Source organism: Haliotis cracherodii, unplaced genomic scaffold, assembly GCF_022045235.1.
Source record: "Haliotis cracherodii isolate W230 unplaced genomic scaffold, xgHalCrac1.p SCAF_4, whole genome shotgun sequence".
Taxonomy (NCBI): domain Eukaryota; kingdom Metazoa; phylum Mollusca; class Gastropoda; order Lepetellida; family Haliotidae; genus Haliotis; species Haliotis cracherodii.
The window spans coordinates 13323117-13467295 of record NW_027266297.1 but is presented as its reverse complement, the minus strand read 5'-3'; the positions used below and the strand labels follow the sequence as shown (position 1 = coordinate 13467295).

The following is a 144179-nucleotide window of genomic DNA, read 5'->3' as shown; positions in this document are numbered from 1 at the left end:
TAAGTGTTTACGAATAGTTAGTAAACGGGGTACGATATGTGTTTACGAATAGTTGGTAAACGGGGTACGATAAGTGTTTACGAATAGTTGGTAAACGGGGTACGATAAGTGTTTACGAATAGTTGGTAAACGGGGAAGTAAGTTGAAACTGGTATACAATAAATAACCTATAGTACAGTATTGTATCATGAAATACTTTGGATGCCACGTGATCTATGGGGTTATGATACGTATATATTAGGGTACAGATTCATTTATTTTGCAAGTGCTCTCTATGAAATACATCGTATCACGTTCTGTAATACTAGTTCAAAAGCCAAATAGTGTTACTATGTTGTGTTGTTACACTCCACAACACTACACACTACACTACACATTACACTAAACTGCACGTTACACTACACATATCACTACACTACACATTGCACTACACTACACATTACACTACACATTACACTACACTACACTACACATTACAGTAAACTGCACGTTACACTACACATTTCACTACACTACACATTGCACTACACTACACATTACACTACACATTACACTAAACTGCACGTTACACTACACATTACACTAAACTGCACGTTACACTACACATTTCACTACACTACACATTGCACTACACTACACACTACACTACACGTTACACTACACATTACACTACACTACACGTTACACTACACATTACACTACACTACACGTTACACTACACGTTACACTACACTAAACATTGCACTACACTACACATTACATTACACTACACATTGCACTAAACTGCACGTTACACTATACATTTCACTACACTACACATTGCACTACACTACACGTTACACTACACTACACATTACACTACACTACACGTTACACTACACTACACGTTACATTACACTACACATTACACTACACTACACACAACACTACACTACACGTTACATTACACTACACATTACACTACACTACACGTTACACTACACTACACGTTACATTACACTACACATTACACTCCACATTTCCCTACACTACACATTGCACTACACTACACATTACACTACACTACACGTTACATTACACTACACTACACGTTACACTACACTACACATTACACTACACATTACACTACACTACACGTTACATTACACTACACTACACGTTACACTACACTACACTACACTACACATTACACTACACTACACTACACGTTACATTACACTACACATTACACTACACTACACGTTACATTACACTACACATTACACTACACATTTCACTACACTACACGTTACACTACACATTACACTACACATTGCACTAAACTGCACGTTACACTACACATTACACTACACTACACGTTACACTACACTACACGTTACATTACACTACACATTACACTACACTACATGTTACATTACACTACACATTACACTACACTACACATTGCACTACACTACACATTACACTACACATTACACTACACATTGCACTAAACTGCACGTTACACTACACATTACACTACACTACACGTTACACTACACTACACGTTACATTACACTACACATTACACTACACTACATGTTACATTACACTACACATTACACTACACTACACATTGCACTACACTACACATTACACTACACATTACACTACACATTGCACTAAACTGCACGTTACACTACACATTACACTACACTACACGTTACACTACACTACACGTTACATTACACTACACATTACACTACACTACATGTTACATTACACTACACATTTCACTACACTACACATTGCACTACACTACACACTACACTACACGTTACACTACACATTACACTACACTACACGTTACACTACACATTACACTACACTACACGTTACACTACACGTTACACTACACTAAACATTGCACTACACTACACATTACATTACACTACACATTGCACTAAACTGCACGTTACACTATACATTTCACTACACTACACATTGCACTACACTACACGTTACACTACACTACACATTACACTACACTACACGTTACACTACACTACACGTTACATTACACTACACATTACACTACACTACACACAACACTACACTACACGTTACATTACACTACACATTACACTACACTACACGTTACACTACACTACACGTTACATTACACTACACGTTACACTACACTACACGTTACATTACACTACACATTACACTCCACATTTCCCTACACTACACATTGCACTACACTACACATTACACTACACTACACGTTACATTACACTACACTACACGTTACACTACACTACACATTACACTACACATTACACTACACTACACGTTACATTACACTACACTACACGTTACACTACACTACACTACACTACACATTACACTACACTACACTACACGTTACATTACACTACACATTACACTACACTACACGTTACATTACACTACACATTACACTACACATTTCACTACACTACACGTTACACTACACATTACACTACACATTGCACTAAACTGCACGTTACACTACACATTACACTACACTACACGTTACACTACACTACACGTTACATTACACTACACATTACACTACACTACATGTTACATTACACTACACATTACACTACACTACACATTGCACTACACTACACATTACACTACACATTACACTACACTACACGTTACATTACACTACACGTTATATTACACTACACATTACACTACACTACACGTTACATTACACTACACATTACACTACACTACACGTTACATTACACTACACATTACACTACACTACACGTTACATTACACTACACATTACACTACACTACACGTTACATTACACTACACGTTGCACTAAACTGCACGTTACATTACACTACACATTACACTACACATTGCACTAAACTGCACGTTACACTACACTACACATTACACTACACTACACGTTACACTACACTACACTACACGTTACATTACACTACACATTACACTACACTACACATTACACTACACTACACTACACGTTACATTACACTACACATTACATTACACTACACATTACACTACACTACACGTTACATTACACTACACGTTACATTACACTACACATTACATTACACTACACGTTACATTACACTACACAATACACTACACTACACGTTACATTACACTACACATTACACTACACTACACGTTACATTACACTACACATTACACTACACTACACTACACGTTACAGTACACTACACATTACACTACACTACACGTTACATTACACTACACGTTACATTACAGTACACATTACACTACACTACACGTTACATTACACTACACATTACACTACACTACACGTTACATTACACTACACATTACACTACACTACACATTACACTACACACTACACTACACTACACATTGCACTCCACATTACACTACACTACACATTGCACTACACTGCACATTACACTACACATTTCACTACACTACACATTGCACTACACTACACATTTCACTACACATTACACATTTCACTACACTACACATTTCACTACACTACACATCGTACTACACATTTCACTACACATTACACATTTCACTACACTACACATTTCACTACACTACACATTGCTCTAAACTGCATATTACACCACAGAGTATACTACACATTGCTCTACACTGCATATTACACCACAGAGTACACTACACATTACATCACACTGCATATTACACCACAGAGTACACTACACTTTCAATTCCACTATACTACACACCACACTACAAACTACACTAAACATTACATACTACACTACACATTTCACTACACATTAAACAACACTACACTACACATTACGTTACACTACACTATCCTACACACCACACCACACCGCACCGCACCGCACCACACCGCACCGTACCGCACCGCACTGCACCGCACCGCACTCCACCGCACCGCACCGCACCGCACCGCACCGCACTCCACCGCACCGCACCGCACCACACTCCACCGCACCGCACCACACTCCACTGCACCGCACCGCACCACACTCCACTGCACCGCACCGCACCACACTCCACTGCACCGCACCGCACCACACTCCACTGCACCGCACCGCACCACACTCCACCGCACCGCACCGCACCACACTCCACCGCACCGCACCACACTCCACCGCACCGCACCGCACCACACTCCACTGCACCGCACCGAACCGCACCGCACCACACTCCACTGCACCGCACCGCACCGCACCACACCCCACCCCACCGCACCGCACCGCACCGCACCGCACCGCACCGCACCGCACTCCACCGCACTTCACCGCACCGCACCACACTCCACCGCACCGCACCGCACCACACTCCACCGCACCGCACTGCACTGCACCGCACCACACTCCACCGCATCGCACCGCACCGCACCGCACCGCACCACACTCCACCGCACCGCACCGCACCGCACCGCACCGCACCGCACCGCACCACACTCCACCGCACCGCACCGCACCGCACCGCACCGCACCGCACCGCACCGCACCGCACCGCACCACACTCCACCGCACCGCACCGCACCGCACCGCACTGCACTGCACTACACTACACTGCACGGCACTGCTATGCACACCACTATATCCATGCTATGCAGTGTTACGCGACGTCACATGTGACACGAACATTTAAATGTTCCTAATGTACACTGTTTCCGTGGATGGATTTCTATACATATTATGCAATTACAGGAGAAAGCCACATAGAAATACTGGGAAAAGAGAAGGACAGTTTTATGCGGCTTTCTTTTTCTTTATAATCATATTCGTTTTAGGATAAGGCCAAATTTGGAAATCGTTTTTTATCTAGTGCCTACAAGGTACGACATTACAACGCCCATGGGACTAAACCACGTCTAATAAGATGATTATTTCCAGTTTACTATTTTGATTCAGTGGTGATGATTGTGCACGATAGAGGGCGTCCCAAAACAACGACAATCAACTTCACTGCGATGAACCATATTACCTCGAAACTTTCTAATGGAGTCAAAATTCATTATTAGATTTGGGAAAATCGGTTCTGTTGCATTCCTTCTCCCGTGTCGCAGCTCTATCAGACATTACATTTTTTTGTAATCAGTTTCATGTACTCATTAGCAAAAATAACTATATATTTCTGGAAGCACTCAACTCTAAACTCTTTTCCTTTGAAGATTTAAAGTAAACTTCATGGTGTTACATGGATTGAAGATACATACCAGAGCCTTTCTAACAATTTTTAATCTTTCAAAATTTAATAAATTTAAAATTTAATAATTTAAAAAATACATAGTTTAAAATTTGAATTCTGCCTAACATGTCTGGTTATTTTAATTCCTATGAGAAATGTACAACAGTTTGAATGATAAAACAATTTTGAAGTGTGACTTCCCCTTTTACACCCGCTTGCATTAAAATGTTAAAAGACATTTATATTATAACTGTTTCGTTTACTTTGAATATATTTTAGAAGTCGGAGATAAAGTGTCGTATTCATCATAAATATTGTGCCCTTTGAAAAAAATCAACCCCGTGCATCGGAGGATCTGCATATATTCAATTTCCGGAAAATACCAGGTTTGTCCGAATCCTGGTGTTTCAAATACGGTTTCTCGTAAACTCTTCTTAACGCTAAGATTAACATATAAACATATTTTCCATCCCTGTCATTTCAAGCGACAAATAATCAAACACATGTTGGGAAGCTAAAATATTTTCCAGTGAGCGAATAATATTCCCCAAACCACTGGCTTGAGATACTTTTGTCGGGAAAGTGTTATTAATAGCGCACCATCTTAACACGTCTTCATATAAACGACTTTAGACCACGGGGAGTTTTAAAGTAGTTTAAGAAATTTGAAACCGCTTTTCACTCCCCCAATGAGAAACACATCTTTAAATGTCCATAATCGCATTTAAATCTCATTTAAGAAATTCATCATGGTAAAGATGGAGATATGTGTGTTTCACAGTTCAACGCGTCACCACAGAGACGCCTTGTTAGCTGGGGAGTACCTTCTCAAGGGAGGAATAAACACCTCCTATTCACGGCAACGCTCAATCCCCTTGTAACCCTTTGGATGAAGATGAAAACGATGGGTAGAACAGCTTCATCTTCAAATATCGCTCGCGGGGGCGGCATCTAAACACTCAGTTCCGTCACCCGAGAGATATTGCATCTAATCCTCAATTTGTATATTTTCCACTATCATAATGAAACTTATTTCGCGACGTAAACATCGCACCTCATAAAATCTATGAAAATCAGCGGAATATGAAATTTGTCGAGCAATTGCTCGGTGGAGCGACGTATGTCTTTAGAGATAATACTTTGAAGGGGAAAAAACAAGACGAATCCTGCGAGAATAAAGTATATTCTACACACAGGTGCGGGGTAGTTAACAGTCTTTGATGTGAACACATCTACCGAACTCTGAATTGCATTTCGTGCATGCTACGGATTTATTGCATATGTAATGAGTCTCCCTCTTCATGGTAATAACAGATTAAAGATTTACACCGCTATTGGCGATAATAACGAATCTCTCTCGTCAAATCTGATCGTGTTTGCAACAATAGGCTACACTGTCTATCCTCTCAAACAAAAGTGGCCACACCTGCCCTGAACATTATCACACGGCAATATCTAATCACGGTAATATTTTTCTTACACTTAATTTGTTAATGCGTCAATATAGAAGTAATATAACGCGAGGAACAGCTTTATTTCTTTGTACTTATGAATTTCTTTTCATGTCGTAAGCAATATGTCTTTTCAAGTCTGTTTTATTAAACAGCGGATTCTCGGTATCCTCGTGCGATTTCAGAAGTAATAAATCTTTTCTGATGCAAATCCAGATGTGTGGTGTTATGTGCATGGCATTTATCCGGACGAGATATAGAGGACACTGTTTCGTCATTCTTACAAATGCGTTCGTAACATTTGCGCAGCTGCGCCAAGATGCGTACCGGAGATGCGCACAGGATGCAGTATCGGAAATGGCGTCATTACAGGTGCAACAAGAAGTTCTATCGTTGTCCGACATTCACCGTTATCATCATCACCGTCATGATTATGCGAGAGAGAGAGAGAGAGAGAGAGAGAGAGAAAGAGAGAGAGAGAAAAAAAACAACTGCGATTGTTATATAGATGCAGTAACTGGTGATTGTTATATAGATGGAGTAACTGATGATTGTTATATAGAGAGTGACTGATGATTGTAATATGGAGAGTATATGATGATTATCTGGGGAGAATAACTGATGATTGTTATATAGATGGAGTAACTGGTGATTGCTATATAGAGAATAACTGATGATTGTTATATAGAGAATAACTGATGATTGTTACATAAAGTATAACTGATGATTGTTATTTAGAGAATAACCGATGATTGTTATATAGAGAATAACTGATGACTGTTATATAGAGAATAACCGATGACTGTTATACAGAGAATAACCGATGATTGTTATATAGAGAATAACTGATGACTGTTATATAGCGAATAACTGATGATTGTTATTTAGAGAATAACTGATGATTGTTATTTAGAGAATAACTGATGATTGTTATATAGAGAATAACTGATGACTGTTATACAGCGAATAACTGATGATTGTTATTTAGAGAATAACTGATGATTGTTATTTAGAGAATAACTGATGATTGTTATTTAGAGAATAACTGATGATTGTTATATAGAGAATAACCGATGACTGTTATATAGAGAGAGTAACGGGTGATAGGTCACATTATATATAGTCACTGGTGATTGTTATGGAGAGTTGACTACAGAGGGGACTATGTTCTATATACAACGTCCACAATAAAGAGACTAGAACAGGAAGCATTCAAAACGCTTAAAATTGAAATTCAACAAAACCCCAAACACTTAATCTAATATTCAATACAGATTTACAAGGAAATAATTGCATTGATTTCCAACTGTTACCGGCGGCAGTATTTTAAGTGCTGTCCATCACACACAACACTGACACAAGGCAGGTGATGTCAGAGCTTCAAGTTTTTCACAGATTTCAAAGGAAATGTTTGCCACAATGCCTCGTTACTGTATACGTCGATACCAATTTCTTTGCTTTCATTTCTTTATATTTTTCTTGGGGTTATACCTGTGTTTTCGTAGGAGAATGGGCAGATGAGGATAGATAACTCTAAAATAATTACATTTTCAATTAAACATTTCTGTCACATAGAAAAATGAGACAGGGTGAATCTTTTATATTGTTTTCTTCGTTAAAACACATCCTCTTTATTCCGGTAAGCTGACTAAGGCAGGTTGGAGTCAAGTGGTTACATCGAGTGACCTGTCTGATCGTGGGTCATGGTACCGCGATGGCAGTTATCTTTACTCATGCTGTCGACCACCGGTTCGTCAGGTCGAAACTGATTTGTTCAAAGGCCGCTGTAACATAGTTGTTGAACATTGCTGATTGCGGCACAAAAGAACATAAATCAATCACTAGGTTAATTGGTTTTCGAATGAAGATAAGCCCTTTGATTATAACACACGGTCAAGATTCCAGCGTCACTGGATAAGAATTAACGAATTATCGGTTTTGCGTACTAATTTAACGCTAAATTTCACACCCTGAAGTGCTAAAAGCCTGTTATTACGAAACTATTTCTTAAAAACAAAACACAAATTATCATCCATTTGGGAATGCAGCTAATAAAATAATTGAACATGAATACTATTGAATAGTTTATCCCTACCGGTAGAGAAAATGAGCCCGTATAACAAACATGATTAAGTACGATCAAGCTAATTTGAATTTAGATACCATATTTTGCAAGTAGCACCAAATCGAAATCGTCCCGAAAGATGAAAACAGCGTGACGATTGTCAATCACAATGAAAAACGAAGAAAAAGTTTTTAAAAAACATTCTGGTAACAAGTTTTACTCCCTTGTGAGCAAATATCGTTAATCCCACATAACCAACAAGAACTCTTTACAGCACCATTCTAACGACTCCTTTGATGAGGTTAAATAATTAATACAATAGTTAAAACCGCTAATTATGTTTATAAAAATGTTCTTTACAGCTCTGCTCAGCGACCTCATTCTTTCAGATTCTCAATTTTATTGTTGGTACTGCTTAGAGACGGAGGGTGTTCGTTAAGGAATATTTGTACAACCATTGTTTAACCCCACGACACCTGCTTAGTTCCCATTGCCTAGGACCAGTTCTTGAGAGCAGTACGATTCCTTTCGATGCCAATTACCTTAATATTCTAAGGCTTCGATCTTATCACATTTTAAAAAGATTTCCCAACAACTGTAATTGAAGATAAATATATAGAATGGGGCCCTAGCTCACTTTCTCTATAGACGCCGGTGGTAATCAATATATCGGGGTTTATACAACATGATGCGGGTCTTGTTGGGGAAGGCGGAGATATTAAATAATTGTTTAGTGGCCTGGATGAAGATGTGGCATCGTGTTTTAAGTATACCCGGACTGTTATTGTACATGGTAAACTGTTTGTAGGCGGAACTGGTATTGAATAACATAAAGAGTCTTACTTCAGTGGTGGGTCGGACGGTGTGTGGTAGGGGGGAGGGCTGTGTTAGGGCGGAGGGGTGTGGTTGGTTGGCGGGGTTGGGGCGTGGCTGTTGGAGCAAGTGGAAGAAATGGGGGAACCTTTGTGCGAAGGTTTGAAAGGTCTAACTTCAGTGGTATGGTTGTAAAACATGATTATATGTGCCCTTTGATGTGGAATATATAAATATGTTAATCTAGTCACCTGAAATTCCGGAAAATAAATATAAGTCAGAGAAAATATAGAACCAATTGTGCCATGTGCAGATTAACTCGATCCGTATCTTCTGCAGATTTACCAGTGTTACAAACTTACTTTTCTTTTGATCTTTCCCGTTTTGTTGTTGTTGTTTTTGTGTTGTTTGTTTGTTTGTTTTTCGTTGTTGTTTTTTGTTTTGGTCGCTCCGGTGGTAGTGACAGAGTTGCGTGCATCTCACAAATATAACAGATATTACACAGATTTAGCAGACTTTTTCGGGGTAAATGAGGAATATCAACATGCCATTCATGCACAAAGCTTTGCGTCTAAAATCTGTGGAACCCAAGAGTTGCAGAAAAAGAATCTTCGCAAAAAACATCACTGTGGCATCTACTTCCAGCAACACAGATGCAAATATGATTATTATGACGATCACAAAACTTATTTGATCAAACTTTGTCATAAGAACTTTCTTTCACAAGAAATAGGAAGCAATGCCGCCACAAGAAATAGGAAGCAATGCCGCCACAAGAAATAGGAAGCAATGCCGCCATTTCTTGTCAGCAATAAATGTCGTTATTTTCCGGAAGCCGAACGAAACGATTAGTGTTGGAAACGTAAATTGTTATAGTTATAGGGATATTTCGAAGTAACACCGATTCGACAATCCGGGCATTCGTTAATCCAGACGATTGCACTGTGATTATACCGTCCGGATCAACGAAGTTTCGCTATATAATATTCCTAGAACACTACGCCTATGTACATGTACTTAGCATCTAGCGATATAAATATGGCATTGAGAAATGTACAGATTACCAGTTATCCGAAGTTCTTTGTAATATTTAATATTCCGTATTAAAAGCGTCATTCCATCACAGTTTGGCACTGAATAATGGACGACGTTGATTAGCAGATGTGTTTAGACATCTGACGTCGTCTCACTGAAGAACCGAGCGCTTTCACGGTCAGAATTAAGGTCTAGGACGTCACAGTGAGTGAGTATGGTTTTACGCCGCTTTTAGCAATATTCCAGCAATACTACGGCGGGGGACGCCAGAAATGGGCTTCACACATTGTACCCATGTCGGGAATCTAACTCGGGTCTTCGGCGTGACCAGCGAACGCTTCAACCACTAGGGTACCCAATTCACAGCTGGAATATTGAAAATACTTTCGCTGGCGATAGTTACCAGGGGTGACAACCAGTACCTTGCCATTCGTGAACAACTCGTGATATTCCGTGACAAGCCGAATCCCAGGTTGCGGAAAGGGGCGACTGGGATCATGCTACCTGGCCCCGTTCCACCAAACGACGTCAGTTCAACGACCACCGCAATGCATATATAGTATTGGCGTTACGTCAAACGTAGTGCTAAGATCACTTTGTAGAACAAGACCCCGGTAGGAGTTGTGATAGGAAACAAGCAATTAATAAGCCTGCCTATTATACTATAACGTGATAAATACATAATTTACAGCGTTTTATGTACTGAATTGAGCTATTGCCACGCTTCAATACGTCTACAATACACTGTCTTCTTTAAAATGTGACAATATCGGATATTGAACGGTATAAAACAAATCCTTCAATAAAGCTACGATCACCATGATAAAGTACAGAATTATAGATAGTTCATCAATGAAACACAATTATCAGGAAACTAATGTTGCACGTGGTATTGATAAACACCCGGCTCCACAGAAGCGAAAATGCATCCGCTATTAGTTGTAAGTATTTTTTACTGGTCTTATATTCAGAAAGAAGCGTGGAAGCTGTTGTGATGGTTTTGGTGGTATTTGTATTCAATAATATCTAAGTGAAGGTGGAATTACGCAATTATGCATGTTAGAAAAGTATAGATTTGAATCTAATGATTATCGATGAGGAAATGCAGGTCCTTTGATATTGCAACACACGAACATAGCGTTCTAGTTCCGAGCTATCGTGTGAAGACAAAACAACCCTACCTTTTGTTGTTTAAAAATTGAGTTTTAAATGAGCATTTTTATCAGATTCAAATGATAGTTAGTATTATAATCACATTCTAAATCATTGTAACGATTTATAAAAATGTGAAATGCATCGTTCGTCGCCTCGGTGAAATAGATTTGGATTGCCGTCCGTACAAATAGTTTAAATGAAAGGTATGTTTCAAAAGTAAAAATGAAAAAAAATCAATATTTATCTTAAAACATTATGCTTCCTCTCGGGCATACAGTACAAATGCAAATTAAACGAAAACTTCTAAAATAACATGATTAAGTTCGAAATAATGAATTTACTTTCACTCTGCATGCTTGAAAAAATTAGTCTATTCGTTAAAATATTGTAACACTGGATTTGCTCTACAACATTGGGCGGGATGAATTATCAGCCGAGTCGGTAATTTATTTATGAAGGCAAAACCTATATACGTGATTCATTAAGCATACTAGAATACTGATAGATGTATAGGGCCCATGTGATTTCAATAGTTATAACACGTTGTTCCCGGACAAATCTTAACCCTGACTCTATTTACTTTAACAGTCACAATACTGTCAGTTCTTACCAGTACACGTATAGAGCGACGCTCTATAAAATCCAGATTCACGAACTCAACTGAACTTTCTTCCTAAAAGCTGTCAATATTTCATGTTTACTTCATCCTTCATTATTTTTTCGACGTAATTACATTTTTAGTAATAATATGTCATTGTATCAAATCCGCTTGTCGAACAATCGTGTCTCCATACCGGTCAATAACGTTTGTTTGCAAATTTCCATGAATATAATAATTACCCGAGAACGGCAAAGAACGACGCCCTCTAATGTCCCATTAAATCCGTCCCTATATAAGAAGGTTGCTTCGATGAAAATTAATTAATTATTACGTACATTTCTTGAGAATATTATATAAATATTTGGTAACTTTCCCTACAATGAGTGTATATATAATATTTTGGTTACAGTAATATGAATAAGCCGACTGTTTAAATGTAACAGAGTACACTTAAAGAATCAATGTTTTATAACAAAAAGCCATTGTATGCTATAAAGAGTTCCGTATTGAGTTATTCTCGCAAAAAACACATTAGTTATAGTATTGCCTCAATATAATGTGTAAATTGGAGCATACCTCTCTCTCTCTCTCTCTCTCTCTCTCTCTCTCTCTCGATAGGTTTAAACAAAATCCTTTTGTCCTATGTTATGTAATTCTCTTTACCAACATACCATCTAAAGCATTACGATCATGTTGACGTGTCCAATTAGCATAGTTAAATCAGGTGGTGGCATGTTTTGCATCAAATAATACAACAATCTTTATTTGGCTAGTTTTGGCTAACATTTCCCCGAATTATATGTAAGCATTATTGTATTGTAAGCCACACTTCACCCTTCCGATAAGTTATTCCGCGCTTGCATCAATGCATCTCCAACATAACATGCAGGACGATTTCTTTAGCAGTTTCCGATTTGTCTTGTTAATATAAGCACGGGAATCTGAATTCCGATTAAAATAGTTAAATTGTCTCCCCCTTTACTATCAAATACCTTCTCCATATGTACATTTATACAGTCATATAGATTCCTGTAATACAATGAACGTTTTCTCGGAGTTGGTTTCACTGAATGGAGTGAGGTAAGCTTCAGCCATTACGAAATATTCTCCGGATATGAAGACACGGATGGTCAGAGACGTATTGTGCCGCTTGAAGTGTAGAACTTGTAACACGTATGGGGATTGTTGAAATCAGACTGGCGTTTCAAATGTTTTCTAAATCAGGTCAACGATAGAAACCACGTGTCGGGGAATGGCAGAGGGACTGGTCAAAGAATGAAACGATGTCAGTTTAAATCTTCATTAATCACAGTTTAAGCGTCTTTGATGTAGTAATCAAAGCGGCGAGATGCTTTACAAGACTCATGAGCTTTGTGGCAAAGATGGAGGGGGTCCGTGACGCGAGACGGGGGGATCGGAATGCGAGGGGGGAGAAACAATACCCCTCGAATCCTCCCAAGTGAAGCGCTAACTCCAATGATCTGATGCTTGCTCGAGAGCAGGTTCATAGAGGGAGGAGTGTTTATAATGTGAGAACGCTCAAATATACTCTCAACCATCTTTGCTTTCCTCTGACTTTGCACGGCTCGGTGGCCACATTTTATTAATTGTCGCAGCAGGGGGATCTCCTAAATAGCAAGTAATAACCTCGGATTTACCGCTCGATATCCGTAGGTATGCTGCACGTGACGAAAGTTGAAATTAAAAATATGGGCATGACATTGGATATATGATATATCGGCGTGTGAGGCAGTCTGGTGTTATGACGCTCCGGGTAGAAATCGGGAAATGATTGCTCTCGGGTATAGGGAGACAGCGTTGCAGGTCCGACATGCCATGCGTGTGGGGTGGGAAAGGAGCGGTCGGATGGGCCAGGTGTTGCCTTGATGGAGTGACTTTGTAGTTCAGCTTTAGGGGAGGGGTGGTTTTAAACCGTGGATAATTTTGTGTGTGGCATTATATTGTAATATTTACGTGGGTTTATCAAAGGATGTCGTTATATTCTGTATACAATAGAACCTTAAAACCAATATATTGGGACGTTTTGTATTTATACCTCATTACCTAAATTCGTTCAAGTGTGCCACTTCATCTCAGCTAAATGCGTCAGTGGACGTTGTACAATGGTGCAACTGTATAAATGAAAAATGTTCACAAACAACGTGAAAAACTGAAGTCTCAAACTGATCTATTGACAAAGAAGCCACTGTGAATATATTTATATCAAGTATAAACGAATTAGAGTCTCCATGTGAATTTATATTTTTTTATAAATTCATAAATTTGTAACTCTCCGTCCACAAAGAACAACAAATGTTTTATACAAAAGGCTCTTTTTTAAGGGAGGGAATGTAAACTTGATTCCGTAACTAAAATGTGGCGGAACAAAATTTTCATGAAGATATTTATCACAATGTATGTGTAGTATAGTACATATACCCAAACACACCATACGAATCAGATGATTTTTAAAATTACATGTTTTAAATCATGCGATTATAGTTGCTGTTTTCTAAAGTCGTAAACGTTTAAGACCAGGGCCCCGTACCGCAGAGCGAAGTAAATATGCATGTACCTACACGGTTGTTAATCTGACTGCATCTTAAATAGATATGTACAATAAATGTCGGACTGGACTGAAAGTGGGAGGCACGGGTGGCCCAGTCGTTAGGGCGCCGCGATTCGCTTTGAAGAGTTGAGTCCCTTGGGCACACCAGAACCCTATGATTGTGGGTTCGAATCCCGGTTCGCCCCGATTATGTTTCTAGGTGGTTTCGTTCTCGTGGGTTTCACTGAAGTGGTAAACGTCTGAGACCTGCATCACTTTGGGCTTTCCATCCAAATTAAGCTGACACGCCGTGATGTCCCATCTCACTCACTCACTCACTCACTGGACTGAAAGTATCTATGTTCCGTTATGGTGCTATTGGCGAGAGGACACCAACTGGTTCAACGTTCTTTACAAAGGTGCCAAAACGTCACCACCAGAGAATTATCTGAAAGTCATTTTTGCTTGTACGTTTGTACGCATTTACTACCACGTGCCAGGCGGTACGTTCATGATTTACTTTGATACTTGTAATAATAATTATGAAATAAAAACGAGAAGAAAACATGTATTTTTTTGCTTGAAATGCTTTTCAAGAGAACTGAGAAATAAGAAGACTCCCCCTCCCCCAACAAAATGAGGAATATAAGAACAGAACAGAGAAAGAAAACCCACAAAATAAATAAATAAATAAATAAATAAATAAATAAATAAATAAATAAATAAATGCATGGACACAGTCTCCATTTTTGAGCGTTTGTGGTTCTTTAGCATAAGGTAGAACTTATCCAAATAAACTCCAAGTAACACACCAAGGAAACATATGTTCTAAATGACAAAGCTTATAATGGACGAAAATAATCTTTCATTCCTTCGATTACCATACGTACATAATAGGTCTAAATTATGTCACTATAGACCACCGTTCATTATTTCAATCGCAATGCGCTGGTAGCTAGGGTCAAAAGAGTTGCTTCCCCTTAACACGTTCTGCTTCAACAATAAGGTTCCATTTCATATGACTGTCGCGTACACCATTAGTTCGCTTGGAGTTGTCGAGATTCTTGACTGTTGGGCGAGCTGGGTTATACGCTGCATTTAGTAATACTTCAGCAATATCACGTCGCAATAATCAACAAAATGAGGATCAGATGGCCATATTGTGTGACCTAGTTGATTGTATGTCATGGCGCCATTGGGGCTTTGCTCTTGCTTAAACCGAATGGTTCACATGACCGAAACTCGTTTATCCATTGGCTGCCACGATATTAATGAAATCGTTAACAGCGACGTAAAACTACATTCACTTTAGGTGGATCACACACTGTTTAAACAGAGACCATATCTCTGGTTTAAAGAAGCATACATATGTATGATAGATCAGTAAAACGAAAATAGTCGTCATACGGCTGGAATGATACCGATGCAACGTTGACCGCCTCCGTGGTCTACTGGTAGAGCGTCCGCCCGGAGAGCGGAAGGGCCGGGGTTCGATACCCGGCCGCGTCATACCAAAAGACGTTAAAAGATGATACTTGTTGTTATCCTGTCTGGCGCTCGGCATTAAGGGGCTAAAACAAGAATGGTCGGCTCGGAGTCAGTATACTGTGTCTGAGTGGGGTATTCATGTTAAACTGCGGCATGGTATCTCAGTGAGCTAGCACTATAAATCGGCATCAGTCCGGACTAGTACAAGCAGCCACACAAACACATACACGTGCATGCACGTCGCTATATAAGTGCAATAATCTTGGACGCGACGTTAAACCCAATTTCACCTCACCCGATGCAACTTTAAATTTTAACTCACTCACTCACTCAGAGAAAGTCGCATGACCCCTGATTATTTACCATCTAAATGTCTGGGTACCAGCTGGCACCGTCGTCTTTGGCGCCTCGCAGAGTTGCGTCCCATATGCGTGCCAGAAACCTATGATCGTGGGTTCGAATCCCGGTTCGCCTTGTTTATGTTTCTAGGTTTGTCAGCACCATGCCCGTGCTTGGGGATTTAATCAAAGAGGCAAACGACTGAGATGTGCATCACTTTGCGAATCACTTCATATTGACTCGCTGTGATATGATTGAAATACTGTTCAAAGCGGCGTTAGACCAGACTCACTCACTCACGCTAATCGGTTTGCAACCCATATCCAGCGTTGTATTATTACCATTACTTATGCCTAAAAGCAAGTTGATATCAACCGACAAAAAACAAAAAACTAACGTCGTAGATATACAGTTCAAGGCAAAATAAATCCTCATGGTGCTTGTGTAAGATCGGCCAAGTATAATGATCCCTTTGTGGTATAATTTGTGGCATAACTATTTGTGTCTTCGTACACCGGTGGCGTTGATCGTTAATGTGGATATAGACAACTGTGCTTTTCTGGACAAGACTCCATTAAGTACAGCTGTAATATGCGGCGTATAACACTATTCTCTTGTCAACAAACGACCCGGCTTTTCAAGTTCTACCTAAACTGTGTCTAACCTTTAAAGATTCGGCCAAATCTGCTATAGTGATCCCCGGGTTAATATAAATATCATGACACAGCGAACTCCGATTGAAGTGCCGTAGAATCCCTATAGTGATGGTTGAGTGTGTAAGATTGTCGCGCTGTTCTCGCGGATTTATCAGTGAATGTGAGTCAGTGTTGTTTACCGCCAGGTCAGAGGTTTTTGATGCGCTAATGTACTGAAAATAATTACCCCACACCCTCCCCAATGTTTGTCACATTTTGGATGACCCTCCCCATGTCCTTTTACATTTTTTCATGACCCTCCCTGAAAAAAATTAATGCAAACGCACTTAATATTTTAGCATAAAATGTCCATTTTTTCATGACGCCCCCCAAATTAGTGTATTTTTTATATGCCTCCCCTAGAGACTGTCATGTTATTAAAGTTCATAGTTTATAGAATCAAGATATGTGTTTTTGATGCCTAAAGAAATTGCAAGGGATTTATGTAAAAATAAAGGCCTCGGATGGTCGTCTGTTAAACCCAACACCGGATAAGCGAGGAAAGTCTGTGCGCGTGTCACCCTAGTGACACTGTTGTTAATTTCAAATCACAATATTCACGTTTTCCATGTGCGCGGCGGTCGCGATAAGATTGGACGTTTCCATTTAACACATTACGGGTGATGTTTACAATGCCAATTTGTATTGCTTTTTTAAAAATGAAATTTATCGTGTTTAATTTTTAGTAAGAACAACGATACAGATATAGGTAAAAGAGACGTAAGTGCCAGTTAATAAATCGTTATGAATGTATGATAAAAATGTCTATTATTTTCAAACCTGTCCCCTCTATCTAAAATGGACCGTCCTAAGTAAATCCAATTGGGAGCAGAATTTATACCATGTAAACTCGTTAATGAAACAGGACGTTTCATGGAAGTCGATGAAATGACAGTTACAATGAAGAAAATACTCGTTTCAACAGGTTGTTGATCTAACATCGGGGACTATTCCAACGTTATGGAATATTCCAATATGTCAACGAGCAGACTAAATAATATGACAATGGACTTCGTTTTAAACAACACCTTTCAAAATGACATACATATGCACGAACGGATAGCTGTTATTCTACGTCAACAAAAAATCAACATGACAGTCGAAGAATACCTTTCATCAATATCGTCCTTGACCGATTCAGCGGCGTCTGTGACAACAACGCATCCCGTCAACATCCGTTACGTGAGTGAAGGCATTAGCTGGGGCGTCGTTGCACCGCTCATTCTGATTGGTCTGTTTCTGGTCGCCATAGCTTCCTGTTTGTACTGGCAATCGTGGAAAGAAAAACGGCGCATGCGTCACTTCATTGCCCAACAACGACCGCCTGACATGATGCCGAACGAGAGGTCGACCGAAACTAGAATGTCAATTAGATCAATTGAGTCACAGATATCACGTGGTTCTAGCACGTGCGAGAGAGTACCAGTTGTTCCTCTGCGACGTCAGAACTCAAAGTTCTTCTTGCGGTCTGAGGAAGAGACAAGGTCCGTGGCAACGTTGGCAAGAAAGTTGTCACCGATAGACGAGAGGTCTCACCACAGATCGGTGGATACCATGGTCACAGTGGCAGAGCGAAGTGATGACGATGGAGATGGACCACTGGTTCCAGCTATACAGGTGAGTTGGGGAACGCCAAAGACCAGCGCCACCGACAGCAGACTCGACGTTCTGAAAGGTTACGAGAATCCTTGCTTCTCTGCACCGGGGAAATTGGTTGGAAATGTGTACTGCGAGGAGTGCAACGCCATGAGCTCTCCCTATTTCCCAAACAACAACACCCCGACGACGGAGTACGACGTCGAGTCTGAGAAGAGTGGCAACGTTGCAGGAGCTATGGAACCTCACGATGCCGTTTATCCGTCAAAGGCGTACCACGCTAGACACGCCATGCCAACGCCTTTCGATGGAGCCGAAATATCATCTATCACTGTTCCCGAGAGCAGCCACGCTCAGGTGTTGAATAATGCACAGTCGTCATCAGGTAGTATGACCTCCAGCGGGACTCTCAGCCTCCCTAGCAGCATCTCACGTTTCCACGCCAGTCGCCATAACAACACCCCAAACTACCCTTTTGCCAGTACCCGGAACTGTTCCCCAATGCGGCTTAACTTTACAGTGTCAAGCAGCATTGAGGTCTCTGACCACTACTCCGACAATACTTCAATGTATCCCTGTGTTGGCAGCAGTACGACTTCCATCGGAACCCAAGCTGCTTACAGAACCCCCCTTCACTCCATCAACAGCGACGACATGAAGAACTACCATCTCGACCCGAGGTCGAGGTCCGTCAGTGCTCCCGAAACCCGTCGTGCCAGCGTCGAAATTGTTCCTGGATATAAAGCGTACAGCGTTGAAGTAGATTTGTTCCGGAGCATCAATGTCTCTGCTCAAACGTCTTCTGGAGCGCGGTCCCGCCTGTCGGCCTCAGTCTCGTGTTCTGTGGCAGGGGGCGTGGCCCACCACCCCACCCCTGTGTCGGCTGATGGGCCCCAGTGGGATACCAATTCCTCTATGGGAACGGACAAACAGGTGCTGGATGAGAACCAGAATGTTCATGGATATGATCTGAGTGCTCTGCCTGGACGGAAGGTCAAGTTCACCGTACCTGTCCTTGACAAGAAGCAGTACTGGGTCTGATTACCGACCTGTTATAACGTTTGTTAATCAGTTGGTCCCTGTTTTGTTAAATTTGATCTTTATGCCGTTTACTTTGGTAAGTTTCTCATGAAGTCTATTATATTTTGTAACCATGTTGTACTTGACATTTGATTTATTCTTATAAAGCTAGTCAATCCATCAGTTGTGTTAACGTGTCTTTCCAGAGCACCTGGCATGGAGGCTCATGTGGGCTTGTATCGTGGCAAGTCGTCCATAAACGTTTAAATTGTTTTTCTTCTCCAAAATGGATTAATTGGTCTGCTAAAATTTTGTAGGGCTGTTTGCTACCATAAGGGGCTTCAAGCGTGTTCAAAACATCCAAATTGGAATTTCAATATGGTCGTTTCAGGTAGCAATCAACTACAAACAATATTTTCAGAAATACTTTAAGGGCAAGAGACCTGAAACTTAGAGGGTGAGATGGTCACCTTGTGGAGTACCAAGTTTGTTCAACACATCTTTGTCGGAAGTCAAATATGGCTTCCTGTGGCCATTTCTGGTGTCCCCCGCCGTGATATTGCTGGAATATTGCTAAAAGCGGCGTAAACCCATACTCACTCACTCACTTCTTCATGTACAGATTTGTCTATGTCGGTCTTTTAGAGGGTTACCTCCTTTAGAGACCCGTGAAGATCCTGTAGAATAGCTCTTCAGCAACCCATGATTGCCGTAAAAGGCGACTTTGCTTGTAGGAGGCGACTAGAGGGATCGGTTGATGCATGTCATCGTATCCCAATTGCGTGGATTGATGCTCATGTCAATCACTGGATTGTCTGGTCCAATTTCGATTATTCACAGACCGCCGTCATATAGCTTGAATATTGCTGAGTGCGGCGTTAAACAACAAATAAACAAACAAACAAACCCCTTTCACATGTCTAATTTGGGCCATGGGATAGCCTAGAAGTTGGAGTGTTAGCTCGTCACGCCGGAATCCCGAGTTCGATTCCCCAACATGAAATATATTTCTGGTCTCGCCGCCGTGACGTTGAATATTGCTAAACGCAATGTAAAACCTTACTCACTCAGGCAGACCTGCATCACTTCGGGCTTTCCTCCTACATAAAGAAGATGCGGGATGTAACTGGAATACCGTTCAAAAGCAGCGTTAAACCAAACACGCTCAATCAATGACTCGTGAAGATCTGGGTTAGAATAGGTCTTCAGCAACCCATGCTTGTCGTGAAAGGCGACTAACTGGATCGGGTGGCCAGGCTCGCTGACTTGGTTGATGCATGTCATCGTATCCCAATTGCGTGGATCGATGTTCATTATATCAATCACTGGATTGTCTGGTCAAAACTCGATTATTTACAGACCGCCGTCATATAGCTGGAATATTGCTGAGTGCAGCGTTAAACAACAAAAAAAAACAACAACAAACCAACCCTGAAGTAAATACCCATGTAATTTTCACGGCTGTTAGTCTGTTTGCATCTTAAATAGACATTCACAATACATTGTGCGGCTAGACGGAAGGTGCCGTTTTGGTGCTATTGGTGTGGGAGGACATTAACAGGTTCAACGTTGTTTTTGCAAGACTGCCAAAACGTCACCGTCAGAGAATAATCAGCCTCCTCGAATACACACACGTGTGTCTGAAGCTGTAAAGCTGCACCGCTTTCTACATAATTTCCATATGAAATAGATTTTTTTATAAATCGTATGCTGTATTAAAATTCTGAAGAGACAGATCTGTTTCCCTTTTTTTAAAAAAAATTACCCATTCTCATTTTTAAGCATATTTATATACGCGAAACCGATGACCTAGCGACGTGTTTTGTAACTGTTTCATTTGTTTTGCGTCATATGATGTGCCCATCTGGAGGACCAAGTGTTCTTTTACCTTTCTTTTAACATTCCAGTAATGAGTATATGTCCGAGGTATTTTTTTTACATATAATCAAATTAAGATCAATGACAACTGTTCGAACCTGTGACCAAAGTCCCGTGTACACTTGATATTTCCCCAGTACCCCATGATATTGGATAACCGCTGAATAGTTGTGGGGTCTTTGGGATGGAGTAATAGCCTCCCTTACAATCTAATAAGATGGACGAGAGTTCCTGGCGCACATCTAGGCAACGACTGCTGAAACTCTCATTAACGGCTTTGTATTCATACGAAGTGCGGGGGCACGGATGGCCCAGTGGTCCAAAGCGCCGCGATTCGCTGTGCAGAGTTGCGTCCCTTGGGCACGCCAGAAACCTATGATTGTGGGTTCGAATCCCGGTTCGCCCCGATTATGATTCTAGGTTTGTCAGCACCATACCCGTGCTCGAAGGTTTCACCGATGTGGAAAACGTCTGAGACCTGCATCACTTCGGGCTTTCATCCCACATTAAGCAGACACGCCGTGATATAACTGGAATATTGTTAAAAGCAGCGTTAAACCCAACTCACCCATTCACTCATTCGAAGTGCGTGAATGTTGTTTGTTTGTTTGTTGTTTAACGCACTCAGTAACATTCCAGCTATGTGACGGCGGTCTGTAAATAAAGTCTGGACCAGTATACAGTGAGTGATGTCATGAGCATCGATCCAAGCAATTGGGATACGATGACAAACATTAACAAAGTCAGCGAACTTGACCACCCGATCCCGTTAGTTGCGGCTACGGGAATAGGGGTTGCTTTGTCCAATTCTAACCCCGATCATCAATGTTGTACACTACAACAGCAACATTCCAGGTATGTGTATAATCGAGGCTTGGTCTGGCAAACCAGTGGTTGATAGCATAAGTTATGATGAAGACCACTGGGGCAATCATCCAATCAACCAGATCACACATTAGAACCACTCGATGGCTGTGTGCGATTCATACCTCAAGTATTAGGTACTGGGGACCTTTTCGGAGTCAGAAAACCCACAGGACTCCAGATGTTTGCACTCAACAATATTCCAGCTATATGACGGCAGCCTGTGAATAATCGAGTCTGGAACAGACAATACAGTAATTGACATTGGCATATCTACCCGAGGCAAGGGAGTAAACTGACTGTATAAGGCCAGTTTCCTTGCCTAGAGAAGTTGACATGAACATCGCCCACGCAATTGGAATACGATGACATGCATCAGCCAAGTCAGCGATTCTGACCACCCGATCACGTTAGTCGCCCAATCTCTCTTTCCACTAGCATAAGTCGCCTATTACGGCAAACATGGGTTGCTGAAGACCTGTTCTACCCCGGATCTTCACGGTACCTCTATCCCTGTTGAGTGGTGAGTGTGTGAGTGAGAGTAACTATTTATCCCCCTACGGAGTCTGGATTTGAAGCGGTCCACACCAACCCATGCTGGTCGTTAATAATTGATCGGTTAGTCAGATTCAGTGACATGGTTGATGGTGAAAATCGCCACATAGAGTGGTGAGGGAGTGAGAGTCGTTCCTCATAGTACCAGTCAGTGGTTTGCCTGGTCCACGGTCGATAATATGTGTATTTACAGGCTGTGAGCGTACATAGCTGTTCCGAGTGCATATTACTCATGACATTCGGCACATACATTAATATGTGAACAAGAGTGAGTGAGTTGGGTTTAGCGCCGCTTTTAACATTATTCCAGTTATATTACGGTGTGTCAGCTTAATGTGAGAGGAAATCCCGAATTGATGCAGGTCTAAGACGTTTACCACTTCGGTGAAACCCACGAGCACGGGTATGGTGCTGACAAACCAAGAAACAAGAAACGGGGCGAACCGGGATTCGAACCCACAATCATAGGTTTCGGGCGTGCCCAAGGGACGCAATTCTGCACAGCGAATCGCGGCGCCTTAGACGACTGGGCCACCCGTGCCCCCACGTGAACAAGAAATGTAACTACAACACTACACACAATGATGATAAAGCTTTATTGCATACAGCATATATGAACCAAACAAACTCCCACAATTCATATGGACAGGACAAAAGACTCTCAAGGACTGATGAAAGGAACACTTGCACACTGTGGCAGTAAATAGAGGCAATGTTACCCCACATTGCATTCTGAGACCCTGTTCGATGGAGGGACACACTTTTCTATGCTACCTAACAAACCTTTCAAATTCTGATGAAGCTTTGGCTTAAAGAGCTATTAATGGTAAAACCCTGCTGCTTGTGGTTAAGGGTTTGAGTGATTTATTATTAGCATACACGTAACCTCGTTTCATTGAATATTAGTTCATGGATAGTTCTAAAGCCAAATTTGACTTAAGATCCCAGAAATCTTCACATTGGGTTATCCAAATATGTAACTGGTGTGCTCAACTAGAGTATTATGATCTATTTCATTATATCACAACCTGCTTACCCTTATCAAATAGCCAGCAGTCTTTTACACATTACAAGAAAGTGTCTTAAAGTCATCAGAAGGGCATCTACAATCGGCGCCTCAGAAAGTAGTTTTATTTCCACTGCCCTTACCCACCAGGAAGGTACCAAGTCGAAGCTAAACACTGTTCACATCACAGTCAGATTCTATTATCCAAATGGTACGTAAGCAGGTCTGAACCCTTTTCTAAGACTATTTCAAAAGCCCATTGCTATCCCAAACCAGTAGTCTTCCTAAGGCATACAGTACATTGAATGAGGTTGGTATCAATACTGAATGGAACTTTGATTCCTCAAGTCAGAGTTTCATATTGTTCGCTAACACACCACTTACACAAATAGTTTTACCAATAGCAACTAGACACAGGAATCACATTATCCACACAAACGTTCAATAACAACATTACCCTAAGTTGAGAGTATACACTAAGTGAGTGAATAAGATTGGTTCATCCCTCCAGCACATCTGTTATACCTCTACTGGAACATACCATTCCAGCTATAAAATTCTAGCATTCGCAGCAAGAACAAATGTCTATCTAGTGCAGTGATTTTATCAATCTGTCATCGCCTAGTGCGAAATATTGTAATCTCTTCTCTACGTTTACAAGTGCAAAGTGTGTTCTTTCAACCTGAAATAAAATTAACAGCTGAAACCTTATGTTATGTTGGGTTTCTTAAAGTTATTTGGTCTGGAATTGGCGACAATTAAATTTTCAATCATGTATCAAATATATCTATAAGATGTGTTTGAGTCTAATTTCAACTTTTATATCAGAAATACTTACATGTACTTATGAGTGAGTGAGTGAGCGAGTATGGTTTTACACCGATTTTTGCAATATTCCAGCAATATCGCGGTGGGGGGCACCAGAGATGTGCTTCACACATTGTGCCCATGTGGGGAATAGAACCTGGGTCTTCAGCGTGACAAGTGAATGCTTTAACCACGAGGCTACCCCCCCCAATTGTACTAACGAAGCTTAAGCAACAATTTAAAGACTTTTTTAATATGTAAAACTATCAAGGAATGGCACCATTATGAGTATGAAGATTGCTACATTGAAATCGTTGTAAGACATCTTTTAACAACAAAACTATTGGAAAAGTAAACATAATAAAAATAAAATAAAATAACACACATCGCTGCTTAAAAGACAAAGGAAGTGTTCCATGATTTCAAATGAAAGGGAATTTAAAGAATGACATTTCTCATGCAGGCTGTTGTTAGCCTTTTGTTGAAAACATTCAATTCCGTCACCATAGAGTTACTGTTTCTATGGCAACAATTAATTATGCAAATACTTAAACCCACCCAAGCTAGCAGAGTTAGTTTAAACAGATGACAATCACTGATGGGAGAGACAATATGAATATCCTTTAAAATATTATCCGTTACATTTATTTGCAATTAGTACTAGGAATGTCCTTAAAAAAAATTGGACTGCAAGACCTCTCTAAACAAATGATGAAACATGAAATTCAAAAGTATAGGATATATAATCTTAAATACATTAAGTCCTTGAACATTGAGTAATTATTACCACTAATACAAGAATACGGGAAAAGTTATTAAAACCTGCCATTTCCTTTTGAAATATACATATTATTACTGTTATTATTATTGATAAAAATAATAGGATGGCGACAGGATACAAAGGCCTACAGGTCATCTATAGTAATATAAAAGAATCAGGTGTTCTGTAACTTCGTTTGAGCAGTATATATAGCTACTTCTAACAGAAGAGTATCAGTGTCTTAATAAGCTGTTTGCTGTGGTCAAAGACAATATCCAGTACATTGGATCACTGTTTTTACAAACTTATTTTTTGAAGTTTATTTTTTTATTTTCTAAGCCATCAAGGATAGAACAGTTTGACAAATAAAATTCATAAAAAAACTATCCATATTTTATATTCTGATTCTGGTATTTGGTTCCAGTTGGTAGTTCAGTAAAACGAAAAATAAAGTGTCCCACAAACCTGATAAGCAAAAACCCTGTTCAGTTTTGTGAGATCAGGACACAAATATGTTACTTACATACTTGATAAAGGTTTTAGTATCTGCACTGAGGAATGATCACAGCAGGGACACCAGAAATGGGCTCACTCGCTCTACCCATGCTGAAAATCCAACCTGTACCTTAGGCGTTTCAAGTGAACGCTTCAACCACTGGTCTACCTCACCCAATGCCCAACCCCCAAATTTGAAGTTATCATTAGTACAAACTGCTTGTTTGTACGTCTACTCTACCGATCAAAGAATCAACTCATCCAGTGAGATGCAAGACTCTATAACGATGAACTATATCCACTTGGTACCAATAAATATCTGGGGTAAATATCTAACAATTGTGTTTCACTGATGATATGTAGAGGGCAATGCAAGGACTAGCATTAGCAACTTGGAACCGTCACAAGCAATTATCAAAATCTGAGAACTGACATAATCATGAGAATTCCTTCAAGGTATCTATGTACAACTATTTACATACATACAAATAGAGAAAAATAAACATCTTTATTTACAATGCTAAAGGGTGATATTTTGAACACAGGTCGCCTTCTCGGAAAGCTTGATATGAATTTTGTGTCCTAACAATGATATGGACAATGTCTCTTCATTGAATGATTAACACATGAATCTTTACACAGTGAAATGCCATTAGCATCATTCATCAGTACCCTCATCTATCCTTCTGACAAAAATATTACTCATGATGTGATAGTTTGGGATGATCAACTTCATTATAATTAAACAGGTCCAAGCATTGGAAAAGGTTTGTATTGCAATATACTGCGATACAGGTATCTGTATTGTACGGCTGTTACGATTAACTCGCGTATTCGGTAAATCGAACCGTAACCATTCATGAATTGAATTCGTTATTCATGGCCACTAGAATCGAATATTAATGAATATGCTATCATGTATATTTACATTCACTGTACCTAAAAATATCCATAACAACATATTATATGCATAGATTTCTTTCGATGACAACTCTAATAATATTTAATTTGATAGTATTGTTTTCACTGGCCATTGTCGCATTTGAGCAGATACTAGTACCTGGATTAGTGCAGTATATAAATGTATAATTTATTAATAATTAACAAACAATGTCAAATAAATTATGTTATTGTTTTACTGAATATTATAAATAATACATAAACTGCTGATTTGTTATTGTAATTGTGAATTAATATTCGTGTTTGTTACCCTATATTCGTGATATAAATCATATTCGCCTCATAGTGTTTTCGTTGCAGACCCACTGTATTGAGATACCTATTGTGATATATAAGTGCTAAAGTGTTTGACATCAATTGACACTGATTGCACATCCAGATCATATTTTCTATATACTGAAGTTTACATTGTTTTGTAAATCAGTTTCAAAGGAAAACATCACATGTGAATAAATTTGTGTATTTTTTAGGTTACAATGATACAAATAAACACAAAACTTGTTTTATTTTTACCCAATATACCGGAACAGAAAATTAATTCCAATATACTGTTCAGTCCAACAACTTCAGCGATGTTTCTGTGTAGATCTAACACTTGCTTGATAATGGTGTTACAATCTAAATGTAGCTAGAACTACAATACAGAAGTTGATCATCCAATCCGTCTTGTCATAAGTTACATGTCCAATTTCTAAATGCCATTCAAAGATCCCAGTACGAACATGTAACATGATATAACTCCAGGTGATTTCACTTTGGTGGTAATGTCCAGTTTAAAAGCATTTCACTGTATAATGAAAATGAATGGATAATTGTATCAATATTTCAAAAGAATATCTAAACACGTGTTATTGTTTGAAATGACATTTGACAGTGGGCAACTTGAAATCCTGAAAGACAAAAAGGAATGTAAGAATGAGGAAATCTGGATGAAAAAGTCTCAAAACTTTAAAATCAAATCTGTGCTGGAACTATTTTCCTAAAGTGCTTACCGAAAGAGCTGCACCCCAAATCATTTGCTTAGGAATGAAAACATTCGTGGATATGAAGAAAAGACTGAAGACATTACAAAATCTCAGAAAGTCCCATATTGACAGCAAACAGAATCCATCTTAACATGTCACACAGACTGCAGTCAACACTAGTCTTCCAGTACGTATAAAGGACATCAAAACAAAGCAGACAGATGCTTTGCTCTCAGTGATTTGTAAATCAAATAGAGCCAATCTGTAAACACAGGGCACAAAACACTGTATAATAACTAAACCTTTGTTCATAATGCAGGGGTCCCGTATTTCACGTCCCCTCGACATGCTTCTCTACACACAATGGTTTACTTCATAGCATTCCTATTTCAAATTTCAAACAGTGGACAAATCAAACTTCATGGACAAAGCAATGTATATGTACTGAAGCACATTCAGTAAAAAGTCAAAGCTAAATTGTTTACACAACTGTTTCAAATAAACAAGATTGGGATTTGAATTAGTTTGATGGTACTGTTTTACAATTTTCATCCTGGCTATGGGGTGAGTGAGGGGTCAAGTTTCACTCCTTTCGAATTTTGTTTACACCATAAACAAAAATAGATACCAGGTGTCCCTAAGTTCCTGACCTAGTTGAAGTTTAATTTGTGACAAACATATTAAGGACAAGGTCGAAAATAATTACCAAGAAATGCAATCATGTTGTCCTGGACATGTTAAGAGTCTTATCATAGACCATTTCAGGGTTTGACTAACTATCATAATTGTCGCAGCAAACTTGACCATTGACTCCAAAAAGTCACTGGTCTCACAGAAAATGTTGCCGGACAATTACAAAGCACAAAATTACAAATATTTCACATGCCTGTTCTCTCTAACATTTGTATGGTGGACTGTCACATCTACTGAACCCCAGAGTGGAGCAGCGCAAACACACAAGAACATGTCTACTTGTAAAGTGCACACACTCTGTAAAACATCATCATCATCATCATCATCATACTAGGTCGGACAAAGGCATCATTCCGTATCTCATATATATATTGTTTGTTTGTTTGTTGTTTTATGCCGCACTCAGCAATATTCCAGCCATATGACGGCGGTCTGTAAATAATCGAGTCTGAACCAGACAATCCAGTGATTGACATCATGAGCATCAATCCACGCACCTGGCATATGATGACATGCATCAATCAAGTCAGCGAGACTGACCTCCCGATCCCATTAGTCGCCTCTTACATCAAGCATATCATATACAAAGATGGTCCTAGTTTCCCGGCATGTCCTGGGGGACGACAATGACGGGGTGTAACCAGGCAGAAGAGAGCCTGACCACCCGATCCCGTTAGTCGCCTCTTACGACAAGCATATCATATATACTGACGGTCCTAGTTTCCCAGCATGTCCTGGGGGACTACAATGACGGGGTGTAACCAGGCAGAAGAGAGCCTGACCACCTGATCCCATTAGTCGCCTCTTACATCAAGCATATCATATACAAAGACGGTCCTAGCTTTCCGGCATGTCCTGGGGGACGACAATGACGGGGTGTAACCTGGCAGAAGAGAAACATGACACATTGCTTATCACAAGTCTCATTACTTGGGGATTTTTACATTAAGGATCAACACTGATCACAAATATGTACACTGCTTCACCTATCTCATCATATACCTGTTTAAGAATTTGTCATTGAGTTGTGACCTTAGACATAACATTCACTAAATAAGAATAATGTATCAATATTGACAATTCAACTAATAAGGCTAACAGAAATGTACTATGATTCTGGTCTTTTATTTCCCCTAAAATGATGGGACAATCCATATTTTCTCTTTATTTTGTGACAAGCTCATCACTTGCTGGAACACGATAATCTTTGTATTATGAAGGAAAAACATAGCTGTCCTCCATTGTTATAACTGGAAAATAACAAAGCCTGGTGTGCGGAGTTGAAAATGACGCAGGTAAGGAGCAGAAACATAATACTTTTCTTCATTTTTTATCTAATACATATCAACAATAGGTATTTGTAAGTTATCAGAAACTATTTGTTCTTGAGGCTATTGAAACATTTACAGAATCATTACATGAAACAAATGGTAAATGTTACCATTAGGTACATTCTGTATGTTTATCAAGGCAAATCCGAAAACACAATCAAAAGATCGGTGGGTGTTGTCAAACTTATTCTTAGAAGGTGTTCAATTTTCATGAAAAAGTTAACCTTTGTGTACGTAGGGAAATATCATTTGTTTGTAATTAGTTGCCACAATTTGCTTTCTTTACCAAAAATTATTCACATTACCAAATAATTCAAATATTAAATCTCTTAAGGCATGAACTAAACAATTCTATGTTCTTTGTCAGTTACTTCTATCTATCCAGACACACCTTAACTATGACAAAGAACTCCTGTAACCATGGCAACTATATAATACACTAGTCATATTCATACAATATCAGTACCTCTGATGTTCTCAAGCAACAGGAATTATATGAGCAATTTTGTCAAATATTCTTGTTCATAAAAATATGGTGATATTTCTTCCAAATATATGTCTGAACAACCACTTGATGATCACTTGATGATCACTGATTATATTCCTTGTTTATAAAAATAAATCCTTTTTCCATCCTCTTCCTCTGTCTTTTCATGCGAATATTTTTTGCAGATCTTCCTCTGAAAAAAAATCAAGCATGATGATCATGAAGACGTAACCATGGCAACCAAGTAAAAGAGTGTTTGTTGTTTAACACCATGCTCAGCAATATTCCAGCTATATGACGGCATCCTTTGAATAACTGACCAGACCAGACAATCCAGTGATTGATATTATGACCAACCGTTACCATACGATATCATATAATCAACCAAGTCACCGAGGCTGATCACCCAATTGATAAGGAGTGAGTGAGTGAGTGAGTGAGTGAGTGAGTGAGTGAGTGAGTGAGTGAGTGAGTGAGTGAGTGAGTGAGTGAGTTGGCTTTTCCGCCACTTATCACGGCTCATCACCTCAATGTTGGAGGAACGCATGAAGTGATGCAGGTCTCAGACATTTACCAAGCATTGGTATGGTGCTGACAAACCTGGAAACATATCTGGACGAAACAGGATTCAAACCCACGATTGTAGGTCTCAAGTGTGCCCAAGGGAGCCACCCTTGCAATGTACACACGTGAGTGACTTGGTTTGGTTTGTTTGTTGTTTAAAGTTACACTCAGAAATATTCCAGCTATATGATGGTGGTCTGTAAATTAATTGAGTCTGGACCAGACAATCCAGTGATTGACATCATGAGGATCGATCCACTCAATTGAGGTACGATGACATGCATCAACCAAATCAGCGAGTCTGACCACCCGATCCTTTTAGTTTTAGTCGCCTCTTACGACAAGCATCATCGCCTTTTATGGCTATCATGGGATTAATTCTGTTTATTACAGTATTTCAGTCATAACATAGTTTGTCAGCTTCAAGCCAGATATAACATTGTGAATACCTTAATATCTTTTCATGTAAGGGGAAAGGACTGGCAATGTCTTCATGCTTTGATGATTAACAATTGAGATTTGTTTGTTTGGTTGTTGTTTAATGCCACACACAGCAATATTCTAGAGGCTTGTAAATATTTGAGTCGGGATCAGACAAATGAGTGAGTGAGTGAGTGAGTGAGTGAGTGAGTGAGTGAGTTAACGCCGCTTATAGCAATATTCCTGCAATATCACGGCGGGGGACACCGGTATGAGCGTCACACATTGTACCCATGTGAGGAATCGAACCCGTGTCTTCGGCGTTATGAGCCAAAGCTTTCACCACAACGCTACCCCCACCGCCCCGACAAACTAATGATTGATATTATGAGCAACAATCCATGCTGTTTGGGTATGATATGAAATTCAATCACGTCACTGCGTCTGACAACCTATAATTATGTCACATTAACATATCAAGTATGACAAGCATAGACTGCTGGGGACCTAATGTCACCCTGAATCCTCACTGGTTGACAATTGGAATACTTACCTGTTGTATCAGTATGGTCTGTTTGAGACTTGAAACCGAGAGCTGCGGCAAACTCCTGCATGGTGTATTTGCCGTCGCTGTCAGCGTCGAAAGGTCTTAGCTGCTCCTTACTTGGAGCTGCTGCACCCAGGAAGTCGGGGAGGATGTCCGGATCCACTTTGCCATCACCGTGTATATCCCAGCGATTGAAAAATGTCGAGAGATCTGAAACAGGATGGGTTGGTTACAGGAAATTTCAAATTTCCTTGTTATTATCAGTTGCAGACGTAATGTGGCCCTACTGACATGAGTGATTGAGTATGTGTTTGTGCCGCTTTTAGCAGTATTCTTGCAATATCACGGCGGGGGACACCAGAAATAGGCTTCACACATTGTCCCCATGTGGGGAATTGAACCCGGGGATTCGGCGAACGCTTTAACTACCCCACCGAGTCCCTATCGACATGACAAACAAATAATGTGTGTATCTACGAAAGACAAGCTTTCAGAAATTTTATAGATTATGAAGTTGGAAAATATGTACATAATAGAATTATTGCTGTAGAAAAAGAGTCACTTCTGCCTGAAAGTCACATCTGACAGAGAGAACATTACATTGTCTACTTCTAATCATGGCAGATTAAGAAAGAAAAAAACGCCACACCGCTATTCTAAATTCCACCCATCTTATTTCATTACTGCATGCAAAGTTACAGAATAAGCACAAAGTAAGACGCAGCCAAGATGAAATTACAGTTCCAAGAACTATTTCCTCCTCAGCAGCCACTGTGGTCATCCAATCTCCATTGTAGCAGGTTATTACAACAAACAGTACTACTAGAGGCCTAGTCTGTCCCTTGCATTCCCACAATGAAGACAAAGAACAAACAACAGAAACAAATGCATTATGACAAGCCTGCCATTACCAGTCAAGTTGTTGATTCCCTTGATTACAACTGCAGGAGTTGGCTTTACAGTTGTAGGTGCAGGTGTTGCCACAGATGCAGGTGTTTTTCCAGGTGTAGACAGGTTTCCTACAAAGAATGACAGTTGTTATTTAGACTAACATTTAGTCACAGAAATAATTTAGAAAACTATATATACACAAAATAAAAATAAAATTCAAATGGAGCCCAGAAGAGTGCAAACTTTCAGCAGAGGCAATATGGACTTGCCAAATCATTCTAGACTTGAGTTGGACTATTTTTACAAAAATATGTTCTCTAGGGTTTGGGAGACAGATGACTGTTTGCTGTGCTCTCAGAGTTCTTGACAGAAAATTTGCAACGTATATACCATATTTACTTGAGTATAGTGCACACCCAAGAATAATGCGCACTCCCCTCTAAGCGGATTCAGTATTTTGGAGAAGAAAAAAATAATAAAATATTATGAGCATAAAAAAAGTACAGCGTACCCCTTCAGCAAATTCCCGTAAACGAACAGGTGATCAGAAACTTGGTCAGTACAAATATGAGATAAAAAATCACCAGACATTATGATGTACTGTTTAAATTCTATTTTTTGTTCTGCTAGGCATTGTTTTGCATGCAGGGACGAAGATTACCTTGTGAATGTTCTGGTACACTAGGCCCGAAACGGCAATCAGCTGTACACACGTTTTCTTAGAATCTACCAGTGATTTGGTTAAAACATACCCAATGATATAACTTGATTTTGATGCAAGGATCAGGAAAAATTATATCTAAAAATATTTTTGAAATCAGGAATAATATATTCCAATATCATGTTATTTTAGTTGCAGCTTTTACTAAATATATTTATAATAATAATAACCATAAGCGTAGCACTTCTGTACAGCTGATCGCAATTGCCAGTTATTTGTTTTTCACATGGAACAATTTGACAAGGCACCGTCGACGCTCCCATGCAAGTGATCAGAGGAAAAACGTGTGTACTAAACTCAAGAAAATATGGTATTAACAAACAGATATTGTGTGAAAGCTTCACAAGTTAGACCACTTGTTAGCTGGTTAGTCCACTAAGCTACCTTAGCATTTTCTTATTATGATTAGATATACTCATGATAGTGGAGTCATAGCATAAACTTTCACATTTCAACACGTAGCTTTTTTGTTTTGTTTTTTTTATATACGAGGTACCATCAATCATTCAGACAGGTGTTTGATCATGTAAAGTGGGTACAGGACCTGTTAGACATGGTATAAAGATGCTTGATGTGACACTGTTCCCTATAATCATGGATTCTATAATGAATTTGCAAAACTACTTGATTCCGATCAGTTAATCAGGTTCCAAATCTCAATAACCACCTCGGATGGAAACATCCTATTTGACGTCCACATAACTACTAAATTTCATATACATGTATAAGGAACTGGGAGAGTTCTTCTTCTTCAGTCAGTGTTGGAAATTTGAAACACTAAGTAGAACTACAGGTTTCAAATGTGCACATGAGTGAGATTGCTACAAACATTCAAAGAATGTGTAGCATTACTGATTGGGCAGTAAACATGATAGACACAGATTAGGAAAGTGTATTTCAAGTTTCCAAAGTTCCTAACTGCAGAGTCAAATTCAAATAACATGGTTAGATCTCCAAGTAACCTAGATCTACATTGAAAACACAGTGTGTTTATCTCCCAACTTATGGCCAATAGTCAATACCTTTAACTGAGGCAGGAGATGAAACTGGGGTTGGAGATGTGGTTTCCATGGTTGCATGTGAACTTTGACCCAGAGCTACAGCAGGCAAAGAAAGACAACTCATACCAAGAAGCAAGACATGCAAGTGGCTGAACAAAAAAGTTATGTCAGATGGAACATATACACAAAAAAAAACCAGTTGTCATATATACTGAATCTAGATCTCATGCAAAATAAGTTATAACTTTAAAATGACAGATAACACTACATACAACATGCAAATAAGGCCTAATCATGGTACAGATAGCCGCTTGTATGCAGTGTGTGGCAAAAACATTTTACCCAATGGACATTAGGCTAGTAAAAAACATGTTCACTTGGCCATACTTCAGTTTACTAGCCCAACATGGTACATTATTTAGAGACTTACATTGTGCATATTGTGAACATAGCATATATATCGTGAGTTATATTTCACCTTTCACTATTCACTTATTTAGTACAAATGACAGTAACGACTAAAGTTAAATACTGGTTGCAAATATTTATAGTAATATGGTTTCAGTGAGTGAGCTTTTAACAGTATTCCAGTTATATCGTGGCTTGTCAGCTTAATGTGGGAGGAAAGCCCGAAGTAATGCAGGTCTCAGACGTTTACCACTTCGGTGAAACCCACGAGCATGGGTATGGTGCTGACAAACCTAGAAACATAATCGGGGCTGACTGGGATTCGAACCCACAATCATAGGTTTCGGGCACACCCAAGGGACGCAACTATGCAACTAAATACACATGGCCCCGACTGGTCAGATAAAGCTAAACATATGCTTATACATTTCTTCAAATTGAAAATTAAGTTATTTATCAATTAATATAAGATAGCAAACACCAATGAAGAACGAAGCATGGTTTAATTCACGATAAAACATTGTTCTATCATGATGTCAAACAACTTGATGACATCATATATTGGATATCGTTATTTTTTAGAGGGAATTGTCTGGTAAGTTGTACGTGAGAATTGTGAGAGTATGTGGGAAATACCAAACCTTACCACCTCTTCAAAATTGGACTTGTCTGACATTTCCTTGGTCAAATTCTATTTGGGGAGTCTTCATTATTAAAATCTGTGTAAATATTATTATTGCTTGTACATTTTATCAACATCCTTGAAGAGACTTACATAATGCTGATCACCCATATAAGAAATAAACAACGACCACGAGTCGTTTATTTCTTAAACAGTAATAATGCTACAACTGTTTTTGTAAATTGTGATGTTATACATCCTATTATAGTGTGTGTTCAGTGGGCCTTGTGCCTAAGTTGACTCTGGAAGCATTAATATATTTCTATAAACAGAATATACAACTCTCCACTCATCCTACCTGATGGGAACTGTGCATGAAGAAATCGGAGGATTCCCGCAATATGAGCTGTTGCATTGTTCAACTCATTCCTGTTCTTTGTGAATGTAACGAAGAGCTGATCGACGGCTTCTGTAAGTTTCAGCACTGTTGAGTTCAAGTACTGGAATCGAAGTGTGGACAATTTTAAAAATATTCTTATATGCATACGTTTAAAAAAGGTAAAACTTACAGGATTAACTTTATTCAGGAATGAGAATTTTCAACAGGTATGCAGAAATCTGCAAATTTTGTTATGTCAAAGGCAATGTCATTAAAATCAGATCTTTACTTCTTGCTACCGCTTAACAAAGATCTGAGGACATCCCATTATAGGTCACGTCAAGTGAGTCAGGTTTTACGCTGCTTTTTGCAATGTTCCAGCAATATCACAGCAGGGGACACCAGAAATGGGCTTCACACATTGTACCCATGTCAGGAATCGAACAAGGGTCTTCGGCGTGACGAGCTAACGCTTTCACCACTAGGCTACCAGACCGCCCCAGGTCACGTCAAAACAACCTTTCATCTGACCAATCAGAGCATCGCTTGTGTGATAAGGAAAGTGACCGTCAGAATGTCATTTAAATGTTAAAAAGGCAATCCCAACACTTTCAGCCTAAAAGTTAAACCCAAGTGTTCTTTCAAATAAATAATAACATACTCTTACTTTCTATCATAGCAAGAATGTATATTAAATATAAACCAATAAAACATCTAAGTCCACACGCAAGTGTTTAAATATTTTCTATTGAAGTTACAATCTCTTGCAACATCACAAATCTATAAGTGAAAAATTATATGAATATTTAATAGCAGAATCAACCATGTACGTCCAATGCAAGACCTTTTCAAGGCATTCTATCACACTGTTTGGGGTTTTCAAGGCAATTAAAACAATAAAGCCTTTTCAAGGCCTCGACTGCCAAATTCAAGGCTTATTTCAACCCTGGTTGAATCTAGATTATTTGTTTTGTTTGTTGTTTAATGCTGCACTCCACAAGATTCCAGCTATTTGGCGACAGCCTGTAAATAATTAGCATGATTAGTACTGGACAGACAAACCAGAGATTGATATTATGATCACTGATCAACATTGTCGAGGTATGATGACAAGCAATCAACCAAGTCCCATCTAACCCGGAGTAAGTGAGTTGGGTTTAATGCCGTTTTTAACAGTATTCCAGTTATATCACAGCATGTCAGCTTAATGTGGGAGGAAAGCCCGAAGTAACGCAGGTCTCAGACGTTTACCACTTCGGTGAAACCCACAAGCACGGGTATGGTGCTGACAAACCTAGAAACATAATCGGGGCGAATCAGGATTCGAACCCACAATCATAGGTTTCTGGCGTGTTCAAGGGATGCAACTCTGCACAGCGAATCGCAGCACCTTAGACAACTGGCCACCAGTGCCCCATGACATTAAGGAGGATCCTGGGGACCTTAACGTTGCTACTTAAGTATTGGAATCAGGGACCCCCTAAATCTTTAAGCGAATGGCGGCGCCTTAGATGACTGGGCCACCCGTGCCCCCCGTGCCCCCTCTAACCCGGAATCTCCAATGGTGTACATACCTCTAGGCTGACCATTGTATCTGTCTGCAACAATGAGTGCTCTCCCCCTTGTTCTGACACGAACAGCGCTTGTGAGGCGTTGATACTGACCATGTCGGACTGCAACTGTAACAGAGGCACATACAGTAAAGGGGTGAAGTAGGAGACAGACATGTGTTTTTAGATTTGCTGATGTTATTGAGTATTCGATGCATGGAAATTTCATTTGGGACTGATGATGTTAGATGACTGAAAAATATGATTCTCAGACCAAGGCAAGTACTTGTAGAGATGAAATGCTACCTACTTTAGTGAACATATCCTTCAGTGATGTCAGCATAACAGTGTTGTTTTCCACCCTGCCCAACAATATAGACAGAACAGCCATGTCACCTGATGAGGAGGAAGATGAGGAGGGGTCCATTGGCGCTCCATGAATCAACTAGGAATACAGAAATATCAACCATGTTAACTGTTTCAAACATTTCCTCCACAGACAAGTGAGTGAGTGAGTGAACGAGTGTTCCAGTTGTATCAAGGCGTGTCAGCTTAGTGTGGGAGGAAAGCCCAAAGTGATGCAGGTCTCAGACATTTACCACTTTGGTGAAACCCATGAGCACAGGTATGGTGCTGACAAACCTAGAAACATAATCGGGGCGAATCAGGATTCGAACCCACAATCATAGGTTTCTGGCGTGTTCAAGGGACGCAACTCTGCACAGCGAATCGCAGCACCTAAGACAACTGGGCCACCAGTGCCCCATGACATTAAGGAGGATCCTGGGGACCTTAACGTTGCTACTTTAGTATTGGAATCAGGGACCCCCTAAATCTTTAACAATAACATTTGGGTTTTGACAAAGGACCTCTTGATTTTTATGTTATATTTCAAACACTGTCATATCATACATATTGTTGCAAACATTGACAGTTTAATGTCCATTATACATATCATATTTTCCATGTCTGTAAAATTTGCAAAAAAAATCCCTTTTCTTCAAAAGTAACTGAGCAAGTGAATATTACCAAATGTCGCACCAGCAGTGTTGAAGCTTCCATAGCGACTGGTCTGGAGGTGTATTTATTATACCCGATTCCCTGATTTTACACACGAGATTTGACTGTCACACACCATCTCGCTCACTAAATTTGATATGTAAAGCCACCACAAGTACAGAACCCACCAGACTCTTAAGGGCATTCACTGCATCACCCTTGCTGACAGTTGGCGGTGATGCTGTGGGGCTGGGCTGCTGATGACTAGTGAAGTTCTCCAGCAAACTCAGTCTAGTCTGCAACAAAAACACAAAGTCCAGACTTCTGTTCTGTGTCAAGCTCATGAAAAGACTGTCAAACCTGTGTCGAGACTGTGTCAAGCCTGTGTTAAGTTTGTGTTCAGCCTGTTGCAAAACTGTGTCAAGTTTGTGGCGAGCCTGTGTAAAGCCTGTGTCAAATTCATGTCAAGCCTGTGTCAAGCCTGTGTCAATCCCCATTCCGTTATGATAAAAACCCTGGGCCTATTTAACTATTCATTACAATAGCTTACTTAGTCTGATTTGAATTACATGACACTAAAACTAGTCGCCCATTCTCTTGTCAGATGTTGGCACAGAAAGGTATTGAATCAGAGGAAATCCTATGATCTACAATATATAGCCCAAAGCCAAAATTGATGCAGGGTGCAGACATATACAAGTTCCGTGAAACAACCAAGATCATGTAGTGTGGCACGCTGTGTACAGGTGTCAGACAGAGGGCAACACCAGCTCCATACATCTTCATTATAATCCACTGGATGAGGTGAGGTGAAATGGGGTTTAACGTCGCGTCCAAGATTATTGCACTTATATAGCGACGTGCATTTACGTGTGTGTGTTTGTGTGGCTGCTTGTACTAGTCCGGACTGATACCGATTTATAGTGCTAGCTCACTGAGATACCATGCTGCAGTTTAACATGAATACCCCACTCAGACACAGTATACTGACTCAGAGCCGACCAGTCCTTGTTTTAGCCTCTTAATGCCGAGCGCCAGAAAGGGTAACAACAAGTACCATCTTTTAACGTCTTTTGGTATGACGCTGCCAGGTATCGAACCCCGGACCTTCGGCTCTCCGGGCGGACAGTCTACCAATAGACCACAGAGGCAGTCTCAACTGGATGAAGGTCCAAGCCAAACAAATATATACATGAACATTTACTGCATAATTCCTGGGACTCTTGTATGCTTACCTCGTGTGTTAAAAGGCTGCTGTTTACCTCTTCAATTTTTGCCACAAGGCTGAGGTTTAATTTGTTGATGTCCTGTGTAAGCTGGTTCAACATCTGCAACAAACATTACTAGGGTTGGGTATTGTTAAATATATTGTGTTCTGATACAGGTATGTGTATTAAGATACCAGTTGCAAAAGACTGGGATCTAAAGTATTTGACACTAGAGTAAATATTACTCAGCATCGTCAGTCGCTGCTGCATTCGTGACCAACTCATGTTATTCCGGGACAAGCCGAATAGCGACTCGTGCCCCTCTCATGGCCATTTTTGCGACCCGATTCCGTCTTAGCGTAAACGGGCATACATAAAACAATTGTCAATTCGTTGTGAAATGGTTCACATATATTTCCCCATGTAGTACATATATTTCAGATGCAATTTAAAGCACGTCGGGACGTGCAGACTTATACAGTATGATTGAACACATTTAAATGTATCTTGGGTATATTTTTAGATGCAAGACATACGTAAAATCAAAAATTATTTCTGAGGGATTCTTTGACGAAGAACTTGAAATCATACACGCATTCTGATTGGTTTGTCGTATTTTCGCACATAACATTCATCGATATGGGGACGAGTCTGCTTTCAGGTTACGGAAAGCAGCGAGTGGTGACGAATGTAGCTGCTGTTTTGTAGTTATGGATACAGGGGAGACAACAACGTGAGCATGGTGAGAAAGAAATAACTCCTTTGATTCCATCATTTTGTCAGTTTCACAGGGAAACATCATTTGTGTAACGATACAAACCATAACGAAACTTGTTATAGATTTGGTTTTTTATCCACTGGATAAATATTTTTGACATTTTCAAATACAGGCATCGTACAAAAGGAGCCTTACTAAATGACATATATCAGACATGTTTCAGTGATTAGGGATGACAACATGTACAAGCAATGCTCTCAATGTACAAGTATCTTCTCTCTAAAGCACTTATATACTGTAAATCGTGAAATTAACACGTCTCTAAAAGAATGCGACCACTGGCCCCTAGCCAAAAATGTGACTCAATATGAATGCGACACCCCCTCCTCTCAAGCTTCAGTGGATTTATATCTAAAGAAAATGTCCTGTCAGGTTTACAGGAGAATCCTCACCTTAATCCAACCTTACATTAAACCAATCACACAGCAAAGAGCACCACTTATTGGCGCTGAGTAGAGTACTTAAGCTGAAATAATACATGTGCGCTGGCTCGTGTCGGCCTTTGACGCAGTCACAAAGACACCTTGTTGGGAGGTGTCTGTGTGGACTTGCAGGTGTGATCAGTGATGACATGAGTGAGTAGAACTCTTGTCTTGACCCCAGCAGTGACAATTCACAGAATGTAATTAGTGTTTGAATGACATTGTTTATATACTTGTTACAAGTGCTGCTCAATAAACAGTGATGTGGAATACATAGTTGTTTGTTTTCAGCGTATGTCTAAGTTGGTATTTCTGCTTTCCAAAATGTCTCTATCCAATATACTGGAGATAAATCTCAACTTAAACATCCTTGGTTCATATTTTGGTGTGCTTTAATACTTTGATTAACAAGTATATATGTGATTTTGTACAAATTCAAGGATTTTCAAGCTATTTTGGTGATTTTCAAAGCTTTTCAAGGTTGACACTAACAATCAAGGCTTTTCAAGAGGGACCCTAAAATTCAAGGCTTTTTCAAGCCTGTAAGGACCCTGTATTACACATATGATCAGTGAGGTGGGACAACAGTTTCCATGGAAATTAATAAAATATTATATGAAGATATTTATACATTCAATATACGCTTTTTAGATACCAGGCCTTGAATGATATTTACAGTGGGGTGAAATCCAAATTAGTGGACAAACCATGGAACTATAACAAACAAAAAATATAAACCATCCCTTGAACTTAAGTCGGAGTACATCTACACCATGTTTTCAGTACCACACAGTGATGGACACACGCACATGCACACGCACACGCACACGCACACACACAGACGCATGCACATCGCTATATAAATGCAATCATCTTGAACGTGACCCCGTGTACGCTTGGCAGTCGGAAAGCGCACGTTAAATCTCCAATATAAGTAAGAACGTGACCATTTCACCTCACATGACCTCCCATGGTGAAAGGATTCCCCTACCTGCAATGTGTTAGCTTGTGTTTGATCAATGGCTGCACTTCCCTTTTCTCTTCCAGGCTGGACATTCGGGCCGCTGACTGCACTGACTGGCTTACTCTGAATCAATCATCCATAATGTTTCTTCATTATCTAAACAATGGGCAGTGATGCACCAGAACTTCTGTAGCGTCTGGCTGTATGTTAGCACCATAACCATTTTAAGCCTGGTAACTCCAACAATTTACAACACACATAAAATACTAACGATAGTGGTAGTACTATCTATGGAGTCTCAATACATGGATAGAAATGTGATAGATAATAAGCAGTTGTAATTGAGAATGTCATTTTCTTTTGGGATGGATAATGCCCTTGTAAATTTCTGAATTTCAAGGTCTAAAGTGTGAATCATACTGTGCTTGAACTGAATTAATAATTTCATGTTTGTCCTGTTGACTTGTGTGAAACTACATTCATCCCCACAAAAAAGGTAAAATATAGACCAAAATAATATATTTTTTGAAATTGCAAATCCTGTAATCCTTGAACACATACAACTGAAAGAAATTGTGATGGATGGGAAGAGTGAGTTGGGTTTAACGCCACTTTTAACAGTATTACAGCTATATCACGGCATGTCATGCAGGTCTCAGACGTTTACCACTTCAGAGAAACCCTCAAGCACGACTACGGTGATGACAAACCTAGAAACATAATCAGGGCGAACCGGGATTCAAACACACAATCATAGGTTTCTGGCGTCCCCAAGGGATGCAACTTTGCACAGCAAATCACGGTGCCTTAGACGACTGGGCCACCCGTGCCCCCTGAAAATTTGAAGTACTGAATGGTCCTGACAACTTTACCTCCATATCTTTCACTCTCTTGGTCAGATCTTGAAGCTGTTGCTCGGCCGACTTCTGAAACTCCGTGAGTGTACTGAGATCATTCTTAGCAACCTGGATGTCGCTGCCCATGCTGGCAACACTCTGAAACACATGGGGAAGCAAGGACATTGGAACTGATGGCCCATGGCATAGAACATGATAGAACACAAAAATATCAGGCCAAAACAATATTAATCAGAAAGGAAAATAAAGGACTATCGTCCCAACTGTGAATTTTTCAGCAATAACTATGTTCATTTTTCTTTTAAACAGATGGTAAAAGCCAGTGCCACGACACTACAGCTCCCATGGATATTAAGATGTCAACATATCATGCATATTAAAGTACTACAGTGTGTAAGTACTAAAAACTAACACTAAAATTTAATGAACTGACCAGTCACCATGGTCAGGTGACCGCGGTAGAAATTGGCACTCGTCCTACAGTCCTTGCCACACTGCCCAATAGTTAAGGTATCATAAGGACTTGTAGAAATTTGCCCTTTTAAGGGTTTTGCTACATGTTAATTGTTATCATCACAAGGACTAGTGGACGAAAACTGTTTGTTTTTAACGCTGGGTGAGCTGATAAAAGTATGAACTACTAAATCAATCCAATTCCCTTTGTGAAATTTGGTGATTAAACCAGTTACATTGGTTTGTTGTTTTACGCTGCCCTCAGCAATATTCCAGCTATATGACGGCGGTCTGTAAATAATCAAGTCTGGACCAGACAATCCAGTGATTAAAATCATGAGCATCGATCCACACAATTGGGATCGATCACATGCATCAACCAAGTCAGCGAACCTGGCCACCTGATCCCGTTAGTCGCCTCTTACGACAAGCAAAGTCGCCCTTTATCTAGAACATGGACTCAGAAATAAAATATCAATTTTGTTAAAAAGGAAATAATATGTAATCTAACCATGCCAACCGAACTTTGATTACAGTTAAGGTGTTAAAAACCATGTTATGGCCTTATTAAAATACCAAGTAATAAGTTTAAATAGCAGTATCTGACAGTGGTGTGAACACACTGTCCTCCACACCAGATCAACACAAAACACTCATGTTTTAATGGTAATGGAGCAAAGATCGTCATATATTGTAAACTTACACTTGTGAATGTATCAAACTTTTTTGGCAGATCTTTCAGCTCTGGGGCTGCTTTGAGGCTCTCCTTCAGCCCATCTGTTGTCTGACTCAAACTGGACAACTAGAAATAAGCAAGGGACATTACTCTCAACTACATGGAGAAAGCGAGTATTACAGGTGAGCGGATGTTATACCGCCTGTCAGCAATGTTCCACTTGCTTACAACAATTTTGATTACACAACAACCTGTCTCATCTATGCAGATTTATAGTGTAATACAACCACTGAAATGTGAGATCAAGTCAGAAAAACACTTGTCTAAAAACACAAGAATAAATCCACTTTGGTTTACCTGGGGAATGCTGGGTCTTATATCATTGTAGTTAGTTTACGAGACTTATTGACAAAAAAAAAAAAATGAAACAGGAAAAAAAGAGAGAAGACTTTTGACTAAATGAAGAGAACGGGTCCAGGGTTTACATGTAACAACAGATATGAAGATGTAACATATGGAATAATCAATCATGGAAAAATAGGCCCAGCAGTACCTTACAGCTCCAGTATGGCACATGGTATGGAGAGACATGCAGATTTACCTAAGCTCAATATTATAACCATGACAACCTGGGTAACCTGGTTATTAGAATCAATGGGCTAGTATATCATACTGCATCTCAATAATATGAATCATGCTGATAGTGTTCAATACAAAACATTCATTATGAAACAATTTTCCAATCGTACAAGGGGCCATTACACCAGGTACACATAGGCCAATACAGCATTACCACATCTTGTGGCAGGTTGGGGGAGGGAAAGATCTACAAGTTGCTGTTCACATTATTTTCTACGAATTTACAGGTAACACGTAACACTACATGAATGCAATAATGTTAAAATGAATATCAAAGCCTTTACCTCTTCCTTGGTTCTGCTATTTGGTGAATGCAAGTCACCTTTACAAAGTTTTAGCAAGGACAAATTAATATCCTAAACATGCTGAATGTGATTGAGTGAGTATGGCGTTACATCCCTTGTAGCAATAGTCAAGCAAAAACATGGGGGTGGGGTGTACCACCAGAAATGGGCTTTACACATTGTACCCATGTGGGAATCAAACTCAGGCCTTTGGTGTGACGAGTGAATGCTTTAACCACTAGGCTACCCTATCGCCCCCAAGCTAAATGGGAAAACATATATCTAAGTGTTATTTTTTACTGATGAGGGGTAAAGTTGCAGCCTCTATAATAATGCCTGGCTAATCTAATGGCTGTATACCTGGGTTGTTATAGTTGTGAGATTTTTTGTGATTTTGTCCATGCCGCGGGCTCCTGTGCGCATGTCCTGCACCGTCCTGTTGATGGACTGGATCTGACTGTGGTACTTCTGAAACTCCTCTGGAGCACCTTGGTTACGGGACTCCACTGTACATAGCACACAGACAGCTATACTTTGCATGTAAACACCAGCAACAAGACACGTCAATTTCGGTACTTTTTCTCTCCTATTCAACAATTTGCAGTGAACATAAAAGATAAAATATACCATATGCACATCAAATAGGTATATCTTGGATAATGATGATAATGATGATAAATCAACATGAGCAAACAACAGGGTATCAATGAGAGAGTGAGTGAGTGAGTATTGTTTTGTGTTGTTAAGCTGGAAGATTTAGAGCCTCGAACATTGTTCCCACGTACATGTTTAAGGTGTGTGTGTGTGTGTGTGTTTAATTCAGTAACATACAACTATACACTTTATAAGAGGACAATTTCTGATGAGGTTGTATGACGAGGTTGATCAAACTATAATAGCTACAATAACATTCAGAGGTTCCAACAAACGGACACATCTAATTGGCTAAGGTTTGAGGAATACCACTTCCTTGGTAATTCCCACTGTATTTTTAGTAACTCTAGTAAATGCTGTAAATTATTTGACCTGACTTTGAGTAAATGTGCGTTATGCGTCGAATAACAGGTGACCTATTTTCGACCACTGAATATGATGGAAATACGTGAATAATAATATTAATAATATAATCATCAGCAATATTATATTCCAGCTATATGTTCATAGTGATGACGGCCTGTATATAAATTATAATCGTCTACAGTCGGGACCAGATAAACTAGTGATTTATTATGAGCTACGATACAAGTACTGGTTTTTCCGGGTTTGTTCTGTGAGCTGACGTTAATCAAACTGAATGCATCATACAAATTATTTTCACAGAATGTTTCATCTGACATTATATTACCATGATCAGTTACTTTTATTTATAATTTCTACATCAAACATGTTCTGTATGCCAAATATCTAGGCAAAACTCTAAACCCAAGGAATTAGAACAATTCACAAGTTGAACATGTTGAAATCAGAAATAATATTAACAATGAGAATGTTATCTCATTTTCTGTCTATTGCTTAGTTGGTTGGATTCTTGTTTAACGCCACACTCAGCAATATTCCAGCTATATGACGGCAGCCTGTGAATAATAAAGTCTGGACCAGACAATCCAGTAATTGACATCATGAGCATCTATCCACGCAATTGGGATCGATGACATACATCAACCAAGTCAACGAGCCTGACCACTCCCGTTAGTTGCCTCTTAAGACAAGCATAGTCGCTATTGCTTAGAAATCTGACAATAAGTCTAAATGTGTGTATGCATACTATGGTAACTAAATAAATGCAAGATTATCATGATGTATATTTATATAACCATTATCATGATTATAACTACTGTTAGTTTTGATTATGATTATTATCATGATTTGCTGATGATCTTGAGGATTATGTTAATTATTATCATGCCTACAAATATGAGTAGTTTTTGCACACATCAAACTGGAACTGAACCAGTGACTGATATGAGCAATGATCTACTTCGTCAGGTTTGACAACACAATCAACACAACCATACAATCCTCATCTCTTGCAAAAGCTTCATCAATCTTTGCAGTACTGATCAGTTTGATATATGTGGGCATATTTAACTATTGAAAAGTAACCATGGTAACAGTATTAGGACACAACAGATAATGCCAACACTTCACTTCCAGCAAAATTGTGAAGATTTTGAACATGTTGTACCATGTGCACCTTAATTCCCTACAAATGGAGTGTGTGCATTATCAAGTGACAAAAAACAAGAAACTATCGTCACTTTAACCGGTGTACTATGTACCACGATTGTACTGGTGTTGTGATCATGAAGATACTATGACAAGTACCTTTACCATGTTTACCATCTTAGAAAGTAAATTTCCTAGCTTGTATTTTTATTACTACCACATATGCAATAGGTGCTTTGTAATAAAAGTTACTGACAGTCTTGCAACAGAATTCATAGTAACACTTGACATAGACAATTGCAGTGCATGGATGGATCTAGGATAGGTTGATCAGATGTACATGATGTAAGACCACTTAAATCCCCACAGGGCAGACAGCAACACAATCTATCAGCATTATCAAACTACCCTGTGGCTATGGTTTTTCAATAACATGTCAACTGGGATGATGTATTAAACATGTTTAATCAATCATCTGAAGTTCTTGGACAAGTTGAAGCAATCAAGTTAAAATGTAGAGACTTGTTTTTCATTTACCTGCTATAAGTCTCTCTCTTAGATTGTCAAGGTCTCTTTTAAGTTCAAAATGCATCCATATTAAGCCCCCACAGGCAATAAGGCAGGATGTCATGACAACGAACACTAGCAAGGCTACACAGGAAGAGCATGGGCAAAATCCAATCCATCTACAAGATGAAAACAAGAATATCAATAATCTTTTAGTAATATGATTAAATCTGAAAGTATTTAATATCAGGCAAAAGAAAAAAACCAAAAATATGAACATTCCTCTCAACAGCCATGATATTTTGTCAAATGTTTTATGCTTAACAGGTTTAACTTTGATTTGTTAAATGTTATGATGACATGTTACCCAGAACTTTCTAAATGGCTGCAATATTATTAATCAAGCTAATATTTCCACCTGAAAATTTACCCTGATTAATGAAATGGTAATGAAACCAGTTATAATTCATTTTGATAAGATCATAACTAAACACAATCATGATCATGACTATCTTGTTTGACTCCCAATTGTGCTACTGCTTCTAGACATTCTTTGGAAGAAGATTTAGCTCCCACCCTCCCCAAAACACACACACTATTTATATAAGTACAGAGCTAATATCCTTTACATGCTCTAAGTCCCAAACAATGTAATGCCATACCTAAGTTATTGCTTAGAAAGGTCAGGCCAAATGTTCAGTTACTTTTATATGACAATTCTTCATCATGTTCATTACTAGCTTATTGTTTCCCAGTTCCAGAAAAAAACACCCAATGCAATGCCACACTCACAGTATTTTGTTATTGTAGAAATGTGACCCCGTTATTCATGGTACACAAGGTACACGTTTTACACCTTACATCTTGATATCATGTAAAATAATAAACCCGTTTACCTCGAATGATAACTGAATATATTTTTAATTAAATAATATGACATATAATCGTCAGCATGCTGCTTATGTAATATAATGTTAAGTTTTCAGAAAATCAATAACACTCTTGTTAATGAGCATACCTTTGGAAAGAATCATGAATTAGGCAACGCGACATAACGCATGAATTATTCATTATTGCTGGCATATGTATGACGAAAACAATATCTCACTTTTTCCCATTCTGTTTCCCATTGGGGACGGAAAATTCTTCGACCTCTGACGAGTCGGAATCGTTAGAACGAAGTAATTCGTGACCGCTTTTGCTTTTTCTTCTCGGTAATTTCCCGTTTGTGACAAGCGCATCGAGTTCTCGTCGCTTCTTCATCTTTTTGGACGGTTTAAAATCTACATTAATTCTGCTAGAGGGCTCCAGTTTGTCGGACTGTCGACAACTAACCAACAAAGCCTGACGGGTCAAGAATACATGGAGGAATTTTTGACATCAGTTCCAAATCGATAGCCCTAGATGTCGTTGATTTTTCATGTCGGACTGCCATCCGGAAGTGGAGCAGTAAATGTCAGGACAGGAGAAAATAAGCCGTTGCTCGCCATTGGCTAAAATTACACAGCGCCGCTTGTGTGATTTTACGGGCGCTTTGACAACACGATACTCTTCTCCACACAATGTGTCAGTGTGAGATCGATAGTCCCAGCTGGCCGTAAGAGACGACTAAATGGATTGGGCGGTAATGGATTTTGATGATAATCTTGAAGGCACTGTCGCACAGATGTGCTCTATCTAGAAATTCTGCTGTCTCAAAATTCACACCGATCCAGTTCTAGAAAATGAGACACTCTTCTTTTAGTATCATAGTAAAACACCTTATCGCAATTGTCAAAAAAGGAAAAAAACAATAGGAAACTGATCGATTAGGGAAAACAAGTAGACGACCCAAACGAAACCGATACCCGGAATCCTTATTCAATGCTCGCTTTCAACATCCAGTGCAGATATGTAGAGGTCAGCAATTAGAGACCGGTACATTGCGCATAGATTAAAAAAAATCATTTGAAGCCAAACGTAGAAATTAGATTTAACTGGCCACTTCTCAACGGGTTGGTCCGTATTCCCGCCAATAATTCGTATACTACTCAAAATCTGTTAAGGACCACACCTTTTACTAAAGGTGACTATTTACATCTATATTTACTAGATATAATTGCGAACAGTTGATATTAGTAACCCAAGAAGGGATGAGTGGATACGGTAGCATCAGTTATACGACTTGGGTACAGTAGTTGATTAAGTCTCGTGTATAGGTTGATCGACAGCTGTACGTTAATGAAACCAGGTGAGACCGAGATTTGACGTTATTGATTAGATACATTAAAAAGATGTGGCTACAAAAAGAATCAATATGCATGTATTTTGCGATACACAGGCTTGATACGTTGTACATATGGGACCGCCTCCGTGATCTAGAGGTAGAGCGTCCGCCCAGAGAGTGGAAGGTGCGGGGTTCGATCCCCGGCAGCGTCATACCAAAAGACGTTTAAAGATGGTACTTGATGTTACCCTGTCTGGCGCTCGGCATTACGGGGTTAAAGCAAGGACTGGTCGGCTCGGAGTCAGTATACTGTGTCTGAGTGGGGTATTCATGTTAAACTGCAGCATGGTATCTCAGTGGGCTAGCACTATAAATCGGCATCAGTCCGGTCTAGTACAAGCACACACACGTGCATGCACGTCGCTATATAAGTGCAATAATCTTGGACGCGACGTTAAACCCAATTTCACCTCACCTTGTATATGTGGTTATTTTTGCACCTCGTTTTAGTTGATTGCGTTGATGGCGCCTGTCTGTTTTTATATCCGACATTGACTACATACATGGATCTCCAGAGTGACATGTAAAATGACAAATTTCCGCATCGTGTGGACATGAAGGAACACGATACAAACTCAGGAATCGTTTTGGGTGGAGATTTCGGAATTTTCTATCAATTATATTTCAATTCTCTCATTAAAGAAGTCAAAATGATGGAAATGGTGGCTTTGATAACTTTTGATATCTTCCGGGATAATTCCCGATCTGAACTTATTTCAATCACGTGATTTGATTGCCATTGCATTGCACCGCCTGCTGATGGTGTCCGAACATCGTGCATGTTATTCGAGATTGCCTCCAACTCAAAAGGACTACTATTTTAGTTCGTTATAACCGTAATTCGTTAAAAGCATATATACAGCATAACTACAGCATATAGTCGGGACTAAAATGTCAGTTCGTTATATCCGTTAGTTCGTTATAAGCGTGTTCGTTATAACCGTAGTTTACTGTATTCAATTACGGAAGTTACTCCTCATCTGTGTCGTTAACGTTATAGCTTGTTCACCTACTAACCTCTTCGACGGAAAGAACCTATTACAAAAACGATTCAGCCTCTGAAATGCTAACCGCCTCAAGCCTTAAAGCAGACCACGAAATATATATTCAGGTTTTGCACAACCACCGAAATCGTACACATGTACGATATTTTAAAGTAAAACAAAGATGAAATAATTAAGAACAAAGATCACCCCAAGGGCCTCGACTGCTGTGCAAAGCTTCGCTATCGTTAGTTGAACATTCTTTGATCTTTTCGGCTTACTCACCTGTATTCTTTTCAAGTGAAAGCCAGTGTGACCTTTTCTGGATATATTTTTTACTCCTTGACTTCCCTTAATCTAACTCAACATTAGTCATCGTATTCAGATCCACGTTCAACACAGCTGGGGCAAGTGTTCTAACGGAGAGTCTCAAAATATATATAGATACGATTGCTTATAATGTGACACTTCTCAACGTGTAAGTCACCCTGAAAATCGTGTTTATAGTTCACGTATGTTACTTTACCAGTTGTGTTCGTACTTAAGTTTCGCAAAAGAAAAATAATTTGTAAGAAAGACATACACTCGGTTTGATGTCAAATATTACTAGATTATCAATAATGGTACGAAAACCTTTGTAGGAATGGTATGGGCTTGGAACAGTATTTCAGTTTCCGTTTGATGTGGAGGATGTGTCATGCAGGCCATAGACGTTCACCACTTTGGTGACAGCCACGAGTTCAATCGTGGTGCTGTAAAGAGTAGAAACACAATCAAGTCGAAACTGTGATTCGAACTCCCGATCATATGATTACATCACGCCTAACGATGTTCACAGAGGCAACTCAGAACGCCCAACGCATTGCGGTGTCTTTAACAACTGGGCGACCCTGCTTCCACTTTTGTATGAACACCCCTTGATATGAATTATAGTTTGTCATAAACTTTCCGATTACATCATAACCGAGTTTAGTCTCCTTTTAACATTACTGTATGTGTCATTTGATCATTACCGTATACTAGATGTCGTTTTCTCGATCAGTTTGTTTTACAGCCAGATACGCCAAAAAGTCTTGCACGAATTCCTGATATAAACTTAAATCTGAAAGAAATATTTTCCGGTGTGAGCGGGCATTTGCTTTTGTAATTTTTTAGAGATATTGGTCTGTAAAAACGAATATATGTGTAAATTACATACATTTATTGGACTAAACATATTTTTCAAGATGTTGGACTTCTATATTTCCAGTTTGTTTTATCACGGACGTACATACATGTAGGTTTTTGGTTATATGTACTGGGTCTGTGATATTAACCGTACTGTTCAACTGTACATATGCTTTGTGTTATTATGAATGTGTAACTATTTCTGGGCTGAGGTGCTAATTATACAAACTCACTCACTCCTCACTAAAGTAAAAGTACTCCTGAAAATGTATGTGCATACACACGTAAATTCGTTTACATGACAAGTCTGCACACGAGTATATTTACATAATTATCGAAATTTGCAAACAAACGTACAAATGGGTGCATTGTATGGGTGTTACGATGAAGCAATCGGATGACGTATGTGTCACCAGCCATACTTACCTTGTTGTACTTTGATTAGAGCTCATACATGTGGTTTATAATTTTTCAATTGTATATGCTTTTAGCTTTCATGAATTTTAAACTACGTCTGTCTGGACCGAGATACGAAGTATACAAACTCACTCACTCCTCACTAAAATAAATGTAGTCCTGCAAATTTACAAACATACGCATGTAAATTCGTTCACATGACAAATCTGCACACATGTGTATATACATAATTATCGAAATTTGCGTTTAAGTGAGTGCATGAGGGTGGGCTAAACTATTCGATGAAGCAATTGGATGGCGTATGTTTCCCCAGCCATACCTACCTTGTTGAATTTGTTGTAATTGTGACTTCATCTCATACACCTGACCCATCAGCCAGTAACATATAACGCCTAGCACCGCCACAGTTGCCAAGACAACGATCACGGTTATGATTTTCAACATAGTCCATAATGAACACACACTTGTGTCGCTGGATACCACCGACTTGTAGGAGCTTTTCTTTCTGGAATTCGAAGAAATAGATATGACTAATAACATGTTGAAATGTTATACGTCTATGTTTATTCAACGGTCATTTTCCTCTAATGACAAATATCATAGTCATTGGAATAATGTTTTCGAGATATTAAATTCACAACAGACCTTCCGTTTAACCTGTATTGAATTTTTACCGATACAAAATAAGAATTCCTCTTGTATATCCAACCTCTATCCAAGTCTGTATTTATGATAGATGGAGGGTATTGCCCACGATACAATTGGAACACAAAATTTTAACAAAAATAGAATTAATATATCCAAATACTATCAGCCATGTCTTATTGTAGATCTATATTTATAATAATTCACATTATGATATTGAATTTTCAAAGGCGAGTCACCAATTAATTTCGGTAGATGAAATTTCACAAAAGAGTGAAACATCAATTTTATAATTTCAGATAAAAAAAGTATTTCACCACTAAAGACATAATAATGATGATCGTTGAACTTGGTAGACGAAAGGATCAAATAACTAATATTCTAATCTATAATGTTAAACTCGCCGTCTACAAGTTTGTTATATAATATTAGTTACATTATATGGACCTGTGGGTAGGCAGGGAATGCGGCATATATTTGTGTGGGTGATATTGCATCTGGGTGAAATACAATACTAAATATTCAGTCACATGTTATCATGATATACATGGCATAGTTTTCAGTTTATCACAACTTGATATCGACAGCCGGCTCACATGACACCAACGTACAGCAGTGACAAGCACTGATTGATCGGTCAAGGGAAGCAACTCTTGTTGTTTACTTTCCGAAACTCGTTTCACACTAGGAGGAAGTTTGTCAGATTTAGGCATGATATCACATACTAGGTAAACAATACTGCCAGCAAACCATTAATTAAATACAGCCAAAATTTCCTTTGGAATGAAAGCATTCAAAATGAAATCAAAGTCTTACTTTCTGGGTTTCTTGCCCTTCAAAGGAGGAAGTTTTAGATCCGGAGTATCACTGTCCGAGTCCGTGTACAATAAGTTCATATAATCCTGGCTGGAAGATTTCAAACCTCCGTTCCTGGGTTTCATTTTGATCGTTAATGCTATTAAACGATTAACTAATGAAAATAACTGCCCTGAAATCACAATATATCCATTCTGGTCCACGTAGATATAAGACGCAAGAACTCAAACTTTATGTGATGTGACGTTTAAGGGGGAAATTAGTTTTGGAGATAGTAGTATTTGTTTTAGCGTTTCCAGAAACTTCAAAATTCCATCTTGAATGACGCATTTGAATAATAAAGTCTTACTACATTGTTAATCAAATAGTATTTGGGAATGTACTTCGTATACTTTCTGTATTGATATTCTTTGTTTTGTGGAAATGATGTCTCCCTTGACATAACCTGCATGCAGCTCCCATCTGTTATTTATTGAGCCTAAGTTCGCACGGGATTTTATTATCGCCTATAAAGTTCAATAGGGGCATCGTTGCACTTTGAGATTTGATTCAGAAACTGATTTCCTCCTTAATAGCGAGTTAACAGCACAAAGAATGCATATTTATGAAATCGCGAGTTTATGATTCAATTAAAAGTTAAGTTTACTCATAAATATGTGAACAGAAGAATATCATTAAACTCAGATCTTAGTTCTTGCTACTGCTAAACAAACATCTTTAATTAGGGGTTGCGAGTACTAAGATCTGAGTTAATGAGATTGATGTGCATAATAAATGGGAAGGTGTGTGTGAGCGGGGGTGTCACGGCACTGATTGAGACAATTAAGTCAAGAGACAAAACTAAAAACTATTTATTTAAGTTCTAAACATATGTCTATAAAATTATATAATTCTAAATTCGGTTTCGCAGCAGATACTCTGTCTGTAAATGGTGGATGGGGCTGGGCATTTTACTTTGTGAAAATCTGGTGAATATTGTGTTGCAGTACATGTACATAGCTACCCTGTCTAACGCAGCAACAGTAACATGTACTGCAACTACTACAACTACCACAACATCTACTACAACGTCTACTGCATCAACTGCTACAACATCTACTGTAGCATCTACTACAACACCCACGACTACTTCTACTACAAATACTGCTAATCTAAAGAGCTCTATATGGTAAAACAGAAACTTTATATTTTCATACTACTACTACTACTACTACTACTACTACTACTACTACTACTTCTACTACAATTACTGCTTTTATTAAACCCGTGAAGATCCGGGAAAGAATAGGTCTTCAGCAAACCATGCTTGCCGTAAAAGGCGACCACATATATGCTTGTCGAAAGAGGCGACTAATCATGCAGGGTGGTCAGGCTCGCTGACTTGATTGTTCTATGTCATCGTATCCCAATTGCGTGGATCGATGCTCTAGATAGATTGTCTGGTCCTGACTTGATTATTTAAAGACCTTTTTTATATATATTGCTGGAATATTGCTGAGTGCGAAGTTAAACAACAAACAAACTAATAATATTACTACTACTACTACTACTACTACTACTACTACTACTACTACTACTTCTACCACTACTACTACGACTACTACTACTATTACTACTACTACCACTACTACTACTACTACTACTACTACTACTACTACCACTACTACTTTTAGCAGTCATCTTTCAATACTATCACAACAGCTCTGGCGCCACCGTCACTACGACGACCACGGGCCACGTTACAACGTGTACCACAGCGACGATCGATAACGAGCTACACGCAAAGACACCCTTTACAACTTACCCTTCCGACGCCGCCTTTATCCTCTTCTTGACCTTTGGGGGTAATCTGACCCCAGGACTAGCGCCACCCTCGCTCTCCGACCCTGTGCTGGGTAGGGATGCGTAACTTCCAACCCCCTTGCTTCCCATAGCTTTACCCGTGGGGTAAGATTTGGCGTTCATTGCTTGACCCTCCGCGAACAGTCGAAGACAGGTATTCAGTTGGAGCTTCTTATCTTCGGGGAGCTGTTTTGTACCAAACACAACTAACAATAACACCTATTTTTGTTGCACAGCTGAGTATCACACTCTCAATTAAACGTGGACCCATTCCTGCGATTACTGCATACATGTACTGGATACGATATAGGTAACAACGCTTAACCTAATTTAGTCTCACTTTCAATACACACGTTTACGCGATAAGCACAAGAACATGTTTCTTATCAGTCGTTGCACGAACACTTCGTCATATATATTTTTATTCACGGGACACGTGTCAACTGTGCACTGAAAACAGATAGGGTCAATTCACAAGATACCGCGTAACAGTCTACCGTTATAAATTCACTGTTGTGTAACGGCTAAAGTTACTGAATGCAATAAAGACCCTGATTTATACGTCTCTCCAACGAGGCGTCACGGGGTAAACGAAAAGACTTTCAGGTTTTTGTGATCGAAATAGATCGATTATCTCGTTGGTGGTTATATTACCCAGAATTGAATATAGATCAGAAGAGGCGTTTTATCGAGGTACTACAGCGGGTAGGTAGAACAAACTTATGTGTAATAGCGAGTAAATATGAGGGTAGGTAAGATTGCAATCCCTAGCTATAGACAAGAAAGTGAATTGTTTTGTAACAAGACTGCGAGTTCGATTTTTCCTGTACTCATAGTTGACACATGTTCAGTAGATATTTAACCTACGTTAGGAGAAGTATATTTTGTTTATTCTATCAGTAATTGAATTAGTAAGCAGGCCCGGTCATATACATTGGTCGATTGCCAGCGAGCACTGACGGGCGCGTTATACATGTATTTTTATCAATTTGTATCCTACAACTGCTGATGTTTTCTATGTCGACGCGTTGTCGAACCTCTGGAATGATTGACGTCGATTGTTCGGTAACACGGACATAAACGTTGCAGGTGTAGGCCAAGTGGAATTTGTTATCTGTTCTGGGGAATTTCGTCATTATCTTTAGTGATTTTCTGACGGTACGTGTTACTATGGTAACTATATATTTACCTTAGCCGGCTGCTTAAGATGTAAGGGACACAAAGAAAATAAACAACGAACACCTAGAAACCAATCAATTTATTTCATTGATATTTCATCAGATGCTGATATGTGAACATTAGCCAAGACAGACACACATGGAAAATAGTTCAGCACCCATTACTGTACAGTTGCATATAAAACAGAGATTTTCTTGAAAATCGTACTCAGTAACAATTGTCTGCAGAAAAAAACTTTTGTTTGCAGTGAGTGAGTGAGACGGGTTTTACTCCGCTTTCAGCAATATTCTAGCAATATCACGGTGGGGGATACCAGAAATGGGCTTCACAGATTGTACCCATGTGGGGAATTGAACCCAGGCCTTCGGCGTGACGAGCGAACGCTTTAACCACAAGGCTACCCGACCGCCCCGGATACCTTTTAGCCAGACTAAAACAAACTGATTAATTGATTCTTCAAGAAGATTTGTTTACTATTATTTGATACTCAATATATTATCTTGAAAATTCAGTATAACCACCCGGCCGCCCCTTGTTTTCACAGTGACATGCTCATATTGAAATACAGAAGCTGAAATCGGCCATGTAATGTTCTGTAACTGCTTCATCTCAATAGTTGTTTGACTTCCCTTTTCATTGCTTCCTCTGCTTCTTTGCATCATAAGAAATGAGTCACAACCATCAGGGGGCGGTCGGGTAGCTTAGTGGTTAAAGCGTTCGCTCGTCACCCCGAAGGCCCGGGTTCGTTTCCTCATATGGGTACTAAATGTGAAGCCCATTTCTGGTGTCCCCCACCATGATATTGCTGCAATAGTGAGTGAGTTTAATTTTAAGTAACATCGGCAATATTTCAGCCATAATGTTGAAATCGGCGTAAAAAGCATACCCATACCTCTAACCGTCCGCGGAAACATAACGTTCTTGTATCAACTTATCAGATTTGCACAAAGCGATCTTAGTGCTACGACTATTGTAAGCCTATGTTAAAGTATGGGAGTTACGATCATCTTAGCGCTAAGATCGCTTTGTGGAAGTGTGCCCAGGTCTTGGCGGTTGTATCTTTGTAAACATTTGTCCAACTGAGAAACTGTCACATGTACATATTTTAAAGTTATACTTGCACATTCGGATATACATGTATGCATATGGAGGGATGGTGCTCCACATGTTCCAGACGTATACAGTAAAATCTTTCAGACTTAGAACGCAGTGATGTAAGGTGACTAAAAGTAGAAATGGAAGGGTGTGGCAGCGGAACCCCACAAGAGAGGGCTCCTACTGTTGAAGGCGTTGGGGTAGCCTAGTGGTTAAAGCGTTTGCGGCTTCGAAGCCGCACAAGGGCACGATGTGTGAATCCCATTTGTATACTGTAATGGAATAATATTGCTGGAATGTTGCCAAAATCAGCACTCACTCACTCACTGTCATGTGACATCGGGCCACTTTCAGCAATATTTATTGGTAGGGGTAATGGCCATCTGTTTCTGTGCAAGCGTTCCAAGCAGTAACCGCCCGTATGAACGGGGCCCGGATGAACGAGGTTTCACTGAAAATGTTTGCGTTAAAATATTTATATGAAACAATATAGGGTTTTCTTTGTCGGATCGAACTTTCACGAATAGCCAGTCATGCAGTCAGTTGCAGTGCGTCAGGTTACAGTCAGTCATGTCGACATATGTTTTTTTCAATAAAAATGATACAATTCGAAATGCAATTATGCTGAAGAACTGGTTCTAGGGATGTCACATAATAAGAACAGTTGGAGAGATCACGTTATCCGTCTGTAAACAGGAATTCACCATGACTACCATCGCGTGGGAAGCTGAATGTGATGAAAATACATTCGTTCTAAATGCCTTTGAAATATTTATTGAATTATATTGAGGACTGTGTTACTTTAGAAACTACTGTTATTAAGGGCGCTCAGAAAACAATAGTTCATACGCCTAGTGTTTCACAGGGTCGGAGTAGATTCAAAGTGATCATATTGTCTTGAAAGATACTTGCAATTAAAAAGCTCACACGCATAGATGCCAGTAGAGAGGATCATTCGGTGCCATATTTTCACACATACAATAGGGTGGAGATCTTGACTATCTAATCCAACAGACTTGAGACTCGAGTTTACTGTGCTTCTTGCGTTTTGGCAACATCGCACCATCATATTTGAACATGTCAGTTTAGTGTTTAGAATGACTCCCCGATACGTTACATTATCTGAATACTACCCAGCTGAAATTGGAAGGGATTATGTTGGGACATCATTCTACTGAATATATCGGCGTGACTTTGAGTGGCATTGTAATAGGGCTGGACCGAGTAACTCAGGTACCCGGGTCGAGTGGGTACAGAGTAGGACCCGGGTACCCACAGGACAACCCGGACCTGTGGTTAGTCACGTCATATATTGTTTCATGACAAAAAATCACAAAATAACTACATGGTTACACGACATTTTTAAATCTCTAATGCTCGCATTTCTTCATGACTATGAACACGTTCCTTTTGACTTAAATATGTTTGAACAAAGCTAAAACTTCAGTCAACTTCAGTGTATGCATAACCACATCGTTTTATACGTGCATCTAAAAACATTCTGCAAGGGCTACTGTCACACTATTACCAATCGAACATTTTGTACCTTTCTCTTGACACCAACAGCGAGTACCCGGGTAGGGTCGGGTAATAAGGGTGTATGTACCCGGGTAGTAAATTTGGACTCGTCCCAGCCCTACATTGTAAGCTACTCTCTAGTCATGTGCATACTGTGTAACCGGGTTAAGAGCAACTTCAAGGCCTGTATGTGTGGAGCTAACAAATGTAGTATGATCTGCGAGCATAACAACTGGGATTTCCAACTAATATACCAAAAAGCACTGTATATATATTACTTGAAAGGAAAACTAAGTCAAGATATGTGGGTGGTATCTTTGACTTGTTGAATTGACCTTTACGCTGACAAAACAATTTGTTGTTGGTCAGCCATGAGTATTAAAGTTTATTGACTCACCCCCTCTCCTCTTTCTCCTCTGATGACACATTGGTGACTTTTACTATTTCAGTATGTGGCATCTGCATGTTCGGAATGAAGTTAAAATCAAGAAAGTGTGTGGTTTAGAGTTATCTCCCTTGGTTGTTGACAAACTCAGAACATGTTCATAGTGATGTGACGGTTTCTAGAAGTCTGCCTGTACAAGAGCGACATGAGTGCGATTCGGTGTATTTTTCGACTACCTGCTAAGTGCGGATTGGATATCTGACTAAAACCAACGAATTCCTGCTCGCTGCAAACACTATTCCGGATTCAAGAACGTAACCATCTTCCCGAGGCAAGGGAGTTAACTGACTATTAAAGTTCAGTTTACGTGGCTTTATCGTAGCGCTACGAGTGGTTATTACGAGTTCTTACCCAATTTTGTTCCTCCTATTGACCAATCAGATTCTAGCCATGTTCGGCAAGTCAGTCAAAGTCAGTTAACTCCCTTACCCCTTTCACCGGGAAGATGTTTCAAGACGTTCGCCAATGACAAGTTCTGGACAATCTTTAGTGCACCAACATATTACACGGCCTATTGCCTATAGTTTCAGCCACTTATTAGACCAATTGCACTGCCTTTGTGATTGTAAACCTTAACCCTTCAATATAATTAGTAAGTTATTAACTGATCTTGTCCGGTCCCTTACTGATTTCACAGTTAAGTTCTATATCAACCGATTTCTTTGAAACCTCGTAACAAAAGAATATTGGTCGTAAGTCATATGAATCATTTCAATGAATGTGTAGAAGTCTTAATTTTTCCCAAAATTTGAATCTTGTCGATTCTATTGGAGTCAACGCAGATTTTAATCATTGGAACGTTTAAAAAATCTTGAGATTCGTTTGGTTATTTTATGGACGCTTCTAATAATGTTGTGCACAACACGAAATAAACTCCCCCATCTTAAACTGACCGAGCTTCGGCTCGTACATTCTCGATTCTAGAAACAATATTCTTTTCATGTTCCTGGATAAAGCTATTGTGTTGCTTGTCAGTAATGTTTCGTATAATAGGTATACAGATACAAACGGTACAAATAAAACAATAATTTGAGTGAGTAAATTGTTTTTACGTCACGATCAGCACTATCACAACTACAAGGCGACCTCTAAGTGATCGACTCTATGTCAGACAAGCCAGTGGCTGATAGCATGAGCAACGCCCGATGGCGTCAAAACGGTGACACAATCTGTGAAGACCCAAGCCGTAATCTTCACATACTTACCCTTGTTGAACTATGGAAATTGGTTGTTGAATGTGGTCTGTGGTTCCGAAAAAGACTTTAAAACATTTTCAAAGATTAAACTTTCACCATTTCTTCTAATATTATTGTTACGCCTCCGTGGGCAAGTGGTAGAACGTCTGCCCGGAGAGCGGAAGGCCGGGGGTTCGATCCCCGACCGCGTTATACCAAAATACGTTAAAAGATGTCTGTCTGGCGCTTGCCAGCATGGTACCATAAAATCGGCATTAGTCCGGACTAGTACACCCAGCCATGTACACACACACACACACACACGTGCATCTTGAACGCGACGTTAAACCCTGTTTCACCTCACCTCACTTATTTCTATCATAAACAAATCTCACACAAACTTGCTTTATGATTTTCAGTTTCCTATGACTTGTGGTGACGTGATGTCTGCACAATGAACGCATCTTATGTGAACCGGGTAGATTTAGTTTAGCGTTCCCATTTGCAAGCTCTGACCACCCAAGAGCCCCATTAGCACACTTAGACTGCCCTATACTCTTTTTAGCACGCCAAGATTGTCCTAGAGAATCGTCTCGATTCCATTAGCACGTGTAGTCTATTGGTTAAAGCGTTCGCTCGTCACGCCGAAGACCCGGGTTCGATTCCCGAGGTGGGTACAATGTGTGAAGCCCATTTCTGGCGTCCCCCGCCGTGATATTGCTGGCATGGTGCCTAACGCGGCGTAAAACCATACTCACTCCCCATTAGCACATACTAGACTTCCATTAGCAAGTTCAAACAGTCCCAGATTCCCATTAGCACACCCTAGACTCCAATTAGCACGTCCTAGACTGCCTTTAGCTCCTTTAAGAGAGGAAGTCGAAGCTCGGTCGCAGTGAACAAAAACAAATTGCACCCCTACACCAAGTTCCATGCCAAGGTGTGCCACATTCGCGCTTACGTCGGGCACGTGCATGTTTACCACAACAAACGCTTATTTTGGAGATCATTTTATTGTACATATTTCAATATCTATTTTGATTTACGAACACAAATGAGTTTTAATAAATACACTGAATCCAAATAGGTGTGTTTGCTTATCCGCAGGGCTACGCAGTATATAGCGTAAACATGTAAATCGGTACAGTCTCGATTATCCAGGATATTCTGTTTTGATAAAAACCCTGGACCCATTCGTCACCATACCAATTTGGAAGTGAAGACCCCATCTCAAACTCTGAATCACGCAGAGAATTTCCCTCGTTCTTGGGTGTAGTTTGATTGGACGGCTGTTTCAAGCGTCCTGTTATTTGAACTGGGGTTTAAAACGAAGCCATTGGAGCAAATGGGTCCAGGGTATTTATCAAAACAGAATGGATATATGTTACACTGGGTATTCGAGGATGACATAAGCAAAAGAAAGTATGCACCCATGTTTGATGGCGGCGAAAAATGAAACAAACAAGAAACGGTTATTCGATGCTGATATATTTGATACGGGTATCATAGTGGTGTTTTGGACCTAAAGTTTGCAGTCCTTCGGCGACAGTTCTCAGCCTTGTAACGTTGTGATACAGGTTGTAATTGTTTGGTCTATTCCCGTTTTCAAGTGCATACTTTCTTTTGCCGGGCAGTTTAATTGTGACACGATACAGGCTGTTGACTTCGCGCCCTGGGACGCATACTCTTAGACTCTATGTATATAAATAAACAAATAAATCTGACCAGTATAGAAAACATGTACATTGAAACAAGGTATGTAAGGGTTATGTTATGTTATCAGTTTTATTTGCCATCACACGTTTCAAATCAATTTAAGGCGATCTGATAAGTGCGGCAAAAAACAACAACAAATGTTACACGATTGTATCTCGAAGGAAGGCAATTAGGGAAAAGATACAGTGTAACCTCGTTAACTCGAAGTCCAGTGGGAAAGTATCCGTACTTCGAGACAAGCAGAGTGGCGATATAAGGCCAATAGGGGCGGTCCATTTGATATTCTTATAGAGAGAGGGGGTAAAAGGATGTGTTTTTAAGATGACCGGCCTCTGAGTATTCTGCCGGCTGGTTGAAGTTACAAGAGAAGGTAAAGTAGTTCGAGGTAAAGTAGTTCGAGTTAACGAGGTTTCACTACGAATGGGAAGCGTTTGTCTGCTACAACCAGTTGGACATAAAGATGAAACATGCTGTCTGTTGTTGCGATGAACTCGACACTGTATGTCTTTTTAATATCAACCGTCTATGTTGAACGTAGCAATAAGCTTACCTTTTGCAACACAGGGATGTTCCCTCATTTGTTTATGACAGTCTATATTCCGCATATTAACACTAGCAGACTATTTCGTGTCTGAAGTATCTCATACCCTTTTATAGACGCGAGGTGTCCTTTATTAAGATAACATTTCCGTTATACTTCTTGGTTTACGAATTCGTTCTAAAACTACGTCCTCTCATGAACACGTTATAAGGTTACCTTGCTAAGGTGCATAGCAAATCAGAGAGGAAAGTTTTCATGCGTTAGGGACCACAACTTAGGTAAACAATGCATATTTCTCTTTCCGTTATTTTTCATTGTCGCTATAATGATTGTTGGTTTGAAAACCATGGAATGTAATAATGTTGCTTTATTGACCATTTGATATTCTGGTTGGGGGTGGGGTATTAACTGGAAATAAATTCTAAAAAAAATAATAATTATGCTTCAGACTGTTGAAAAAAAATGCCTCCAGCAAAATTTCATTGTTGCAAGGTATATAACTTTAAAATAAATCAAGGTCATAGTTTTAAATAATAAACCCCCATAAGGATACCTTATAGTGAGTGAGTATGGTTTTACTCCGCTTTTAGCAATATTCCAGCAATATCACGGCGGGGCACACCAGAAATAGGCTTCACACATTGTACCCATCTCGGGAATCGAACCCGGGTCTTCGGCGTGACGAGCAAACGCTTTAACCACTAGGCTACCAGACCGCCCCATACCACGCCAGACTAAAACAAACTGATTAATTGATTCTTCAAGAAGATTTGTTAAATATTATTGTGTATACTCAACATATTATCTTGAAAATTCAGTATATAATTACCTTGAAATTATGCATATAACATTGAGAAGTTCGCATATTATCTTAAACAGACAGCATATTATCTTAGCAATAGTGTCAGTGCACTGTAACTCACCTGGATATGTAGTGAACAGTTTAAACACAGGCAGTCACTGAGCAAAACATGCTGTCACCATTGATATTCAAATAGTTTCTGCATATACTAGTATATTAACACTAATATCTAACGAGTTGAAAAACCAACCAACCATGGTGTCATCATTTCAGAGAAAAAGCAATTTACAGGGGTAAATATACATTTTGAGAGGTACCAACTACACTTGTATCAAATATTGTTACAGTTAGCACAAAAAATGTCGGAGTAATGGCCATAACTTGTTTTTTCAATATGGCTGCAATAGCGGCCATTTTGAAATTCGTATGAGAACCTCTTGAACAAATTGGGGTGCATTATTGGTGGGAAGAAGAATGAGAAGTTTCAACTTAATCGGTCCACTGGATTTTGAGAAGATGTTTAGGACGGACGACACACGACGCAAGTAGGAAGTCAGACAGGACACGACATAAACTCACTGGACTTTCAGTCAGGTGAGCTAAACATTCACTATGAGATCTTAACATTCATACTGGTATATATTAGTACATTTATTCTTTATCTAGGACAATGTTTCCGTAATTTACATATTGTCATATCAATGTACAATATTTTAACCTTAGCTCACCTCACTGCATGGTAGTGGGACGGAATGCTCTCTCCAGCTATTCCAGACAGAAAGACATACAGTGACACTCCGTTAGTCTCGACACTGTCAATCAGACCGTTTGATTGATGCAGATTAACGGGGTTCACAGTATACATCCACGAACATCTAATCACTCTTTGTGACTGTTAAATACATTTCTAGGCGCACAAGGAAAAATACAGCTGTTTTCGGGTCAGATAAATAAATGGTCTATGAATAAAAGACATACCAAACTGACAACAACAGCTACTTGTAATGTACATGCCCTACGTATGGTGTCAACTGTAATTTCTCTAGACGATTATAATGATTACATGTGGTTCAAGAAACGTAATAATTACACACAAAAAGGAGATTCTAAAAACAAATAGGGCAAACGAAGGAATAAGTAAAAAATGAAAGCAAGTAGACATGTTGAATTATATTTCTGACAATCGGTCTCACAAATACCGTTGTCATGCATTGCAGTCACCGAAACGCTGAATCATATGAAGCCCTCATAAAATCCTTAAATGGACGCGAATGCCTGATTTAAGGAAGCATGTCTGCAAAAGTGTATTCCTGCTATACATATAGTCCGTTGACCATCTTTTCGTGTGGGCGGGTGCATGGGTATGTGGTAGAGTTGAGTTTTCGTTTTTACCCAAACATGGTTCCCGCCAAGACAATGCATTTGACGATAACCAATCTCCTTAATGAAGACTTTGAGGTAAGCATAAATCGTTACCTGAGAAGAATAAAAGTTAAAACAAATCATTTATAAGAATAACAATGATACTATGATAGACAGGGTTTTAATTGTTAATAGCAAATCAGCCACTGGTACTCTGAACTTTGTGCTTTTAACGATAACAGAAATATCAGTTATATGCACCATGCAAACTACAATGTTGATTGGTTTAATTATTCAAACAGACATACCAATGTTCTCTAATGTAAATGACGCGAGTCCAATTTACATGCCTAAAGCCCTTTAATGATAATGATTTCTCAGATAAAATGTCTCAGTTTCACAAAATGGTCACGAGACCTTGTAGCTATGTCGCTGTTTAAACTTCGGAAAATAAACATACATAGACGATCTAATTGTGATCAAACTACAGATATAACGTTTTCGAAATTACCTTAGGCTGCAGAAACCTATTTCTGCAGCATAAATAATAAACTTGAAAAACAAGTCAGAGTGTCAAAATACCTGGAGCTGAAATGTCACTCAGAACGCCTTTGGTTTCAGGTGAGGACATTGTCATAGTGTTGTAATACTGTTATATAATTACACAGTGTTGAGTGAGTTTGTGAGACGGGATTAACGTCATGAAAAGGATTTCAGGTATAACAAGGCGTGTTGGTGTAACATAGATAAAAGCCCGAAGTGTATCATAGCACGTATCATTTAAGTCAGCGAATCTGACCACCCGATTCGGTTAGTCACCTTTTATGATAAGAATTGTCGCCCCTCACGACAATCATGGTTACTTAAAACCAATTCTAACCTGGAAAGCGCAAAGCGACACAGGTCGGAGACGTCCACGTAAGTGAAACCTATGACAAACCAAGGATTATAATCAGGGCGTCTTTGGGATTCGATTCCTAAATAAGGGAATCCTGTCAAGGCCAGGGGATGCAACTCTGCAGAGCGACTTGTGGTGACAAAGAGATCTGTATTATGATATCACCTGATAACAATTTACCTGGATTTCATGTGAGATTGTTAGTTATATTGTTATGATTCTGCAGTTGTAAAACTGTCTATCTCTGAGATATTGTCATAATGATGTCCATATAGTATTGCAGTTGTAGTTAGATACACTTTGTTTTTCAGTGTCATAAAATACTTTTTTTAAGGCTATTACCACTGCAGGCGGCAGAGAATAAATTGTCTTCTCTTGCAAAATGTGAGAATACTGAGTAAGAATGTACAAAATCTTTTAAAAAGTCGTTTAAAAATATTGTTTCATTAGAGGCTTCACGAAATCAAAATGTATTAAAATGCCACTGGTGTTTTGGTTCGCTCAAAATTCACTACCCACTATTGATGACATAAGGACTTAAATCTTGATATCCGCAGAACTGAAAACCGGTAGTCTCCATCTTACCAAACACTTGGATGGATGTTTATCTTTCTGAAAACAAACCAAAACAAAATTAAATCAACATAAGCCGAAATACGGGCAATGGTGGGAAACACAAGAAGACATAATCTCACTACTGTAGTCAAATCATGTAAAATGTTTACGACAATAGTGACACACCAATACAGTGTACAAATACAGTACAATATGTGTTGCATATAAGATTTTCCATTAAACACTCTTCTTCGTACACCAAAGACATTGTTTAATCTCAAAATGATGACTAGTCCAACTCCCGTCGGTCAAGAGTCCACTTTTCAAAAGTATCAACGTTCCCTTTCATTTCGGGGTACATATGTGACAAAAACATTTTCATTGCATCATGGCAATCCGCTACTACATTACCACCACACCGAAAGCCTCTATGAAATAAATATCTTGCATCCATAGCGGGTAAACATTCAATATACAAAAAACGGAAGGAATCAATTAATATTTATGATCCCACTTTCAGTGCAAATAAACGTGCGAAAAAATGTGACGTTTCGGCATATTCCTGAGTAACATTGACAAGATTGCAAAAATAGATGAAATTGTTAACTCTCAACCGAGAGTAGGCACATCCTGTCAACTGCAAAGCGTCCCGTTGAAAAGACGCCATTTTGTATCCTTCCGCTGTATAAAATGCGAAAACAAAATGGCGGACAACGTAGACTCCACACAGAACAACAAAGCCTCGTTCTGATACCCAGTACAAGGAACAGCTCCTTCTTGAAATTTGTGGCGCTTAATAACTGCCTACAGAATTGTTCTGTCTCAGGTCCAATGATGTGACAGAAGCGAGTCGAAGCAGACGTTGAGGACGAGAGCAGCTGTTAATGTCACCGTTGTTAAACTGCATATGACACAACATGGCGTCTTCGAAGCGTTACGTCGATGCTGCCTGTAAAACAAAAAAGCACAGTCAACAGATGTGTACCAAGATCGTATTTCTATATAGAGTCAGATGGAAGCCTGGTGGTTAAAGCATTCGCCCGTCACACCGAACGCCCAGGTTTGATGCCCATTTCTTGATTGAAAACAAAGCGGCGTAAACCTGTTCCCACTCGTTATAATGATACAGTGGTGAGCTGGGAGTAGGCCGCTTCAAGATATCATGGCGAGTAATATATAAAATCCAATTATCAAGTCTATACGTTCTTTTGCACGTCAGTTTATTAATAAAACTCATTCGACGACAAAGCTTTTAAAATATATAAGACGCTAATAAGAATTCACCATACATTAAACAGCTGTTCTAGCATCAACTCAATCTCATTAAAATCAGACCTTAGTTCTCGCTACCGCTAAACAAAAATCTGAAGACATCCCATCCCAAACAATGACATATTTAAGATAGTTTCATAATGTGTCATTCAAAAGATGCACAGTTTTTCTGAAATAATGAGACGGGTATATACATGATGATATAAATGACATCTCTATGAATGCTTCAGTATGGTCGTTCTATTCCATAGCGAAAATAGAGCAACGTGCCACTGTAGCTCTCCTTTCATGTAATATTTGCAATATTAGGTCATACACTTCCTACAAAAATAAACAAATATCTGACAGGCTGAAGTCAATACACAACAATTGTCATAACAACATGTACATAATATTACAAATGGATACTAGTAAGCCAAAATCCCATTTCAACAAGATCAAAAGAATTACGTGAGATACCATTGCATTTCAACAGCCTCCAGGAAGTTACGTGAGACACCATTGTATTTCAACAGCCTCCAGGAAGTTACGTGAGACACCATTGCATTTCAACAGCCTCCAGGAAGTTACGTGAGATACCATTGCATTTCAACAACATCCAGGCAATAACGTGAGATACCATTGCATTTCAACAGCCTCCAGGAAGTTACGTGAGATACCATTGCATTTCAACAGCATCTAGGCAATAACGTGAGATACCATTGCATTTCAACAGCATCTAGGCAATAACGTGAGACACCATTGCATTTCAACAGCCTCCAGGAAGTTACGTGAGACACCATTGCATTTCAACAGCATCTAGGCAATAACGTGAGACACCATTGCATTTCAACAGCATCTAGGCAATAACGTGAGACACCATTGCATTTCAACAGCATCTAGGCAATAACGTGAGACACCATTGCAATTCAACAGCATCTAGGCAATAACGTGAGATACCATTGCATTTCAATAGCATCTAGGCAATAACGTGAGACACCATTGCATTTCAACAGCATCTAGGCAATAACGTGAGACACCATTGCATTTCAACAGCATCTAGGCAATAACGTGAGACACCATTGCATTTCAGCAGCATCTAGGCAATAACGTGAGACACCATTGCATTTCAACAGCATCTAGGCAATAACGTGAGACACCATTGCATTTCAACAGCCTCCAGGAAGTTACGTGAGATACCATTGCATTTCAACAGCATCCAGGCAATAACGTGAGACACCATTGCATTTCAACAGCATCTAGGCAATAAGGTGAGACACCATTGCATTTCAACAGCATCTAGGCAATAACGTGAGACACCATTGCATTTCAACAGCATCTAGGCAACAACGTGAGACACCATTGCATTTCAACAGCATCCAGGCAATAACGTGAGATACCATTGCATTTCAATAGCATCTAGGCAATAACGTGAGACACCATTGCATTTCAACAGCATCTAGGCAATAACGTGAGACACCATTGCATTTAAACAGCATCTAGGCAATAACGTGAGACACCATTGCATTTCAACAACATCCAGGCAATTACGTGAGACACCACTGCATTTCAACAGCATCTAGGCAATAACGTGAGACACCATTGCATTTCAACAGCATCTAGGCAATAACGTGAGACACCATTGCATTTCAACAGCATCTAGGCAATAACGTGAGATACCATTGCATTTCAATAGCATCTAGGCAACAACGTGAGACACCATTGCATTTCAACAGCATCTAGGCAATAACGTGAGACACCATTGTATTTCAACAGCATCTAGGCAATAACGTGAGACACCATTGCATTTCAACAGCATCTAGGCAATAACGTGAGACACCATTGCATTTCAACAGCATCTAGGCAATAACGTGAGATACCATTGCATTTCAATAGCATCTAGGCAATAACGTGAGACACCATTGCATTTCAACAGCATCTAGGCAATAACGTGAGATGCCATTGCATTTCAATAGCATCTAGGCAATAACGTGAGACACCATTGCATTTCAACAGCATCTAGGCAATAACGTGAGACACCATTGCATTTCAACAGCATCTAGGCAATAACGTGAGACACCATTGCATTTCAACAACATCCAGGCAATAACGTGAGATACCATTGCATTTCAATAGCATCTAGGCAATAACGTGAGACACCATTGCATTTCAACAGCATCTAGGCAATAACGTGAGACACCAATGCATTTCAACAGCATCTAGGCAATAACGTGAGACACCATTGCATTTCAACAACATCCAGGCAATTACGTGAGACACCATTGCATTTCAACAGCATCTAGGCAATAACGTGAGACACCATTGCATTTCAACAGCATCTAGGCAATAACGTGAGACACCATTTCATTTCAACAGCATCTAGGCAATAACGTGAGGCACCATTGCATTTCAACAACATCTAGGCAATTACGTGAGACACCATTGCATTTCAACAGCATCTAGGCAATAACGTGAGACACCATTGCATTTCAACAGCATCTAGGCAATAACGTGAGACACCATTTCATTTCAACAGCATCTAGGCAATAACGTGAGGCACCATTGCATTTCAACAACATCCAGGCAATTACGTGAGACACCATTGCATTTCAACAGCATCTAGGCAATAACGTGAGACACCATTGCATTTCAACAGCATCTAGGCAATAACGTGACACACCATTGCATTTCAACAGCATCTAGGCAATAACGTGAGACACCATTGCATTTCAACAGCCTCCAGGAAGTTACGTGAGACACCATTGCATTTCAACAGCATCTAGGCAATAACGTGAGACACCATTGCATTTCAACAGCATCTAGGCAATAACGTGAGACACCATTGCATTTCAACAGCATCTAGGCAATAACGTGAGACACCATTGCATTTCAACAGCATCTAGGCAATAACGTGAGATACCATTGCATTTCAACAGCATCTAGGCAATAACGTGAGACACCATTGCATTTCAACAGCATCTAGGCAATAACGTGAGACACCATTGCATTTCAACAGCATCTAGGCAATAACGTGAGATACCATTGCATTTCAACAGCATCTAGGCAATAACGTGAGACACCATTGCATTTCAACAGCATCTAGGCAATAACGTGAGACACCATTGCATTTCAACAGCCTCCAGGAAGTTACGTGAGATACCATTGCATTTCAACAACATCCAGGCAATTACGTGAGCCACCATTGCATTTCAACAGCACCTAGGCAATAACGTGAGACACCATTGCATTTCAACAGCATCTAGGCAATAACGTGAGACACCATTGCATTTCAACAGCATCTAGGCAATAACGTGAGACACCATTGCATTTCAACAGCATCTAGGCAATAACGTGAGATACCATTGCATTTCAATAGCATCTAGGCAATAACGTGAGACACCATTGCATTTCAACAGCATCTAGGCAATAACGTGAGACACCATTGCATTTCAACAGCATCTAGGCAATAACGTGAGACACCATTGCATTTCAACAGCATCTAGGCAATAACGTGAGACACCATTGCATTTCAACAGCATCTAGGCAATAACGTGAGACACCATTGCATTTCAACAGCATCTAGGCAATAACGTGAGATACCATTGCATTTCAATAGCATCTAGGCAATAACGTGAGACACCATTGCATTTCAACAGCATCTAGGCAATAACGTGAGACACCATTGCATTTAAACAGCATCTAGGCAATAACGTGAGATACCATTGCATTTCAATAGCATCTAGGCAACAACGTGAGACACCATTGCATTTCAACAGCATCTAGGCAATAACGTGAGACACCATTGTATTTCAACAGCATCTAGGCAATAACGTGAGACACCATTGCATTTCAACAGCATCTAGGCAATAACGTGAGACACCATTGCATTTCAACAGCATCTAGGCAATAACGTGAGATACCATTGCATTTCAATAGCATCTAGGCAATAACGTGAGACACCATTGCATTTCAACAGCATCTAGGCAATAACGTGAGACACCATTGCATTTCAACAGCATCTAGGCAATAACGTGAGATACCATTGCATTTCAATAGCATCTAGGCAATAACGTGAGACACCATTGCATTTCAACAGCATCTAGGCAATAACGTGAGATACCATTGCATTTCAACAGCATCTAGGCAATAACGTGACACACCATTGCATTTCAACAGCATCTAGGCAATAACGTGAGACACCATTGCATTTCAACAGCATCTAGGCAATAACGTGAGACACCATTGCATTTCAACAACATCCAGGCAATAACGTGAGATACCATTGCATTTCAATAGCATCTAGGCAATAACGTGAGACACCATTGCATTTCAACAGCATCTAGGCAATAACGTGAGACACCATTGCATTTCAACAGCATCTAGGCAATAACGTGAGACACCATTGCATTTCAACAGCATCCAGGCAATTACGTGAGACACCATTGCATTTCAACAGCATCTAGGCAATAACGTGAGACACCATTGCATTTCAACAGCATCTAGGCAATAACGTGAGACACCATTTCATTTCAACAGCATCTAGGCAATAACGTGAGGCACCATTGCATTTCAACAGCATCTAGGCAATAACGTGAGACACCATTGCATTTCAACAGCCTCCAGGCAATTACGTGAGACACCATTGCATTTAAACAGCCTCCAGGGAGTTGGCTCAACAGCCTTCAGGGAATTACGTGAGACACCAGTGCATGGCGTGATATGAGTATCCGTGCAAAGTAACAGCTTCATAGACCTTGTGGTTTTAAAGGATATATGTATGAACTGTATGAGGTTACGACGGACGGAGAGCAGACAAAGTGCCTTGATATCGGACCAGACGAACAAAGGTCAGATGAGATGAGGTATCATTCACCACACGTTATAAGTGACTGATGGGAAGTAATAAGGGAACGATGAAAAATATAGGAAAATAAGCTTTACAGTCAATGGCGCGCAGACAAATTCAACACATGCCAGAATCAAATGTTGAGATGTGTTTGTGTGCATTGTTTATAGGGTATCCTTTTACTGTGGCTAAAACCAAGTGTTTCCTTATTCATTTCCATCAGAATAAATGTCCTACAACGGAAACTGGCATAAATGAAAGCACCCCTGGACACAAAATCAATATGTCAAAACATGTATCCATATTAGACTTTCTCCTCCTGTCCTTCGGGAAATCGGGAATTCTTACCACTTTTAGCTGACACGCCGTGATATAACTGGTATACTGTTCAAAGCGATGTCACTCAATCACTCCCGCACTCCTTTTGGAAAAATATTCCCTAGAAGTATTGCAAAGCATATACAGTAAAGTGCGGTAGTCAATGGGACTACTTATTTTAGTTCGTTATAACCGTAGTTCGTTATAAGCATATATACAGCATAACTACAGCAAATAGTCGGGACCAAAAAGTAAGTTCGTTATATCCGTCAGTTCGTTATAAGCGTGTTCGTTATAACCGCAGTTTACTGTATCTGTATAATACCGCTACCTGTTTCAACTGCATGTACAATAATTCCAGATAAACACATCATAATCGTGTACATACTCGGGTCATTCTAAAGTTCCCTTTGGTCCTTTGTAACAACATGTGGCAGATCAGGTCTTTGGAACAACAATGTCCCCAAAAGGGCGGGAAATGGGCTAGCCTAGTTTTAAACAAGTTCACGTCACGTCTAAGGCCCGGGTTCGATTCCAAATAAGGGTACCCTAAGTTGAGGCCATTCATGGTGTTCACCGACGCGACATTGCCAGAAAACGAACCTGGGGTTCGAATTCGCGGAAATCGGATCCTAATCCTACTAAGGGTCGCGACTCTGCACTCTCGATATGCATGTACTTTGGGGTTAATGGGTATGCATAAATGCAAGTAACGTGATGAAATAGATGTCACTCTACGTTTACGAGCGAGCTTCTGGTGTTTCTCAACTCTCAATGTTTTCATCAATCATATTGTAACACAGCTCAAGAGAGGCCCCCAAAAGGGGAAAAACATGAAATACTATTATACATATAACGTTTCTGAGATCATTAGGTGATAGCGTTTTAGCGAAGATATTTTTAGAGCCGTTAGCGTTGTCATTCCAACAGAAACTCACAGCAAATGATGTACTGCGTATGCTACAAAAACTATATATACTTGTCGGCCTTGCAACTGCCTCGCTGTACAGAATGGGGAAAGTATTCTTCTTCACCGGCAAATGCTGTTATCTGTATCTTTAAAAGCAGGTCTGCTCGATTTGCTGTCTTCTGAAGGTTTTGTGCTGAATGCACATACCGAGAGAATATTTTCACGAAAGACGCATGTTTCGAACTCTTCATACCGTCGTGGGGTTGATGGCGTTGCTAAGATAAACCAAAGGCAAACGCCTTAACGCTAATTGCGTCAATGTACTGTAGAACTCAGTTGTAAAATACACAGCATGTGTTGAGAATACGCAGGTCACGGGTCGTTAACATGTTTGTTGGGAACGTCAACATATATTTAAATGAACATTCTCTCTCCCTCCTCCCGGTTCTCTCCCTCCGAACATCCCACTTTTTGCACACACACACGCACACGCGCGCGCACACACACACACACACACACACACACACACACACACACTACCACCACCTCCCACTTTTTACACAATCACACACACACACACGCACGCACGCGCGCGCGCGCACACACACACACACTCTACCACCACCTCCCACTTTTTACACACACACACACACACACACACACACACCAACACCACCAGTCCTCCCACATCAATTCCGGGAATCTGATTACCCGGACGATGTTAGGGAACGATACCGTCCAGTTTAACGTGGATTCACGGTACTTTTCAACGATTGTTCTGCGGCGTAACTTTGATAACGACACCATGCGAAATCAGGGGAGAATAGATCGCCAGTGACCCATGCATGTCGTGAGAACCGATGACAAAATGTTAAAGTGTGATGTTAAAATACATGACCAGGCAAATTGTGTGTCCTCGACCACCAACGGCGTAGATAGTTACTAATACTGTCACCCATTGGCTTGCCCAGCCAATGCTCGCATATTTACACCAGCGGATCTTGGTATGGTTAAAGGGCAGTACAGCGACTCCTAGCGCCTTTATCGTCCCGAGGCAAGGGAGTTAACTGACAGTAAAAGTCCAGTTTCCACCCTTGCCGAACTATCTGGAATTTCTGGGCTCCATCGTATCGTCACCGGTGGCTATCACGAGTCATTTCCCTTCTGTGTGACCTCCCGCTTCAAACAAAATGGCGGCGCACAATCAAGACGACGTGATCGATAATCAAGTTCTTTATTGTAATAAACAGGTCTTACTTCGCCAAGGTCATCAAATCACGTGAGCACCTTGATTGATAACATGAATAGACTTGGAAAATATCAGTTGATGCTAGGTTGACGGTACAAATTCTGAAATCGACCGAAATCTGCACGTCAGTTGACGAACCGAATGTCGATTTCGTTACGCGATTTTGATTGGACTATGCACAGACTCGTTAGTCCAGCCAAAATATAACTCCATAATTCCAGGCTAGTTCGACAAGGGTTGAAACTGGACATGTATAGTCAGTTAACTCCCTTGCCTCGGGAAGATATAGCGCGTTGGACCACAAGGCCGTCTTTGCCCACATCTAGATTGAAGATTTCCGTCCAGGTTTGCTACCTCAAAGGCACTGACCATTCCTGTTGTTGTATTCGTTGGAATGTCAACACTCAAAAACCTTTCTAATCAAATGACATAAGGGGATTTAAATCTGCGAGCTGTAAACCCGCAGCGTTGTCGAGAGGATCATTCAGTTCATAATGTTCGCTGATAGACAGATTTGATCCCCTAAACACCTGTAAACGCACCACGGGAGGGGGACTTACCAACGCAAGCGTTAGTTTAGATGTACACATCAATACAGACTGTGAATTTCCTCCCGAGACGGTTTAGCGCGACGCCATGAACCGCTTCCCCAGGATGAGGCTTATGGTAATGTAGGTGGCACCGCGATCGCCTTGTAGGGGAGGTCTGACCAAGATGACAGCCGCTCCAGTGATCATTTCAGTTTTGATTGCATTAGGGAATAAGACTGACGCAGAGGTGACTGAGCTCTTGGTCATCGTACAAAGGTCTTAAGACGTCATGGTCGAGGAAAATGAGGTCAAGGTCAAAGGAAGACGGCAGGACATGGCATTACTTTCACAGTAGCCACATTGTCACATTTACTGTAGATTTACCCACAGTGGTAGTCTACCAGACACTAGAGAATAAGATAAAAATTAATCCAACTCAAATGTAGAATGATTTGCAAGTCTAGAAATAAGCATTGTTCTAGGCTCCATTTAAATTTTAAATTATATTCAGCAGATTCATTTTTTAAGATAAAATAACTTTAGTTCTGGGGCTAAATGATAGTCTACCACAGTAGCAGTATATGTACACTACCTACGCAGTAAATGCATGTTAATACGCTTGGCAATCAAATTAAGCGTGGACAACGAAGGTGAAGGTCTCTGATCGCTATCGTTGAGATTTGACATTGATTGTAAACCCGTTCAACGCCGTACTTGCGTGTTCGAGAATGGCACAAAAAGTTATCCGATTTCAAAATACACAGCAAACTGCAGGAAACACACGACAGGCAAAGATTTATCAGTGAGCATTTACGGAGGTATTCAATACAATCCCATTAGAGCGACGTGACCGTGTTGACTGCAGTGTTTGGTTTTAAATCTTCCCTAAAATTACATGCAAATGTCCCCCAAAAGGGGCACAACGCAAAACATGTACTATTTGCTTTACTTAAAAAGATTAATTCACCCCTATCAAATCATAATTCACCGTTTACAATCACAAACAATTCAATAAATTCAAAGTAATGTTTGGTGGGTATGGTTCTTTATGTCACAGCTACATGTAAAGCGCATTAGCTGTTAACAAGCAACGTCATAAGGGCGGTTGACGGTGAACACCGGGGGCATGTTATGCTGAATGTTTTTTTCTTATTCCTGACATTGTATTAAAGTGCCCTTTTCACGCAGACAAGTTTCTACAAATTTAAAAAAAAATTGAGCACATATTTATGATTGAAGACATATTTGAGCACCTATTTATAATTGAACAAATAATTGAGCTCCTAAACATTAACAGTGCTGATTTGAAACGTAAATCCTCCACACACACCACCCCGACGAAAATCATATGGCTGCCCCCTAACAATGGCAGCAATGCATTGTGTAAAGATAAGTAACATGGCAAATACGTGTCGATGTCTCCACTGTCGGGTATCCGTAAGAAGTTGATTGTATACACAATAGAGATATTGATACAAACCCACGATGGCGAGCAATGGTTTGGTGCTAGCTGACCAAGAATAACAGTCGGGGCAAATCTTGGATTCGATCAAATAACCAGCGAATCCTGGTAAGGTGAAGGAACGCAACTCTTCACGGCGACTTGTTGAACCTTCGACCACTGTATTCCTGGACAACCTGTTTCCCTCGTAACCAGTATAAAAGGAAATAAACAGCCCGAATCATCAAGGGAGGGGGTTGGGGGTCACGAACAGAACTTAATACATTTAAGCATATTCTGTAAAAAAAAGGGGATATACTTTTATTAGCGTATACTAGGTTAATATGAGAAACGATACTGAAATCGGGTATAGGATCGTACACAGTGAGCCAGGTCAAAGTTGTCAAGGTCACGAGTGACTGTCGATGTTATTCCAAGATATGGTGCCATCTGAATGACATGCGCTCTTTGTCTTTGCGCATCTCATCAATGTCCGACCTGTGAAGATCCGGGGTAGAATAGGTCTTCAGCAACCCATGTTTGCCGTAGAAAGAGACTATGCTTGTCGTGAAAGGCGACTAACAGGATCGGGTGGTCAGGCTCGATGACTTGGCTGATGCATATCATCGTATCCCAATTGCGTGGATCGATGCTCATGATGTCAATCACTGGATTGTCTGGTCTAGACTCGATTATTTACAGAGCGCCGTCATATAGATGGAACATTGCTGAGTGCGGCGTTAAACAACAAACAGCAAACATCAATGTCCAAGCGTTACCATGAGCGACGAGAAAGGAGAAACTTAAAAATGGAATGTATCTGAATTGTTATACCGACTTGACATTTCGGAGGGATCTGTAAATATCAGCAGTGTCTTCTCGAAACATAACAATTAGTTGGAACAGTAAAATCACTCTGCCCACTCTGTGAAGAAACAGGCTAATTGAAATCGTTTTCAGTTCTCTAAATGTCATGGTAACCTTTCAGCTGGGCAGATTGTCTTCCTATTAATTGTCATTTCAATTCTTTTAAATGTAATCGATTTGACAATGCTGATATGCCTGCAGTATCGATGTGTTATAAATGTTAAAAAAATAATCTGTTCAGTGATAACTGTTTTATATGCACTTTAATAATTTCCTACTGTAGTGATCTCGTTTCATGTTTAATGGAAGTGCGTAGACTAATACCGACAAAAAGCTCCATAGGCTAAACATTGGATCATGAATATGAACGATCTTGTGACATTTTCGCGTGGAAGCCAAATACACACTCGTTGATCCTTAATTTGTTTTGTTTAAATAATGGAAATATCCTAAGGTGGTGAGTAAATATGAATTACATATAAAACGTCAACGCCCGAGAATAAGCTTTCTCGATTATCCAGTAAAACAGATTCCATTGGGCACAAAGTGCAAAAAAGTGGAGAAAATCATATAAATTGATCGCTGAAAATCAGTGTTGACACCAGGTGTAAACATGTTTTGCTCTACCGGCACTACCAGCAATGTTAAGCAGTGTTCGCCCACATCACAGCAGGGACGCAATGTGGGGCTAAAACATGATACGGTAGTATGGATTAGATATCCGAAGTACGCTGACCTGGGTCGGGGGCTAAAACACATTCACAATCAGACCAAACTACAGCTCTATGCAAGGCGGACTGTCATAAATTCAGACAAGGAATGGAATTTAATTTAATCCCCTGCATGTCTTTCCTGTTGTCAAGAAATCAGCCGTGGTTGGACCGCCACGAATGACAACAAACCAAACTTAGGGATCGACCATTTTATATTCGGGAATGGGAATTTTGTTTGGAGAAACGATATTTATCCGCTAAAGCTGCAAAACCAGATATTTAAAAAAAAATTAAAACTCTGGGCCTGAAAAGTATTTTGCAAGAAAAAACCCTTTGCAACATTTATCCACAACCGCCACCTAAACCCCAGGCCAAGCCCTTCACCTGTTTACCGTGTAACCCATTCCTTGTGCGGAGTAGCGTCCTTAGTCTTAGACCCTGATACAAATATATCAAATACACCCCATCGAAGTCTATATTGTTTGGCAAGGCTAGATTCGGAAGGGAGTCTCTAGGCTCCTTTTTATTATATTTTTATTAATTTAATTTAAAAACTTTTTTTTTCTGTACTATATGTTCATTTCAGAGACTAGATGTTAATGTATAGCGTCCTTTATGAGAGCCAGAGTTGCTAGATTCGCCCTGATCAAATTGCTTAGTGTATCAGTATCATCACAGTATTAATCAAAGTATTACACCAAAATCATAACGTCTAAGACCTGCATCACTTCGGGCATATACTCCGAAAATTAGCATTCATTAATTCTCTCTTATGTGTATCACTTCAAAATGCCATTTAAAGAACTGAAATTCTGTTCAAAACGGCGTTAAACATATTCATGTACGATGTAACACATTGTCTATCCTTTTTCCAAAGAGAAAATTATCTGTTTTACCGATAATATTTATTCCTCAATACGCCAGTTATCACGACATAACTACTAAACTAAATTTATCACTAAAAGGTCTCTCAATAATGGAAGCTGTGCTCAATAAACAACATCATACGCTGTGTCAATAACACAGCCATAAACAACATCGGCGACATAACTTCGGTAATTACGGCAAATTAAATCACCCTGGGAAATGAGACTGTCCTAATGAAGACACTCTGGCTTGTTATGTATGAAAATGAATTCTGATTCTATATGAGCGGGGGCGGCCTCCTGCGTTCACATACTAACCACGTTAATTTTGACCGGGGTATTCCGGTGATAAGTGAATGATACTAATTTGACATGTCGTCATGCGGCTAGTGTTCGACACTGCCATGACATCTTTCTAGTTACGTGAGGTCAAGTGAAATGGGGTTTAACGTTGCGTTCAAGATTATTGCACCAACATAGCGACGCGTGTGAGTGGATGCGTGGGTGCGTGCGGATGAATGCACTTGTCCGTACTAATGCCGGTTTTATGGTGCTAGCCCACTGAGTTACCATGCCCCACTCAGACACAGTTTACTATCTCGTAGCCTTTTTTTATCCACTAAATGCAAAGCGCCCAGCATCTTGTTGGTATGAGTGAGTGAGTATGGTTTTACGCCGCTTTTAGCAATATTCCAGCAATATTCCAGCAATATCACGGCGGGGGACACCAGAAATGGGCTTCACACATTGTACTTATTTCGGGAATCGAACCCGGGTCTTCGGCGTGACGAGCGAACGCTTTAACCACTACACTACCCGACCGCCCCCTTTTTGGTATGACGCGGCCGAGGATCTAACCACCGTCCTTCCACTCGCTCGGTGGACACTCTATCCACTGAACCAAGGAGGCGGAATCTTTCAAGTTGAAATAGACACGCGTTCACACACAGACCAGTTGTAGCCCTCTGAGTTTAACAACCGTGTAGAATACTTCACTATCCTTAGCAACAGTTGTGTAGTATATATAATAGCATAGCGACATGCTGTCAGGAATATATTCAACTGTAACAGCTACAACCGAATCTAAATTATTTACCATCGTAAGTATAAAGTGTCGAGTTCTTTTCTTTGATGCTGATGTAGGAATCAAATAAAGATTACTCATTATTCACAATCTCACTTGAGCATATTTTCAGGATTAGACACGATATGAGATGTCACAAACATTTACCGTGGAGGTTACTTAAATGAGGACAAAATGGAGATCTCTTGTTAATGACATCCGCTGAGTATGGAGAGTACTTATACAGGCAATGGAAGATAGCCATGCTTTACAGAGAGTGCAACCAAACTGGGGATTCGATGGCTGTAACGACTGGTGACAGTGTTTATACAGGCAATGGAAGATAGCCATGCTTCACAGAGAGTGCAACCAAACTGGGGATTCGATGGCTATAACGACCGGTGACAGTTTATACAGGCAATGGAAGATAGCCATGCTTCACGGAGAGTGCAACCAAACTGGGGATTCGATGGCTATAACGACCGGTGACAGTGTTTATACAGGCAATGGAAGATAGCCATGCTTCACGGGTAGTGCAACCAAACGTGGGATCGGACGAAGGCAAATGATTTGGCTGTTAATTGTATGTGGTACAACACAATGTCTTTCTGCGTCCTGCCGGATTGTGTATCTCCGAAGCGACTTAGCTTTGTTCTTGAAGGCACGTGGGGTCCTGTATTATATAAAGATCAGAAGACAGACGTGTAGGGTTCAGCTATTTTGGTAGAACCTTCCAACAGCCCACTTGAAGAACCTGTGAGCACTTCATGGTGTTTTTTTTATCAAACCGCGAGGTTAGCTACGGAACATTGATACCACCGCCATAACACACGATCACCCTGACATACCATTTCGTACAGCGGCATTTAGAACCTATTGAGCGAAACATACACACAACTACAGATTCCGACTTCTTAACATGTCGTAAAAAGGTGATAGAATGTACACCAAATGTATTCCTGCAAACAAAATGGTTGGGAACTTCACAGTGTTCCTTGTAATAGATGTTTTCGTGAGGACATGGTTATAATGTACAATTAAGATCTATATTGCTACGGATGTTGGACTTTCTAGCACAAAACGGAGCGATATGTCGGAAAACAGATGTAAGAATGTACACCGAATGTACCCCTGCATACCAATACATGTGGAACTTTACAGACTTTCCTTACCCTGTTCTTGTCTTTACGATCCAAGGTGCTGTGAGTGCTGGACTACAAAGCGATCTTAGCGCTGCTCTTGTTGTAAGTCTATGTGAATAGGAGTTTCGATCCTCTTGGCACTTCCATCGCTTTGTTAAACAGGGCCTGGCAGCATGGGTAGTTGTACATGGTATCCTGTAACTACGCGTGTAAGTAAAAGGGGTTTCTCTGACTTATAATTCAATTCTTTAATTCAACTCAATATGAAAGGTCAGGGGTCCATATACAACGGTGAGTGAGTGAGTGAGTATGGTTTAACGCCGCTTTTAGCAATATTCCAGCAATATGAGCTTCACACATTGTACCCATGTCGGGAATCGAACCCGGGGCTTCGGCGTGACAAGCGAACGCTTTAACCGCTAGGCTACCCGACCGCCCCCCATATACAACGGAGTTAGATAACACATTTTACAAAATGCAAAGTCAAGGTAACAATTCATTTCAATCTTATAGTTTTAAATGAATAAAGGATCACTGCGGCAAGAACTTGTTATTGAGCTGGCACGCCCTTGTACAACTGCAACACTACTCAAAATGGCCCTTATGATTGGTGTGGTCATTCAATGACTAAATACATTTAACCCGCTCTAGCGTTATTGCAGCTGTATCACGGCAGAGCACACCAGAAATAGTTTTCACATCACGGGGATCGAACCCGGGTCTTCAGCGTGACGAGTGAACGTTTTAACCACTGAGCTACCCCCATAGTCCTGTGGTATTTCACAATCTGAGCTGTATATAAGGTGATAAAATCTCAAACAGCTCTTTAATATTATTTTAGACCTAATGAGCATTAACGGTTATTGACAAGGGATGTCAAACCCGGAGATCCAAAGTAAACTTTAGTTGATACAAGCAGCGGACGCGGGTGGCCAAGTCGCCAAAGGCGCCGCAATTGGCTGTGAAGAGTTGCATGCCTTAGGCGTACCAGAAACAATGATCGAGAATTCGTATATGTTTAAGGCTTGGCCACACCACAGCCATACTCATGGATTTCAACAAAATGGTAAACGTCCAGGACATGCATCAGTGAGGCACAGTTCTGCAGGGTGTACGCCGCTTGGTGTATTGGAGATTTAAGAACAGATATGCAGTTACATCACACTGATAAAACAAACACTTGTAGGAAACAACGAACAGATTGTGGCAATAGAACCTCTTCTGCTAGTGGTTAAAGCATTCGCTCGTTACGCCGAAGACTTGTGTTCGAGCCTCAAATGAATTCAATATGTGAAACCCATTTCTGCCCACCACCCCCACCGCCCATCGACCATTTTCGTTTCAGCACATTTGAACGATAACCATTCAACATGAAGACATGACCTCGATTCTCAACGGCTATCACTGAATGCCATGTCAGCCTCTCCTTAATCGTTGGGACTTCCTTTCATTCTGTTCCCTTTGCCATTTACACGTAGCTAATATTGATATCTCCCTGCCCTCTAGGGGTCGAAATAGAGTGTTGATATATGATGCGCTAAAGCGGAACCGAATGTCAGGTGATCTTCTGAAAAGACATCTGTCACTGTCCACCTACACGTAAGCTTCACATGACAAGAACGTAATATTCTAAAAGACACTGAATTGCAAGTGACTTCATGACCTCATTTTCAAAAGAGATGTAATCATGGTTAGATGAAACTGATTATTCTCATTTAATATGCAACGCATGTATCTCTTTTGTATTTTATCTCGATTGTTTTCAGAATCGATATTAAATATTAAGATCAATATTTAATTTTGTGAAACTGATATTACACTCAGATCTTACCCCGTCTTTCGTGACTAACATTGCAGCTCCATATTATTTGTACTTTGATACTGATACTCATGAAATATATAAACTAAGAATTTGTTATCTGTTAGATGAACATGATCAAACATGACATTATTATGCCGTTATAATGACTTAATCCAACATATTGTTGACAGTGGTACAATGTCAGCATTTAAAAAAGATCACGTTCGATGTGTTACGCAATTTAAGTTTGCACAACACATGTAAATGCACAGTGCATCTATTGCATCCATATTTAACGAAAGTCAAACATACTTCAAACGTTTATCGTCCAAAACAAGAAATTGATTACAATGCGTAAGGCCGTGGGGAGGAGCCATGAATAGATAGATCAATGCTCCTGATTTGCAGTTGGTCACGTCACTCCTCGCCCAGGGCAGTTCGATCTCTTCTCTGATTACCACACAGCTATAAGCACCGTTTCCCGAGACCAGCATCATAACGCATGTCAATAACTCGAGGTCTCTGCATGACAAGGTATGATAATTATACTCCGGTGTTTAATATGCCAGGCAATGAACGGCATAATCATGTGGTTACACCGTATGATAAGGAATGATACACCACTATGTTTTATACGCCCGTCTTCCCGAGGTCAAGGAGTTAACTGACTATAAAAGTCCAGTTTCCACCCTTGCGGAACTAGGGTGGATTTATGGAGTTATATTTTGGCTGGACTAACGAGTCTATGCATAGTCCAATCAAAATCCCGTAACGAAATCGGCATCCGGTTCATAAACATGGCAACCGCCGTGCCCAATTCGTTCGATTGCAGGATTTGCAGAGCATGTGTACAGTCAAATTGGCATCGACAAATATTTTCCAAATCTGTTCATGTTTTTTAATCAAGGTGCTCAAGTGATGTGATGCACTTCGCGACGTAAAACATGTTTTATTATAATAAAGATCTTTATTATCTTGACTGTGCGCCGCCATTTTGTTTGAAGAAAGTGCAAGAGATATGAGTAGGTGGAATCTGATTGTATGTCTAGCTGTGACACTGCTCAATTGGAGTGGCCATAGTTGCCGACGTGTTTTGTATGTCTCGCTGCGACACTGCTCACTTGAAGTGGCCACAGTTGCCGACGTGTTCTTGAATGTCTCGCTGTGACACTGCTCACTTGAAGTGGCCACAGTTGCCGACGTGTTCTTGTATGTCTCGATGTGACACTGCTCAATTGAAGTGGCCACAGTTGCCGACGTTTTCTTGAATGTCTCGCTGTGACACTGCTCAGTTGAAGTGGCCACAGTCGCCGACGTGTTCTTGAATGTCTCGCTGTGACACGGCTCAGTTGAAGTGGCCACAGTCGCCGACGTGTTCTTGTATATCTCGCTGTGACACGGCTCAGTTGGAGTGGCCACAGTCGCCGACGTGTTCTTGTATGTCTCGCTGTGACACTGTTCAATTCAAGTAGCCACAGTTGCCGACGTTTTCTTGTATATCTCGCTGTGACACGGCTCAGTTGAAGTGGCCAGTTGCCGACGCGTTCTTGTATGTCTCACTGTGACACGGCTCAGTTGAAGTGGCCACAGTCGCCGACGTGTTCTTGTATATCTCGCTGTGACACGGCTCAGTTGGAGTGGCCAACGTCGCCGACGTGTTCTTGTGTCTCGCTGTGACACTGCTCAATTCAAGTAGCCACAGTTGCCGACGTTTTCTTGTATATCTCGCTGTGACACGGCTCAGTTGAAGTGGCCAGTTGCCGACGCGTTCTTGTATGTCTCGCTGTGACACGGCTCAGTTGAAGTGGCCAGTTGCCGACGTTTTCTTGTATATCTCGCTGTGACACGGCTCAGTTGAAGTGGCCAGTTGCCGACGTGTTCTTGTATGTCTCGCTGTGACACTTCAACACACAGAGATGAAATGAAGGGATAAAGTCAATAGTGAGGCGAAGTGAGGTGAGGCGCGCGCGTGTGCGAAATAATGCCGCATGGATATCCCTGACACAGTATACTGACTACAAGCCGACCAGTCCTTGATTTAGTCCCTAAATACTTATCACAACATGTCATGCATATATACCTCTCACTTGGTTGTTGTCACCCCAGCTTGATAACGGTGAAAGGATCTCAGCGAAACGTCGCTATATCCAGGTGAGGTGAGGTGAGGTGAGGTGAGGTGAAAAGGGTTTAGCGTTTAAGGGTTTAAAATTATTGCACTTATATAGCGACGTGTATGCACGTGTGTGTGTTGCTGCTTGTACTAGTCCGAATTGAAGCCGATCAATTGTGCTAGCACACTGAAATACCAAGCCGCAGTTTAACATGAATACCCCACAGTATACCAACTCTGAGCCGACCTGTTCTTGTTTTAGCCCCTTAATGCCGAGCGTCAGACAGGGTAACAACAAGTACCATCTTTAAACGTTTTTAGGTATGATGCGGCCTGGGATCGAACCCCGGACCTTCCACTCTCCGTGCGGACGCTCTGCCACTAGACCACGGCGACGGCCCGCTATATGCAATAAACCAGAACTTGTTATACATAACGTTGTACGTTTTTCTTACTTACACACCAACTTCTAGAATGCCAATCAAACAGTCAGTAAGATGTCTACATGGAGACGTGGCAGTTAACACCATCAACACCCTTAATCGACTTGAGAAGAAGTACACTCAATCCAGCAACAACCTCACTTTCCTCATGCGATGCAGAGACAACCAGATCATTCCAAAAGGCCTGAAAATCAATTCTCCAGTCAACTCAACAGCTGCCAAAACTGCCATCATCGGAAAACCAAACATAGACCAAAACGTGACATTAACAACACCCTGCACATTGCCCAGAACCAGGCCAACAACAAACTGGACTCAAGACGAGATCAATCCACCTTAACAAACTACATCAACTTCAGAACAACAATACCCTCAACACCCTGATCCGTGGCCCCTTTATAGCCTTCCAACATTAGATCAAGACGACAGTTGTCAACCTCAGCAGCAAGACCATTCCCCGCCGACATAACGATGAATTCATCAGCGACATCGATAAAGGCCTCCATCAACTTGGCCCAGGTGGAAACATTGACTACCTGCGTCACCATATCAGTCACATTCTTCAAAAGGACCCAACACAAACACCAAACCTAACCCGAGCCGAAACTAAAAGCATCAAAGACTTCAAGGAAGACCCAGACATCACCACTGCCCCGGCGACAAGGGTAGAGCCACTGTCATCCTTGATAACTCCACTTCCTGTTCAGACAGATGCTATCAAACACTACCACCTACCAAAAGCTCAAGAAAGACCCAACCGGCAGACGAGGGCGTCAACACAAGTCCACCCTGAAACGCCTTACAGATATCGTTGCGCTCACTACCCAGCAGCACTACAAACCTTCAGTCTATGCTGTGTCACCAACGGGATCCATAAAAAATCCATCAAAGCTAGATTACTTGTATGTTCCATTAACACTATCTACTACATCACTGCTCAGTAGACCCATAAAGATCCGGGGTAGAATATGTTCTCAGCAACACATGTTTGTCGTAAAAGGCGACTATGCTTGTCATAAGAGGCGACTAGCGGGATCGGGTGGTCAGGATCGCTGACTTGGTTGATGCATGTCATTGAATCCCAATTGCGTGGATCGATGTTCATGATATAAATCACTGGATTGTCTGGCCCAGACTCAATTATTTACAGACCGCCGTCATATAGCTGGAATATTGCTGAGTGCGGCGTTAAACAACAAATCAATCAATCAAACCTCAAATCAGTACCTCACCGGAATACTCTCCCCTCTCGGTAAGACAGCTAAATCCTATCAAGCAGCCTCCACAGACTTTTGTCAAAAGATCTAGAGCATCACTGAACCTGACCAAATCATCAAATATGAAGCTGTTGATCTCCTCGCTAAGGTCCCTACTGTGGAACGTCATTGTTCTCTGGAGACAACAAAATCCAAACCAACGTCTTCAGGAAACCTACCCATTCTGACCAGTACAATCACTTCATCACTAACCATTCCCAAAAAACACCCAACTAAGTCTGGCACACAGACGAAGAGAACCAAGAACATCTGCTCCAGCAACCTTGACCATGACCATCTGCAGCGTGTCTTCACCAATCTAAACCAAGCTGGTCAAGAGAACCATCTCCACAACACTCCACCCCAAACCTAAACCAACCAGACCAGAATCCGCCCCCATCACAATAACCCTACACTATTCTGACAAAACCTCTCAAACCAGCAGATTACCTGAGCACCAAGCAGGCATCGATACCCTCTTCACTGGTTCCCCATCTCTTAGAACCATCATCCAAGCTAGTGGCCGCAACCCTCTCCAACAAGCAACCCTCCAAAGGAGTAATCTATAAGATTAATTGTGACTGTGGTGACTCGTACATTGGTAAAAACTCCCGCCCAGTAGATACCCGCATCAAAGAACAGAATACTTCAACAGTCAATGCTGACAGCAAATCAGCTCTCTCAGACCACCAGCAAAAATCCCTAGCCATCAAATTCAGTCTGACAAAGTCCAAATCCTCTCAACCAAACATCAGGACTTTACCACAAGAAAACTCCCAGAAGCTGTAGAAATCCGCCGCCACAAACCTTTGATCAACAGATATCAAGGGTATTACATCTCGTCTGCCTATGAAGATCTAATTAAGCAATAGACTATCTTAATTTGAAACCAATCAGCGTGTAACAACTGTGTAATTCTTTTATTCCTTATCCTTACTGTACACCTGAGTTCATTACCCCTGTGCTTCAGTACCTGTGTGCTATTTGTTATTCTTAGTGTACATTTGGCGTCATCCCATTATCTGTATGCTACTTGATATCAATTACCTGTTGTTGTCTATGTAAATCTGCTGCTTATCACAACATGTCATGCCTATATACCTCTCATCACTTGGTTGTTGTCCCTCCAGCTTGATAACGCTGTAAGAATCTACATCGAAACGTGGCGATATGCAATAAACCAGAAGTTGTTGTTCATAAGGCTGTACGTTTTCTTACTTCCTCACCAACTTCTAGAATGCCAATCAAACAGTTAGCTTTTCCGTTAGCCTGCAATCTCAGGCAAACATGATTAAACAAACAGTACGTATATTCATCTGGGAAATAGCAACAGAGTCGTAAACCTTTTCCCAATTCATGATAATGGCATTGCCACAGACAAACACAAAACTATGAATGTCACTACATCAGATACATTTCCCGGTTCTTGTAATGGCACACACACACACACACACACACTAATGATGAGCATATATAAACGATATAATTGTGAATAAATACAATACACAAATAACCATGATACATTCTACAACCTCATGCTTAGGTGAACAATTGACTGGTCTCCGCATGTGTTTGACGGGTGCCACCGGTGGGGCAGCATACGTCCGTCCACCTTTTCGCGAACACCTGGTGTCATCACTATTTGATAGTGATTCACAGACACCTTTTGGACAGCGGCCTGGACAAATTTTTTGTCAAGTTATCCAGTAAAGAGTTAACCGGAGGCCAAAATATTTCTTACAGTAATGATTGTTTTAAATCCTCGGCATATCGAATTGTACCTTATCGAATAACCAAAACGTCATGGCGGACGACTGACTGTTGTTTAAGCTGTGCTGTCTGCAGTTTTACTATCTATTTCATTATGACGCGTCGGCACAGTACTAATGGGCAATATTTCGGGGCGGTGGGGTAGCCTCGTGGTAAAAGGGTTCGCTCGTCCCGCCAAAGATCCGGGTTCTATTCTTCAGATGGGTACACCGTTTGAAACCCATTTCTATTGTCCCCTGCCCTGATATTGCTAAAAGCGGCGTACAACCATACTCACTCACTCAGTGGGTATTACTTCAAGATGCCAGTTGGAACACCAGTTTCATTATATGGACCTTGTTGTCACATAAATAGACCTGCTGATATAATGCAAACTGTGAAAACAAACACGAAGTTTCTCCGCTGCTAATTTTAGAACATATATTAATTAACCTATTGAAGTGAAACAAATGAGTGACCGGATACAAGACACACATGGACACGTTAGATGGGCAACATAAATCACATTAATAAAGGCACATTGTCATGTTATTGAATAAAACTGGCGGCAGAGCGAATTCCTGCAGATATGGCCCCAGGGAACAAATTGGTGACCGAAAACGAGATCCAACGACCTTCATTTGTGTTTATTTATTGTTCCCGAAGAACATCTGCATAATCGATGTCCAAGTTGACCGAACGTCTGTTCTTGATTTCCTGGACGTAAGTATCACTCGCGCCCGCAAGTAGATCCTAATCAAGCGGATTAACCCAATTCGACTCTACAACTTCCCCTTATTTAAACGTGATCCACGAGAGGTATAAAATCAATGAACTCAGGTGGTTTACTGAAAGATTTATTTGTACTCGGGTAAGAAAAATCCAACTTTTCTAAACAGTCGTCTGCTGGGATAGATTGATGCCCCTTCCGGTCTGAGTTAAATACGGTGTTTTCATTTCAGATAAAACTGTCAAATTGTGTCTAGTTCGCTTTGTTAGCCGTGAAATAGAACAATAATCCCACAATAACAATAACGAGATACATCTTGTCGTCTGCTACTCAAATGGTCGTCTGTTGGCTCAGGTTGTTGTCTGCTACATCATCAACTTATTTATCGATCTTCTGGTCAGCCTCAGCTGCCTCCCGCGGCCTTATCGCACTGTCACTTCGGAACTTGGGGTTGTTGACCAAGGCCAGCTTCAGCAAAGTGAGCTTACCGCTAGACTATCGTAACTCACGTACTTTAACATCAACAGACTGAAGACAATCGTAGCATAAGGATCGCTTTGAAGAACGGGACCCAGGGAATTCATTATTACCTGGGCAGCAGACTGATGAAACAAAATGTAATCTGTGGCAATAATGCATCTGCATGCGTAGATACCAATCTGAAGACCTGCTAGTTTTGAAGTATTGCTATTTGTTTCTTGTTTAACGCTGCACTCAGCGATATTACAGCTATATGATGGCGGCCTGTAAATAATCGAGTATGGACCAGACAGTCCAGTGATTGATGTCATGAGCCTCGATCCACGAAATTGGGATTGGATGACATGCATCAACAAAGTCAGCGAGCTTGACACCCTATCCCGTTACTCGCCTCTCACGACAAGCATAGTCGCTTTTTACGGCAAACAGGTTGCTGAAGACCTATTCTACCCGTGGTCTACACGGGTCGTACTGATATTTAAGGATGGAAAAACAATGATTAAGTAACATCATTTAACGTTTTGTCACCTTTTAGGAAAGGCGATCCTATAGTCGTAAGTAGATGATCAGGTACTGGAGATACGATCGTCTCAGCACTGAGATATCTTTGTGGAACGGCCCAGTGATTGCCCAGTGAAGAACAATGTCAAACGCCAGCGGTTATGACACGCAATCAACCAAGTCACATGTCATGCGTGTGGAGTCATACGTCATACGCGTGGACGCCGAGTGCAATGTCACCATCGCTGAGGTAGGCAGTACACATAGTGTTTTGACCATCTTGAAAAGCTACTTGGAGCTCACACTATGCAACGCCGGTTTGTCGGCTTCAAGCACCATATACTTTTATAAATGGAAAATGGCGTTTGATTAATATTTCAAGAGGTGCTTGGTAGAGTAATTTCACGAAGTCTGCTAATCGTCACGCAGCAAATAACACCATGGTGTTATATATCATTAATGTATCTTAAATATTTAAGTTATGTTTCAACTGAAACATTTCCATCATCCTTAAGCACAATTAGCTGCGTGGGGATTCCGGGTTAGAAAAGGTCCCCAGAAAACTATGCTGCTTGTAATAAGCGACCGAATGGATTGGATAGCAAGGTTAGGTGAATTTGTTAATTGTGTGTCATCGTACCCCGATGATGTCGATCCTTGTTCGTAATGTCAATCACTGGATTGTCTGGTTCAAACTCGATTATTTACAGGCCGGAGTCATATAACTGGATTATTGCTGAGTGCAGCGTCATCCAACAAACAAACAAACAATGCACGATTTGCCTCCAAAAGACAATATTCAACGGTTTCTTCACAGCTATTAATTACCTCTTATCAGTTAAAGCCAGTTTCCTACATGACCAAGACGTGTCACTCATTCCTTGTGGACTGACCTTCATCATAAAAGGTAATATTCATCTACGGTAGATGCATCATGACTCATTTGACATTCGAGGAGTCACGAGATCTTGCAGACACGAGATCACGCGTCTCATTTTTCCAAAATTCCAAAATTCCAAAATGAAAACCGATCGTCGGGTTTAATCATAAAGTAGTGAATGATTCTTGTCATTTCACATATTTTGAAAGTTAGAGTCCATTAAATAATATAATAGTTTGTTTTTCTCGTGCGATGCCAAAATAATTCAAGCTATCAATGTCATCAAGGCTATCTGTCAAACTAAATAAATCAGTTAAAATAATTAGTAGTTTTTGTTATGACTGAATATGCGATAGCCATCCCATAGATACTGCAAAATCCCTAAAATTTAAATCCATGGAGTCGTATGCTTTAACTGATATCCAAGACGGCAATATTTTCAATATCACATTCAAATTATTGATCAGTATCTAGTTTAAATTTGCCAAATGAAATTCCGGTCTGGGAAATTAAAGCGAGCACTGATTCATCTCAAATCAAAACCCGAGTCCCACCATTAAAAGTTAACTATATGGGTCGACCAAACATCCGGATAGCGAGATCTGTCTACAGCAGATCCCGCAGTCCGGAGATAAAACGCGAACCGCCGCCGAGTTCCGACGACCAGGGATTCTCTTACCGGCCTCCATTCGACTTGTTAATGGCCGCTATGGGTGCAGTGGCGGAAGCCATGATTTCTTAAATGTTGACATTACAGTAATGTAGCATTTAACCTCGGCAAACAATGTAATAAAGGAAGAATGGAAAGGGCAATTGATCTGCGGCCATTCTGTACACCGACTTTGGTGGTACAGGAAACCTTTGCCACATCCATCGATTTCTGGCGAGCTACGACAATTCCGCGCCCTTTTGCATAAGCTGTGAGTGATTTCCCGGGAAAAGGAGATCGGTAGAGATAGCTCATGCATAGGTTGTTAAGCATAATTTTTGTTATACAAGATCACTGTTACCGATATCCACCTAACGGCGTACTAGCGTGGTTTGAGGAGACGTGATTGGCGGTCGCATGGCATGCATAACGGTCTTGATACAATTACTGACTGGTTGTTATCGGCGCGTTTATCGTATAGCAATGACACATTATGACCGATCTGTATGACAAGGCGTCATGCTGATTGAGGTAATCATCCAATTATATGTACATAAGTATCAGAGCAAACGTGCAAACATAGCCAACCTCATTATAGCAACATCCCTTGCAATGTTGATGTTCTTGCACGAAGTGGAAGGGTGATATTATTACGCCTTGCTATTACACGATGAGAGAACACCGTGGCAGAATAAGAGTGTTTGGTGTATATGAACTCAACGTCGAGGTTATGATATATGCGGTATCGCTGTTCGCGATCAGGCCACCAAAGGTCAAGAGGCATCACTTCATTTAGATTGATTTGTTGATTGGGTGAACTAGTCTGCTATACTCCATCAACCATTACTGGTGTCCTGCCCGTGGTATGCCGTGGGCTTGGCTGGAATTGGGATAGCAGCCACTGTGAAATCCATATCAAAAGCTCTTATAAGTATATACTATTCCACTTTTGATAGGGATACTCAGATATGTCTTTATATTTAAATATACACTTAACATATGAGGGCGGTCGGGTAGCCTAGTGGTTAAAGCGTTCGCTCGTCACGCCGAAGACCCGGGTTCGATTCCCGACATGGGTACAATGTGTGAAGCCCATTTCTGGTGTCCCCCGCCGTGATATTGCTGGAATATTGCCGAAAGCGCCGTAAAACCATACTCACTCACTAACTTAACATATGAGAATCTTGTTTGTGTGTCATGGAAAGATAAAGATGTCCCTATCAAGACTGACAGGGCATATATTTGACATCCTTAAAGAAACTTTTTTGATAGGCATTTAGAAGTTGGATTTCTAAATAAGGATAAGAATTTATTGATGAACAACTTCTTTATTACAATTAAGAGCGACGTTTCGGTGTAGGTTCTAACACCGTTATCAAGATCCTAACTCACCCTTAAAGCAACAAGAATTTCGTTTCAACTGACAGTGTACATTTTGGTCAGAAAATGAAGCAAACTTATATATGGGTCAAATAGTCTTCAAATATCATCAGGAAATACGCCAACTGCAGCCGGCAATGCGTGATTACTTCCGGTCAAGGTAGCACCGATATATGTCATCAGTAGTAATCTACTGGCTTTGCTGTGCAGAGTTGCATTCCATGGGCACCCCAGAAACCTATGATTGTGGGTTCGAATCCCGGTTCGCCCCGATTATGTTTCTAGGTTTGTCAGTACCATACCTGTGCTCGTTTGCTTCACCGAAGTGGTAAACGTCTGAGACCTGCATCACTTCGGGCTTTCCTCCCACATTAATCTGACACGCCGCGATATAACTGGAAAACTGTTGAAAGTGGCGTAAAACCCAACTCACTCACTCACTCAATGTGTGATGGTGGTGTATTTGATACAAGTATCATAGGTAATATTATAAGCATCATATCAATTAGTATCCGACACCGGGTTGTGTTTATGACCTTAAGTCTGCAGTGTTTCCGTGATTGCTTTCAGATTAGACACAAACCCAAAAGAAATAAACAAACTTAGTGTAATGTCTTGTCACTAACAGAACAACAAAACAACTTCTTTCAATGTGCTGTCTGAAAACGACCCAGGCCACAGTCCCCAAAGACCAATATTCATATGAATAATAAAGGATATTTGACAAGCCTGTAAGGTCTTTGAGATCACTGAACGTCACAGACGAAGACCACATCTAGACCATGTTACAACTATCTATGCCTGGTAGAATGATGATATGCCAATAATAATTACATCCGGTTTACTAAGCAGACAGCCGAGATCATTCGTGACAGAGTCACGTGACGTCAGGCGCTATGCGAATTCTCGGCGACATCGCGATGTATCGTTGGGCAAACTCAATAAATATTCCATCTACATTTAATTTCCGACATTTATGCATCCACAGTCACCTGATCTTCGTGTGGTTGGAGGCGAAACCAGGCAATTTGATATGAAGGTGTCTCTCACTATGTTAACACTGTGGTTGTTGATGAATAGATATAACAAGACTGGGGTCATCCGTTGGGTAAACGAATGGAACCGTTATGCTTATCTGCCACGACATTTAAGTTGTAGCTTTACTCAGAAGGTGGTCTAGTGGATACAGTGTCTGCTCGGAGAGCGGAAGGTTGGGGGTTCGATCCCCACCCGCGTCATACCAAAAGACGTTAAAAGATGGTATTTTGTTGTAACCCTGTTTAGCGCTTGGTATAAGGGGATAAAACAAAGACTGGTCGACTCGGAGACAGTACACTGTGTCTGAGTGGGGTATCCATGTTCAACTGCGGAATGGTATCTTGGTGGGCTTGCACAATCAGCATAGTCCGGACTGGTACACACACACACACAGACACACACAGACACACACACACACACACACACACACACACACACGTGCATGAACGTCGCTATATAAGTGCAATTAAAAAAACACCCCAAAATACCAAAAGACATGAACACGATGTTAAACCCCATTTCACCTCACCTTCACTTAATTTGAGTGATTCTTGTTTTACGCTGCAGACAACTGAGTTCAATCAAGGGCCCGTAAAACCAACGACCAACACAATGGATGTACGATGGCAGACAGTCAGACCATACACTGCACACACTGCATGGGGAACTAGCCACCTATTACAATTTGAAATACATGGGAACGTACTTGACAATGGCCTGCATGACCATGCACTGTGTGACGCGGCTGGGAGGAAGAGGACGCGTTTGAGAGTTCTCACAGTCACAGCTGGTTCATTTCTTAACAAATATCATACATCAAGGTACGTTCATAGACTGAAATCCGTGCTCGTCAATAATTAATGTCAGATCTTTTGGACCATGATTTGCTATTTTTTTTAGACAAATTCGCATAAGAATTATCAACAAAACTAATCAAAACTTAACAGTTGCCTGTCCATTTGTGTTGCCTCTCCCTAAAGCAGTGCAACTCACCTGAAAGAAAGTCAATTTGTCAATAGGTTCTGATTGCTCGGCTGTTTGTGTTGTAGGAAAAGAAATGAAAGGACAAGGTATGATGGGGAATCCTTTTGGCCCACAGGATCTGCACAATTTAAGAAATTAGCAAAGGTTTAGAAATTGCTCTGAAGATTTTCAGAGATGTTCATATGAAAGAGCCCTAGATTTGTTCATTTCAACACATGACTGTTTTGGACTTATAGCATGTGTATGTGTAAGGCTAAAATACGTCGAAAAGTCAATGGTAATAAACACTTTGACTCAATATATATGTTCAGTATATTCATGTTCTTTTTATTGACTTTTATTTGGCTATTGCACTTTGCTTACGCTCTTCGTAAACATTTTTCTCTCTCGGTGGCGGATGCGTCATGAAAAATAGACGAATGTACCTGTATCCCCGCCATTTTTGTTTGACTTGGTCCTCTGTCCCTGCATGACTTCCTTTGAAGTTGAGAATTCACAAATTTGTCATCCGGGGTAGAATAGGTCTTCAGCAACTCATGCTTGCCGTATAAGGCGACTATGCTTGTCGTAAAAGACAACTAACGGGATCGGGTGGTCATGCTCGCTGACTTAGTTGATGCATGTCATCGATCCCAATTGCGTGGATCGATGCTCATGACATCAATCACCGGATTGACTGGCCCAGACTCGATTATTTACAGACCGCCATCATATAGCTGTAATATTGCTGAGTATGGCGTCAAACAACAAACCCACCAACAACAAATTTGTCCCTGTCTTTCATACTTCTGGACTGATGTAAAACTGAAAAGTAGCGCATCCATTTAATATGTCAATAGTATCATTTATATAGACAGATATCTTGTGAAGGCTGACACTAAATAAGATGAAATGAGAGTTGAAGTTGGCAGCCAGTCTTAACAACAGTCTTGCTGGATTCAGGACTCGGATGAAGGCGAAAGGTTGAATTGGGGTAAGTCAGCTAATATTTCAACGATATCATATCTATATGACCTTAACATCCTTTAGACAGACCATTAAACGAGTCAAAATGTAATTCCGCCTGATTAACTACGTTCTGTATGTCACAGAACAAAACAAAGGGGAAGTACTGCAGTCGTTATCTATAATTTGTCATATCTTGTGTCAATACGAATCAACAAAATGTCAGTGCCGAGACGCAATATCACAACTCTATACCACTTTCCCACAATAACAAGTGTAACACACAGCATCTCCCTAAACTGTTTAAATGTTCCCGTTAACTAAGTTTCATGAATGTCATACAATGGGTAATATAAATGCAAATGGATGTCAACTAAATTGGACCGGACATTCAAATTCAGGAGACTCGATTAAAAATTCTCCAGTTCATCACATCATTGCCGGTTCAAAGTCTCTTTGAGTGTTTAGCACCCTCTTCGGGAATGTAGGGGGCACGGATGGCCCAGTCGTCTATGGCGCCGCGATTCGCTGTGCAGAGTTGCGTCCCTTTGGCACACCAGAAACCTATGATTGTGGGTTCGAATCCCGGTTCGCCCCGATGATGTTTCTAGGTTTGTCAGCACCATACCCGTGCTCGTGGGTTTCACCGAAGTGGTAATCGTCTGAAACCTGCATCACTTCGGGCTTTCCTCCCACATTAAGCTGACACACCGCGATATAACTAGAATACTGTTAAAAGCGGCGAAAACCCAACTCACTCACTTCGGGAATGTCATCCACAAAGCATATGGCGATCTCAAAGTCCCAATGGAGATTCATGGATAGAAAACCCAACTCACTCACTCACTCACTCATTACTAGCTTGGGCATAAAAGAACATGTTCATACGACACTTCACACTCTTTTACGCATATATTGGGGTTGACACACAATGCGTCATGGTTTTGACAAATAAGACATAAAACCAGGTACATAAAACACCTATACCAATAACTGAAAAATAGTACTTGAAAGGATGCATATCATGGTCCAAATGAAAATCCCCATCTTCTGTTGAGAAGAATGTCAGTATTCATATCAGAAGTGACAAGCTTCGCGTCAACTGACTTACAGCACTGCCACGTGATAGACAGATAGGCAGCTGGATTGCTAGTTCAGGTTCTGCGTGGCATGCCCTGATAGGACTTCTAATGTGACGGCTAATGTGACACAAGAATTCCCAAGCCACTCCTTACTGGGCCGCCCCAACCCAATATGTCCAAAGAACGCATCCAATCCAGCCTCGTAATCACCTGAAGGTGCTTATGGGGTTACAGGCCGGCAAAGCCACATTTCGAAAATAGATAGCCCAAATTGATGTGGCTCTCGCGGCAATGGTTATGGTTGCGTGATTGTATAATGGGGCTCTCGCGGCTATGCTGTCAAAACATGCTTTGTGATTCTAACAGGTTACCGTATATAACAAAACAAGTCTTGTTTTCTCATTTATTATTCAACAAGGATAACATATTCATCAAAATTTTACATTGATGAATATGAATAGCATATGAATATCATAATGGATTTAATGTCATTACTGCATTACTGCAATACGTGCATCGATTGCCTTGTACTTCTTTCTTCGTGAAGGTTCTCACCGCTGGTGAGAGAGTCTCAGGACTGCAACCTCTTTGAGTGACTGCTCTCGCTGACTGCTCTCGGGTGGCACTTCTTGGCAAGTTTCTTTATCTTGTTGTGCCACCCTTCCAGGTGATTGTTGGTACGGTGGCCTTGGTTTTCGAAATGGTTCCAAATCTCTGGCATGAAGGCCCCTCCTTGAACCCAACTGGTTGTCACGTGGTCCATGAAGGCAGTCACTTTAGGGCCAGCAGGAGAGTCAGCAATGGCATCAAGCCACACATCATCCACTTTGTCACGAGGTACTAGAGGGAGGTCAGCAGCTCTTCTCACCAGCTTCTTCACCTCCTCATCTTCCTTATAGTCCATCACCAGACCTTCTTTCTGCACCCTCCTCCAGATACATTGGGTGAAGTGAAAGAAACACCCTCTAACTAATGTCCCAGGAAATACATCAGTCACGGCATTGTGAGCTGCACGTTCAAAGTCCAACTGAATTGTAAGTGGGGCAAACTCTAGACCTCCTCTACTAGCAAAATCGCATAGGTACTGAAACATGTTGACATAACACTCTTTTTTTCGATTGGACAACAAACAGTAAACTAATGGAAACATATGGCCAAACACCTCAGCATGTAAACAATAAATCTGATCAAACAACTTGGGACAGGCATAAAATATACCATCACAAAATACAATGTCTGCAGTACACAAATGTTCAATGTTCTTGTCTGTAGTGAAGATGAGGATGTCGTCACTAACACGGTGTAGGAACTGGTCGCCTCTCTCAGTCTGGGAGTATTAAATTAGGAGTATAATTAAAATGTGGGACACTCATATACAGGTATCGGTAATCGGATTAATTAATTACCCGGTAGAATAGGTGAAATGCACTCAGCTGAAAATGTGGCTCTACCGGCAATAGCCATTTCTGAAATGTGGCTCTCCCGGCTAGACACCGCTTATGGCGTATCTAATGCTAGAACTCAGGCTCCTCGTAGTCGGGGAGGGTTCTGGACCATGCAACAATAAAATCACAATGAGTCTTGTTTGACAGGATTTAAGGATTGTCTTGCCCTCCTGATTTGAACCTGCTCTCAACATGAAGGAAATGCACTATGCCACTGAAAGTACATACTGACATGAGACAACATCTACCATAGCGGTAGCATATTCAATATGAACGTTACTCTTTCTCAAAAATAAATCGAGTTCACACGTTACTGTGTACTTAGGAACAGAACCGTGAAGATTTGAACTGAATTGCAGTTTAGCAACCAATCGTAAGAGGCGACTAACGGGAAAAGCTGGTCTGACTCGCTGACTTGGTTGATACATGTCATCGCATCTCAATTACGTAGATCGTTTTGTATGGTGCCAATCACTGGATTGTCTAGTCCGACCCGATTATTTACAGAACGCCGTCATATACCTGGAATATTGGTGAGTGCGGTGTCAACCAAACAAAACCAAACAAAACAAAACTTAGTCATGAACTGCCGAGCAAAAGAAAGTACATGTATACACCCATGCCTGTTTGATGGTGGCTCAAAATGAAACAAAGAGGAAATGGTTGTTCGATGGTGATGTATTTCATACGGGTATCATAGTTTATACTACAAGAATCACATCAATAAGTATCTCACAACAGGCGACTGTTTTCAGCAAGTAATGTTCGAAATCATTTGCTCAAATCTAATGTTCAAGTGTATTCTTTCCTTTGCCAGGCACTTCAAGTACAGCTTCATGGCGGACCTTATCGAAAGGCAAGATCCGATTAAATCGAGGACCTACAGTAACCCAATTAATCCGAAAAGTATCAATCCTTGAGAAAACGTCGGGAACAAAACCGTTCACGATCAACTAATCATGGGTATGAGGTATGCCCGTACCACATACCCGAAGGCCTTAACATGCGTGGCCCTCCAGGCGCGGATTCGGTACAAAAGGGTAAACATTAAGGTGCTTTGTTTATCTGCATTTTCCCTCTATCCATGAATCTACTCACACAAATAACCATTTCCCAACGTCTTTAACCTTTTACGACAAACCTTGTCAATTCATTCATGGCGCTTCCCCGTTTGTACGCTGTTGTTGTTTCATACCGCATCAAACCTACAGTATTGTTAAAATCAGGAATGCTACAATAAATCTGTAAATTTATATTAGCCACTTCCTTATCACAATATCCCTCCCCCCTCGCCAGGTCCTGCTCCTGTTAAACTACTCGATCGATCTTCTGATAAATAGCACAACCTTTCCCTCTCCGAACCATAAAACTCTCACACATCAAACGATCATGTTTCTGCAAAGTGCTAAAGTTCAAATGGTAAAACATTATGGACTTAAGGATAAATCAATATGTTTTTAAATGATAACAATAATTTTGGTAAAAAGGAACAATGTGCTTATCGTAGAAAATCCGAAGTTTATATAGTTGCTCACAGCAACATGTACTTGTCCACCTCTCGTGTCCTGACCTATAAAAAGGTTAAGGCAATTCAGGGCCGTTAAATCATTGATAACGCGAGAAATCAGTTAGCGTGTTTTCCCGAGATTGCATTGACAAGATCACGTCTGGAGCATGCTACCGCTCCACATTGAGAAATGAACTGAAACAAATGCCGTGGAATCTCGATGATCCAGACGGCGACATCGTCCAGATTAACGAAGGTCCGGATAAACATCTCATGGATAGGAAGTAATACATTTGTGTGCAAAAATACCCGTTCCCAACAGTAATCGTCCAGAAAAAAAAGGTTTCATGATTCACGGGATCCCGAGCAACGAGATGTCATTTCAAAACATTTATTTTAGTGAGGAGTCAAACCAATCGTTACATAACAACTTTGAAAAAATAAACATTCAGAGATATTTTAAAAAACACTGATTACACAACGATCGATAAAATGCAAAATCTTTCGGAATTGGAAGTAAAGTCGTGTGGATCTTCATTCAAGCAAGCAATAATACATGGGGCCCTTTAACCGTTTTCGTTCAAAATATCAATATATTGATCACATGAGGTAATCTTACACGCTTGTTTAAAAGAATATTTGATCGGTAGTCGTCCTATGATGCAGGAGTTTCACCTCTTAACCTAGCGTCTACGTCATACCTCGTCGACTTGCTGGGCTCAACGTTGAAAAGTTGCAAGAATAATATTGACCGTGTGAATCAGAATATATATTAGCCAATGTCATCAACTACCGTCCTTTATATGGCCACGTGCGATTTGCTCTGGTAGGATGTTTCAAGAGTTGTGTTATAGCAGACTCAGAAGGTGCAGGTTAACATTAGTCCGTGGTGTCTCGGTCTTACCCGTGGAGGTTCCGGGTTAGAGCAGGCCACCAGTAATCTATGCTTGTCGTACGAGGCGACTTAATAATTCGGATGGTCAAACTCGCCGACTTGGTTGATACATATAATCGTATCCCAACTGCGTAGATCATAATGCCAATCATTTGATTGTCGGGTCCAGACATAATTCTGAACCTCTTGTGATTTCATAAAATGAGTGAGTGACTGAGTGAGGTGTAACTTCGTATTGCAAAAAAGCAATTTGATGTCAGCGACCCGTGAAGATCCGGGTAAGAAAGGGGTGACTAAGGGCATCGTGTGGTCAGACTCGGTGACTTGCTTGATGCATGCCAACGTATCCAATTTGCGTAGATCAATGCTCATGATGTCAATCACTCGATTATTTACAGACCGCCGTTATATATCTTGAATATTGCTGAGTGCAGCGTTAAACATCAAACAAACAAACAAAAAGCCGCCAATTCTATCAAGTGGATTCTCAGAGTGGATACAACAGATGTATGATATGAAGATTGAACAAAATTCATGTCAGGCCAAAGTATTCCCGAAACAGATGTATTTTCAGCCCACTCTTGAAAGATTGAAGCCTCGGTGAAAGTTTCAGTTCTGGAGGCAGTTGGTTACATGATAATTTGATATACCAAATGTCATTTATCCTTTCCACATCTCGAGAGTGGTGACGTTAACCCAGTTATAATAACCCCGCATTGCCCATGGTTCGAGGCGACCGCTTTGTATACAACTCACACATTGAAGTAAGCATGGGCGCCTCCAGAGCTGCTATCCACTAATCTAATGAAATAATTTTGTAGACTAAACATGATGGCTTCTTGCTGAATATGTTTATGGAAAAAACGGAACCATAATCCAATAAGGCGTCAATCAATAAGCCCGCAGACGGCATTTAGCTCGTAATGGAATTCCTCGATCAAAATGACAGATACGAAAGCGCTTCACAAACATTTGCTTTTAAACAAATCACCTGTTACAAGGAACATACAAACTGTATTAAATGGTGATAAACTCGGGTCCGTTTCACACAGAAGGTAATCAAAATGGCATGTTTTCCAGCAAGGGTTTCTAGCGTTCACCAAGAATTAGTTATATGAACCTTTTATTCAGAAAGAGGGATTGGTCATGTGGGGTTCAAGGTCGTTTATACAGGAACAGAACAGAGGAAAATATTGGGATCCAGGGCGTGAAGATGTAGTGACAATTCCATGGCCTCTGTGAGGAGGGACGGAATAGGTTCACATTTGTTGGATATGAAAAGTTGTGAGTGCTGGGATCTGAGATCTGGCTATTTGTCTGGGATGATGGTGTCGTGCCGGAAGGCGTCAGTCTTTGTCCACGCTATCAACGACAGTTTTAGTCTAAAATACATTCATAAAATAAAATAAATATAGAATTCTTTAGATGCCAACATGATATCAATCTCATTAAAATCAGATCTTAGTTTTCGCTACCGCTAACCAAAGATCCGAGGACATCCCATTACGGGTCACGTCAGAACGACCTTTCGCGAACATTGACCGACCAATGAAGTGACTGACAAGAAATCGACAGTTGCCAATCAGAAAGCAGCTATCTCGAGCTTTACCTCACTAGTTTCAAACTGGCGACTACGCTTCGAAACATATTTTGATGTATTCTCGATTAAAAAATATAAAACTGACCAAAACAACATTCTGGAATGGCTTTTAGATGGCCTAGATTGTATGGATATAATAAAAAACACCGTAACTGTTGTTCGGAATACCCTCTGTTAAATATTTCGAGGTTGCATGATTAGAAAACACATTCCGACTGTCACTTTCATGATCTGGTAAGCGACGCTCTGATTGGCTGGATGAAAGGTCGTGCTGACGTGACCCGTAATGGGATGTCCTCAGATCTTTGTTTAGCGGTAGCGAGAACTAAGATCTGATTTTAATGAGATTGTCATGATATCTTTGGAATATCAAGAGAATAAGTGAAGTGAAATAGGGTTCAACGTCGCGTTCAAGATAATTGCGCTTATATAGCGACGTGCGTCGTGTGTGCGTGCAAGCATGCGTGCGTGCGTGTGTCTGTGTCTGTGTGGCTGCTTGTGATAGTCCGCACGGATGCCGATTTTTTCGTGCTAGCCCACTGAGATACTATGCCGCAGTTTAACATGAATACTCCATTTAGACACAGTATAATGACTCCGAGTCGATCAGTCCTTGTTTTAGTCCATTAATGCCGAGCGCCAGGCAGGGTAACAACCAGTAGCATCTTTTACCGTTTGGTATGACGCGGCCGGGGAACGACATATATTAATCTATTAATTTCACAACATTCACTTCCGCAGTGATACAGCCACAATATCACGGTCTACGTACGCAAAAACATCAAACGTGGCGCGGCAAGGCGTAGGGTGACGCGGCGCGACGAGAGGTTCCAGGTGTGGTGTGGTCTGTTCAAGGCTACAGCTAGTGAGTACATGTTTATTCACCGTTTATTTTAAAGTAAGTTGAAATTTACTTGCAGTTTCATATAAAATGTTCTGGTCATTTTGTTAAAACTACATCAAGATAACTGCTTGTCGGTATTCCCGTATCTATGTACAACGAACCAAGATGTAAACAGCGTCAAACATAGTCGCGTCGCCAAGCTGAAGATTGCTTAATGACACATTTATTGTGCGACCGTGGCACTTATGGGAATCCATACACGATCAATACCTGAAGCGCTTGACATGTTGACAAGGATGTAAAGGTACTGTTATTAGTCGTGTTGTTTACTAGCAACAGCATATAAACTAGACACTCCAGAAGGACGACACGTGAAGCTACTCTGATGAATCTATACCTTTGTTAAGCTGCAAGAATCCGCGTCTACACTGTCAAAGTGCCGAGGGACCGTCTCAAAACAGTTATAATAGGATTTCACGATCCTGAACAAGGTGTCACTTTATGCTGTTTATATACATGCTTGTGTGTAGAAGTAAGACATATTAGCTTTGTAATATGCATTTGACAAATATGGTCACTACAAAAACAAATTCCTCATTACTTCCCATGGGAACGAATGATTCCATGGCTATACTGATAGCGTGTCAACAAGAACAAGTCGTATGGCGTCTTAAGAGTTCCAGGAAGAAGAGCTACTTCCAACAGCTGTTGCCTTACCCGTTTGACATACATATAAAGGATGAAAATGGCCCTTTATGGCACTCTTGAAAGTTTACCTTTAAACATAACAGATAATTTGAAAATGTTAAGAAATTTAACTCGGACATAGTCCTATGACTGACAACTAGCTGTTTTCTTTCTATCACTTCAAGGAGTATTTTCATTGACTTCACATTGAATGCCAACAAACGCCTTGAATTTCCCAAACTTTTAACTAAAATATACCTTGAATTTTGAATATTTAGCTTTCAAGAAAATTGACTCGATGTCAGACTTGAACCAACAGGACACAAGAAGCTTTATTTAACGTTGAATATTATATAACAAAGAACATACGCAATAAAGCTATTTTTGCGACAAAAAGATAAACAAGCATGAAATACTCACATCCCCCGCCAATATAACATGTCGGGTGTGTGCAATGCATTAGCTCCTGTGAACTATGTTCACTGGGCCTTTTTGTAAAGAATTATAGTACGTTTTTCAAGATCTGCTTCGGAAACGAGGACTACTTCCATTTTCAGTTTAAATCAACGTCGTTGCCATGGAAACTCGAAAAATAACTTTTTTTAAAATCCCAAACTATCAAAAGGCACCAGTTCACCACTAGATCTATCTATGTGCCAAGTTTGGTGAAGAAATATGGTACGGTTTTCAAGATCTGATCTGGAAACGAGGACTACTGCCATTTTCAGTCTAGATCAAAGTCGGTGCCATGGAAACTCAAAAAATAACTTTTTTAAAAATACAAAACTATCAAAAGGCACCAGTTCACCACTAGACCTATCTATGTGCCAAGTATGACGAAGAAATATGGTACGGTTTTCAAGATCTGCTCCAGAAACGAGGACTACCGCCATTTTCAGTCTAAATCAAAGTCGGTGCCATGGAAACTCAAAAAAAAACTTTTAAAAAAATCCCAAACTATCAAAAGGCACCAGTTCACCACTAGATCTATCTATGTGCCAAGTTTGGTGAAGAAATATGGTACGGTTTTCATGATCTGCTCCGGAAACGAGGACTACCGCCATTTTCAGTCTAAATCAAAGTCGGTGCCATGGAAACTCGAAAAATAACTTTTTTAAAAATCCCAAACTATCAAAAGGCACCAGTTCACCACTAGATCTATCTATGTACCAAGTTTGGTGAAGAAATATGGTACGGTTTTCAAGATCTGCTCCGGAAACGAATTGTGACGGACGGACGGACGGAAGGACGGACGGCACCCATTCCTATATCCCCCTTAAATGTCTAAAAACAAGAAAATGAATGTACACACAAAGCATTGCATCAGTGAAAATTTGATTGGGAAGTTACCTGAAAATAGAAATAAAATACGAAATAAATACTAGAATCGATGAATTCGCGGACGAGTCATCGGCAAGCCTTCCATATGGGACCGTTCCAGTTCCGGACCAGTCTGCAGAACTCTCCATAACGTTCAATCTTTCGGAACTCATTGGGCAGGCTGTTCAAGACCAGAGCGGCCCCATATGTAAACGAGTTAAGGCCAAATTTTGTTGTATTGACCTTGAGTGATCCTGACGTGAACACGTGCTTTGGGGATTAAGGGGATATTAATAAAAAAACTTGTGAAAACTTGTGATGTTTTAGTAACAATTTTGAAGACCTGTCTTGCAAGAGACAATTATCAATTTATCTCATTGTCTAGTTTTTGTTTTATCAAGTTTTATCAATACTTTTCAACACCGAACTTAACACTGGAGTTCAATGAATGAAACCCCTGAAAGATTCCTTCATTGAAACATTAACCATATGCCACATGGATGAAATCTCTACATAATGAAACCTTTCGTTAAAGAAACACAACCTTAAGTTGCCTTTTACAGTAACCGTGACCTTTGAAATGAATGAAGCAGGGGGACAATATTGATTAATGCACACTCCCTTATTTCTGATAAAAATCTGACTTGTTGATACGTTGAGGAGATAACTTTAAAGAATAGTGTCACAGACCCAATTATAGTTTGGTCCTGTCCTGCATGAAGGCCTACGGAAATTTAGTATTTTTCTTAAATTAATGCAATCAGACAGAGATTCCCACTCAAGAAAATTAAGACCTCAAGTTAATTTCGCTAGATGCTTTCCCCGCAGTCACTTTTATTAATTCTTCAATCATATGATAGCATCTGATTGGGGTTATTCACAAACAGTGACAAAAGCCACAAAGCATGACTTTGAGAAGACTCTAAAATGAGTTAGGGGGTTGTGGCAATTCTCAAACGTACGTTTACAAAACAACTGAGGACGTTAAGAACACCCGGAATGCCTGAATTGTTGGAATTCACAAATACGGAAAGGCAGGATTCTGAGAAGACCACTGAATGCTGACAGGGGGCGTTGGGACAAGTCGCGAATGATATGAATCGCCACAACGCAGGACTTTGAGAGGACCCATGAATGAAAGCAGGGTGTTATGGCAGCGTTGGCAAAAGCCACAGCTCAGAACTGTGGAATTACCAGACACCTTTGACAGACTTCCCCTTCGATAACTAGCATTCGGGAAGACTTCACACAATAAGATTAAATCAACTTTGAATTGACATACTGATTCGATATGGTCACAGTATTACGTTTAGATCAATTCCTCTGACTCAGCTGGCCACACAACCGACTGAATGACATCTTGCGCTTGACACTGCCGTTCGTGATAACCCTCGCGTTCTTGGAATAACAGCCAAGAAGTGAAGCCGTATCAAACAATTTGTTCCATCTTTTAATTAACTTTAGTCGCGTGCTGTTGAGTGGATGGATACAGCAATAAGTCATATCACAGCTTCATCGTGGCTGTGTGTAAGTATTCGAGTCTGCACCAACAACACTTGGGTTCGACCATGTCAGCAACCATCCGGGCTCACAATAAGGCAGGTACACCCATCCCAGTACTAAAGAACTAGTTGTATTCATATGTAGGCCATTGTTACAGCAACCACCTTATTCGTCAGTCAGGGCTGGGAGTCATGGGTTCGACCATGTCAGCAACCATCCGAGCTCACAATAAGGCAGGTACACCCATCCCAGTACTAAAGAACTAGTTGTATTCATATGTAGGCCATTGTTACAGCAACCACCTTATTCGTCAGTCAGGGCTGGGAGTCATGGGTTCGACCATGTCAGCAACCATCCGGGCTCACAATAAGGCAGGTCCACCCATCCCAGTACTAAAGAACTAGTTGTATTCATATGTAGGCCATTGTTACAGCAACCACCTTATTCGTCAGTCAGGGCTGGGAGTCATGGGTTCGACCATGTCATCAACAATCCGGGCTCACAATAAGGCAGGTCCACCCATCCCAGTACTAAAGAACTAGTTGTATTCATATGTAGGCCATTGTTACAGCAACCACCTTATTCGTCAGTCAGGGCTGGGAGTCATGGGTTCGACCATGTCATCAACAATCCGGGCTCACAATAAGGCAGGTCCACCCATCCCAGTACTAAAGAACTAGTTGTATTCATATGTAGGCCATTGTTACAGCAACCACCTTATTCGTCAGTCAGGGCTGGGAGTCATGGGTTCGACCATGTCAGCAACCATCCGAGCTCACAATAAGGCAGGTCCACCCATCCCAGTACTAAAGAACTAGTTGTATTCATATGTAGGCCATTGTTACAGCAACCACCTTATTCGTCAGTCAGGGCTGGGAATCATGAGACGCTTTTGCGTGTGGAAAATGAGGACATTATTCATAATGACAAAATCGTCGATCACTGATACCAAACACAATTCTCTTGGCAGATCTACAGACCCTTTTGAGTGTCCATAATTTAGGCATCTCGACATTCAGGTTTTCGCTTGTCAGTGAGTTTTGTAGCTATTGCAAAGTTCCGTAGTCAATGTGCGTGTTTGTAGCCACACGATCATCATTAGTCGACTCTTGTAACAAACTCGAAATTCTAGACACGTATTCTGTCCCTGAATACCCGTGGTGGCGTGAAGAGTGTTTTATTTTTTTAAAAAAGCAAAATAATAAATCACAAATAAGAAGAAAAGATACAAATTCAATGACCACCATATCAATTTGTTATGACCATGTCTAATGCATAATCTCTGTTGGATACTTCCTCTAAAAGACCTCATGCAGTCCCAGAGCCCGGCTTTATTTATTAATCTCTATCTAGTGTAAATTTTTATATGCGATTTCTTTGTTAAGAGTATGAAGTGTTTCCCGGGTTTGACGTCATCAAAAAATATTTTATTGTAAATCATTATTGTAATGTTTCGTTTCATTGGTGCGTGAATACGCACGCTTCTCAGATACGCACATTGTGCAGGATATATGGCCCCAGGAATATCCTGCTCCGTGGCTAAATAGATTTTCACAAAGCCCTGCGATTTCATATAGATTAGTTTAGAAAGGCTGTGTTGCTGGAACAACATGTAACAGTCTCGTGGGTTCAATCTCCCACGAGGCTGACATTTCAAACTGGTAAATTCATGCATTAGTAGCTTCAGTTTGACAACCGTAAGTCCAGCTCATATGTCGTGATATTTCTCAAACTTTAAGGACCCGATTAAACTGGGAAAGGGCAAACATATAAGCGTAAGGTGACAGGCCATTTCTTGGAAGTGAGTGAGTGAGTGAGTATGGTTTTACACCACTATAAGCAATATTGACCGCAGTAATATCACCGCAGGGACAGAAGAAATAGGCTTCACACATTATACCCATGTTGGGAATTGAACCTGAGTCTTTGGCGTTACAAATGAACGCATTAACCACTAGTTACCCCTGAAGCGGATGTGGCACTCAGTTTTGTGCTCGTGACTATTACATGCACACTTTAGCTGCAGAAGTGATCGTTCATAATTGTTCAAACTGTTTCTGTTTGCTACTGTCTTCATATCAATGTGTATACCTTATTCCAGTTAAACACATAGTTACCTGTCTTTAAAGGATAAACACATAGTTACCTGTCTTTAAAAGATAAACACATAGTTACCTGTCTTTAAAAGATAAACACATAGTTACCTGTCTATAAAAGATAAACACATAGTTACCTGTCTTTAAAAGATAAACACATAGTTACCTGTCTCTAAAAGATAAACACATAGTTACCTGTCTTTAAAGGATAAACACATAGTTACCTGTCTTTAAAGGATAAACACATAGTTACCTGTCTTTAAAAACGGCTTCCACATGACAACCCAAACCCCACGTCGATGTGCATATATGATACTGAGTATGTACTAAAAAAGCCGAAGAAAGGTAAGTGCGAACACGATCCATTTCCACTGAACAGAGGACAGCAATGGATGTTTACTCGTCAATGCGTCAAGTTGACTCGACACATGCGCAGTACCTGTTCACTTTAATGAATTCATCGTAAATTGAGTGAGCATGGCTTAACGCCGCTTTTAGCAATTTTCCAGTAATATCATGGCGGGGGACACCAGAAATGAATTTATCGTAAAGGATTAATTGTCTTCAGCTGCTTAGATATCAATCCCAGATATCCCACAGAAATCGTCTTTGGCAGTAATAGAAATGCTGGACCCAAAACTTGGAAAACCTCCCACCCCTGCTGTTGTTATTGACTGTACGGATTATGCAAATTCGCGGGTTCAATTGTCAGGTAAAGCTTTTCTAAATATTTTTGGCAGTAGGCTGTCCCGGAATGCTGGATTTTTAGCTACTTTTCGGTTATCACATGACAGCGGACACGTTAATGGACAAAATGGCCACCGTCAAACCCATCGGTGGCAATTCGAGAAGTATTCAAGCCTAAATCCCCCGATTACCAGCTAAAAACTGACGGAGTGGGAGTCAAGCTCTCTGCTACAGATAGAGGCCATTTTGTAAGGTAAGCGTGTTCTGTGACGTGATTAGCAACAGTTAGAATCACGGGAGATCTCACGGTCTGGTTTATAGACCATTCCCACGACGTGGTTGTTCCAAGACAATTGACGAACTACTGCAAGCACTTTCCGTATACGTTTGCCCACATCCAAGACTGGATTTGTTATTAAGTGTACCAATTATATAAAAAAAAACAGATTGATTTTCTTGACGACAAAATATGTCAACCAGTAACCAGAATGATTGACCGAAATTGGAGACAATTTGATTTTAACATTTCATGAACAAATTTCGGTTCAATAGAAGAGTCGGATGAGTAATTTTCACTGATTATATTCAGCCATGTGTCCATCCATGTTTATATTATTCATACTCAACGCTCATTTAGTTGTTACCATCTGATTCCAATTAAAGTCACCAAGCATGGGGTACTGTGTTGTCTGTTTGATGTGATGTACGCGGGACCTGTGCCGAAATCCCCACGTGGAGAAATGGTATAGAGCTCAAGTCTACGAATGGCCCCTTTCAAAATGACCGTTTCCTTTTCCGACTGGCCCATGCAAATGCCTTCCTGCCAGCGAGTCCATCAACAACCTAGAATAACATGTATTAGAACTATCGGCCACGTCAAATGTCTTCTTGACATCGGGAGGCACCCTCAGGGCATTAGTTTAGATACATAAAGGATACATTTATGGAGGATCTTTATTTATGGTCCTGGTCAAATTAATTGTGACATGTCATCGCCACTAGTATACTCACAGGTTCATCGTGTTATAACCCAGGTCTATATGAACAAACATATCACACATAAAACAGATACTACTTGGTGAGATGGAGCTGCATTGAGCTTTATTTTTCAAAATTATTCTATGTGGTAGCATGTGCGTGGGAGACGATAAATGTTTGTATTATTTAGATAAACAGTCTTCGGCACATACTATTGTAAAAAAGACATTGGCAGAGCAAAACAAACGTGAAAAGCGCCTATGAAGAAAGAATCAATCTTCACCCAGTGCGGGCTGGAATTGGCTGGTGATGAAATTAAAGATGAAGAGTCCCGAGATCGAATATACATGAAGCGGCATCCCGTCCTTCCTATCAGCAATTCGCATGTGTAGTTTGGACTTCTACCACATCGAGTGGACAAGTTTCATATTTGGTTGCTGCGCCAAGAGAGCTAGTCCGAATGTGTAGGTCTGTAGTAAAAGGACGCTCCTGCATTTCTTATTTACAGCAATATTCTAGCTACGTGACGGCGGTCTGTAATCGAGTCTGGACCTGACATTGTGACCATTTGAATGGATCAGGGTCTTCAGCAACTCATGCTTATCGCGAGAGGCGACAGACGGGAACGGGTGGTCAAGCTCGCTGACTTGGTTGATGCATGTAATCGTATCCCAGTTGCGTAGATCGATGATCATGGTGTTAATCACTGAATTGTCTGGTTCAGACTCGATTATTACAGACCGCCGTCACATAGCCGGTATATTGCCGCGTGCGGCGTTAAACAACAAACAAATAAACCTAAGCAGGCTCTTATGAGAAACCAGGGTATATTCTGTCGAGAAACTGAGAGAAAAACGTCATTTGCATTTGATAAGAATGTATGTCCCAAGCAGCCTTTGCTTGTATGAGGGACGATGAAAAGAATGGGATGGTCAAGCTAGGGAATTTTGATGAATGCATGTCATCGTATCCCATTTGGGTAGATCCATTTTTTGTATGTCACTCTATGCCATTTGCGCAGATTGATGCTTTTCATGTCAGTCACTGGACAGTATTTTCCAGATTCGTTGATTACAGACTGCCGTCTTATAAGCTGAGTATTGCTGGAGTGCGACGTTAAGAAACAAACAAATCCCTCCCAGTCTAATGGAAATGAAGAAAAGCAACGTTTAAGTTTCTTTGCAATTGACGGGAATGTCACCTGCGGACTTTGACGATCAGTTTATACTGTGTCGATAGAAATTTTGGTCTCTACATCCGAGTTTTGAGCAGCCTCTTACAACCCACTACAATGCCCACTTTAGGCCTGAAATTTTGGGCTAGATCATGAACATCAAGGCACCTATATGGTCCAACTCGGATCTTAATAAATCGATGCCACCGCGTACTCAACTGTTCCTCTGTAGACAGCAGTTGAGTCAACAAACAGGGACACTTGGACAGGGTGCGTTATATTTGAATTCTTTACGGTGATCAAACAAATCGGAAACAACGTGACAAGAATAGCCAGTCTCTGGGAGATTAGGAGCTGGGAGAGGCACGCCGGGAAGGGTCAAACGAAACCTAAGTCCCTATGGGGATCCTGCATATAGCAGGAAGCAGATGGGGGCGGCAACACAATAAAAGAGTTTAAGTTATCAATCGCTTTGATTATCAAATTCGTGTGCTGCAAACAGTACGCCGACTTGATTCATTGGACAAAGAACGATGCGTGGGCGGGAATAAGCAGGGACTTATACTTCTAGGATTTGACAATAGTGTATTGGGTAGTTGTGACAATTTGATTCTTGATAAAGAGAAATGGAGACAGAAGGAGAGACTTATAACTTTGAGGAAAGTATCAGTTAACAGCAACTGCATAACAGTTTCCCTTGTTGTTTTACACCCACTCGGCAATATGTCAGCTACCATGTCAGGACGGCAACTTTATATTAACGTTTCATGCAGGCCCTAGGATACCCAATTAGGTGTGACGATGGATCGTTTTGTTTTTTGTGGTTCAGGCCATTTGGAAGAAAACTGGAGCATGCGTCATTATGTCATAAATTTTAATTCTATGCTGGGTTTAATCTTTCGAGATTGAGGCGTAAAAATAGACAAACACTATTTTCCTATATTGTTTATATCCCGTATCAAATACATCACCGTTGAATAACCATTTCTTGTTGGTTTCACTTCCTAGCTTCCATCACACATCGGTGTATACTTTCTTTTGCCCGGCAGTGTATTTACAGGCCATCGTGACATATAATAGTGGAATATTGCTGACTCCGGTGTTATGTCACAAACAAACAAACTACACCCCCAAAATGCTAAATTCCTGCTATGCGCCACTGTCAATGTCACTTTGGCAAGGACAGCACTAATTAATCTACACAAGGCAAGGGTACAGTAGCGTGATATACAACGTCATATATCCAGTCTGGTGAACAAATCAATACAAAACCTACACGGTCCAACCTACACGTCCTGATGCTTTGCGTTTCCCATATTAAGAAGCATATACGTGTTTCATATACTCCTCAAATGAAAAAAAACACACGACAGCTTTACTTCCCCCGCGACCATTAATCAGGGCAAAAAGAAGACATAAAGTCTCTAGACATTATATTAAAGGAGTGCTCACGCGCACATTCCTAATACATGTCTGTGACTTGCTCACTGTGCGTGGTGGTTTAGTGTGACGTCTATCTCAACTGAAACGTCCACTGTCTAGACCACGTCGAATATTTGATAGACGGAACGCCAATGACGTATACTCACATAGTAAGGAAAACGTGGGTGAACGATTGTGCTTTTTTGCATTATCTGATTTACACAGATACTTTTTTCAAATGTTGAACAGTATCACATTTTTTGTCTTGGTTTTTCTGTTAACAATTTTCTTATGCAAAAGAACTTTGTGTAAAACAGTAGATCATATGAGAAGGAACATAACACTTTTACCTGTCATTTCAAGAAACATCCCAAATGGGCCATAGTATTAATATATCACATTAAAAACATGTTTTGACATGTCATCATTATTTTGACTAAAAGTCGGTCTGTAGTTTTTTGGGTTTTTTTCTATAATACACATGTGCTAGTTAAATTTCAGACCCCTCTAAAAGATTCCGGGTAAGGACTTGTCCCCAGCAAGCTTTGCTGGTCGTTAGAGGCAACAAATGGATCGGGTAGTCAGGCTCGGTTACGGCTTAGTTGATAGCATGTCATCGTACCAAGAAGGGGTAGATCAATGCTCAGACTATCGATCACTGGATTGTCTGGACAAGACTCAATAATTTACAGACCGTCGCCATTTTGGTTGGAATACTGCTGAGTGTGGCGATGTAAACAACAAACAAACAGTTATCAATTCACTTTGACTTTAGCATGATACAAATAAATATTGTCACAACTTGCTTATCATTAATTATATCACGCTACTGGTTCAGTATAGTGTGTTTGTTTTAACGCTGTTTGTTTTTTGTCTGTAAATAATCGAGGCTTGACCAGACAACCCAGTGATTGGCTTCATGAGCAATTGGGATACAATGTCATGCATCCAACAAGTGAGCGAGTCAGATCCCGTTCGTCGCCTTTTACGGCGAGCATGGGCTGCTGAAGACCTATTCTAACACGGATCTTCACGGGTAGGTTCAGTATATTGAGAAGGTTGGACAAATCATTTGTATAATTGCAACCAATTACTTCAATAATGTTTTTTCACTTATATTTGCCATGCGCAAACATAACAAATGGGATAAATTGCCCATGGAAGTGAACAAGTTGTTTATCGTGTGCATGTGAGTACATAAACATATATCAATGACATAATCAATGAATTAATGTTATATTTTCTGAGTACGATGGACAGAGTACCATCTATTATTCTTTGTGCTTCAAGTAATTTGTTTTTCATATCTGCAGGACACAAATTAAGATTGAAGAAACAGGGAATTAACTTTGTTTACAGACACACAAAAACATCCTCATCAATCCAGTTTATTAGGTCTCATTCGATAATGATAAACATCCTTGGCCCATTTGCTAAGTAGCATCGTTTTGAGTACGATACAAATTTGCAGGCGCTGGAAATAGCCGTCAAAACACCTACGAACGAGAGAAATTCTGAGCTGAGCTACTGTTACGAGAGATGCAGAAACGAAACTATGGTCGGGCATGGGTCCAGTGTATTTATCACAATAGAATGTTGGTATAATTCTCTCGATTGTCGAGGATGATAACAACGCGCTAATATTCTAAGTGTCCGTTTGGGGACTGATTCTGATTGGTTGCCAGGAGGTGTTGCATGAATAGTATTTTGTTTCGGAGTGAAACTGGCGCATTTTCATCTAGATTTCATGTTAAAATAACAAACTTCGATATGTTTTTGTTCCCTGAGTTTCGTAACAACATGTGCTATCTTGTTATCCCTGTCAAAAGTTAAATATCATAAATACACCGTCAGGTTGGGCTACATGCACACTTCTTGAGGGAACAATGCCAAATATAATGTCATGCAACGTTCCCTTCCCGCAACTATCATCTAGGAACAAAGACTATTTAGGTTTAGTGTTTGTTTGCTTGTTTGTTGTTTAACGCCATACTCAGCAATATTCCAGCTCTATGGCGGCGGTCTGCAAATAATCTAGACTAGACCAGACAATCCAGTGATTGATATCATGAGCATCGATCCACGCAATTGACAAGCATCAACCAAGTCAGCGAGCCTGACCACCCGATCTCGTTAGTCGCCTATAAAGACAAGCATAGTCGCATTTTACGGCAAGCATGGGTTGTTGAAGACCTATTCTACCCCGGATCTTCACAGATCGTTTTAGGTTTAGTGAGGGGCAGAGGTGGAACAGTCGCCAAAGGCACCGCAATTAGCTGCGTCGAGTTGTTACCCTAGACGTGCCATGATCCTATGACAATGGGTTCGAACCACAGATTCACTCTCACACAATGGTTTTGTCAGCACCATATCCTTGCATATACTCTTAAAGTTCAGCTCGATTTTAAAACCCTTTACGACCCAGGTGAACCCGTGTTTAAACCCAAGTTTAACCTTGGTTGATCAATGTCAGCAGATGTTGACTGATTTACGCCATACTTCGATTGACCTAAGTTGCCCATACCTACTGAACCCCCGGGGCGACGGCCGCACTCTGGTCAGCAGCCTCCAATTGATGTCATCTCATCGTAAAAGGTAATGAGTTTCATTTATTGATTCAGTCATCAATAAGAATATTTTATGAATACAATTAACTACGTACTGATAATATATATGTATTCGTCAAGGAAATTCATCTTTCGATTGTTGATATAAACACTTTAGACTCAATAATGACACAGTAATGAAGATTTTAATCTCTGCTTGATGTTATACGCGTTATGTTTAACTTTCTTGTTTTACATAAATGAATTAAATTCAATTGAAAAGGTACAATGGCAGTTTTGCCAAGCAAGGAAGCACTTGGCAACTTCTCATAGTTGTGTGTTACAGCCATACACATGGCTATTGTGTGTCTCCTTCTCCTGGCAGCCATTTTGTATTGTATGAAACTGCAGGTTGCATTGTATGCGTTTTATTTCGGGTACTGCCCTAGATTAACCTTAGTTAACTAGTTAATCTAGTTGATCCTGGTTGTCAATGGTAACCTTGGTTGACTCGGTCACTTAAATTTTAAACTGAACGCATATTGTGGCATGGGTTTTATGCCATAATCAGGCATCCAACAGTTGAAGCTTGTCAGCATCAAATGCAAAATGGGCGGTGGCGCAACCCAGTGGTTAAAGTGTTCGCTCGTCAGGTCTGTGGCATGAGTTCGATTCCAACATGGGTAAAATATGTGAGGCCATTTCTTGGTGCCCCCACCATCTTGCTAAAGAGGAGTTAACCTAATTCACTCTCTATATCAAGGGGTGACTATTATCATTTTGAACCACGGAGTACACGGACACAAAGATCTTCGCAACCTGCCCCATAAGCTTCCCATGCACGTGAATGTGAAAACTGAACAGTTTGCTATAGCCAGCAATATTACTGCTGCGCAACGAATTACCGCCTACAGATAATTGATCTTGGGCCAGACAAACAAGTGTGAGTTATATTCCACGTTTAGAGCTAATGACAAACAGGAAGTTCCAGTCGATAAAACAACTTCGATGGGTTACACACAACTGCAAAAATTAAATATCTGCTAGAACATCAACATAGTAATTCCTTAGAAGTTAGGATTTAAATTGTAAGTCACCGGCAGGTGGAGATAAAATACTGCTATATTTCTTTCCGTATTTTCTCGCTGTCAACGAAAAATCCAAAATGCACATTTTTGTCTCCTACTCCCTATCTCTTTACAATTTATTTATACAAGTAATGGCGAAACACATTAATATCTATTCAAATATTCGTGTAAATTATGCAAAAAGCATGTTTTTATTCCATTAAAAAACTGATGTCCCATTATCCCTTTAATGTAATTAAAGTCTATGAAGTCCTTCCATCTTTTTTGGAGTCAACTCAAAAGAAGTAAGCTCGAGATGAGATGCAGAGATAATCAAATTTCAAACTTCTTTCTTGCCTTCCCTCTCTCAACTAGTTTGATTATTTACAGCAAAATGCTCGTTTGGTTACAAAAGAAGTCATTCAATTCGGTCAGTGGGGAATCATTCCGTTATGAATTCCCTGAACCCCTATTTTCTGTTTTTAACAATAACATGTCTCGTCATAATTGCGACCTAAAATACACTGCAGTATTGCCATTAACGCCAGCTTTTTTAGTTCTCTCCCCTAAATTAAATTGATTTTTAACTTCATCTGTCGAAAAGCCAGATCACTTGAGCACAGATGGAAACGAAAGCATTTCTTTGTAATTATTCCAAAGCACAACCGACATTTCCGGCTGATTGATTCGGATGAGATGTGTTTAGAAAACTCTTGGAAAACACACGAACAATTAATGACGTAGATCTGCTGAAGATTGTTGTCAGGTTGGTTTCTGTTTGTGTCGTCTCCAGGAACGATTGCAATCCGGTCGCATCTCGGTTGTTTCCGGCGAATTGGAAAATATAGTGCAACAGCACCGAAGCTCACCTGGATATATACTAAACGGTAAAAGAAAACAAAGAAAGTCACTGAACAAATGTTGCTGTCATTGATATTCAACTATTTTCTAAAATCTAATGAAATACACACAGTATGATGTCATCGCAAGGAGAAACATAGATGCAAAATTTCAACTCCTTCAGTCTGCCAATTTCAAAGGAGAAGAATTTTATAGAGCCCGACGTGTTTTTGAGAGAATTTAAGAGCATTTGGTCAAACAAAGTCAAAATTTAATTATTACAAAAGAAAATCCCACAACGATTTGAATAGATATCAAATTGTATTACATTATGTTAAAAAGGGCCCAGTAATGGCCGTGAATAGCTTTTACAATATGGCTGCCGCGCCGGCCGAATTGAACACTGGATTGGCATAAGTTCACTTGACTTTCAGTCAGGTGAGTTAACAAGGGCGGAGATGTCCGATTTGACATTTTATTCATCAATACAAAATGTAATCAGTCACACATCAATCATTTAATAATTTATTTCACATACCTCTGGTAATCATTTTCAAAAGTATGTTTTTTTTCCATAAAAAAACTGCTCGTTGAAATAATTTGACCTGAAAATACATGTGACTGCAAAGTTGAAATATTGCACTCACTTTTGATCTCGACTGACACAAAACGAAATGCATATCGAAAAACAATCCTTCGCGCAAACAAAATTCCATCAATTTACCTACAGTTCCACGATTCCTTTCTTTGGTTCCCCAAAATATAACCAGAAATCCGCCAGATTCCTAGTGGTCGGTTTGCTCAGTTTATGACCCCCGCACCGTACCACATTCTGTGCTCGTTGCTATCTGCAAGCTGAGGGGTTAGTGCTGAACCGATCATAGCCCAGCCATCAAGTATGGCCAGTAAGAAAGCCCTGGTTTATGCCGCCATGACTAAAATGAGAGACATTAAATGGCATTATTTGGAAGTGGATTTCTAGGGATTTTAGCGTTAAGGTGGAACTGGGCTTTGGAAATTAGAGATTAAAGTTCATCCAATCATCAACAATGTGACTTTCGAATATTCTTCAAATGTCCGTCCATGGCGTAGAAGAAAATGGATGTTTAGGACGGCATCAATTCCCTATTGACAGATTAATGGTAGACAATCAGATCTTGCCAGAAGGAATAGGAGTATGTCGAAGCTTCCTGTGTGGACAAGCCAACCATATCGACCAAGAAAATACTTGACCTCACACAATAAATAGCTCACAAGTTTTGTCAACTTTTCACTTTTCAGCATCCACCAAGTAAAATCAAATGAAGCAAGGACAATAACTACGTGAAGACAAATCGATTATCGACCCCAAATCTGAAGATTTTCAGCCCTGAAAATAGGGTTACAATTTCAACTGTGAATTTAAAGCCGTATCCGTGCGCCCTCTTCAGGCGTCACATGGGTTGTCAATGTTTCTACAACACTGCATCGTGGGTATTTTTCAAGAAACACGTGACACTTCATACTATGTATCAACTGTCATAATCAATTCGTGGACCGCACAATGCTGGTAATAATCTGCATATTTTGGCAATTTGTGAGAACATTACTGGCACTTTGTATTAATCTTGTCACGGTGTTTCACGTTTGTAACCCGAGTAGTGAGTGAGTTGTGTTTAACGCCGCTTTTAACAGTATTCCAGTTACATCACGGGGTGTCTGCTTTAAGTGGGAGGAAAGCCCGAAGTGATGCAGGTTTTAGACGTTGACCACTTCGGTGAAACCCACGAGCACGGGTTGTAACCCGAGTAAGGTTAATTGAATCCCGCCAAAGTCAAAGTATAACAGGAGTGAGTGATTGACTATGGTTTTAAGCCGCTTTTAGCAATATTCCAGCAATATCACGGCGGGGGACACCAGAAATGGGCTTCACACATTGTACCCATGTCGGGAATCGAATCCGGGTCTTCGGCGTGACGAGCGAACGCTTTAACCACTGGGCTACCCGACCGCCCCCAAGTATAACAGGAACCATTTGTTATAGATGTACTACTAAGCGGGGCATTAATACCGATGATTAACATACATCGAACCCGCAGACCAAGTATCTCAGTCGTAAATCGTATCCTGATAGCCGTTTTCGACATCATAAAGATTTCTGTTATATTATTGTTGATACCATCATCATCACACCCCCAACCATCATCATCACACCCCCAACCATCATCATCATCATCATCATCACTACCCCAACCATCATCATCATCACCATCATCACTGACTTAAATCAACAGTATAATTAAGGCTATTTCAGGTTTATGACCCATATCTACATAACTATTAGTGCCACTGTGGTAACAAAGTCTTAAACTGTATCCCATCCTGAAGTGACTACTACTGTAAAACAACATGGCAAAGTATACGTGGTCACTTCTCCCTTTGGCCACGCCTACTATTAATTGTTCCAGGTCCCTGGTTGGTTGCGTACCACGCCCCTTATTGATTGTGTACCATGCCCCTTGTTGGTTGTGTACAACGCCCCTAATTGGTTGAGTACCACGCCCCTTATTGTTTGTGTGCCACGCTCCTTATTGGTTGTGCACCACGCTCCTTATTGGTTTCTGCACCATGCCCTTTGTTGGTTGAATTCCACGTCCCTTCTTGGTTGTGCACCACGCCCCTTATTGGCTGTCCACCACGCCCCTTATTGGTTGTGTACAACGCCCCTTATTGGTTGTGTACCACGCCTCGTATCGGTTGTGTACCAAGCCCATTAATTGTTGTGTACCACGCCTCTCATTTTTTTTGCACAACGCCCCTTATTGGTTGTGTACCACACCCCTTATTGGTTGTGCACGACGCCCCTTATTGGTTGTGTACAACGCCTCGTATTGGTTGTGTACCAAGCCCCCCTTAATGGTTGTGTACCACGCCCCTTATTGGTTGTGCACAACGCCCCTTAATGGTTGTGCACCACGCCCCTTATTGATTGTGCACAACGCCAAGAATCTAACATTTGACATAGCTGGTCGTGTTTTGTCATGCCCTTAAGGAAGAAATAATGACATCAATCATGGGTTTGCCTGAAATCTCATTTTGCTTACTCATCGGTTTGGGTTGTCTCGTAGTCTTTAAAGCAAGGATATTGCTAACATCATAACATGAATGTTTTAACAATAATAACACGTCCCGTGAGGATACCGGGCATCGGATGGTCAGGCTCGGTCACCGTATCCCAATTGCGTAGATCGATGCACATAACGTCAGTCACTGGATTTTTTGTTCAGACTCGGTTATGTACAGGCCGCCGTCATACTGCTGGAATATTGCTGAGTGCAGCGTTAAACAACAAATAAACAAACACGACTTGATCCCAAACTGTTTAACCAAGGTCTTCGACGTAACGAGCGAAAGCCTGAATCAACAGGTCAGATCACCGCTCCTGATCTCGGTGAGTGTTGATAGGATAACGTAACACGTGCGAATACCCGGCTTCTGACATATCTGAGGGCAACATCAACTCGTTTACACAGACACAATGTGTTACTGTTCCTGCTTACACAGCTACGTGGTCGAGGCGTTCCAGATACGATCATATGGGATTTAACAACATCGCCGGCGTGCGTGGGCTTCACGTTACGCCACACGCAGTCAGCAATATTCCAGATATATCATTTCCTGCAAATAACCCAGACTGATAACCAGTGGTTGATGGGATTCCTCATTATAGGCTAGGTCACGCATTGTCAGTGTGGTAATTCCGAATGCTTCTGCCACTCGTAAAACATCGACGGTTGACATAATAATCGAGTCAGGAAATCTCATAAAGAATGGCCAGACTCACGAATGCTAACAAAGCTGTTGACAATTCGAACTGCATATCACCTACATCAGTACTAGTGGCCACAGGAACTAATTCGCCACTACAGTTCGCTGTACTGAGTATACGGCTGGGTCGGGATCGACCATCGTGGGTTCCAAACCCAGATTCGCTCCGATAATGATCCGTGTTGTGTCTGTACCATATACCCGCCTCCGTGGTATAGTGGTAGAGCGTCCGCACTTGGGGGGCGTCGTGACAAAACACGTTAAAAGATGGTACTTGGTGTTAACCTGCAAGGACTGGTCGGCTGTGAGTCAGTATACCGTCCCTAGGGTATTCATGTGAGAGAGAGAGAGGGAGGGTGAGAAAGAGAATTTTGGACGCGACGTTAAACCCAATTTAACCTCACCACCTCACCATATATCCGTGGTCGTTGATTTCACCAAAGTGGAAAAGGTCGAGGACAATCATCACTTCTGGCTTTCCTCCCACGTTAAGCTGAAGCCGTTGTGTAACTGAAATACTGTTCAAAGTGGCGTAAATAAAACTCGGACTATATCTTTTAATCCATAAAATTCATCCTATTTCTCATGAACATCTTACTGCCGTTGTTATGAGATACATAATATCAGGCTTAAAACAGCAGGTTAATGTTGTGTACCCTAAACCCTACGCTGTGTATAAAACCGAGTAGAACTCACGGATCATACAATTCCACTTGACCGTTCGCCACCACTCGTCCCATTCCGTAAACTATTTCTACTCATACCCTGGAATGATACATGCATCCCTAGTTTCCGATCATGAGATCACTTACATTCTCTGGGCTTCGTTTCAAGTTTTATCTTCCGTTGACTGTAATTAATTTTATCCTGGGATGACAGAAAGGTCCCGAGTGATTCGCGTTTCTGATCACGAGATCACTCAAACCCTCAGGACGATTCGCTCATCTCCGTTAACAGCCATTAGTCTTGTCCCGGAATGTCCCGAGTGGCCACGGATCCGCCCTTACTTCAAAACTAAACATTAACGGTTCCAAGTGATAAACATACAATTAATTTACTTTGTCTTTGAGATTGATAAAAGTGCAGTCAGAAGTTGAAATTCTTACACCTACCTGTATCTGCAGCATCTCTCTGGCGGAATATACCCTTGCCTGTTTAGACTAGCGTAACTCCTGTATATGTGATCCTATATTCCCTGTACGTGGCCTCTTTTGAATGTTATTTTATACCCCTTGTAGGTTTGTTTGTTTGTTGTTAAACGCCGCACTCAGCAATATTCCAGCTATATGACGGCGGTCTCTAAATAATCGAGTCTGGACCAGACAATCCAGTGATTGACATCAAATATATGATATATACAACTCAACATTTCCTAAGAACCACACCTTTAACTAAGTACAACTATTTTTGTCCTTAGAAAATGTTCAGTAGTATATATACAACAGCGAGGGGACAGTAAGATGACAGAAATATACACATCCAGTTGCAGTCTTCAAAAAGAAACGTTTTGAGTCCAGATTTAAACGAATTGGTACTAGGAGCAATTTTGAGGCTGAAGGAGAGTTCCACAGTGAGGCACCTACATATACATGAGAGAAGGATCGAACACCGAAGGGTTTTAGTGTGTATGTTGGTACAGACAAAAGAAATTGGTTGTGTGATCGGAGATTCTGGTCGGTTTGAAGATACACAGGGTCACTGTTATGAATGGATTGGACAAGAGAGAGGATCTAAAACTGATTTGGTATTGGGAACTACAAAACATCTAAGTACGTTAATGTGTTCGGATGTCATACATTAAAATGCACTACCGTATACGGCTGTTATGCAGGTTGTATTTGGATGGTTATTGTAACATTATATCGATTCTATTATGACAAACTGACACATGGAGCGTAATTAAATTGCTTCCTGGTCCCTTCATGTCCAAGGATGCTTAACTCCCACGCATAAATAGATACTAATCGTATTAACATAACATAAGCCACCAAGAGGTGTTCGTTGCAAAATTGACTTTACGAATTATGTAAACGAGTGTTATGCTACGCGCCCGCTTTCTCTAACCCCGTGGGAGTACTCTACACCTGATGTCATTTCAGAGCCGTAAGCTATTTGGAAAACAACATTACTCTTCTGGGTGGGCCATCATAACGAATGGAGCGGTGGAGAAGGACGCGTCACAGCTAGACATTGTACAGTACCTTGTGACGGATTGTGATCTGTAGGTGTGTGAGTATCACGCCATCGTTAGATCAAGACAGACAGTTTACACAACCAGAGCATTTTAATCGAATCACATTGTTTCGGGCACAGACAAAGTGATTGCTACCATCCTCTGCGTCGTGCTGAATTGGACTAGACCATCATACCTCAAAATTAAATTTTGTTTGTTCGTTTGTTTGTTTGTTGTTTAACGCCGCACTCAGCAATATTCAAGCTGTAAGACGGCGGTCTGTAGATAATTTAGTCTGGACCAGTTAATCCAGTGATTGACATCATGTGCATCGATCCATGCAATTGGGATACGATGACATGCATCATCCAGGTCAGAGAGCCGACCTCGTTAGTCGCCACTTACAAGCATATTAAAAAGAAGTAGGCTGTGTGGAGTAAGTGAGTTTGGTTTGTCGCCGCTTCAGTCAACAGTCACGGCTACTCAATTGGATATAGAGGGGAAAACAGAAGTTATGAGGGTCTTAGACGTTAACCAGTACGACAATCAAGAAACATTATCAGGGCGAATTTGGAATCTGCACTGACATTTGTAAGCATAACGTCTTTTCACATGCCCACCTTACATCCACCCCCCCCCCCCCCCCCCCTCGCTGAAACTGGCGTCATACCTGAACGTGTGCTTAAGTGACTTTGATATTGTTTCAAGCAATCTGGGGGGCGGTCGGGTAGCCTAGTAGCTAAAGCGTTCGCTCGTCACACCGAAGACCCGGGTTCGATTCCCGACATGGATACAATGTGTGGAGCCCATTTCTGGTGTCCCCTGCCGTGATATTGCTGGAATATTGCTAAAAGCGGCGTAAAATCAAACTCACTCACCCACTCAAGAAATCTGTCTTGTTTGGCGATATTGGCAAATGTTTGGAGCAATAATGTAGCGAACATGACTTTTGGGGTATTTGTTCTTTAACTGTTTTGTTATGACATGCATCAGTTTAATATCATAGTATAACGTTATAACCTATTTTGAATAGAAATATATTAATGGTGGAGTGAGTGAATTCGGTTTAACAGCGCTTTGAACAGTGTTGATCACGCGTGTCAGTCTGACGTGGTAGGAAATCCCGAGACCCGTGAAGATCTGTGTTAGAATAGGTCTTCAGCAGCCCATGATTGCCGTAACAGGAGATTATGCCTGTCTTAAGATGCGACTAGCGGGATCTTGGTTGATGCATGTCATCGTATCCCAATAGCGTAGATGCTCATGATATCAGTCATGGTCTGGTCCAGACACAATTATTTACAGACAGCCGTCATATAGCTGGAATATTGGTGAATGCGGCGTCAAACAACAAACTAACAAACAATACAAAGGAAATCCCGTAGTGATGCACGTCTAAGGCGGTTTCTCAATTTTGCGAACCCACAAGCAGATATGATGCTGATAAATAAATGGTAACGATCAGAACAAATCTAATTCAAGCATAGGGTTATAGGTCTATCGCACGCCCTACTGGGCCATTCCTGCCCACGATTTACAGTTGATCGGAAACTCAACCATTAATGAAACGGTTCAGGCGAAACAGTATACATAATTGTCATTTACTAAAGTGAGTGAATAACTGAGTGAGGTGTAGTGCAATTTGGAACAGTATTTTAGTTCGTCGTGTCAGCTTAAAGTGGGAGGAAAGTTCCAGGTGTAACAGGTCTTAAACGTTCATCACTTCATTTCAGAAAGCATGTGTATAGTCATCAACACTGACAGCCTAGAGACTAGAGCTACGGCCATAAAATCAGAAAACGGTATATGGCACGGTTCCACGATGAAAATCATCACCCCCAGATGTAATAATCTCCTAACCTGTCAAAAGGGTTATATCACGAGGTGCTATATAAGTATAAAGAACAACTGCCATAACCACCCCATCCTCATTAGGAACCAATACTAAGAGAATATCAGTCACATCATATATGAATGCTCTTAATGCCATGATGACAAACGTTGTTGCCAAATGGTAATGAACCCAGTTGGGATTTTCCCAGGGTTGACCAGCCAACTATTACTCAGCACCAGCAAATAATCTATAATCACAAATCCATTAACACACAAAATGACGCTTTGGTATTTGGACGCTTCTGGCCGATTGTGTGTCATCGGTCGTGAATTGTTGTTTGTGTTATCAACCACTGGTTAGCTTTGTGTTCCATTATATTTGTTATAGTGCAAACCATTTCAATACTTTTATTTTACATAGTGCAGACCATTCTAATACTTATTTAACATTTCATTTATCTAAATACCTAATTTGTTCAATATGTTTCACAGTGCACCGAAATTCTATGCCCTTTGTCTGCTTAATATATTCAGCAAAAATTCGGCGTATCCCCTCTTATCATAAGCCCCTCCAGCGCTATCTATAAATGTCAATTAACACCTCCTTACGTAGCAGGATCTTATGTATATACATACACGTGGCACAATGACCTTGCCACACGTTACGTAATACCTCGCTCTACAAAACCGGACTGACATGGTCAGTCAGGGAGACAGCCAGAAGGTAAGTGACAGTGAGTGAGTGAGTATGGTTTTACGCCGCTTTTAGCAATATTTCAGCAATATCACGGCAGGGGACACCAGAAATGGGCTTCACACATTGTACTCATGTCGGGAATCGAACCCGGGTCTTCGGCGTGACGAGCGAACGCTTTAACCACTAGGCTACCCGACCGCCCCAGGTAAGTGACAGAGCGAGTCTCCACCCGGGAACATTGGCCACTCGGTCCTGGTGTGCGTTCTGTCACGTTATTATTAACATGTACCTTTTCGACTTATTCCGAACCATCAAAAATAATCATGGCTACTGTCGTCTTTTAGTTCACCCCTGAGTTTTGTCACCCGTCATCACCCTGAGCTACCATCCGAGGGCCGAAACTTACGCCCTTTGACATATTCAAACAGCCATGACAGAACAAAAGAGTGAGTTAAAATTTAACGTCGCATCGGCATTATTTCAGCCATATAGCGACTAGACCAAGTTAATATATTCACAACTGAGTCATTTATGCAAAGTAATATTTAAAAACAATTTATGAAACATATTTGAGCATAACAATATCATGTATATAGTTTAAAAAACAGTAGCCGAAACACTACAACCTTACGATTCAAAACACAACTCTGATATCCGTATCAAATACACCATTTCTTGTTGGTTTCATTTTAAGCCTCCATTAATAAGATCCTTGGTTGACTTAGTTGATGCATGTCATCGTATGCCAATTGCGTGGATCGATGCTCATGATGTCAATCATTGGATTGTCTGGTCCAGACCGGCGTCATAAAGCTGGACAAAGTGCGGCGTTAAACAACAAACAAACCAAACACCATCAATCATTGGTGTATACTTCCTTTCACCCAGCAGTTTAGATCGAATATTGCAGACTGGTGGATAAACCAACATTCACTGATTCATTCTAGCTTAGTGACCAATATTTGATATTCTGGTTTGACAAAAAATAAAATAATTGTTTACCCGATTTCCTAAAAATAAATGTATTGTTACGCTCCTCCTTCCGGGAATTAATAATATTGCATGTCTTGAAGCAGGGACAAAACAAAAACATACTGTAAGGCAGACAAACAAAGGATAAGTAAATGCTTCTCGGGAATCGGCACGTGACTTTAAACCCTTCGTGCCAGTAAATGTTTTTACCGATGAAAAATATTTTCAATTTTTTTGTGGCGACATATGAAACAGACTAATTTGGCTTTGCATTAACGCGCCGTGTTCAATATGTGCCCAGCTTGTTCGGGGAAAAAACATTTTGAGAAACATTTATTTTTTATACCGACTAAAAATCCCAATTCGTCCATCTTCATTAAGCCGTTATTGGCAGCACGCTCTGAACGAGTAAATCGTGAACTATGCTTAATCTAAACAAAACCTTATCTTGCCCTCAGCTTTGTATGGCATAGCATGGTCTCGTGGTGGTGAAGCGCTGTGGATGAGCGATACCTTGCCAAAGGCTTATGTATTCTTGAGAGTACCTCAGACACACGAGACATTCAAGCGTTGTTATGTTATTGGTTTCGTCAATTCGTTTCGTCTCCGGGCCACGAGCGAATGCTTTAACCACTCGGCTCTCCCATCGTCCTCAACAAGTTGGATTGAGTGAGTAAGGATGGTTTTACGACGCTTTTAGCAATATTCCAGCATTATATCGGCGCGGAACACCGTAAATGGGTTCACACATTGTACTCATGTGGGTAATCGAAATTGGGCCTTCGGCGTGACCCACGAACACTTTAACCACACGGCTTCCCCGTCGTCCTTAGCAAACGAAGACATGTAAGACAGACGCATTGACATGTCCTCTATGTGTCATAAGAAAGGGTATTCCAGTTGCGTAGATCCAGGTTCATGATGTAAATCACTCGATTATTTACAGACCGCCGTCATATAGCCTGAATATTGATGAGTGATTCGTTAAACAACAAACAGAAATAACAAATGCCGTAATTATGCATAATGACATTATGACAATGTCTTAGTTTCGCTCAGAAGGTAAAGACACATGTCTAGATCTTGATAGAAAAAGAGGCACCATAACATGGAGCAGTCCCTCTTTAACTGGAGGTTAGTGGTTTGAATTTGATTTCGAAAGTAAGTATCCGTGCACGGTTGTTGGGTGCTGGTGACAAATCGTTGATTATTTCAGTTAAATGAAATACCACGATCGTGTATTTTATGACAACAAAACCTGACCTTGTCATCCAGCAAAACCTGAGGAACATGTGATCGCGTATGACTGAAACACTTGTCAATGCTTATGTATTCTGGAACATACTCTCAATAATTCATGGCTGTGCAATGAAAACACATCAAATATACTCTTGATGTCACCACTCTGTGTTGGTGTGAAACACCGAGTTGGTCACGCGTTAAAGGGTCAATAGTCGGAGTTAAACTTTCAGTGCCAGCAAGTTTGATTCAAGTCATTCAAACTGTATTCTTAAATTGTTTATGAGACTTAATGAGCGCCTAATTCAGACACGTCTGGGCCCATGGGGATTTTGGGTAAGAATATAGGTCCCCAACAATGTCTGTCGAAAGTGGCGACTAAATGGATCGGGTGGTCAGGCTCGATGACTTCGAGACAAACAAAGAGTCTCAATTTCACACATGATATGGCAATAATTACAGTCTCGTCCTTGATTCGAAACAAGCAACAGACTAAAGCAAAGTCTCCCTTTAAGAGAACTGATCGTATCATCCTTGCATTTGATTAGATAAACTCGAAACGTGGTCAAACACATTAGTCGATTAATATATTTTCGAGATTTCAAAATATACATTCAGGCACGGCTTTGTCTCGCATATTCCGACGTGTCCTGAACAAACGGTTCGTTCAATAGACGTTGGCGTTGATGTAATATGATCAGGGTTCGTTGTAACATCGCTCATACATAACTGTCAATATGATAATCAGAAGATGACTATATGGAGGCTATTTACAAACTAATGATGTGATTTGGAGCATGTGCATCACGTCATTTATAATTTTCTTAGCTGTTCTATATGGTTTAACATGTATAACGTCTTGAACATGTTGACATTACACTTACCATGTTCGTTCTCATTGACAACGAAACATGTCACAATTACAGGCCGACCTCTTTAATCATCGGCCTTGGTTTGGGTTTTCCGTCACTGACGAAAATGATATCTTCGCCATTCTAACAACTCAAGTTTATTCTGATTAATTGTCACAGGGCACAAAAAGACCACAGGTCAAACCTTGTTTCCTTGTAAGTTTGTTTGTTTGTTGTTTAACGCCACACTCAGCAATAGTCCAGCTATATGACGGCGGTCTGTAAATAATCGAGTCTGAACCAGGCAATCCAATGATTGACATCAAAAGCATCGATGTACGCAACTGGGATACGTTGATATCCATCAACCAAGTCAGTGAGGCTGACCACCCGATCCCGTTAGTCGCCTCTTACAACGAACATAGTCACCTCTAACGGCAAGCATGGGTTGCTGTAGACCAATTCTCCACATCTTCATAGGTCTGTTTCATTGTTTTAAGACTAGATGGTCAGTTATTGTCAGTCTACAAGTTAAGAGTAAAGATGTACGCTTTCGCCTATTAGCGTACCCCACACTCAAATATATGGGGAGTGCTCTTTTTCAACACTCCTTGTTAAATACACGCACAGCGCTCCTATCTGACAAAGATTCGTTTGATGTCAATATTTGTATTACATTTTGTTATTTTATTCCCATTCAAATCCCTATAATTTGATTTCTCTTTTATTCCAAATTCAAACAAGTAAACAAACCAATTTCAGATCATTCGGCGAACTTTAATCGTTTAAAAGTAAAATGTCTTACCTCATAGCTAACTCCTCCTCCGAGCCCGAGGCTTGTCTCTGGCTGCTCTGGGCCCGTACTTTGGGACTTTGGGCCGACCTAGAGTCCTTTCTCGGCCTCGCTGAAGCTGCCACAGTGGTTGACAAACTCATTTTTTCTCTAAAGCGTCGCACGTGCACACGAACAAAACCAGACCTCGACGATCAATCTCACACAGCAGATGAAAACAGGAAATACAACAGCCGTTTCAGCGCATAGACCGACGTCCAAGAATAACCCCAATTGTTAAGACACCTGTAGTATTATCAACAACCTGCATCCAAACAGTGCCGTCTTCGTTCCTGTAGCTGGCCCTTACCAAATTGTTGGCGTTAGCCGTTCACGTTCTCTAACAACTCGTCTCGCACCGCAGTCCCATCTACTCATATCGTCTGCGACGAATGACGGTGCCTCTACTAGAGCTACACGCACTGACTGCGAGTTCTACCTTCGCTGTCGCGAGAACCACTCAGCTCACATTCAGCGTGCGAGATTCCCCAACGGAGTGTTGTTGTGTCAATGGCAACATTTGGCTGACGAGTCGATGGTTATAAAAGTGCAGTTTGAGCTTGTTTTCTTGATCGGGTGCGTTGCATGGGAATAAAAGTCGTTACTAATTGATCAGGTCTTACTATATATAAAGCTCCCATGCACCAAACCAGTTCACAACCGTCTTAATTAACTCTCGTCTTGTAGAACTGTCATCATTTGGTTCACCTGCTGCGGATGTTGGAGAATCTCCCCATGTCCCCTATGTCCTTTGGGTAAGCACGTGCAGGACATAATGACATCCGCCATTAACTCACACAGAGGGGCAGTTGTTGGTATTTGCAAATTGTATGATAAAAATACTGACGAAAAGACCACCAACATGGTGCCTTTTAAAAAAAAAAATATGGGTCGATAATGATATTTCCATCTTAATTAAAGGGTGTTGTATATGATTTCTTTTATGACGAGCGAACGTCGTGGCTCTAAAATAGTTTACCATATATCAAATATACAATTTTGCTCTTTGAAATAGTGGATTGACATCACGAAATGTTCCATAGATCAAGGGATGCACTGGTGGCCCACTCGTTTGAGGCGCCGCAATTAGCTGTGCACGCCAGAACCTATGTTTGTGGTTTCGAATCCCGGTTCGCCCAGTTCTGTTTCTAGAGTTGTCAGCATCGTATTCATGATTTCACCAAAGTAGTAAACGTCCTTGGCCCCGTTCCACAAAGCGATCTTAGCACTAAGTCGATCGTAACTCCCATTCTTTAACACTGACTTACGACAGTCTTAGCGCTAAGATCGCTTTGTGGAACGGGTCCCTGCATCACTTCGGGCTTATCTTCCACAGTAATTTGACACGCCTTAGTGTGACCGGAAAACTGTTAAAAACGGCGTTAAAACCCAGATCACTCACTCACTCACTCAACAGGTCAAGAAACATTGATTAAATATTACCCTGTGTGTTTGTTTGTTGTTTGCCGCATCACTCCACAATATTCCAGCTATAAGGCGGTGGCCCGTGAAAAATCGAGTTTTAACCAGATGAGCTAGTGGCTGGCATTATGAGCAATGCCCGTGATATGATGACACGCCATCAAATAAATCACCGAACCTAACCAACCTTAAGTCGATTAGTATGACAAGATATAGGTTTCTGGGGACAGATTCAAACCCGAATTTTCCCAAAGGCGAGGGTGAAAATGTTAGTAATGTGTATACATGCAGTTTGGCCCGAACTTAGCAACTAGAAACTTTCCTTTCACACTCTTCGAAGCAAATGGATAGTTTTCTGTTTACTGTTATGTCTATTCACTGAAGATGATCTTTGGTCTGTCAGCATCACACCTATCCCCTATGGTTTCACTGAAAGTGGTAAAGGTCTACTATCGGGGTTAACTCGGGATTTCCTGTTAAAGGAACTCGTCTCTCTGTATAAGGCATCCGTTTTACTGACCCCCTCTCTAAAAGTACACATGATAATTGAATATTTTTGCTACGAAGGACATTTTATATTGTTTGCACGATTATGATAACCTGCCGGACAAAAGAACGTATATTTGAGTGAGTGAGTGAGTTGGGTTTAACGCCGCTTTTAACAGTATTCCAGTTATATCACGGCGTGTCAGCTTAATGTGGGAGGAAAGCCCGAAGTGATGCAGGTCTCAGACGTTTACCTCTTCGGTGAAACACACAAACACGGGCATGGTGCTGACAAACCTAGAAACATAATCGGGGCGAACCGGTATTCGAACCTCCAATCATAGGTTTCTGGCGTGCCCAAGGGCCGCAACTCTGCACAACGAATCGCGGTGCCATAGACGACTGGGCCACCCGTGATCCCCAAAGTATGTTTGATGATGGCTAAATATGAAATAAACAAAAAATGGTTGTACCACGGTGATATGTTTGAAACGGGTTTGTGTTTTGGACATTAAGTTGGCAGTGTTTCGGCGACTGTTTTCAGTCCACTGCCCCAAACTGGTTCAGTTTGACGAAAGGATTATGAGATTCCAAACAACAAATAATTCATTTGTCGTGGCCTAGGATGTGCGTCTCACCAGGAGACACATATAGCAACTTTCAGCCACAGGACTTCGCGTATTGATGGAAAATGTGCGAATTGTGCACAGCCGTGTACTAAGATGCACTTGAAAACAATTTGAAGATCCATTGTTTTAAAATGTATGAGTACGCACCTTCCAAAATAAGATGCCTTTCTATATATATCACAGGCCTCTGTTACGACGGTCATTCCTTTCATCTGCTGTTTAGTTCGAAATCATTTCCTTCAGTAAGCAAATAAACATACAACTAGAAAATAGACCGCGGTATGTACTCCTGGTTTTTTTATAAAATATCTTTAACACACGCGTTGTTGTAAACATCTGGTTCCTGCCACGTGCATGTTCGTACTGGAATAGATGGCGATCACGACCCGTGAAGATCCGGGGTAGAATACGTCTTCAGAACACATGCTTGCCGTTAAAGGCGACTATGCTTGTCGTAAGAGGTGACTAACGGGATCGGGTGGTCAGGCTCGCTGACTTGGTTGATGCATGTCGTCGTATCCCAAATGCGTCGTTGCTCATGATATCAATCACGGGATTTTCTGGTCCAGACTCGTTTTTTTAGACCGCCGTCATATAGCTGTAATATTGCTGAGTGCGGCGTTAAACAACAAACAAGATGGCGGTCACACGTCAACCTGCAGTGAGTGAGTGAGAGATTTGGGTTTAACGCCGCTTTGAATAGTATTCCAGTTATATCACGGCGTGTCTGCTTAATGTGAGAAGCAAGCCCGAAGTGATGCAGGTCACAGACGTTTACCACTCTGTTGAAACCCACGAGCACGGATTGGGTGCTGACCAACCTAGAAACAAACTCGGGGCCAACCGGGACTCGAACTTATGATCATAGGTTTCGGCGGGTTTCAGCCTTTCACAGGATCTGAACCCCTATTACTCATTGAAACTTCTGTACTCACCTACGTGCAACCTTGCCCACGAGTTGTAAGCTTGGCGTGGATTGATGATCATGCTTTCAATCAGTGGTTTACGTGGCCTAGATTAATTACAATTCTGTTATTGATGATTACGGCGTTAAACAATATTCTTTCACTCACTCACACAGTGCTACAATGGCTTCGCGTAATACGTGTGATATTCTGTGGCAGATGATGTATACATATGTTTACTGCTATATGCTCACTAAAGCATCCCTTGTAATTCTAATTATTGTTATTTTGTTCATCATAATATGTGCCCGGGAGGCGCCGGAATTCGCTGGGCAGAGTTGCTTCCCTTTCCGAAACCGATGATCAGAGTTCGCCCTTATCATGTTTCTAGGTTTGCAATCTCATTAAAATCAGATCTTAGTTCTCGCTACCGCTAAACAAAGATCTGAGGACATCCCATTACGGGTCACGTCAGAACGACCTTTCACCCAACCAGTCAGAGCGTCGCTTACCAGATCATGAAAGTGACAGAATGTGTTTTCTAATCTTGCAACCACAAAATATTTAACACGGGGTATTCCGAACAACAGTTTTATGGTTTTATGGTTATATCCATACAATCTAGGCCATCTATAAGCCATTTCAGAATGTTCTTCTAATTAGTTTGGTTTTTTTTATCGAGAATACGTCAGAATATGTTTCGAAGCGTAGTCACCAGTTTGAAACTAGTGTCGTAAAGCTCGAGAAAGCTGCGTTCTGATTGGCTAATGTCGATTTCTTGTCATTTCATTGTTCGGTCAAAATTCGCGAAAGGTCGTTCTGACGTGACCCGTAATGGGATGTCCTCAGATCTTTGTTTACCGATAGCGAGAACTAAGATCTGATTTTAATGAGATTGCTAGGTTTGTCAACACCATATTCGTGAGTTTCACCAAAGTAGTAGATGTCTGAGATATGGATCACTTCGGGCTTTCCTCGAACATCAAACTGACGCAATATGACGTGATAACTGAGATACTGTTCAAAGCGGCGTTAAACTCACTCACTCATCATCGTCGTCGACGTATCCGGAGACAATACAAAGGTAAATATTTGTCAATACTTACGCTAACACGTCATAATATGAAAATCTAAACTACGACCGCGGTTTGTTTTATACTAACATATACTGTTGTAAGCGAATGTTTTAAAAGATAATGTGTTTTGACAGTATACCGACACAACTGATGACCTTTTCGGAATCCGAAGAGGAGAAACCGACTCATAGCACCGGTGGTACCCCAGATACCGATAGTTCAAGGCAGTTAGTGTTTATGTGCACGATCTGCAGGTAATGGTGATGACTCACACATGAAATGCGATCCATCCATGTTAGAATAGGTGTTCAGCAACCCTTGCTTGTCGTTAGAGGCGACTAACGGGATCGTCAGGTCAGACTCGCTGATTTGGTTGATACATGTCATCGTATCCCATTTGCGTTGATATCAATCACTGGATTGACTGGTCCAGACTTGATTGTTGATGTGGTTGTTAACCTTCTAGCGCGTCACGGGCAGCTTGGGTTGTATACTCCCCAAGGAGCTGAGAATAATGGTTGAGTGCACACTGATCCAGTGACCGGGGTAATAAAAGTGTGGCACTTTCAGCACGCCCATGTGGTGTAGATAGAGCGCAATATAAATAGGCCTATTATTATTATTTTTATTAGTACATGCTGGTAAAGCAGATTGCCTTTTGGTAACATTTGTGAATTGTACTCCTCCTGTTTTGGACCGCATCAGTGGTCTAGTGGTAGAGCGCCCGGCCGGAGAGCGGAAGGTCCGGGTTTCGATCCCCGGCCGGGTCATACCAATAGACGTTAAAAGATGGTACTTGTTACCCTGCCTGGCGCTCGGCATTAAAGGTCTGAAACAAAGACTGGTCGGCTCGGAGTCAGCATGCTGTGTCTGAGTACGGTATTCATGTTCAACGGCGTCATGGTATCTCAGTGGGCTAGCACTATAAAATCGGCATTAGCGAGGCACTATAATAGGATTTTAAATTAGCCATCGTATGAAATTCAAAAATGGAAAAAAATATTCTTCAGTTGTGGAAAATGTTTAAGCGTCATCATCTCAGAAGGTAGATAAATTACATCTTTAGAATATTTAGCAATGGCATATAGAAACGTACTTAAGTAGATAGCATATTTGAGAATGTCACATATATTAAGCTGAGTCATTGCGTAGGTAACAATGAGCATTTCTTTTGAACCATAATCTGAACTCATTTTCTTGGCTTTGTTAGCCGTGTTGCGAGAATAGAAAGTCTTGTATCTCTGCTTTAATGCCACTTTGGATGAATTTTTTTGTTACCATGACGACATTCCTCCTTTTTTTACATCATTGCTTGCCACATATTTCACATATAACAAGGAGTTCACTTCGAATGTACGCGGTGCTTACTCTTTCAAGAGCCTTTTACACATCCCCGTATTTTTTTATCCGTATCTGCAAAAATCGCTTTAATAGAAAATATACTTCGGCATCTACATGTACACCCATCCGTAGTTTGGATACGTGTCCCGCACCCGTTTTTTCAATCCCAGGCCGATGTTTGCGGATACTGATGGACATAGAGATGGAGTAACCACTGTTGTGACGTCACATTATATACCCTCAGCTGTCGACCTATGTTTAAACTTACATGATCTTAAACGGACTTGTTACTTCGTGATCATTTTCGCTGTTTCAGGTTATAGTGTTTCACGATTAATAAAAGAAGTTTCAAAGGCTTAAAAATGAATTTGTGTATATCCATATCCTATTTATAGTGTTGTTTCAAGGACTTTGTTATGTGGTGTTCTGATAAAATACACTTAAAAAACATAAGAACGGTCGTATAGCAATTATATTTCACCATAATCACATGGCCCCAAAAGAAATCGACCCCACCTTAAATCGTGAACGTTAAAATGTAGAAGAAAAACATATATTTGTGGACCAGCGAAGATCCGGGTTGGAATAGGTCTTCAGCAACCCATACACGTCGTAAGGGGTGACTATGCTTCTCGTAAGGGGTGACTAACGGGATCGGGTGGTCAGGCTCACTGCATGTCATCGAATGCCACTTGCGTTGATCTATGCTCATGTTATCAACCACTGGGTTGTTTGGTCCAGACTCGATTATTTACAGACCGCCGTCACATAGCTTGAATATTGCTGAGTGCGGCGTTAAACAACAAACAAACAAACATACATGTATCAGTGACCCATTCTCTCATGACGTCATGTTATTTATCACACCGTCATATAATTAAGTGACGTACTACCATTGCTGAGTGAGTGAGTGAGTTGGGTTTAACGCCGCTTTTAACAATATTCCAGTTATATCATGGCGTGTCAGCTTAATGTGGGAGGAAAGCCCGAAGTGATGCAGGTCTCAGACGTTTACCACTTCGGTGAAACCCACGAGCACGGGTATTATGCTGACAAACCTAGAAACATAATCGGGGCGAACCGGGATTCGAACCCACAATCATAGGTTCCTGGCGTGCCCTAAGGGACGCAACTCTGCATGGCGAATCGCTGCGCCTGAGATGACTGGGCCACCCGTGCCCCCACCACCATTGTTGACTGATATCACTCATACCAATGTCAATCAAGTTACATCAGTGACGATATTTGTTTTTATCCTCTGAAACACAATCTAGGATGATTCATAGGTCAATAATTTTGTAATACACATCTGATGGTGATTGCCAGAGGCTGACGAACAGATATACTCTGTAACAAATGTGTGTTCTGCTTTGCGATGTTCTCTTCAAGAAAAGCAGTTGTTTGAACTGTTCCCTTGACATTTGAAAATATTCATGAAATTGCTGTCCATCAATTTCTAGCTTTATAACTAGCCCAATGATATTCACCATGCTCTTTCCTTTGCGTCCAAATGTCGTGTACCCACCATCGTCTCTTGTTTTGAACCTTTTGTTGTCTGATGATACCAATACCATCTTAATATCGACACTATGGCACTATCGACAAATGACTTGAAGGACGCCATTTTGCACGTCTGCAATATGGGCTACGTGTGGGGACGCGTGGAAATAACTACGGTCAAGTGTAATCGTAGATACCGTTGTGTGTCATGGATATGGGGGCGAAAAATAGGGACAGGTATGATCCCGCATCCGTATCCGTTTGTTTCCACACGTAAGAACACATAGCCCATGATGCAGACGTGCAAAGGGGAATTCCACGGGGTTCTCATATATGTGACATCATAACAGGGGCTATTCCATCTGAATGATACCGATACGGGTAAACAAAATACGGACGGGTGTAAATGGCCAATAAAGACGATACATGTTAGTGGCTGCGTACAATCGAGACTGACCATAAGGTCTATTATTATCGGTACTTGAAATGCTATATTTTCATGATTTAGCAGAGGATTCATTGCATATTTATATTCAAATTTTCGCCATGATGTCGTTTAGTCAATTCTTCCGCGATCACAATATTCTTCCACAACATACATTATACAATACGTGCAAGAAACTGTCCAAACCAAGTGTTCCCTTGGCGAGCATCATTTATCAGACCAGTTTTCTTATAAACGAATCGCATTACATTGTGAACTCTTTTCTATCGCGTATTTGTGTAGTAATATGAAAGAGTCGTGATCAGGCCAATTGAGCAGACGACAAGAAGAGGGCTTGTTTGGACTATTAAAGATAAACCCAGGCTGTCCCCGGGGTCAGTTTGGTGAATACTTCATCGGGGCCGTCCAATTCCTGTGTTGCCAGCTAAGCCATTCATGCAGATAACTATGCGCAGCCGTATTCCAGACATCTTGTGGAAATCAATATGGTCAAGTGACCAGCTTCTATGTCCGGTTGTGTTATTGGACAAACATGGGGAAATTGGAACATGGGGCTTTGCATGTCGACTTATAGATCAGCATACACTGACCAATCCTTGGAGTATATGGTGGTATAATTCCAAATATAGTGTTAGAAGGTATCTGCGATAAATCGTCAGATTATTTCCATAAAAACTACCGGTCAAAAGGAAGTATATAGAAAAATCGGATTTGACAGAAAAATACTGTCTATGTGACTATGCTGAAAACAGTCGTTAAAACACTGCAAACTCAAGGTCCACACATAACCACGGAACCTGCATCAAATACATAACCATCGAATAACAAGTTTTTGTTTGTTTGATTTTTAGCACCCAAACAGGAGTGTACACTTGCTATTGCCTGGTAGTTTACGGTATAGATGTTTAATGTTTATATGTATTCGGGAAGGGTTTACAGGGAAGGAATTCGGAAAGAATACTCTTTTCTGTGTGGAAGAAAATGATAATTTATCTAAACATTTTCAGACTAAATCTAACCTCGATACAAATTCCCGGACCTCCCACCACCAGTGTGGCCTTTAACAACATTGTCAAGCAAATCATTGTGCCGGATACCTGTCGACAGAGATGAAAAAACATGGAGCTGAATACCTGCCCAAGGTATGGTTCAGACTGTATAGAAATCGGTACACATGCATTATACCGGACACCTATCCGTCATCTAAAAAAGCCACACTCGACAGCATCACCATTTGAAAAATAAGGCGATAAAGCTTAAAATACCGTATTCGACGTAATAAGCGCCAAGGGCGCTCTCAAAATTAGAAATAGGGGGCTCTTATTAGAATAATATTTTGGTGTGAGTTGAAAGGTAAATTTCGTGGTTGATGTTTATGTACGACAGATATATTTTTCCAGAATTTAATTGCCCATAATTGAGGGTGCATATAACACACGAGTGCGTATTATACGCTAATGAATAAGCCTTGTGTACATTGATCAATCGGAAGTTTTGCTAATTGGGATTGTTCACTAGCCAATATATTAGCAAATATCGCCATTAGTGCATATTAGAGCGGAGCGCTTATTACGTCGAATACGGTAAAAATGACCCGCTTTCATTTGTATGGTTTAATGAGATTAAAACTTTAGATTGAATATCAAAGTGATGCATAAACGTTGGACGTCAACATCGAAAAAGATCGCGAAAAGAGAAGTTACATAATGGCGTGCGACAACCCCATCAGTGACAACCGTCGGAGCCACATTTCAGTGAACATGTTGTATTTTGTATCCACTTTGGTAATTGAACATTTACTTACGAAAACATTTAATTCGAGCCTTTGAGTGGGGTAGAGCCCCCAACCCCACTGATATTTTAGCGAGGCGAAGACACTGGCGTCTGTAACACTTAGAAACCGTGACTAAGAAATGGGCTCGTTCACATCCCTTATCAAAATGGATGAAGGTGTCCGGTAATACTGCAAAGTCTTCTTTTCTGTGTTGTAATATATTTCCTACTTATTAAGTACATGCTGTTAATGATATAAACTGAGCCGCAAAAGAAAGTATATCAAGGTGGTTTTTTATGCAATTGGAATTACTAATAGTTATATTTAATTATGTCTATTTAACCATCACTCATTCCTGAAACAGTTCGTTAAAAGTAATTTGTGACTGGGTAATTTTATGTAAAAATAAATTGGTTTAATGAAGACTGGGGTAAGAAATTTTAGATCAAAATATATTTTTAAAATTAAAACCATGTAGACTACTGACTACGCGCCTGTTCAGTTTATTTGGTGGATATGATATCCCAACCTAAGATATTTTCAATTGAAAAACAAGCATATGATAAAATCAGATGAGAGGTATAGTTTTTGTGACCTTTGAACTAAGATTTAAATGGTCATCGGGGGAGCTGCATCTCAACCTGGAAGTCCTGCCAGTTTAGAACATCAAGTGGGAAGCATGTTGTGAATCTCTCACCGTACCTTTCCTGGCCACGCTGTCTTTGTTCTGATGAAACATCTGTACATGGGCGGTGGGGAGGCCGATGGTTAAGGCGTTAGTTCCTCACGCCTAGGATCCTGGTTTGATTCCCCACATCGGTACAATGCGTGAAGCCAAGTCCAGGTGCCCTCAACCCTTTGACTAGGGTCCTGGATCGTTGCTATAACCGGCGTAAACCCTATTATGTCACACAGTCCCTGAACCAAATCATGCTCCTTTTCGCCCAGCCCTTACTGTAATGCTATGGCCTTTAATGAAGGAGCCCTTTTCAGTTTATATGTAGTTGCTTGTTTCTATCAAAATTATATATTGTTTACAGACTTGGCGTTAGTCTGCTTAAACCCATACTCAGTAATACCTATAATTAACGCTGTTTAAGGGAAAGTGTATGATGAGGACCCAATCTCATTTAAATCAGATCATTTGCTCCGATGCGACACCTCTGTGCGTCAAGATGTGAGGACACCACAGGTCGTGTTAGATGAACCCTGAGCGACCTTTGACCGGATAACCTGAAAGAATGGGGCTAATTGGTTCTTGGTCCAATTATATATCAGCTTTCTATACGATTTGGCTTTATTTCTGTATCGACTCAATACGGAGATTTCGATTTGTACAAATGAAAACCCACATAGAACACGTGTCCCCTTGATGGTACAAAATATCAACAACAAAAGAATAGCGCGGCTTAATGTTTTTTTGCATTCGGAACTCCCCGATTACTTTCGGTTTCGAGATAAAGATATGCTTGTTTTGAATACTCGTACCAAGAAATTAGAAGACTCGGCGTTGATTGGCTGATAAGAAAGTATCCACACATTTCAAGCATGAAAAACCCTTTGTAGACAACAATCACGCCTTAGTCAGTTTGTGGTCAGGTGGGTGGTAACAGGGTCGGAAGAAAACCCCATGTTCCATTGCCAACCTTTGCTACATATACTGATGGCATAAAAAAAGAAACATTAAGATTACTTCTACATTCGATATATATAGTGAAACCCCGTTAATACGGACGATTCTATTCGTAGTTAATTCGTCCAGATTTACTGATGTCAGGTTTATTGAATCATAGATACGGCGTTTTTTGTTCCCAACCGTAATCGTTCAGAAGGAGGGGTTTCCGGAATAACAGGGTTTCACTGTATACTTTGTTGATCAATTAACTATTACAATTACGGACAACTGTGGGCTTCATGTCGGCCAAATGAAAGTTACATATTACGATCTGGGTACCATTAGGTGTTCATCATACCAACAATTAAGGCCCGTGAAGATCCGGGGTAGAACAGGTCTTCAGCAATCCATGCTTGCCGTAAAAGGCGTTTGCCGTTTGTCGTAAGAGGCGACTAACGGGATCGGGTGGTCAGGCTCGCTGACTTGGTTGATGCATGTTATCGTATCCCAATTGCGTGGATCGATGTTCATGCATCTTCCCGAGGCAAGTGAGTTAACTGACTATAAAAGTCCAGTTTCCACCCTTGCCGAACTAGGCTGGTATTATGGAGTTACATTTTGGCTGGACTAACGAGTCTCTGCATAGTCCAATCAAAATCGCGCACCGAAATCAAAATCCGGTTCTTAAAGTGAATCTGATTGGTCAATAGGAGAGGCACAGAAAGGACATAAATCGTAATAGCCACTGGTGGCGCTACGATCGAGCCCAGGAATTCCAGCCTTGTTCGGCAAGGGTGGAAACTGGATTTGTAAAGTCAGTTAACTCTCTTGTCGATTGGCATCATGATGTTCATGATGCCAATCACTGGATTGTCTGGTCCAGACCATCTTCCCGAGGCAAGAGAGTTAACTGATTTCAAAAGTCCAGTTTCCACCCTTGGTTATTACGAGTTATGACCCTTCTAAACCTCTCCTATGGACTAATCAGATTCCACCTCTCGTATCACTTGCATTTGATTCAAACAAAATGGCGACGCCCTGTCAAGACGATCTGATCGATAATGAAGATCTATATTGTGATAAAACGGGTCTTACATCACGAAGTGCATCAAATCACGTGAACATATTGATTAAAGGCATGAAACTATTTGGAAAATATCTGTTAACAACGAGTTGGCGGTGCACGTGCTTTGCAAATCCTGCAATCGACCGAAATCAGCACCACAGTTTACGAACCGGATTTCGATTTCGTTGCGCGAATTTGATTGGACTATGCATAGACTCCTTAGCCCAGCCTACGGTTGCCCATGAGGGACATGGAATCTGTTTTTCAATATTTTGATATTTCACTTACTTTTAAGGTAACCTTTTGCAAATTAACACAATTTGTCATACAAATATGTGATAAATCATGTATAAAAACAACCGAAAACATG

The 144179-nt window shown here is 40.7% G+C and overlaps 2 protein-coding genes and 1 long non-coding RNA gene across 6 annotated transcripts; 1 reads left to right on the top strand and 2 right to left on the bottom strand.

Annotated features, from left to right (window-relative positions):
• Positions 1-18376: 18376 nt before the first annotated feature.
• On the top strand, positions 18377-20053 carry LOC139480491 (uncharacterized). Its single transcript, XM_071263580.1, has one exon. The coding sequence runs from the start codon at positions 18377-18379 to the stop codon at positions 20051-20053; it is 1677 nt and encodes a 558-aa protein (XP_071119681.1).
• A 3855-nt stretch (positions 20054-23908) lies between these two features.
• Positions 23909-56187, bottom strand: LOC139480489 (EF-hand calcium-binding domain-containing protein 14-like). 4 transcript variants are annotated; one of them, XM_071263579.1, is made up of 15 exons: positions 55988-56187; positions 53046-53227; positions 45577-45722; positions 44321-44419; positions 43180-43302; positions 42335-42430; positions 40171-40263; positions 39124-39231; positions 38247-38381; positions 37961-38065; positions 36366-36507; positions 34999-35073; positions 33276-33383; positions 32371-32574; positions 23909-31026 (listed from the first exon to the last, which is right to left on the bottom strand). In XM_071263579.1, the coding sequence occupies exons 1-15, from the start codon at positions 56146-56148 to the stop codon at positions 30998-31000; spliced, it is 1806 nt and encodes a 601-aa protein (XP_071119680.1). In that variant the 5' UTR covers positions 56149-56187; the 3' UTR covers positions 23909-30997. The 4 variants fall into 4 exon arrangements, with proteins under 4 accessions (XP_071119680.1, XP_071119677.1, XP_071119678.1 ...); XM_071263576.1 differs by lacking the exon at positions 55988-56187 and adding an exon at positions 54184-54423; XM_071263577.1 differs by lacking the exons at positions 53046-53227; positions 55988-56187 and adding exons at positions 47920-48068; positions 48998-49316.
• A 6244-nt stretch (positions 56188-62431) lies between these two features.
• LOC139479886 (uncharacterized) lies at positions 62432-132028 on the bottom strand. Its single transcript, XR_011654365.1, has 2 exons — positions 131524-132028; positions 62432-68260 (listed from the first exon to the last, which is right to left on the bottom strand). It is a non-coding gene; the product is annotated as an uncharacterized lncRNA (long non-coding RNA).
• Between the last annotated feature and the right edge of the window lie 12151 nt (positions 132029-144179).

Coding starts and splice junctions, on each gene's coding strand:
- LOC139480491 (XM_071263580.1), top strand. CDS start 18,377: ATGGAATATTCCAATATGTCAACGAGCAGACTAAATAATATGACAATG.
- LOC139480489 (XM_071263579.1), bottom strand. CDS start 56,148: ATGAACGCCAAATCTTACCCCACGGGTAAAGCTATGGGAAGCAAGGGG. Junction 42,431..43,179: donor AGAGAGTGAAAGATATGGAG/GTAAAGTTGTCA, acceptor TGATTGATTCAG/AGTAAGCCAGTCAGTGCAGT. Junction 31,027..32,370: donor AGACCATACTGATACAACAG/GTAAGTATTCCA, acceptor ATTTTTTTTCAG/AGGAAGATCTGCAAAAAATA.